At 39.0% G+C, this 144,179-nt stretch overlaps 1 protein-coding gene across 4 annotated transcripts; it reads left to right on the top strand.

Annotated features, from left to right (window-relative positions):
- Positions 1-24,317: 24,317 nt before the first annotated feature.
- Positions 24,318-137,657, top strand: Syt14 (synaptotagmin 14). Of its 4 annotated transcripts, XM_051186670.1 has the most exons (9): positions 24,318-24,404; positions 33,012-33,059; positions 70,314-70,478; positions 76,615-76,830; positions 106,509-106,780; positions 109,933-110,382; positions 132,566-132,755; positions 135,441-135,497; positions 136,726-137,233. In XM_051186670.1, the coding sequence occupies exons 1-9, from the start codon at positions 24,392-24,394 to the stop codon at positions 137,037-137,039; spliced, it is 1,725 nt and encodes a 574-aa protein (XP_051042627.1). In that variant the 5' UTR covers positions 24,318-24,391; the 3' UTR covers positions 137,040-137,233. The 4 variants fall into 4 exon arrangements, with proteins under 4 accessions (XP_051042627.1, XP_051042628.1, XP_051042629.1 ...); XM_051186671.1 differs by lacking the exon at positions 135,441-135,497 and having other exon boundaries at positions 24,351-24,404; XM_051186672.1 differs by lacking the exons at positions 24,318-24,404; positions 33,012-33,059 and adding an exon at positions 37,086-37,173.
- Positions 137,658-144,179: the final 6,522 nt, after the last annotated feature.

Below are 144,179 nucleotides of genomic sequence, written 5' to 3'. Positions count from 1 at the left end.
CCTATGTGAAATCAATCTTCATTTGCATAGATCTGCTGGCCTGCTCATGGTGTTGTCAAAAAACATGTATAAAAGCTGTCAAAAGCCCTTGAAGATAACAGCCACTAGAATGTCATCGATTTACAGTTGAGAAAGTAGGAGGATGGCGGGATGGGAATTGGCAGAGTGCTTGCCTAACACACATGCAACCTTGGTTCAATCTCCAGCACTGTATGAACTGGGCTTTGTGGTGGCATACACCAGGGATCTCAGCACTAGGGAGGTGGAGGCAGGAGGATCAGAAGTTCAAAGTCATCCTTGATTATATAGCAGATTTGAGGCCAGCCTGGGCTTCAGGAGATTCTGTCTCAGAAAAAAAAAAGTAGGATGATGGGGGTGCCTTGGCTAACTAATTCTTGTTTAGGATGTCGGAGTTGAGTAGCAGGTGTTGGTCCAGATGAAGCCCAGCACTCTTCTGCCCCCACACTCTGCTCACACTCACATGCTGTGTAGTTGAGTCTGGTTTGGCTTCAGGGTGTAGTTTGGGATGGATGGATAGATGAATGAATGAATGCATGCATTCATGCAAAGGTTTTACCTAATGAATACAAAGGAAGAAACTTGTTATTTGCCATATTAAATAATCTCCAAACACATGTATCCACACTGGGAACAGTAAGTGTGATTCTGCTTTCCTGAAGCCCTCTCTTCCCAGAGCATTAACAAACCAGCCCTTCTCTTGGGAGTCAGTACTCAGGATATGCACACCAGGAGTTCACCCAAGTTCCCAACAGGTGATGAAGAAGAACCTAAATACTTTTTACAAGTGGCCGTGAGAATGCCCTGGGGATCCTTATTTCTTTATTTTGCTCTAGCATAATAATACTTGCTATTTTTTTAACACCTTGCCAGATGACTCTCTTTTCCTACACAGGACATCTCTGACTGCAGTATTTCATAAATAAAGAGCACTTCATATTAAATTCTCCTCCTGTGCAGACACATGTCAAAGACTAGTATAATGAGAAAGGGTTTGCATTATAAGCCACTTAGTAGGTCCAATTTTAAGGCAGCCAGCTCACGAGGCAGATGCATGTTCTGTCTTCTGTCCTGAGCAAAACTCCATAACACACAGAGGTTAGAGCCATTTATGCTTGTCCGTTGTCAGCTCTGTGGCAGGTGTGTCCCTTTGAGCATTGTTGTATGCCCTAGAGGATCTGACAAGGCCAGCTGTCTTTTCTTGGAAGAATTTGGGGGACTTTGCTTTCCACCTCACCCAGACTTTTGGCAGAATTCCATCCCATGGTCTGAAGACTGAGGTCCTGTTTCCTTGCTGACCAATGTGGTGTAGAGGTGCTCTTAGCTTCCAAGGGTCACTCGTTATCTTTAGCACATGGCCCCTTCCTTTTTCAAATTTTAGAAATTATTTTGTGTGGGGGGTTTGGGGAGAGGTGTTTTTCTGTATCAGTTCAGTGCCCTCAGAGGCCAAGAGAGAACATTGGATCCCCAGGACTGGAGTTACGCATGGTTTTGAGCTGCATGTGGGTTCTGGGAATCAAATCTGGGTCCCCTAGAAGAGCAACCACTGCTCTTAACTACTGAGCCATCTCCTTCCTTCTTCACAGAAGCCATGGGCACTGAATCTCTCTCAAGCTTCATGTCTTCTGCTGCTGGTGACCAAGGAAAACTGAGCTCCAGGAGTTCACTATTGTCCCCCACTTCCATCCCACCCCCACACCTCCTTTTTTTCTTATTTTTGAGACAGATTTTTACTAATAGCTCTGGTGAGTCTGATACTTGTTATGTGATCCAGGCTGGCCCTGAACTCCTGTCAGTTTCAAACAGCATCCCTTCTACTCCTTGACACTCAGGCTGACCTTGTCTCCTTGCTGCCAGAGCAGGGTCAGAAAAATAATCTGGCTACCTCCATGTCACAAGAGCAACTGATATGGATCTTTTATAACATATGAAAGAAAATCTCTCTCTCTCTCTCTCTCTTCTCTCTCTCTCTCTCTCTCTCTCTCTCTCTCTCTCTCTCGCTTTGTCCAGCTGAATAATGAAGTAAAAGAGAATCTTGGAAGACATATATATGTTTGTGTGTGTGTATACATACATACATATATACATACAAACATTTCTGCAGTCCCTGTTCCGTAGCACAACTAAGCCAGTCATCTGATCTGATCGGATGCTTTCTTGACAGCTGTGATGGTTACGGCTACAGTAACTTTGAGCACCACCCAGGAAGACATGGGAAGAAACGAACAAATGCTGTTTCTAGCTGGCACTCTAAGGCAGTCAGACTTGACAGCACCAGCTTTGCTTAGGGTGACCCCAGCCCTGGAACAGCACCTGGGACAGAAAAATAGTGCTCCTCAGGTATATAACACCTGCTGAATAAATGGTGTGTAGTGTCAACTACAGCCCATTGGTCAATTTTGTTGTTGCTTTTGAATCAGAGCCCCTCTGTGTAGCACAAGCTCACAATCCTCCTACCTCAGACTGAGGGCTGGAATTATAGGGGTTTACCACCATGCCTGTCTAGTTAACTCTTTATTGGCTGTTACACACAGTGTTCTCAGGCTGAACATGGTGAGGAGTATGGGGAACTCTTGATCTTCATATTTCTTGCCATGGCTGGTTTTATATGTCAACTCTGCTGGATGTGGCATCCACTTGTTTGAATAAATACTAGCCTAGGTGGGGGAGAGTAGGGGATTTAAATGAAGCAAATAGGCAGTGTAGATAGACCTTGTTCAGTCAGGTGAAGGCCCTAAAAGAAAAGCCTGAAGCCTCGGGAGGAAGAAGGAAGACAGTATTAAGGGGCCTCACACTCAGGACTCTGGCAGCAAGGGCCAGGGTCTCCAGACCAACACCTTCTCTTCTTCTTCCTCTTAAAAAAAAACCTCTTGATTACAATCAGAAAACCAGACCAGGTAGTATGTAGCCCTGTAACCTCACTACTCAGGAACAGCAGCAGGAAGATTTCAAGTTCGAGACTGGCTTGGGCAATAAAGTGAGACCCTGTCTCAAATTAAAGGCAAGTGGGACTGTAGCTCAGGGTTGGAGCGCTTGCCTAGCATGCATGAGGCCATGAAAATGAAAATCAAGCATAGGCTGGACTTCAGCTGCTACCAGTGCCAGTTTCAAGGCGAGCTTGTTCCTAAAGAGGTGGCTTTATGATCATTCTCAGTGAGGCCTAAAAGGCCATACCGTGTGGGGTCGCCTCAGTTATCAAGCCTCTTCTCTCCTTTTCTCATAGCCTGTTCTACTCTGTTTAAGGGCTTTCTCCTTTCTCTCTTCTCCTCCCCTCTTTCCTATGCTCTTCTCCTGCCTCTAACTCCCAATTCACACTCACTCACACCTGTGCTAACACAGTCTCACTACCACCTCCACCCACGCCTCAGACTCAAGAGTCCCAAACACAGTTCTCTAGCCCCCACAGCTCCCCAGGGGAAAACCAGCCCATCTTTTCAGCCTTACTTCCATGCATATTTGTGTTAACAGGTGCAGGTTATAACTAATTGCCTGCAGCTTTAACACAGGGACTGTGTTGTTTGCAGCTGTGACAGTGAGAGTCGCTGGATCTCAGGCTTTCCAGGGTAAGGCATTCTGATAGAGCAGATTCTACCACATCAGCTCCTTGTTCTCCCTGACTGGCTAACCCACCTGACATCTGAACCAGCTGATGTTTCCTGGAAAGTTCCCCAGTCTCCTACCTGTTCGTGTGTGGGTGTTCGACACAAAAAAGCCTTCGAATTAGGAGAGTTGGAGTTCAGCACTGTCAATCATCTCATGCTGTCCTAAGCCAACTGTTAACATTTGCAAGGCAAGGTAAATTCTTCCAGCAAACACTTGTCAAAATCCACAATATGCTGCCTTGAGATGTTCATGGCACAGGACAGGCAAAACTATGTATGCACCTGGGTGGGGTGGCTCGTGCCTCTAATCCCAGCACACAGGAGGGAAGGCTTTCTCACCACAAGCTCTAGGCTGTTCTGAACTACATAGTGACCTCCAGGGCATGGTCTGCAGAGTAAGATCCTGCCCAACCAAAGTGTAATAAAAATAAAACAAGTAACCCAGCATGCCTTGTGACTTCAGAAAATCATTGCTACATTACTACAATGTGAGACTTTTAAAAGCTGAGGGGACATAGAGTGCTTCTCTGACTGTCTGGCAAGGACAGAGAAGGCCCTGTGGGCAAGGGACAGGACATGGAAAACATGAAATTCAACCAAACTGAAACAGAAGTAAAACCTTCAGATTTCAACCTTATCATAACAATATCTGGAGTAGTTTTTAATTTTTACTTTGTGTTAGTTGGGAATACAGTCATGTGGAAGCCAGAATTCAACTCCCGGTGTCTTCCTCTATCTCCACCTTAATTTTTTTGTTGTTTGAGGATTTCATACATGTATATAGTATACTTTGGTCAATTCCCTCCCCTCCAATTCTTCCCCTGAATACCCCTGCCCCATTCCTTCCCAACTTCTCTCTCTCTCTCCCTCTCTCTCTCTCTCTCTCTCTCTCTCTCTCTCTCTCTCTCTCTCTCTCTCTCTCACACACACACACACACTCACACACACACCGAGTCCACCACTTACTTCTATGTGTATGGGGTAGGATAGAGCATGTGCAGCTCCTCAGGCCCATGTTTCTGAAGAGAGCCATCAGTTGCCAGTAGCTCTAAGCTACAGGTAGAACTTGGTGTCCACCTCCCAGCCATGCTGGGATTTGGTCTGGGTCTGGCCTTGTGTAGGTCTTGTGCATGAAGTTACGGCTGTTGTGGGTTCATGTGTGTGATGCCCTGCTGTGCCCAGAAAACGTTTCACTGGAGTCGTCCACTGTCTCTGCCTCTTAAAGTTTTTTCTACCCCTCTTTCTTCAATGATCCCTAAGCCCCATGAAGACAGGGGTGTGATACAGATGTCCCATCTGGGACTGAGCACTCTGTAGTATCTTATTCTACATGATGGCCAGTTGTGAGTCTTTGTGTTAGTCACCATCCACTGCAGAGAGAAGCTTCTCTGAGGAGGGTTAAGAGATGCAACCATCTGCCACACATAAGCTGGGGCTCTTGCCTGACCATTTTGGCTGGGCTGTCTGGCTAACAAGTCCCCAGTATCTGCTGTCTGCCTCACAGTTCTGGGGTTATAGATGCCCACCACTTGCCCAACTTTTATGTGAGTGCCGGGGATTCAAACCCGGTCCTCACTTCATCCAATAAACCATGTTCTCACTCCTGGACCAATTTTAACTGCTAGCACAGTGGCAGTATTTGGCCCATGCTCAGTGACTCCTGCATGTGTTTCTACCTTTTGACTTTCTTCTTCCCACACATCAACAGCAGCTTGCAAACAGCGTCTGCAAGCACGGTCCTAAGTGCCTTTGAAAGAGATGCCCATTCCCAGTTCCTTCCTCGTCGCAGTCTCTGCTGCTTGTTCTTCACAGAGTGAACTTTCTCTCACTGCCTTGTAGATCTGCTTCACCACACTCCCAGAATCCCCAGCAGTCAGACACTGTGCGTGAAATCTCTGAAACTTTGAGCCGGATAGACCTTCCCTCTTTTGGCTTATTTGTGTGAGTGTTCTGTCCCAACAACAGCAAAAGTAAGGAATTACTTGCCTCAACGTGAGTTCCAGGCTCCCCCTGGGAGCAATAGAGGCATTGGTGGTTGTGTCATTGTGGGTCACTTTCTCCCCAAAGTCCTCTTAGTAAGATTTTGACAGGTAGCTGGCTTCTTGGTCTTCTCAGGACATCTTCATCACGAGTAAAAATATTTCTCTTTCCTCTGGGAGCAGAGCATTAATAAGTCTTAAACTTTCTAAAAACACTTGCCCATCTGGTGTCATTGACCCGATTTTTGGTATTTTCATATTGTTTTGTGTTTTGTTTGTTTTCCCCCTGTGCTGTAGAAATGGTCTTATTGCCAATTTAAAAATTAAGCTTTGCTGAAATGTAATTCCCACCTATGAAGTTCACCAATGTGATTGACGGTATCATATCCTATTCTGAGGTGCTGTTACAGAATAACAAGGGCTGTGTAATTTATGAAAAACCCAAGTTTTTCTCTTACAGTTCTGGAGCCTGGAAAGTCCACTGTTGAGGGCTTGCTTCTAGTAAGGGCTTTCTTGTTGTATCATTCCATGGCAGAAGGTTGAAGGACATAGAAGCACACACACACACACACACACAGAGAGAGAAAGAGAGAGACAGACAGACAGAGAGAGAGAGAGAGAGAGAGAGAGAGAGAGAGAGAACAGACCGAGGAGAGTGAGAGAGCTGAACTCACTTTTGTAATAAACTCATTCTAGAACAAAGAATCCAATTGCACATGACACAGCTAATCTACTCAGGAGACCTGAGCCCTCAGGACATATCTGTCTAGCATTTAGTTGTCCCATCAACCAATATTGTTCCATTGGGGTTTACATTGCTGATATATGAATTTAGACATTGGGACACATTCAGATCACAGCAAATGTCTTAGTATGTTCACGGTGTGTGCAACTGCTGCCAGAGTCAATTGTGGAGCATTTCTACCACCTCCCAAGATCTGTAGTATTACTCATCACACCATCTATCTCCCTTATCACCTGCCACTGCCCTAAGCACTGCTTCCTGTCTCCTGTGTGTGTGGTCTGTCTAAGAATGGTCCCCACAGGCTCATATATTTGAACAATTAGTCATCAGGGAATAACACTACTTGAGAAGGATTAGGAGGTGTGGCCATGTTGGAGAAAATGTGTCGCTGGGGGTGAGCGTTGAGGTTTCATAAGCCCAAACCAATGTTATCCACTTATTTAATAGTATGAATATATATATTTTTTATTATAGCTAACTACACATATTATGTGTCATATGTAACATATGTGACTGACAGTTTGGTTTGATCTCTGATGTGACATGGATAATATGCTTGAATCCATGTCATTTTAGCTTTGCCTTTGTATGTCATGTGATCATCCTGACTCCTTACTCTTCCTGTCCTGCTTTCCTTTGCAAGGATAGTCCAGTGAACATATTTCTTATTGATAGTTTGATATTTTTTCTCTCTATTATCTATACACCTCTCTAATCTACCTATTTTTTGTATTTCAGTGGTTACTCTACTACTTACCATAATTAATCATAATTATCTTCATATTTGTAGTAACAATTCCAATGAGATGGAAATTTTATTCCTATATTGTTTTAATTCATTTGTATTAGTCTGTATAATTTTATATCTGTAGAACCTGAGAATAATGGCATGTAAGAATAAATGTAAAGGGACTGGAGAGATTGCTCAATGGCTAAGAGCTCTTGTTCTTCTAGCAGAGAACCTGGGTTTGGTTCCCAGCATCTATGTTGGGTGAAGGAGGTGGCTCATAACCACCTGTAACTCCAGTTTCAGGGAATGTAGTGCCCTCATCAGGCCTCTATGTGTACTGCATGCATGCGGTGGTGGTACAGACAAGTAGATGCATACACATTCCCATAAAAATAAATGCATTAAGATATTTATAGCTCCTGTTAACTTTCTTATTTCTTTATTATTTCTTCCTACAGATTCAAGTTATCACCTGGAATCATTTTCATCCCAATTCAGATTTGCTCTTTTCCTTTATGTCTGTTTATAACCAGTGTAATGTGCCACTTTGATCTCTATTGTCTAGTCATAGTGCTACTTTCTACAGTAAGGGCATCTACCAGATGAAAATCTTGAGCTATAACTGATTTTCTTTCTTTCTTTTTTTCCTCCTCTTCACTTTTCATCTGTATGTTAAGATGTAGAACCTGGAATGCTGATGACGTCTTTTTTATTTAATATTTTTTTCTTATTTTACATATTGATCCCAATTCCTTCTCTCTCCCATCCTCCCATGTTCCCCACTGACCCCCCCCCCCCATCTCATCCTCCATCCACTCCCTGTGAATTTCAAGATTCCATTGTTTTTTTCCGCTTTTCCATTTTGTAAATGTACCACATTTTCTTTATCCATTCTTTAGTTGAGGGACATCTAGGTTACTTCCAGGTTCTGGCTATTATAAATAATACTGCTATGAACATAGTTGAACAGATGTCCTTGTTGCATGAATGTGCATCTCTTGGTATATGCCTAAAAGTGAAATTGCTGAATCTTGTGGTAGATCAATTCCCATTTTTCCAAAGTACCACCATATTGATTTCCACAGCATCTGTACTAGTTTGCACTCCCACCAGCAGTGGAGGAGTGTTCCCCTTTCTCCACATCCTCTCTGGCATAAACTGTCAGTGGTGTTTTTGATTTTAGCCATTCTGACAGTAAGATGGTATCTCAGAGTTGTTTTGATTTGCACTTTTAATCCCAGCATGTTGGAGGCTGACTCAGAAGGGTGTTTCTGGTCAATCTGTACTGCATAGTGCAATCTAGTCTCAATGCCCCATCCCCAAAAATGTGGTAAAAGAAAAGAAAGAGATTGCTACTGATTTGTTGTTGGCCTTGGGAAAGCTTAGGCCCATCAGAAAGAAAGTCAGGGAGAAATGAGAACAACACCAAGTTGGTTTTGACAACTTTGTGAAAGTAAAATCGCAAGTCAGTGAGGCAGCCTTTAAAAAAGTATTTTTGCTTTTCTGAGCTTTTACCTCCTTGTTGGTGCTGTGGATTAACAATGCCCACGAAGAGTTCAGATAGGAACCTGACCTACGTCAAATAGTTGGTAAGGAACCCCAGATCCTATCTCCACAAGGCTCAGGGTTTGTAACAGTAGTGGGACTCTGACCAGTAGGAATCATGTGTTCTTCTGTTGTTGTTAGGTCCCTGTCATTGAAAATCAAGGTGCAATTTAAGTCCTGGGATGCAGAGCCAATAATACAGGGTAAAGCTGTTCTAATATTTTATTCTTGACTCAGGACGCTGTGCACACATTTGGATGACAGATTGTCAGGATCCCCTGTGACTGCACAGTGGGGTGCTTTGGGTTCATTATTTCTATGGCAAAAACATCTTATTTGTCAGTCTTCTATTTATATGCATATTTGCTAGAGAGCTGTGAAAAAAATCAGTAGAGAGGGGAGGAAACGCTTGGCACCAACGCACTCTGCTTTCTCAGAGTTGTAGTACAAATTGCCAAGGAAGGGAGATGGATATCTTCTTTCCAGAATATCTGAACATGTCAGCCTGTGGTGTGCAATGACGACAGCTGGTAACAGTATGTAGGGAATGGGAAAGACCTTGATCGATACAAAATATGTCTGTATCCCTTACAGTGACTGTTGCTGAGCCCCAACCAATTTATTTTCTGTTTACAGAATTTCCTTTTCATTAAAGCTATGTAGCTGAGTAGGTTCATGGCAGAACTTTTAGAGAATTACTGTGGTCAAGAGAACCTCATGAAGAGAACCAGGAAAGGGTCTGGTGAGCTGCAGTAGCAACTTTCAGCTCTTAGGAGCTCACATTGGGGCTTCAGTATGGGAAGATCAGAGTCCTTTCTCCAACAAGGTGACACTTTCTTGACTTAAGTCCTAGATGCTCAGCTAGAGACATATTACACCTGGAAAAAGATCCATGCATGGTGACTCACATCTGTGGTCCCAGTACTGAGGGCACTGGGACAGGAGAATTGACACAAATTCCAGGCCAGCCTCCCATACAGAAACTAACAGCCCTCTAAACAAACATATATAACTCTCCACAAAATGAAGAAAGAGGTCATGCCCCAAAAGCAGCTGCGAGAACTAGCTAGAATGTGCTGGCAGGAATCAAGGCACTTGACCAAGGAGGCTAGAGAGACGGAGAAAGACTTTGTCTGATGGAAGCAAGTGTGAGGGGCAGAAAGCTACACGCATTCACCTCAATTCCTAACCAAATGGAAATGAAACCAATGTTGAGACTCCAAACCTACTGACTAAAAATGTGAATGGATTCCCAGAAAATATCACAGTAGAGCTTTCTGAAATTTTCCAGGGTGACCGGTCATCATTTAGTCAAGTGACTATGTGTAAAAGCAAGGAGAATGCCCAGCCATTTTGAATACACTTGCATGCAGGAACTAGGTTGACACTGAACTCTAAAGGGTCCTGTGGCCCTGCTGTTACAACAGTGGCATGTGACTGCAATGATCATCAGAGTGCAGTACAGTGACCATCAGAGTGCAGTGCAGTGGTCATCAGAATGCAGTGCAGTGGTCATCAGAGTGCAGTGCAATGGTCATCAGAGTGCAGTGCAGTGGTCATCAGAGTGCAGTGCAGTGGTCATCAGAGTGCAGTGCAGTGGTCATCAGAGTGCAGTGCAGTGGTCATCAGAGTGCAGTGCAGTGGTCATCAGAATGAGTACAGTGCAGTGATCATCAGAGTGCAGTGCAATGGTCATCAGAGTGCAGTGCAGTGCCATCAGAATGCAGTGCAGTGGTCATCAGAATGAGTACAGTGCAGTGGTCATCAGAGTGCAGTGCAAGGGTCATCAGAGTGCAGTGCAGTGGTCATCAGAGTGCAGGGCAGTGGTCATCAGAATGCAGTGCAGTGGCCAGTGGCCATCAGAGTGCAGTGCAGTGGCCAGTGGCTATCAGAGTGCAGTGCAGTGGTCATCAGAATGAACACAGTTCCGTGGTCATCAGAGTACAGCAGCATGAAAGAGGCACTGGACTCCAGCGCAATACAGTGCTTTACAAAAAAAAAAAAAGTTCAGGACCTGGCACATACTAGGAATGCTGTGCTGTTAAGCTCTACATCTGTCCCCCCACTGTTATTTTTTTTAAATTCCTTTCTTTCTTTCTTTTTCTTTTTCTTTCTTATTTTTGAGATAGGGCCTCAGTAAGTTGTCTGTGCAGGCCCTGAACTCATTTCGTAGCCCAAAGTGGCTTCTAACTTGCAGTCTTCCTACCTCAGCCTCCTGAATCACTGTGATTGCAGGCTTATTCTATGAGATGGCCTCTTGGAGCCATTTTGGTTTTCATGTAACTATATGGAAGAGAGAAGCCACTGTAGTTTGAATCAGGGGCTCAGACTTCTGAGAAATGTAGGTTTGGTCAAGCCATCAGGTAAGTCACTGAGATGTCCAGTTCAGTGTAGGTAAAATTTGGAATGCAGAGTACAAGAGGAAGACTGGCTGCCAGTTTTACCCTCTGATCCAGGGTGGACATGGGTGCTACAGTTTATGCCATTGAGCTCTTCGTTTACTTTGTCTTTCAAGAAAAGAGACAGCATGTACCATGGGGCTGCTGGAGGACTTGCAGACATGGACAAGACAGGAAATGCCCTCTCTAGGCAGAGACTGGGACAAAGACAGAGGAAGGCGGTTGTGGGATGGTGGGAAGGCTCTGGCCATTTCTTCATCTTTGTTGTGCAGCTTTGTCACAGACTAGTGGAACTCTCTCAGTTGTATAACAGATAGAAGCCCCTGTGATCCGTGGCTGCATCCCTCTTCCTCGTCACAAGCTCAGCCCTGCAGAGATAGTGGGGAGCTTATTCCCTTTACCTTTCTCTCACAGGCAGTTTGACCTCCATGTAAACCTCTCTTGCCCTCTGCTACTGTCTTGATTTTGCATTCCGAGAGTGCAAATGCTGACACGAAAAGTGTGAGGCTATCTCCGCTTGTGCATTTCTGTCACTCAGGTCAACAGATCCCTTCTTTTTAAGAAGAACTGAAGTTAAGTATGCCCAGAGTTTAAAAAAGAAACGAGATTTGCTGTGCAAACACATAACGTCATTCTGTTCTAGTCCTGTTTTCTTTCTGCCAAGGGCCACCATACCCCTTGCTCACCTGGTCATGTTGGTTTTACACTGTAATTTGGACTAGCACTTGTATTGCTACATTGTTTTTCAGTTTTCTCTTTTACTTGTGGTGGGGGTTGGCTTCCTCCCCACCAAACCACACACACACACAGTTATCCTTCTCAAAACACTGAATTGTGTTTTTGTTAGGTCATTATTCAATATTCACATTGAGATGACAAGGAGAGGGTTTTCCAGAGCTCAGTGTTGTAAACCAGGACTGTGTTCTCTTTCTTCCAAACAGAAGTCAATCAGTGTCTTGTACTTTTTATTTCTATTTATTTATTTATTGTTTTTTCGAGACAGGGTTTCTCTGTATTGCTTTGGAGCCTGACTTGGAACTAGCTCTTGTAGACCAGGCTGTAAGGCGTACAGTTTTTTCCGCCCGCAGCCGGTCTTGTCCCGCCGCCATGCCAGCCCCAAATAACACACTGAGACTCTGTATTAGATATAATTCTGTTGGCCCGGTTACCTGTTTCTATTCGGCTAGCTCTGCCTTAATTATTAACCCATTTCTGCTGATCTATGTATTTCTCTTACCGGGGAGCCGGCCGGCATATTGCTTTCTCCTGACTCTCCATCTTGGCTCCTCCTTACTACTTCCTCTTTCCCCCTTGTCTCCTAGTCCCTCCTCTCTTGCTTTCCTATTGGCCAACAGTGCTTTATTCATTAACCAGTATGAGAAACATATATACATAATGGCATCTCCCATCATCTCCTCTTTTCTGTCTAAATAAAAAGAAGGGTTTTAACCTTAACATAGCAAAATATATTATACAACAGTTATCAAATAAGAATCACAGTTAACAATATTTAGTCCATTAATATTTAGCAAGATTTGAAGAAAATATTCCATCATCTATTTTATCTTTGTGTCTAAAGTCTAAGTAACTTATCTTTAATCCTAACTAACGAAAACTATAACCATAACTATCTGTCTTCAACTCCTTCAAAGACCACAGAAGGATAATATATAAGCTCTAGAAATGACAGAGACAACTTACTGCCTGGTCACCCGAAGTTCTTTTGTAATCTTCCATCTTCAGCCTATAGGCCATAGTGGTCTGGCAGACTCTTCAGCAAAGCAGGAAACTTTAAACTGTCTTCTTGTATTGGCAGTTTGTCAGTCACTTTCCTCTGTGTCCTGCAGACTGTCTGGCAGACTCTTCCATGAGGCAGGAACTCTGTAGCAATGTCCATCTTGAATCAGCAATCACTGTTCTGTGGGTCCTGCATGTCCAGTTTATATAGCACAAAGTCAAACAGTCCAGACAAGAGCAGTATCTTGTCCAAATGGCTAGTCTTGCCATATTGGAAGTAAACTCCATAACGAGTTTCTTCAATGTCCATCTTCCTTTCTGACGCAGGTGGTGTTGCCAGGAGCAATTATGTCTCACTGTCAAGAAAAACCCTAAGCCATTTAAATGCCATATTCTGTAGGTCTTTGAAAGGTTTGAAGAATTCCTATCTATCTCAAATACATCTCTGTGTATCTTGAAAAACTTAACTAACTTAACTCTAAGCTTTGACTATCATGGGTAATTACTTATAATCTGTACTACATTATACATTACATTTCTAAATGACCTATATAAACACAATACCTAAACAAGAGGAGAAATATACATATCACAAAATTGACCTTAAATTGTATCAATAAATGAAAATCCATTCCAAAACAAAGTAATCATATCTATACCCATAATCCCCTTTTTATCTTTAAAAAGAGAGTGGTTGTGAATATTAACCATTTATAACCAACCCCATTTAAATGAAATCAAACATTTATAAACAATATTTGGGAATTTGGGCTTGTGGCACCACTGCCCACCTTGTTTTATCCCTTCTTAAGTGGAATCATGCACTTAGTTGTTTTTCTCCCTGTTTTATTTCTCTTGCATAGTTATTCTGAGGGGTACCATGCTGGCTGTAGCAGTAGTTGGTTCTGTGAAATGGTTTCACTGTGCGAACATAGCCTGCTTACCCAGTCACTTGGCGAGCGTGTGGATTGTTTCCCATTTGGGACTCTCAAACACAGCAGCTCGGAATACTCATGTACAAGTCTCTGCATGGGCATATGCTTCTTCTTGGCTAAATGTCTAGACAAAGAATGACAAGATTATATGGTAGGTGGAGTGTTTAACTTTTTATGAAACTGCCAAAGTGCTTCCCAGAATGTTGGCACCACTTCCATCCCTTCTAAGGAATGATTTGTTTCAACATCATATTTTAAGTTTCAATAAAGCATCCTTATTCTTAGAGTTCTCTTTTCTTTCAATGATACCCTTCATGCACACCTTACCGTGATGTGCCACCTTGCCATGGCTACCCATGAGGACTGTGCTCACATTTACAAACCCTACACACTCTTTAAAAAATATACATATATATACATACATAATACATACTAATAATACATACATACATATATATATGTATATATATATACACACATATATACACACACACACACACATTTTGGTTTTTTGAAACAGGGTTTCTCTGTATTATTTTGGAACCTGTCCTGGAACTAGCTCTGTAGACCAGGCTGGCCTCGAACTCACAGAGATCTGCCTGCCTCTGCCTCTTCCTCCCTAGTGCTGGGAGTAAAGGTGTGCACCACCGATGCCCAGCTTAAAAAATAATTTTTAAAAATGCAGTAGACAGACCATGTTAAAGTAGCAGGTCTGTAATAGCGGCATCTATTGCTTTGTTTTGTCACCTTTTCTATTAAAAGCTAAACCATATAATTTTGCAGAAAATTGGATTACTTAATGAATCACTAGCAAATACCTTTTGTGTTTTCTAAAAACCTGTGGTGTGTGTGTGTGTGTGTGTGTGTGTGTGTGTGTGTGTGTATACATCTGTCTGTGTGTTCCTGCATATGAGTGGAGTCATACATATAGCACAGTGCAAGTGGAGGTTATAGGACAACCTCTGGTGCCAATCCTAACTTTTACCTTGTTTGAGACAGGGTTTCTTGTTGTTTGCTACTTCTTGTATCAGACTAGTCCATCCCAAAGCATCCAGTGCTCTCTACTGTTTATGTCAGGCTAGCCTGCCCAAAGCATCTAGGGAGGGCTTCAGACAGGTGCTACTCTTTTTTGTTATTTTGTCCCCCGTCCCCCGTCCCCCCCCCCCCCGCCCAGAGCTGAGGACTGAACTCAGGGCCTACCACTGAGCCAAAATTTCAACCCTGAAAGCTAGCTCTTGCAGCCAGCAGGTACTACTCTATCTGGCTTTTTTGGTTCTGAAGATTTGAACTCAGGTCCTCACCTTGCATAGCAATCATTTTACCCACTGAATTGTCTCCTTAGCCACTAAGTGTCATTTTTTAAAATAAGATTTTGCAATGTCTCTTAAATTTAGTGAGTGTTCTCACAAAGTGAAAATTTACCACAGTTATTGAAAACAAAATCTGCTTAGGGGGTCTCACAATTCACTTCCAAATCCTAGCATATAATTTAAAATTCTGAAATTGCATGTCTGTGTTTTATTTTCATAACATTGCGACCAAAATGCTTGGCATAGTTTAAAAGCAAAGAGGGAGATTTTGTCTTTGTCTGATCAGTACATGATAACTGACCCTATGTCATTGGACAGGACACCATGGCTATGAGAATGTGTGGTAGAGGAGAGCTATGTGGCCAACTAGGAAGGAGAGAGTGGAAGAGAAGGGGGAAGAGGGAAGGGAGAGAGAGAGTTAGGTAGGGATATACACCATAGAGGATCGTGCCCTGGTAACCTACACTCTCCAGCAGCTTGGTTCCCCTGTCCCAAGCTTCCAGAATTTACCCCAAAAGTATCCCTATCTGGGTACCAGACATTTAAATCCTGGTCTTATAGAGGAGACTGCATACATTTAAACAATAAAGCTGTGTGAACTGCTGTTCTGTGACTATTGTAACCCAGGCCTCCGAGTCCTTAGGACATGGCACAGTCCTGTAATCGGTTGTCTTCCCTTGAATAAAAGGCATAGGCTTACACATTAGGAAGGCAGGGTGTGGGTGTATCAGCCACACTCCAGGGCAGGGCCCATGCCCAGGAGGAGGAGCTGGCCAACACAAAACAAACTTTATGTTTTTTTCCTGTGCTACCATTTCCCTTGTTTTATTTTTTTGTTTTGTTTTAATTCCTTTCTTTTGTTTTTGTTTTTGTTTTTATCAAGAGAGGCAGAGCAAGAACTTGAAGTTTTTAAGTAGAAATGAGTTTTTAAGTAGAAGTTTTAAGTAGAAACTGGGGGAGGGGAAGGGATATGACCAAAATATTTTATGAAAAAGTACTTAATTTAAAAAAAATGTAGAGAGAATACGGAGTGCTATGCCATGCTTTAATCCATAACCTAAACTAAACATGCAAACATAGAGAAATTCTATATTAGGAAAAATATCATGGAGATACTGTATTAAAAGTTATTTTATTTTTCTGCAGCATAGTGGTGGCACAGGCCTTTAATCTGAGCAGAGGCAGGCAGAACTCTGAGTTCGAGGCCAGCTTGGTCTACAGAGAAAGTTCCAGGACAGGCTCCAAAGCCACAGAGAAACCCTATCTCAAACAACAACAAAGTTATTTTTCCATTTTTTATTTTTCTATATTACAATTTTTTAAATTTTATATTTATTGGTGTTTTGCCTGCATATATTCGTGAGGGTACCAGATCCCTTTGAACTGGAGTTACAGACAGTTGTGAGTTGCCACGTGGTTGCTGAGAACAGAACCTGGATTCTCTGGAAGAGCAGTCAGTGCTCTTAACTGCTGAGCCATCTCTCCAGCCCCTTTTTTGTCACAATTTCAACAACTATTTTATCTGATTGTTGTGAGATATAAACATTAAAGCTTAATAAATACTAATACCAAGGGTCCATAATATCCTACACTTTTATAATTTATTCTTTTAGGAAAAATATATTGAGGGTTGGAGAGAGTTAGAACTTGCCACTCAAGCCTGACAACCTGAGTTCAGATCCCTGGAAGCCATATAAAAGCCAGATGACATGGTATGTGTGTCTATAATTCCAGCAAACAGTAAGAGAGACATTGCCTTAAGCAAGGTACAAGTTGAGGACAAACACTCAGGACTGTTCTCTGAACTCCACAAGCAGATATGTATATGCCCCACTACACATGTATGCCCACATAGGCACAAAAATATTAAAATATATTGAGCATCTGATTTTTAATGATTTAAAAATGGTGTGTGTGTGTGTGTGTGTGTGTGTGTGTGTGTGTGTGTGTGTGTGTGTGTGTGCGCCTGTGGGTTTGAACATGTGTGACTACAGGTGTCTGTGGAGTCCAGAGATGGCATTAGATTCCCTGGAGCTGGAATTACAGGAGGTTGTGAGTTGCCTGATGTAGGTTCTGGGAACCAGTCTTCAGTCTTTTTTATAAGAGCAGTAAATGCTCTTAACTGCTGAGCCATCTCTCCAGCCCCAAGTCTCTATATTTACATAAAATAATGGTCCACATTTTTGTGTTGGCTGCAAACAATAAGCTCTTATTGCTTCTTAAGGCCTTCAGGGCTTGAGGCCTACACATGGTAGTTACATAAACCAAAGAGAAATGAACGACTGTTTCATAATAATAGATAATAATTTTTTCTCATCTAACAATTTATTTTAGGCATAGGATTCTATTTCATTTCTATACATATGCTCTTGGTGGGCTTCTAAATGTTGTTTCTTGCATCCTTGTGATAGGTGGCTACATTGGCTGTGGGTGACATATTTATATTATTTTTAAAGGTTGATGGTACATTTTTGGGGGCCATTCAGTGAAAATCATTATATAAATGTCACTTGTCATTATCATAGAAATATTCAGCTGTGGGAAAAATCTTTAAATATCCTGCCTAGAACAAGATAATGTACTTTGTTATGAATAAGAACATTTAGTTGCTTATCCTATATCTACTGAGCATGTGTTTCTTGATCACTTTGTGTTAAACTGGTCTAGACGTTCTGTTCATGCTTCTAGGCTGACAGGGTAGACCATGCTGAGCTATCGCTCTCTCAAAAAAGCTGCAGTGGAGAGCAGGGGTTATGGCTTAGTGTGGAGCACTTGCTTTGCATGTGTGGAGTTTGGGGGTTCTGTCACCAGCACTGGAAAACCAAACCAACCTACAGTGCTCTGATCTCCAGTTATCCAACAGCAACTATGTCCTTGAGCAATGAGAACATTGTAACCCAAGATTATACAGGAATAACATCATGTTTACAGAGGAAAAGGAAGAGTGGTGTAGGTGGTCCTTCTGTCTGCCTAAAAGGCTTGGGAGATAGAACAGAAGTGACTTTCTGAGCTAGTTCATCTTTCTTTGCTAGAGCCTGTGTGGTGCTGCTACAGTTATACTTGGCTGGAAGACTCATTTTAAGATGAATGTGATGTCCAAATCTATAATCCCACCACCCAGGAGGCTGAGGCAGAAGGGTTGTGTGCTTGAGACCAGTCTGGGTTGGTTAGTGAGTTCTAGACTGGTTTTAGCCCCAAAGCAAAACAACAAAGCAGTAACACACAAACAAAAACTGACTGGAAAAACTACCATTTATCTAAATTAATAAAATAATTCTAGAATGTTCCATGCTCGGTTTTGATCATTACTGTATTGTCTATGGAATGCTGACAATTTTTGACAAAAATGCATTCCAGAGGCAATAGGAGGGAGGAAATAACTATTCTAATTTAATTTTTTCTTTTCTTCCTGTCCCAATTTTTACCTCCACACAGCATTCAACTTTGGGTACTAGGTCACCAGGTAGCACTGTCACATGGGAAGTTATTACTGCTCTCTTCCTACCAGTTCCACCTAAATAACCGTTGGTAGCCTGCCTGGGTATTACTACACAATGTATGTTGTTATGTGACTATACCATCATAGAATAAAGTATACATTAGCTGTGGTGGCTAGGCTTGATCGTCAACTTGACTGGATCACGAATCCACTAAGAGACACACTCTTCTGGATGTGTCTGTGAGGGTGTTTCCAAAACAGATAACCCAGTGGAGAAGACCTTCCCCTAGGAGATGCAGCCCCTTCCAAAAGAGGACCCAGGTGTTAAGAGGTCTGAGGGAAAAGTGTTGCTTGTCTGCTTCCCCATCTTCCTTAGTGAATACATCGCTTCTACTGCTGCCATCCTAAGCATCAGCCTCTGGTGTCTCTGGTCTTCGAATGAACACAATGTATCAGAGACTCTCCAAGAACTCTTTCAGCCTTTTGGCATCAGGTTGAGACCGCTGAGGCATCCAGCTCTGTGAGCTGAGCAGCTACTGGCTTCCCAGCCTCTATAGTGCACAGACAGCAATTGCTTGACTACCCAGCCCCTATAATATATCTGTAGTGTGTAGACAGCAGTTGTTGGACTACCCAGACCCTATCATGGAAGCCAATCTAGTGAATCCTCTTTAATAATCTATCTATCCATCCCTCTCCATCAATCATCTAACCATCTATCCATCAGTCCATAAACAGATATATACATATATATTCTATCTGTTCTGCCCTTCTAGGGAACCTTGGCTAACATACTATTTCTATGTGGCTTTTTCACTTAAATTAAATAAAACTATATTCTTATTTTTTTTCATTTGTTCCTGCTACATTTCAAGTGTTCATTCACATATGGCTACTGGCTATTATGTGGCTGCAAGTACAGAATATTTTCATTTCTGTAGATCATTCCTTTGCCTGTCTCTGTTGTAAGGGAACCTCTATGAAGTGTGCTGAGTGGAAGATTCTTGAAAGTTGTGTGTGTTGGGATGGATGTCTAAAGAGTGCCTTATTCGTCACCATTTAAGCCTTTTCTATTCAACAGCTTCTTCATGGCAACTCTCTTCTTTTTTAAAGGGTTCAACAATGTGGGTCATATGGGCTTATACAGCATGATTGTGAAGTGTCTCCCACAGGCTCGTGTGTTTTACATTTAGTGCCCAGTTTGGTGGGACTATTCCGGGGGGGGGTGGTTCTGAGAACTTTAGGAGGTGAGATTCAGTACGAGGAAGTAGGTAACTGGAGACAGGTCCTTAGTGGTATTTTTGTTCCTGGTTTTTTCCTGTTTGTGTCTCTGCTTCTTGTGTGCTTCAAGTGAAGAAACTCTTTACTATGAAGTTCTAGAACCAAGCAACTACAGGTTGAAATCTCTGAATTCTTGGGTCTAAATAAAACTATATTCCCTGTTTTCTATCAGATATTTTGGTCATGGTGATTAAAGAAAAAGTACCTAATACAGATAACTAATACCCTTCCATGACCATGGGGGCATGGCTCTGAAACATCAAACATCTAATATTTGGTCTTCTGACTAGTCTGGAACAGGGCAGCCCACTTAAGTTAAAAGAATGTCTCCCCACTCATTTAGAGAAAATTATGGTCTTGGAACTCAGAAAGTTGGCTAAACTTACATGTGGTAAATCTTTCAATCTCTCTTTTTCAGCCACAGAGAGGTAGTTAGTCCATGGGGATCAAACAACGTGAAGCCAACATGCAGACAGGAATCAAGATTCTAGGTGTGAAGTTCTAATAATAGCATCTGGGATCCCAAGTCTAGCGGATATGAGGCTCATTCATATTTCTGTATTGACATACTTAAAGTTGACTTTCCATTTTCTTTAAGCTTGTTAAAGTAGAGCTATTCTCATTCACAACCCAAAGAACAGCAAATAATCCAGAATTAATTCGAGATAAAGCATTCTGTGAAAGCTTGTGTCTCAGAGTTTGCAACATAAATATAATCAAAATAACCCAGACATATTTATAAAGCTAAGCAAATTGTTTTAATTTATAATATCTGATTTTAAAATTAACATAAAGTGGTAATATTATTTTGTAAGGATGAATTTGCCACTTTTTTTACTTCATGAAGCCTTGGAAAAAAGACAATGCTATTGGTTCCCAGCACTCACATCAGGAGGCTCACAACTGTCTCTAACTCCAACTCCAGGGCATCATGGTGCCTCTGGCCTCTGAGGCCACCTGCATTCACACAAACAAACATGCAGACACACATACCTAGGCATGATTAGACATAAAATAAAAATAAATATTTTAAAAGTCTCCTTCATGCAAAGCCAGTCCCAAAAGCACTGAATAGCATAGTGGCATGAATTACATCTTTCCAAATGAGTGTCTGCATGTAGTCTTTACTTTTACATGTGTAATTTACAATTTTCTTACTTCAATTAAATAATTTATTTAAACAAAGACTCCAGCTTAAACATGGGTTGTTTCTTAAAAATTTGTTGGGAACCTTTGTATTTGGAGTAATTTTTCCACCAAGATTATATTGTTCCGAGTAGTGATTATTTAGTTTAGTGCATGGAATCTCTTTTCCTTCCATTTCATTTGGTCTTCCTACTTTCAACTTTAATGTTTAATCTTTCCATCAATATTTGAACACAATTACTATGTTACTGGAAATTCAAACTATTGTCTTAAATATTTTTTATGGACAAGCTGATTAAAAATTATAATACTGAAACATTTCTATTTCAGAATCATAAGAAAAGAAATTTCTTTGTCTTCTTTAATTTTTTTAATCTTAGATTCTAATTATTTCCATAACACATAATGAAAAACTGCTTGAGTGATATGTTTTAAGCCATTTTACAAACAATTAATTATAAAAAGCAAAAATTAAAAAATGAAGAAGAGATCCAGACAGTGGTGATGCATGCCTTTAATCGCAGCACAGGGAGGCAGAGGCAGGTGGATCTCTGAATTCAAAGCCAGATTTGTCTATAGAGTTCCGGGACGGCTAAGGCTACACAGAGAAACCCAGTCTAAAAAAGAAAACTTAAAAATAAAGAAGTTCATGAGAATTTCAAGTGCATTAAAACATATAGTATAAATATTTTGGAGGTATGTAGTCAAGATTAAAAATAACTATTGTCTTTAGGCATGGTCTATACTAAAATGTAAAAATTTTAATTTAAAAATGATACTTCTCGAAATTAGAACTGTTGAGCTCATCACATTCTTTTTTTGTTTAAAAAAATGCAGTATATAAAGAAGTCACCTTAAGCCACTAATCCTAAGTGGCAGTGTCTTAGTCCATTTTCTGTGTTATAGCCAAACACCCAAGGCTGAGTAACTGATAAAGAAAATGTTTTAATTATGCTCATGGGTTCTGAGGGTTGGCAGTTTACACTTCAGTGATCACATTTGGTAAGGACCTCATGTTGTATAACATGGTGGGACAGTGTATAAGCACAGTCAGCTGGTGCATTGGAAAGAGGAAAGGGACAAAAGAGTCAATTCAGTTTATAATAACATGGTTTAGGATAACAGACTATCACTAACCCATGTTGGTAGAGCAAATTATGAATTATAACTGAGGGAAATATTTTAGCAATAAGTGGCTTTGGTGATGGTGAAATAACATGTGTTATGCAGATTCACATAACCTGTGTAATTGGTGATGAAGTGATTACTAAGATTATTTGCTTTCAACATGAAATTCTTGAAAAGTCATAATAAGAGCTGTAGTTTCAAGTTTAATGTAGTGAAGCTCAAGTATGTCATTAACTAAAGCTATTTTATTTGGACCCCAAGAAAACTTCTGGTTCACTTACCAGAGAGAGAGAGAGAGAGAGAGAGAGAGAGAGAGAGAGAGAGAGAGAGCTCTTAGGCTAACCTATAAGTATTTTAGCAGGACAGTTGTTTAATTTGGTACTTGAATAACAATTCTTGTCTATAGACGGATGTTTTTTGGTGTGCATGTGTGTTTCTGTGCATGTGTGCTCCTATATGTGTAGGTGCATGCATGTGTGTGTGTAAGATAGACACACTGAGTATTTTCTTCAATCACTTTCTACCTTATCTATTTTATGTACATGAGTGCTTTTCTTGAGTGTGTGTGTGTGTGTGTGTGTGTGTGTGTGTGTGTGTGTGTGAATGTGTATGTATGCATGCCTGGTGCCCATGGAGGCTGGAAGAGGGCATCAAATCAGCTGGAACTGGAGTTACAGACATTTGTAAGCTGCCATCCATCTTCGTTTTTGAGATAGGATCTCTCATGGAACTTGGAGCTTATCAACTAGTCTACGCTGGCTTGCCAATGTGAACTCTTAAGGATCTGCTAGGATAACAGGCAAATATATATGTATGTATGTATATATATATATATATATATATATATATATCATATGGAATTTAACTCAAGTTCTCTTGCTTGTGCAACCAACACTTAACCAACTGATCTATCTCTCCAACCCTTGCAGCCAGCTCCTAGCACAATGCCTGGATCAATAGAGATTTACTGAACTAGTCAAAACGTTAAAGAGTGGGACCAGGGCAATATCTCATAGGGTAAAGGTGTTTGCACTGATCCTGCCTGATCCCTGAAGCCCATATGTTGGTGAGAACACACTTCTGCAAGCTGTCCTCTGACCTTCACGTGCTTGTCTTGCCCCAGTAAATAAACACTGTAAAAAAAATGTTAGAGGATGAACGTCTATTGAGCATAAACTGACTGAGGGAGAGGTTATATAAAAGCAATGAAAAGACGGTTTCTGCTCTAGATTACAGTCCAATATCACTTACGTAATAAGTGAAAAACATGTTCTTTGTGTCAGCCCTTAATATAGCCACCCGCCCTAGGAGAGAGCATTTTCCCCACCAGGGAGAATTGCTGAGTCCCTACCCCTTATTGCCTCTTTGTTGTTCAGGTCCTGAAAGTACCCAACTGGGAATTCGTGCAAAGTGGAGGGGGTTGAAGTGAACATTAGGTAGCTAGCTGTTGGTTGTTCAGGGCTGGCCTTGACCTGTTCACGAGCTCACGGGCTTGGCAAACTGAAAAAAAAAAAAAAAAAGTACAGACAAGTTCATCAGGCCCTTTGTCAAGATGTCTGTCCATCACCTACATTTGCGGTGGCTTCAAATGTGTGCTTCAACATATGCCAGCTTATGTACTTCCAAGGGGCCACCAACACCGTGTTCCCTTGGAGCTGAGTCTCATCAGGAATGAGGCTGCAGAAAGGGAGGGACAGAGACCCTCCTTCTCGTTTGTTGTGCCAAGAAGCGGTCTCTACTCCAAAGCGGAGATCGGAGGTGAGTGGCCAGGCAAAACAACAAAACAAAACAAAACTGGGTAGACTTTGGCTGGGCGGGAATGGCGCGCCTGTCCACTCCGTGCCGGGACCTGTCCGCGGTGCTGACCCGTCCTGTGGCTCGGGCCGAGGGGAGCTGCATGGGGATTGGATGCTGAGGGAGGTGGCCGGTGGCACTCAGAGGCTCAGCTCCTGCCGGAGACCCTGCAAGGGTTGGGGGCGGGAGAGGACAGGGCGGAGGCGTGGCCTGAGCGAGCTGGGCGGGATTGGTCCGAGGTGGGCGGGGTCGTGGGCGCTCCAGGGGCGGGGCCCGAGGAGGTAGGTGGGAGCAGGTTAAACCCCGGTAGTGGGCCCAAGGTACGGTAACGGAGAGGGGCGGGGCCTAGAGGGCCCAGGGGCGGGGCTGTGTCACGTGCCGACGGTGCGCGTCCGTGGAAGGTTCCGCTTCCTGCGCTGCCTGCTCTGGAGCTCTGACCCCACCCCGCCGCCCCGCCCCGGCTCCCCTGAGGACCCGCAGCCTGGCCCCGGGGTGGCCCCGCCCCTCTCGCCAGAGGCCTAAGCGCATCCTCCCTCCCTCCTCCCGCACCCTCCTTCCCCCTTCTCTCTCTGGGCTGTTGGTGCGGTCCATGGCGAGCGCATCATGGCGATCGAGGGTAAGTGGAGGCCGAGCGAAGCGCGCAGAAGACGCCCCGTGGGTGAGCGCAGGGCCTGGGAGGCCGAGGCGCGGGTGGTGGGTCCCGACCCGTGAGAGAGGCGGCGGATGCGGGACACCGGCCTAGGCGCGGTCCCTGCGGGCACTGGCGTAAGCGATGTAGGCGCTGAGGTACTGAGATGCTGAGGTACTGAGACGCTGAGGTGCTGAGGAGACTCAGGTACTAAGGCATTGAGGTGCTGAAACGCAGAGGTGCTGAGGTACTGAGATGCTGAGATGCTGAGGAGACTCAGGTGCTAAAACGCTGAGGTACTGAGGTGCTGAGATGTTGAGGTATTGAGACACTGAGCTACTGAGGTCTGAGGAGACTCAGGTACCAAGGAGTTGAGGCACTGAGGAGAGAGACTCAGGTACTAAGGCGCTGAGGTGCTGAGATGCTGAGACACTGAGATACTGAGACGCCCAGGTGCTGAGATGCTGAGGTACTTAGGTGCTGAGGAGACTCAGGTACTAAGGCGCTGAGACACAGAGTCGGCGTTGGGACCCCCCCCCCCCCAAGCTGCTGCTGTTGAGGTCGGCATGGGACAGGCAGACCCGCTCAAGGTGCTGCTTCCGCCGGTGCCGAGCCCGCGCTCTGAGCTGGTGATATCCGTGCTATCCCCTCCTGCTAACGGGTGGAGGGGACCAGGGCATGTGCGTGAGGTTAACCCTCTCATCTGACCCTTAAAATTGCTTGTCTCCGGGGGGGGGTGGGGGGAGGAAGAAGTAAATACATCTTTGTGACAGATACACCCAGAAGACTCCAACAGAAATGTTTCACATGTAGCTTAATTCGAATTAACTTCCTGGATAAGGTAGGTGGTACTGATGTGTGTTTTCCCTGTATTCTGAGAACATGGGACTGGAGTGATGTGTAATTTGCCTTGCTTTTAAAGAGGATATTGTGCGGTTAGTATCACACAGGTAGGAGAGTGCCCACAGAATTTTGTTTCCCATTTCAGATGAGCTTAGTCAGTGCAGAAAGATTCCCAAAACTTCCCTCTGGGATGTGTACATTCATGTGCAGGGTATCAATAGCTGAATCATTACTTGTCTACATTTTATGTGCTCCTCCTGAGTAAAACTCAGCACAGTTATTCCCCTAATTAGTATAAGTACCTGGGACACAGGCATGGAACTATTGAATTGATTTAGCTGTGTGTTGGAAGTTTTCTTCATTTTGGAGATTGAGTACAGGATGCATTGACATGATTTTTTAAGTACCTGCATTTGCTAAGATGATGGAGAATAAAATCTATCTGTAATCTTTGATACTCTTGTTGTTCAGGACAACATGTTCAACCCTTTTTCTTACCAGTATAGTTTACTGGAGCTGGAAAGTCAGGGAGCAAAATCCACTGATGGATGTAGAATGCTTTATTTTGCCAGCAACTTGGTGGAAGAATTTCTTGTAAAGCCATAAAAGTACAATTTTATGCATAAAATGAAGGATTGGCCCAGATAGGATTCAAATATGATCTCATAACTTGTAACTTCTTATTGTCCAGTTTTTCTTAATGCATGCATATCTTCCTCTGGAAGTTAAATGTTATAGCATTTTGCTCTGTCTTTTGTATCTTTAAATGATAAGATTCCCTGTATGTCTTTTGGTGCTGGGCTATACATGCAGCCTATTCTTATACCTATGCATTTATTTAAGGTTTTCGTGATATAAATATCAACACTTAGGCCTCTCTAATTTGGCAAGGAAACTGTAGTTAATATGTTTCAAGTAAAGTTATCAGGTTAAGGCAGTCTAACTATGCCTCTTAACACTTACTGAAATGGGTTCTGTTTATACATACCATCATTAATTTCTTCACCTCTGAAGAGAATCTTATTTGCTCAGTATGATAATACCATAAGCCAATGTTTTTTTAAAGACTTGATTGGCAGTCATAGCACTAACTTGTAAAGGATGACATAGTCACTTCGTAGAAATAATTTATTGCAAGATAAAGGTTTTATAGAGGGGATAAAATCAGTAATTTAGTATTAGACTCAAAGGTGGTGAAACCACTGAACACAGCTACTAAGAGTATGTCTAACTGCTACAAATATCTGTTCTTCTGTTCACAACAAGGCTTATTCAAAGGACTGCAGACAAAACTAAAGACAGACTTTGTATTAAGGTCCATTAGAAGTTTAGGAGTCCTGAGGGTATTTCATTCAACATTCTTCCTAATGGAGTAGTTCTTAAAACATCTAGTTCATGTTCCTGTTAATTCAATCAATATTTATTGAATACCAGGTATACACAATGTTCAGAAGTAGACTTTGTGGGATCTTCCCTGTTAGAATTTATGCTCTGGTGGGATAGGTAATTTTAAGCATATGGTTACAGTATAGTGTGTGCACCAAGAGATAAATCATGCATGCTTCCTTTGTACAAAAATATTCAGTGGTGATGACTTCAAAACTAGTTTTGAGGTAATACATGTTATACCTTTAAGGTCTTTATATTTTGCTTGAAGTTTTGTACTGCCAAGTCTGCTATTTGGCAACTTTGGTCTAACCTAGTCCTAGTTTTGCTTTCTTAAGCAATACTTAAAATGCATCTGTGTGTGTGTGTGTGTGTGTGTGATATCTTCTCTTCTTTTGCAGACAATTGTGCATTCCTTTGTTTTAAAATTTGAAATATAGTGATGGAAAGTTCCATTCTGCTTGTGTACTGAAGCTATTATAATTTTACTTGTACTTAATTCTATGAATGTAGCTTATTATTAGAACAACCTTTTGTGTAACTTCTCGTTGGTGCAAATAATATTGTTTTCAACCAAAACTATAGACTGTTTTACTTGGATTACTCACTCTAGCATTGCTTTAGTCTTTTGCAAACTAAGTTGTGTTATGAATTGAGAATAGGTGTTTGTAGCAGTTAGGCATACTTTTAGTAGCTCTGTTCAGTGAATTAGCCTTGAGTTTAGTACTAACAATTACTTTGATTTCCTCCTCTGTATAACACGCTTTATCTTATAATCCCAAATTATTTCTAAGTAACCATCTCCTCCTTTGTCTGTCAGAGGTATGACTACTAAGCAGTTCTTCATAGAAAGTTAGGTTGTTGGTAATAGTGTATTAAGCAAAGAAAATTCTACTGAGAGGTGAGGAAGTTAGCTCTTGTGCAAGTATACTTAAATTTTTTTCTTTAATATTATTTTATGTGTATAGATGTTTTGCCTGCATGTGTGTTTGCATTCCATGTGAGCTCTGGTGCCCATTAGGTCAGAAGAGGGCATCAGATTCTCTGGAATTGGTGGTGTAATCATCAGCAGTCATGTAGGTGCTGGGAATCACATCCAGGTCTTCTGGAAGAGTGGCTGGGGCTCTTAATTGCTGAGCTATTTCTTCAGCCCTACAAGCACACATTCTAAAAGGCATTTCCAAAAATGGGCAGCTTATAGGTCCTAGCTATCTGGTGGTTCCAAGTTGGAATCATTGTTTTACTCAAGCTGTACTGACATTCCACTGGCTATCCAGGACATACAACTTCTCTAGCATTGCCCAGCATCAGTTCAGCTTTGTTGACTAGTTTGTTTGCTCATTCCTCTATCCCTCCCTTCCTTCCTCCCTCCTTCCCTCTCTCCCTCATTCTCTCTCCCTCCCTCCTCTCTCTCTCTTTCTTTTGACTATCAGAGACAAACCTAGTGTGTATCCTTTTTCCTATTAGTTGTGAACTTGGTTTTGGAAGTTTTCAAAATTGCCATTGATCCGCCTCCAGCAACTATTCCCTTTTAGCAGAGAGAGCATGCAACACGAAAGCTATTCTTTTTTTTTGGGGGGGGGGTCCTGGGATTAGTATTATTATTACCACTTTACAATAACTACATTTTCTCACCTCACGTTCCATATACCCAAACACAGGTTTGTAAAGACAGTACTAGATGATGCTGATTTTAGGAAAGAAGCCTGGCTCAACCCAGAAAGCATGATCTTTTGTAACATTGTGCTTTTAAAATTAGAGACCCAAAACTAGTATGAGTGAATGGCTTAAATTGGGGACTCATCTAAAAATACATCTAGAAGTTAGAGGTCTAAATAGGTTAAGGTGACTTGGGGCAGTTGGCAGCATAAACAGGAAATGTTTAAGTTTTTTTTTTTTCCTTATTACAATAAGTAGAAGAATTTACAGAGGAACTTAAAGGTTCTAACTACTTCCATGAATGAACTCGGGGAAAAAAAAAGATGAAAGGTAAGACACTAGTTTTTCAGTGTCTGACCATGAAAAAAAATTGGTGTATGTGGAGATGATTTAGGCTAGTAGTCAGACCTGAATAAATGAATCTTAAAGAGAACTTACAGGAACTAAATTACATGTTTAATTCTATCTTTGGCACCTCCATGTATTTTGATGGTGCATTTTCCCATCTGTAAACATGTAGGAAAGTAAGTGGATAACCTGTAATGATTCTCACCCCCCTCTCAAAAATATCCTAGGTACTTACTAGGCACATTCACAGTTGTGTGTCCATTCATATACAAACACATGAAGGCACATATGTGCCCCTACACCTGTTTTTTTTTTTTTTAAATCTCCCTTACTTTTGCCACTGTGGAGGATTGTATAATATTTCTCTTGATCTTACATGGATTTGCCTCAGGATAATGATACTGATGACTGTCTTTATTCCATGTTGCTAAGATGGTTATTTCAAGACCAGTGCTTATACTATCTCCAAAGACAGTTTTAGGAAATTCACTAATTTAAATTACCTTAAAACATTCAAAAGCAATTTTATAATTTTCCTACTTTTTGTACAAATGAAAAAAAGTTAATTTTAACTTCTTTATTAACTTCATTGATACTATAAGTTTTGAATTTTTAAAAACACTAATTAGCAATCTTGGGAAATTTTAGCTATTAGTTAAGTTTTACTTGGAACCATAAAAAAACGAGCTAAGTTTATTTCCAAATTCTTGTCTATGTTAGCTGTGTGATTTTTTTTCTTTAAATAAGTACTTTGACAGATTTGACAGTTGTCAGTCAACTAAGTTTAAGATGTAGTAATTATTTGACTAGCTTTTAAAAACTGAAGTTCTTTTATTTAATGTAGGTAAAATAAATACCAGAGATAGGGGCAGCAAGAGATGGCTCATTGGGTAAAGATTCTTGTTGCCATGCCTAACAGCCTGAGTTCAATTTCCAGAACTCACATTGTGGGTGAGAGTACCCACTCCTGCATGTTGTCCTCTGGCTTTCACATGTGTACTGTGCCAAAAATGCATGTTCATGGGTACACATATACACACAATAAATAAATGTGAAAAAACATGTAGGTATATATGTATGTGTATATATATATTAAAAGATAGTTTATCATGTCATTCCATAGTGTCTTGTTTTGCTGTTATTGTTAATACTGAGCTTTATAAAAAACCGTTGATATATACTTAGGATTAGGTGCATGAAATAAAACAACCAGTTTATATTAAATATGTAGAGAATTTAGTTTTAAGGATTTATTTTTATTTATTTCAAAATAATGTATAGTGTGTGTGTGTGTGTGTGTATTTGAATATAGATGTCTGCAAAGGCCAGAAGAGCGCATCAGATCCCTGGAATTGTAGTTATGAGACATCAGAGATGGGACCCAGGAATTAAATTTTGGTCCTCTGCAAGAACAGTATGAACCATCTCTTCAGCCCAAGAGAATCTTTAATGGTAGATGTTAAAAAGGTGCAATCTGACCTGGGTGGTGGTGGTGCACACCTTTAGTCCCAGCACTTAGGAGACAGAGGCAGGTGGATCTCTGTTTGTCTACAAAGCTACACAGAGAAACCCTGTCTCAAAAAACTAAATGCCAATCTGGTTCCATGAGTAACAACATATGTAACTCAATGTAAGTTACAAATGTTGACATTTGGAGGATGTGACTTAATTATTGTATAGAAGAATATGAAAGCATCATAGGCCTCATTATTTCTAGTATCTTGAAAATAGTCCATTAAAATTGAGTGAATACCTACTCATTTGACTAATGTCTTAAAGTTTTAAAAGATCCATTCAGGTATGTTTTATTCTAGGTCTTCAGCAAGTGATCTGTTATAGTTTATTGGTTCTATATTTGACAATGGAATTTTGCTGAATAATAATTCTTTTTTAATTTTAGCTTTGTGTTTAGTGTTTTTTTTTTTTAATTGCTAAGCCTATATTCCTGATCCTTAATATTATTGTTATTGATCAAGGAAGAGGGGCAGGTTTTTTTCTTTTTTTTTATTATTTTTTTTCTTATTTTACTTATCAATCCCAGTTCCCTCTCCCTCCCTCCCTTCTCCCCTCTCTTCTTCCCTCCCTCCTTCCCTCCCTCCCTCCCTCCCTCCCTCTCTCCCCCTCTCCCTTCCTTCTTTCCTCCCTCCCTCCCATGCCTCCCAACTACCCTCCCATCCCATCCCCTCCACCACCACTCCACTGGGAGGGTGATGCCTTCCAGGGGGGATCAACAAAATCTTACAAGTCATTTGGAGTAGGGACTAGGCCCTCCCAAGGAAGAGGGGCAGTTTTACAATCAAATTACACTGTAGATCTAACCAAATTACACTGTAGATCTAACCAACTTTGGTGACAGAAATAGTTTTCTTTTTTGCTTCCTTCTCAGATGACCCACTTTTTTTTCCTTTCTTTCCTTCCTTCCTTCCTTCCTTCCTTCCTTCCTTCCTTCCTTTCTTTCTTTCTTTTTTTTTTTTTTTTTTTTTTTGAGACAGGATTTCTCTGTATTGCTTTGGAGCCTGTCCTGGAACTAGCTCTGTAGACCAGGCTGGACTCGAAGTCACAGAGATTCACCTGCCTCTGCCTCCTGAGTGCTGGGACTAAAGGCATACACCACCAACTCCTGGCTAGATGACCCACTTTAAAAAAAAAAAAAAAATTACTGTTTTTATTTCTCATATAGTTGGTATAGGAATTATGTTTCTTGTAACTGAACTGTTTATAATGATCTAAAATGATTACATAATTTAATAGTATGCAAAAATTAAGTAATTCATGGTATAATTGATAAGGTTAAACATACAGAAAATACTACACAATTTTATTGAGCTTACATTATGTTTTTGAGGAAAAGAAATACATATTTACATAGTGATTAGTAAAATTGCTCTTAAATAAGAATAATCAGTATATAAAAAAGAATAATCAGTATATTTATGAGATATATGTAATGTTTTTATATGTACACATATAGTAGAAGTTTAAATCAAGACATGTCTTCCACTTTTTCTACTCATTTTTTTGTGGTGAGAACATTTAAAATCTTTCTCATCAGTTTTTAAGACTATAATAAATTGTCATAAAACCATTCCTCTAATTGGGTTTAATTTGTCTTTTGTGTCTGGCTTTTTTCACTCAGATTTAGTGTTTTTACTGCTTATCTCTATTGTTACAAATGTCAAAGGAGTCTTTATAGAGACTCTATACCTTTCCGTTGTGTATGCGTACCACAGAGCTCCATCACTTGCTATTATCTTGTCAGATAATATACGCAGCAATTCTTCTGAGTGTATATCCAGGAGAAAGGCATGCTTATGTGTATTAAAGAGACATACTTTAAATAGCCTATAGCAAAGTTAATACAAATGCAAACTCAAGCCAGTCCAAATGTTTAGGAACTACAGTTTATGTAAGTATAAATATATACAGGATTGTGTACATATTTATGTATATTTAAACACAGAGAAATTTTGTATAGCAATGAAAATGAATGAATCACAAGTAATACATGGGGCTGATTTCACAAATGTAGCGAAAATAGTAAGACTCAAGAATGTCTGATCAGTAGTCCCATTTGTATAAACTTTATAAGCAAATGAAACAGCTGTACATCAGAACTCAGGAGAGTAGTTCTTTGTGTAGATTTGGGCAGTGCTGTGAAGAGGAGTTGGTGGCTACCTGCTGTGTCTGGCCTTGGTTTGCTGTAACTCAGGTGCATGCTTTGTGATAACTGATTGCATAGGACTGTATACATGTGTGTAGTTTCCTGTGTTTGTATTTTCCTGACCTCCAAGTTGAAAAATGAGATTAGGAAGAAAAAGATCTTCTAAAGAAGTAACAGTTTTTTTGGAGGGAGAGGTAGGCATGGAGCTATATTGTTATTACTTTTTATCATGTTATTAATTAACTTGCCTTCTTAACAAATTTGTAAGAGTGGGTAGCTGAGGATGAGGCAAGGGCTATACTTCCCTTTATAGCTTATGTGGTAATATAACTGGTGCTTCTACGGGGTTAACATTTAAAGTAATAGGCCTGTATATACTAGGGTTCTCCCTTTGCTGTGCTTCCTTCCAAGTGATAGGAAGTGGCATATAGGAAATGGTGATATAGTCTCTCCAGAAGCTTTCCAACTGCCTACCAAATAATGGAAGAGTCATCATTCCAAAAGTTATGGAGCCTTAATTTCTGTATTATTCAGAAAAATTCAGGCTGTTTTATTTAGTCTCATTAACCTTCAAGAAAATAGCTAGGGAATTTTTTTACTAAGATGCCTATTTAGCATGATTCTTTGTAACAGTAAAATTTAGGCCATTTTCTGCATTTTTAGTTACTAATAAACTTTTTTTTTTTTTTTTTTAATAGGTGGAGAGAGAACCTGTGGAGTACATGAACTCATCTGTATTAGAAAAGGTAGACCAATGTTCTGCATGAATATTTACTAAATGAATACTTCCTAAGATATAGTAAATTTTAGTATGATAATTTAGCTATATAAGGCATATAATTTAATAGATATTGCACTCATTTGTAGTATGGACTGGAGCACACCTAGAGTCCATGTTGCTTATTATGTGACTATTGAGGGTTGCATATTTCATTTTAATGGGTTAATAAAGTCTGGTTTCTATTAAAACAATGTTCTTTGGGGTGTGAATAGGCAGGGAATAGAGAGTTTGATTTCTGTCCCCTTCCAGAATCTGGGTACTGGGTGCATATCAGCCTCTAGCTGGCATCTGTTCTGTTACTGTACCGCATCAGAGTGATGTGAGCAGTTGATTAAAATTCAAATTGGGAACATGTACAAAGACCACACAACCACACAACACCAACAACTGTCTGTGCTTCCTTAGAATCAACAAGGTAGCCCAGGAAAGGTAATTCAGGTATTAAGTAGAAAGCGAGGAACCTGGTGTTCTCTATGTTTAAGAAACCCGGGGAGATTGTAATTCATTAGGAGAGATCACAGCTCTGAAATTCTGTGAAGAAGCAGCAGATGGGAGAGAGAGTGAGGGGAGAGCCTTCATTCCTTGACCTGGGTCTGAGCAAGAAGCAGAGCTGGCACCACTGAGTTTAGCCAGAAGCCCAAAGCCCACCCTGACCTCTCACCTTGAGGAGGTTGGAGCAGTGTCTGACATATGGTATGACTGACACACCAGTGAAATACCAGTTATTTTTAATCTTGACAGTTTTGGAATATCCTTAGCTGCTCTGGAATTAAAAAAAAAATGTAAACCTTCTTGGATGAATACTTGTGATCATCACTGATGTGGGTATGCTAATTTGTGGGTCACTGCCAGTAGTATTGTCATTTAGAAACAATCTACTTTCTTCATTAACATGTAAGTTATTGTGTCTTTCCTCTGGTACTGGAAAGGGAATAATTGAAGTCAGTTTTCTTCATTGGTGCATCTTTACAAAAATAACAAAGATCAAATTTGTATATTGTTATGCAAACATTTTTCTCTTGTGTTATATTTTTATTTTTGTGCATTAAATTATTTTAATCCTATTGAGAGTTTTAAATAATTTTATATTTATTATCTTGTCCCACTAAAATTTTTGAAAATTTTTACTTGATGGGACAGCAAAATTTGCTAAACAGATCATTTGGAATCACACTTCATCATAACCCAAAGCCTGAGAAGCAACTCAGTTGTGATAAAAAGCAACTGATGCAGTAGTCAGGTAAAGAAGGATTCAAGACAAGAAGAGACAGCTAGAAGACAGTGAATGGGAACACTGAGGAAAGGTGATCAGGATAGCTGGTGATCTTAATAGACCACTTAACTTGGCTGAATGGTCTTTCTCTTAGCTAGGTAGTATGCAGAGTTTTGCTCACATTACTTTGTATTTAACCTGCCTTTCCACTTCTCTTTGTGCTGTGGAATCTTCATTATCTGGTTATTTATTTACTTTTGAGATAAGGTCTTAGGTGGCCTTGAATTTACTGTGTAGCAGAGAAAGATTTTGAACTCCTGATCTACCACCACTGGCCAAGTGTTATAGGTGTGTGCTGGTGCCATGCCTGCTTTCAGTCATTGCTGGGGACTGAGCCTAGGGCTTCATGCATGCTAAGCAAGTACTCTACTACTGAGCCCATTCATCATTTTAAACTATTATTTTACACTGTAGTCACTTCATGAAAAAAAAATTTAGATCTCTGTTTCTTCAGCATTTAATAGTATCCTAAATGTTTCATAAAAGTTTAAACATTTAAGACTGAAGACTAACATTTCTTCATTTTAAGCTAGACTTACATAGACCAAAACATATGAAGGTTATATAAACTAGAACGATTATAATTAGTACCAGTTATTCTGATAAAATGACACCGAATCAACCCTCCTCTTTTTTCTTTTTTCTTTTCTTTTTTTTTTTTTTTTTTTTTTTTTTGAGGCAGGTTCCTATATCTCATGCTGGCCTTCACCTTCCTGGGTGTCTGAGGCTGGCATTGAATTTCTGAAATTTCTATATTAACCTCCCATTGCTGGGATTTCAAGAATGTGCTCCTGTGCCCTGTTCAATGGTGAATTTCCTTTTTCTTGTGCATTCTGTCTTTTGCTGGCTGTTCTCTCTGCACTATAGAATATATGAGACTGTAGCTCCTGACTAATTTCACTTGTATTTCCCTTCTCTGGTTTTTATCTAGTTTTGCTGTTTTGAATGTTCCTTGAATAAAGCTAGTGTAGATGGCCTTTAAGTCCTTGCTCTTTTACCTAATTTCTTAATGTTTTTATGTGAATGTCAGTAGAATAGTAGATTGAGTCATCTAAAAGACATGGCTTAATTTCTTAAGGGAGCCTTCACCTTCTAATAAGCCCTTCTCATCTCAGCTGATAAGAAGCACTACCTACTTGCTTAGGTCCTAAGAATCTTCCTGTATTTCAATCAGTCTCTTATCTCCTACTTGTGATGATGTGTAGTTGTCAGTTGTACTTGCAGTGTATTTTGAATCTAATCCTTCCCCCATTCTATCATTTTAGTCTTGAATATTTTCTTTTGCTTAGACCTTGAGAGTAGTTCTATTTTTTCTTACTCACATGCTTACATTCCTATAGTATGAGTTAGTGATTTTTAAGATTGTGAATCACTCTATGACTAGAATTGTCCTGCAGATTTCCATTGTGCCTGGAATAAAATCAAAGTGCTTCCCTGTTCCCCAAAGCAACAGCTCTGAGTCTGGAATGTCATATACATATCATCCACTCAGAAGTATAAACCATTCCATAAAGATGTGTATGAGAACTTACTACTGGAGACCTGGGGGTAGGGAGACTCTGAAGAAGAATATTGTTTTTATGATTAAAAGGTCATGATTATATATATATATATATATATATATATATATATATATATATATATGTTAGAAATTGCAAAATTACTTATCTTGTATATGACTTTAGTCTTAGTTATTTTGTTGTTGTTATTGTTATGGTGATAGAAAAAGCAACTTAAGGGAAAAGTGCTGGGCAGTCACGGTGGCAAGAGCTTGAGACAGCTGGTCATATTGTATCTGCAGTCAGAGAATAGGAGATGAATGTACCAGCCAGCTTGCTCCTTTTTATGTAGCTCAAGACCCAAGCTTAAGAAATGGTGATGCCCACTATTAGGATGGGTTTTCCTACATCTTTTAATCTAGTTAAGAGGCTGACCTAGTCCAGGTTCCCTATCTCTGGAATCCATTCATGCTGTATAGGAACTTTACTTGCTTGTTTCTCTTAATCTCCCTATTATCAACTCATAATAAACTGTTTTTAACCCCAAAATAAACTAAAATAGATCCTTACAGGTGTATGTGTCTGGAGTCTTACATCATAGCTGATTCCGTATCCTGTCATGTTGACAATGAACAAGAGCCACATTGTTCACAATACCCTTTTGCATTCCCACCAGAAATATATGAACTCCTTGCTCTATCAGCAGTGTCTTTTGGGTATTTTTGTTGTTATTGCTGCTGATAATCTGGTGGTAGAAAAATGTAGTTCAGTGTTGTTTGGATTTTTATTTTTCTTAGGAGAATGCATGTATCTGAGCTGTTTGCCGAGTATACCAGTGATCTGAAGGATACCAGAAAAACCTGCTGCTTCAGAGATGTCTGCCTACTGCCCCATAGCTTCTCACCCTTTAATATTTACTAAATTAGGGTCCATTTAATCTTTGAAATTCATTTCAAATATATTACATTGAAAGAACAAGGTCTTCAGCATTGCCATTTAAATATATCACCACAGGATATCAGATTATTTTGTTTCCATGCTGACAAATAAGAATTATGGACAAAAAGCATGGAACTCAAGACAAAAGGTGTTTTGTATACAAGGATAGGAGGATGGTGAAAAGCTGACATAGGACAATCTAGGACAGTGTCCAGAATAGGCAGATCTCAGATGCCAAGGGCAGGCTATTTATAGAACACTGTATCTATTTTATAGTGGAGCTGAGAGCTGTGGTGTTCTGTGCTCTTCCAAGTGTAGAGAAAACTCCAGCCCTACCCTTTTCTTCTGAGGTGGGATAAACAAAGGAGGTAAGATATGAAGAGAAAGGCTATTTAGTAATACAATCTGATGTACATGCAGAATGTGAACCTTTTCATCCCTCTTAGTCTACAACCTTATAATCATAAGTTGGAGCTCTCTCTCTCTCTCTCTCTCTCTCTCTCTCTCTCTCTCTCTCTCTGTGTGTGTGTGTGTGTGTGTGTGTGTGTGTGTGTGATATCTGTGTGTTTGTGTGTATGTACAAATGTGTGGAGTACAGAGGTCCATGTGAGGCATCTTCTTGTGTTGCTCTCTGCTTTATTTTTTGAGACAACATCTATTACTGAACATGGAGCTTGCTGATTTGTCTAAGCTAGCTGGACGCAAGCCCTGGGGATCTTGCCTGTCTCCACCGCTATAGTACTAGAATTATAGGCATCTCCTACCATTTCCAACTTTCACATGGGTACTGGGGGATCTGAATGTATGTCCTCATGCCTAGCTTGGTAGGAACTTTACTACCATCTCCCGAATTTGGCTTGTATATCCACTTTACTGTATCTTCTTCACCCTGAGAGCCATTTACTCTTTGGTGAGAGTTTGTGGAGCTGGATTCCAGTGCCCTGTGAAAGGCAGCAGTGGTAGGCAGAGAGCCAGTTTCAGAAGCCTACTGCATTTATCCAGCGATTTTCTTCTGTAGTGATGGAAACCAAAGGTGTGTTGAAGGCCTGAAGGTTATGAAGTAGAGGATGGGTTCTTGTTTGACTTGTCTTGTATGTGTTGTTATATATTTAACATTTTAGCATTTGTCTTATTGTGCGCACTCTTCTAAGTGTTGGGAATTTTGTGGTTAATAAGTGACAAATGTCCTGGTCTCCTGTAGCTTATAAAGTTTAGGCTAACAGGTATGGACAATAAACAAATCAAATAATTCAAAGTATCTGTGATTGCTGTAAAAACAGCAAACACAATGGTACGTTTATGTGTGAGTGTTTGTGTGACAGTGAGGAGAGGAGGAGACAGGTAAGATCTTTTTGAGAAGGTAAAATTAACATTTTTATTTTAAATTTTTAATTTTATTTTATAATATAAATATTTTGCCTGTGTGTATGTATGTATGCCATGTGCATGTCTGGTGTCCATGATATCAGAAGAAGGCATCATTTCCTTTGGAAAAGGAGTGAGAGGAGATTGTGAACCACCACATGAATACTGGGAATTAAACCCAGGTTCTCTGCAAGAGCAACGAATGTTCTTACTCCTTGAACTAGCTCCTGAGAAGATAATATTTAAGCTGAGGAAGAGGTCTGCCTGATAAGGAAGAAACACAAGGATAGGGGAAAGTCACAGTTACTGAGCAGGAAAGTACAGATGCTCTGAGGAAGAACAGGGCTGTGAGTCTAAGGACCTTAAATAAGTGTGGCAAGGGGCTAAGTCATGGATGAGCATGGGAAGGTTCACGAAGCAAAGTGGGGGAGGTCGGGGATATCTGGGTTGTATAAGACTTGTGGCTGGTGCTAAAGGTTTGTATTTAACTGCACACAGTGATATGCAAAATGGGGAATTAGGCAGAGAAGTGATTTACTCTTAGTAGTTTTTTTTTAGTAGTGTGTGTGTGTGTGTGTGTGTGTGTGTTTATGTTCACACATACACCTGAGTCAGGTGCCTGTGGAGGCCAGAGGCATTGAGCTAGAATTACAAGAGGTTATGAGCTACCCCACAAGGATCCTTTGTAAGAGTAGTATCTGCTCTTAACCCCTGGGCCATCTTGCTAGTACTTTGGTTTACTTTTGTTGTTGTGGTTATTTTTTGTTTTTGTTTTTGAGACAGGATTTCTCTATGACAGTCCTGGCTGTCTGGAACTCACTCTATAGACCAGGCAGGCCTTGAACTCACAGAGATTCTCCTGTCTCTGCTTCCCAAATGCTGAGATTAAAGGCATGTGCCACCACCACCTGGCCTCTTCATATACTTTTACTACATGGCCAATAAGGGGGTGAAAGTCGATGTTGGAAGACCATTAGGAATCTCTTGATAATTCCAGGCAAGATATGATGAGGCTGGGATTCCCACGGTAGCTAGCTATGCAGGTGCTGAGAAATGCTTGGTTCAGAGTGGGTTTTAAAGGCAGAGTCTACAAGACTTTAACATGGATTTATGTTGAAAATGTGCAAGAAGTGACAAAGACCTGTGCTTTGGGAACACGCTGAGTAGTGTTACAGCTGACTAAAATGGGGCAGGTTGAGGGAAGAGGAAGTGGGCCACATGGGGACACAGAAGCCACTTGCTCCAGTTTGGATAGGTTGAGTTCCAGATGTTCACTAAACATTGATTGATAATGTCAGGAAGGCGTTTGGATATCAAACTCTGGAAATTGGGATAGGAAATGGGACATTGGGAAGATGTGGCATTGAGAGCCAGGATGCCAGTTGAGGTCACCCTGAAATTGAGTTATATAGAAAGGCAAAGATGGCCAAGTGCATACATGACTATTTATTTATCTAAAAATGAAAACACATTAGTGTGTAGTTCAACTCTGAAGACAGCAGTTGATTGCTTTAGTGAACTTAATTTAAAAAGACAATTAATGGTTGCATTAGGGATAATTATTAGAGATAATTATTTGATTTTTCAGTGACTTAACCAAAAGCATCTTTTTTTTTTTTAACTTTTGTTGTTTTTTTGTGGATTTCATATAATGCATTCTAATAGCATTTACATCTCCCTGTCTCCTTGAATCTGCCCTTTGCCCTTGCAAATCTCCCCGACCAAATCAAACCAAATTGAAAAGAAAAACCAAAATACAAACAAAACAGAAGGAGGAGGAGAAGAAGAATCTTGTGGAAGCTATCATGTGGCCTGTTGAGTCACACACAGTTTACTCTTTAATCCATTCATCTTTACTTACAAGTGTTTATTACCAGGAGTCTTTGGTGTGGCTACACCACCAATATTGGCAATGATGGGCTCTCCCTGGATCTCTTTTTAAATATACGGTTGTCCTGTGTCAAGGAGATCTTGCAGTTTTGGATCCATAGGTTTATTCTCTTCTCGTGTCCCAGCAGTCCATAGATTGGGTGGACCAAGTCACAGCCCCAGTTCTGGGCCTAGGTGATAATTGGATTGGTCAGCTCACACTGCCTGTCATCAGTCTGATTACAGGGGAAGGTCCATTCAGGCATCCTCTCCATTGCTGCTAGGGTTCTTAGCTGGGTTCATCCTTGTTGATTCTTGGAAATTTCTCTAGCATCAGGTTTCTCCCTAGTCCTCATAATGTCTCCCTCTATTGAGGTATCTCTTTCCTCGTTCTCCCACCCCATCCCTCCCCCAACTGGATCACCATGTTCTCATTCCCTATCCCCTCTCCTTTGCCACTCCCCTCCCCCAAGTTTACCAAGGAGGTCCCTAAGAGGGACACATGGATCACCCTGGGAAGAGTAAATAGTTGCGATCTACCCCTCTCTCTTATTGCCAGGGCCAACTTTATTATTTTGCCCAGGCAAGGTGCTGGACCCTGTCTCCAGATTGTGTGTGTGTGTGTGTGTGTACCAGCTCTAGTGTACTACACAGGCAGGGTGCAGGACCTGCTCTCCTGTGTGCTGCCACTGGTGTGGGGCAGAGCTAGTTCTCTTACTTTCCAAGGCCAGCCCTCATGTCTCAGGTAGCAAAAGGCAGAGTGGGGGGAAAGCATCTTTCCCTCATCCATGCCACCACATGGCAAGTGGAGAGTGCTTTCACACCCTCAGGGCCTCTTACCTGCATCCCTACAACAGGATCAGCTCTAGTACAGCTGCCCAAATGAGAAATAGAGGCAGTTTTCTTAGGCGCTACAGCCAGTGAGGGTCAGGGCTAACTCTCCCACTCTTGTGACCTGAAGATCAGTTCTCTCTCCTGCCTCAGGTGGTAATGAGTGAGGGGGAAGGTCATCTTTCCCTCACCACATGGCAGAAAAGGAGAGCAGGTCAACTCTCCTGCTCTCAGGGTCTGCTCACCTGCGTCCTGACAACAGGGTGAGCTCTAGCCTGCTTCCCAGGTGAGGTGCAGGCCTAGGGTAAGGAGTGGGGCACATCTCAGCTGCATACAAGAATCAGAGAAGGAGAAATGGAAGTGGGGTGAGGTTGTAAGATTTTAAGTCCCATTCCCAGGGACATATTTTCTCCAACAAGGTTCCATGTCCTAAAAGTTCTGTCTCCAAACAGCTTCCAAACGAGTACCAAGTGTTCAATTACATGTGCCTTTGAAGAAACAAGAGCACTAGGAACTAGTCAGCTTATTGTATTATTTAAGTTACACTTAGCAAACTCCAGAGACTCAAGCAGGAGAGAGGTTTAGTCTTCTGAGAAATTGATTCCAGGTGTTTGTAATGACAGTAGGACATTGCTTCCATGGTAGTGTAGGTATAGGTTCTTGGCATCTGTGACTCTGGTGTCTCCAGCATGTGGCTTTGGAGGCTATCTTGTTCCTCATCAAGCAGGGAATGTGAAGGAAAGAAAGGGAAAATGTTGTTTCTCAGAGGCTTCTATGGGACAGCCTGGAGGCAGTTCACATTCCTTAATATTCTTTTGCCCTCAGCAATTCAGTTGTGTGGCTACAGGCTCCTTCATGGCAGGCTGAGAATGTTAGGAAGCCAGTGGGCCTGAGAAATACACTGGGTTGTATTTTACCATTTACACCAGCCACCTTCACAGGAAATTCCCATTGGTTATTGCCTTATGTGCCGTGTATATGTTAATGATGACCCAATGGACAAGTTCCCTATACTAATAGTTGTAATAATAGTTGAGTAATTTAAAGGTATGACTTAGCATATATTTAAGGGCTTGTGGAAATATAAGGATTTTAATATATCTTGTGGTAGCATGAAAAATAAAAGACCCAGAGACTGATATTGGGGTTCAAACTCCAAGCTGAAGATTAGAAAAGCAAAGCATCCAGCCACTAGCTCTCACCTCTACCTCAGCTCAGACCAAAGGGGTGATCCTCAGAGTGCTCCCAACTTCACTGCTCCTCAGATTCACTCAGACTTCTATGCTCTCCAAAACGTGGCTGGAACTAACTCTCAGACTGAATGCCTCTGCTCTTTATACCTTTTAAATCCTGGAATTAAAGGCATGAGCTCTGATTCACTCTCTGGTAGCCCAGGGTGGTCTTGGACTCAGAAATCTGTCTTACTCTTAATCCTGAGTCCTGGGATTAAAAGTGTGTACTACCACAGCCTGATCTCTATAGCTTGAGAATAGCTTTGCTTTCTGAATCCTTAGCAAACTTTAATAAATTATAAATAATATATCACTATAATTCCCTTTCTTGTCTAATACAAAAAGAAAAATGCTACAGCTAACATAAAAACTATATACAATAAGCACAATAAGTATATACAATATATAGGTAATAATTACATCAACAATGTCTAGTCCATTTGTATCTGCAAATTCAGAGAAAATATCTAGTCCATTTGTATTTAACAAATTCAGAGAAAATACTTCATTATCTATCATACCTTGTTGAGTCCAAAGTCTTATACCTAATTTTCTTTCTATCCTAATTTGCATTATTAAATTATCTTTTAATGTCCCTCAACTTTTTATATTTTACATTTCTTTAGTGAATTTCCTTTCTGAGTCTGGTATGCAAAGAAAATTGCAGCTATAACTATCTAGTCTTCAACTTTCCTGAAAGACCAGAAAGTAAAATAATATTAACTGAGTAAACAGGGAGTGTAAGCAAGTGATTTCCAAAAAATGTGAGAAATGACAAAAACACCTGGCTGCCAGGATATCACCCAAGATTCCTCTGCAACACTGGAGCATCCATTTTCTGCCTATATGCCTAGCACCTTTGACAGACTTCTGTGGAGCAGGATTTTCTGAAGGGCTATCCTGCTTTGTTTTGGCAAGATTTGCAGTCACTCTTTCTGGTGTCCCATTTGTCCAATTTGAACAGCATACTATCATCAGTCAAGGCAAAGGCATGTTCTTGCCCAGGGGCTTACCTTTGCCACAAAGAAAGAAAACTCCATGTAAGTTTCTTCCATGCCCATCATCTTCTCTGAAATAGATTGGTGCTGCCAGGAGCAGACATGTCTCATTGTCACCAAAAATACCTATGATATTAAAACATTATAAGTGCCATATTCTATAATCTCTAATGTGCTTGAAGATGACCTATCTTTGAAAACTTACCTGATGCAATTACAAGTTCCATAGTAATAGGTGACTAATTACTCACCTACATTTCCTTATCTTATACAATTGGTAATAACTTTTAAGAACTAGAAATTTGCATTACATTGATGAATGAGCTATATAGGTACAATACTTTGAACAAGATTAGAAACGTATGTACAATATGTCTTAATAAATTAATCTCAAATTTGTATCAATATACAATATTTGTATGCAATACACAGAAGCCCAATCCAATGTAAAATATTTAAAACTGGTAATTGCTTTTTAAAAGTAGATTCAACAAATAGACTAGACTGGCTGGCCAGCTAGCCACCAAGAACCTGCCTTTCTCCACTTCCCCAGCACTGGGATTACAAACAGAGGTTCAAGACACTGAAGGTTTTACTTCAAATCACATAATGTAGTAGTCATCTGTAGTAGCCCTATGCTGCATCGACAATCTGTAATAACCTGTTTTCGTGGGGCTTTAGTCAGATGCAGCCAACTTGCACAGTTTGTACCTGAGATGGGGAGTGTGGATTGAGAAATGGCAGGTAAAGATACTAAGGAAAAGACAGAGATACAGAATAGAATCAGGAGGGCAATCCAGTGAATACTGAACACCCAAGTTTAGTCTTCAACATTTCAATATACTCAGGGGGAAGATGGCAAAAGACTTCTTTATCATGTCACCCTCCCTGGGGAGTAGATGGGGAATGGGACAGGGGCGGGGTATGGGGGCATGGGAGCATGGGAAGGAGAGGGAACTGGGATTGATATGTAAAATAAGAAAAAGATTTAAAAATTAACAAAAAAGAAGTTGTGTCTCAGAAGACAGCTCCCGAAGACAAACACTGGAGGTTGAGTTCTGGCCTCCATACGCAAATTAAAATAAAATTAAAAAAAAAGTAGATTCAATAATTAACTTTTCATATCTATATCCCCCCTTTGTTCTTTTCAGAGTAGATTCAGTATCTACCCTTTTTATCCTATCATATATGTATCCCCCCTCCTTTTTTTTTCCAAAACAAAACCTTTGAATCTAATCCCCTTTGTTCAACTTTCTGACCGTAGCCAACAACATTTTGTAACCAGTCTCGCTAAACGGTGACAAACATCCATAACCCATTGAATGACCAAAAACCACCCACCCCACCTCTTGAGAATGTGGGCATCATGTTCTTAAATTTACTTCCTGCTGTCTGGGGGTAACAGCATCTTTAGGGGATCCTGAAAAGAAAATTTGGGGTTAACTGTCAAGCTGTATTATTTTTGTCCAGTCTCTGCATAATGGGAAAGTCAGGGCTTGTCTCAAGTTCTGGCTAGAGTAGTCTGAGGCTGGATCATCTCAGCTGGCCACCTCAAAATTATTCTGAGCAATTTGTAGTCTAAAGTCAATCCCTAGTTGGTATTGTTCAGCTTAATGGTGTTATTATAGTTCTAGTGAAATTGTTGTTGTGGGGCCCATTTTCCTTTTGGAGACTTCAAAGGTCACTGTTAGGTGTGGTCCTGGTTCACTGCAGAAAACTGGTAGAGACTCAAATCCAAAATCATGTACAGGAAGGTAGATGAAACCTTTTTTCTAGAATTAATTATTAGGTGAATCCTTTTTCTAGAATTAATACTGACAAAACTTTAAAATACATATATATAAATCTTATAATTTTTATATAAATATGACATTTGCACTTTAAGAAAAGCTGTTAAAAGTCAGTATAAAACCAAAGGATTAAGAGATTAGTGTCAATACAATAGTCCTTAAATATTTGTTTTTCTTTTGTTCCATATTAGGTGGCTTTTCTGACATGAGACAGAGATTTTTGATTTTTCTTTAGCAGGCATGCTTGGGTTTAGAGAAGAAGAGAGCCACACTTCAACTCCAAAGCCAGCTTTAATCTTTAATTGGACTGTGACTACAAAATAAATACTTGCATGATGTCTGTAGAGAAAAGCAGAAACAAACATTTTGGAAGATTTATGAATTTTTATCCTGTTGGAAATATGATACATAAATAGGTCAATCTACTCCTTTCCTTGGAACAATTTTTTCTGGATTATTTGTCCCTTTCCTTCAGATGTCTCAGTTGTCCAGTGGTCTCTGGATTCCTTAGCTGGATACCTTTATTCTCCTGAAAAGACAAAAATAAAACCCTTGCCCAACCCTAAACTTTTGGGAAGGTTCTCCTTTGGCAAGTCATATCTGATCAAATGAAAAGCATTTGTTAGTTTTGTAGGTTAGTTTAGATTAAATGGCCATGCTGCTTGATGAACAATCATCTCTTCTAATTATAGGCGTCTTCTTCAAATCGAATCTTTATCTGTTTTGATGATACCCATAGTTTTTCTTCACCTGTAGAAACAAAGGGGGAAATGATATGGGATAATGCTCTTGTTCACTGTAAAGATTTGTCACTTGTTTTGGCTTAATAGAATGCTGATCGGCCAGTAGCCAGGCAGGAAGTATAGGCTGGGATACCAGTCTAGGAGAATTCTAGGAAGAGGAAAGGCAGAGATGGAGTTGCCAGTCAGAACACAGAGGAAGCAAGATGGCAATGATATACCGAGAAAAGGTACCAAGCCACATGGCTAAACATAGAAAAGAATTATGGGTTAATTTAAGTTGTAAGAGATTTTTAGTAATAAGCCTGAGCAATAGCCTCTGTTTCTTTGGAACTGAAAGACTGCAGAACCTGACAGGACAAAAACTTCCATCTTGTTTTTGTGAGGAAAGAGTTAGAAATGTTCTGATTCTTTTACTAATCCTGCAGGATTCTACCCCGTTTTGTTTCTTTCTCTTTCTAGTACCTAAACTATGAACAGTCTTCTGTTTTCCTTTTCACAAGCCATGATTTACAAAAACTGTCAATATTCTGTAAGCCTTCCTAGTGCTTTGACCCTTTAATACAGTTTCTCATGTTGTAGTGACCCCCTATCATAAAGTTATTTTCATTGCTACTTTATACCTATAATTTTGCTACTTATGAATTATAACTTTTGGAGATAGAGTTTTACAAAAGGAGTCATTACCCACAGGTTGAGAATTACTACTTAAGCGTACCTTCAAATTCTTTCCCAGTGCTTTGTGTCCTAATAAACTATGTTAAGTCTATGTGTGTATGCATGTGTGGACTGATTTTTATGACAACAGTTTTAGATCTACCTGAGATGGAATTTTTTTTTTTTTTAACAATTTCTTCTTTTGCTTATTGCAAAGCCTTTTGAGCCAGATGGGTTTGGGATTGAGTTATTATACCTATATACATATTATAAAGGGAGATGAAATATTTTCTGCCCCCAGAGAAAAGAGTAGATTTTGGAATACAAAACAGGTCTTTTCTTCCAATGGGTTACTGTCATTTTCTAAGGCGTGATTTCATACCAAACATTTTCTAACATTCTTTATAAGCATCTCTCCTGTGAGTTCCTTGATACCTTCTGAGATTTGACTTCTGTTAAAGGATTTTTAACAGTTATTACATTCATAGGGTTTCTTTCCTGTTGAATTATCTGACTTATAGTAGGGGTATCCTTAAGACAGATTTTATATATTCATTACATTGGTAGGGCTTTTCTCTTGTATAACTACTTTTGATGGGTAGTACAGCCTGAAATATACCTGAAGAATTCCTTAAATTAGTTGTGTTAATAGTTATTTTCCACTTGTGTATATAATTTGATGTGTTATGAGTTCTGCATACATGTGCACATGAAGGTGTGGGTGTAGTGATTTCACTAGATCCAAGATAAATAATAAATGGGTGTTTTATTGAGGAACAATTTACACAGAACAGTAAGGAACCACCTCAGCCTGTCTCTGCCCTTCTGATCTGATTTGCGACCTGAGAGAGAGAAAGAGAAAGAGAGAAGAGAGGGGAAGGGAGATGGGGAGGGGAAGAGAGAGAGAGAGAGAGAGAGAGAGAGAGAGAGAGAGAGAGAGAGAGAGAGAAACCATGCCTCATGCTTTCCTCTCACCACTTTCATCCTTACCTGAAGCCATGCCCAAAGGGGTGTGGCCATTGTTACAGGTTGACAGGCAAGATGCCACTATAATTCCCCTTTTAGTCTAAAGAAGGTTTTAAGCCTGATGCTAAAACTATATACAATGATAACAAATGTCAAGTGTATTTCAGGAAAAGGAAAGGTAATCATACACAAATTACAATCTACTACTAGCAGGAGCAACATTGAGCAGTAGATGCATAATACATGTCCACTATCAGGGAAAAGGCCTTACAGAGATTACTCTGATAGCAGTCCTAACCTGCAAAGTCTAAGTCTTGTCTATCTAAGATGAGAGGATATAGTTATAACTTGTCTCATCTTCAAGCTCATGTGGCCATTGTTACGGGCTCACAGGCAAGATGCAGCTACATGCACATTTGAAAAGTGCTTTTTTAATGTAGTATCATTTTTGTCTTATATGTTCCTTTCTTTATTCAGTAGTATCCCATCACCTTGAATTCTGTTTTTTGATGTTTATTACTTTATATATTTTATGAACATCAAATTAAAATAATAGACCTCAGGCAGGTAGGTTAATATATGTTAATACTTTTGGGTCTTAGTCCTGTTCTATTAGTTTCTTCTGTATAACAAACCAATCTTTACATAGTTCATAGTTTACCTGGCATATATGCATACTAGAGCATATATCCCAGTGTGAATGAGAGTCCTTTGGAAATGGTAGAAAACAAAAAATCTTTGTAGTATTTAGAAAAGAGAAGATATGGTGGCTTGAATAAGCATGGCCCCCATAGGCCCATATATTTGAATGGTTGGTCTTCAGGTAGTGACACTACTTGAGGATTAGGAGGTGTGGTCTTGCTGGAGGAAGTGTGTCACTGGGTGTGGGCTTTGAGGTTCTAAAAGCCAAGCCAGGCTATCTCTCTCTGCCTGCTGCCTAAGGATCAGAATGTAGATCTCAGCTACTGCTCCAGCATCTACCTGCATGCCCCCCATGCTCCCTACCATGGTGATAGTGAACTAAACCTCTGAAATTGTAAGCAACCTCCAGATAAATGCTTCTTCTTTTTTTTAAATTTAAGAGTTGCTGTGGGCATGGTGTCTCTTCATAGCAATAGAACAGTGATTAAGACAGAAGGTAGCAGTGGAGAATTTTTAAAAAACATTTCTTTTTAACTCTAAAAAGAAAAATGGGTAGTGAGCCAGGTGTGGTGGTTCACACCTTTAGTCCCAGCACTTGGAAGGATGAGGCAGATAAATCTCTAAGTTTAAGGATAGCCTGTTCTACAAAGCAAGTTCCAGGAAAGCTAGGGATATGCAAAGAAACCCTGTCTCAAAATGCACCCCATCCCCAAAATGGAGATTGAGAGTTTAGCTCAGTGTTAGAGCACTTGTCTAACATGAATGAAGTCATGACTCTGATTGCTAGTACCACAAAAATAAATAAATTAATAAAGAAATGGAGCACAGGGTGTGACTCAATGGGAAAAGCCATTGATGTACTTGCTGGATGCCATGGCCGAGGCCTGTTACCCTGCACTTGGGAAGCTGGGGCAGGAAGATTTCTGTAGATTTGAGGGCAGTCTAAGCTACACTATGATAGCCTGTCAAATGCAAATGAAAGAAAACCCAAAGATTTGGTACTTTTCTGTTGCTGTAATAAAACATCATGAGGAGAGGCAACTTAAAGAGGAGAGAGAGCGTTTATTCTGTGTTACGGTTCCAGAGGGAGGAGGCATGGCAGCAAGTAGCAGGCATGGAGTCGGGAAAAGAAAGCTGAGAGCTTGCATGCTTTACCACCAGCATAGAGAAGAGAGAGAAGACTGGTACAGGGCAAGGCCTTGAACTTTCAAAGCCCTTCCCCAGTGATATGTCACCTCTAGCAAGGCTGCACCTCCTAAATGTCCTAAGCATTGCCACCAGTTGAGAACCAGATATTTAAATGCCTGAGACTCTGGGAGACATTTCTTATTGAAACCACTATATTGTCTTAGTGTTGAACTTCTCTTTTTGCTATAGTTCCAGTTATCTAGAGAAAAAAAGTAACGAACAGCCTTTCCTTCTTTCTATCAATAGGAAGCAAATTATGAAAATTAGAATTCAGGGTATATAGATAAAGTCTCCATTGTGCTTCATCTATCCTGAGCAACTATAAGCTAGTTCTGTAATCAACCAGTTTTCAGAGGAAAAAACTTTAGCTAGTTCACAGTTCAGGAGGTTCAAAGTCCAGGGTCAGACTGGCCCATTGACCTATGGCTAGAGAGCACTTTGCAGTGTGTGGCCACACATCTTATAAAGACAGGCCCCATGGTCCTATGTTAGCATGCTGCTAACCCCCTAGTGATGTAAGAACCTATGCAAGTCTCACAATTCAAAATTTCTCTAGTACCCAAACCATAGCACTGTAAACACCATCTATACCAATTTCACAAGACTTCTATGAGGACCAAAGAAAATAAAATAACCAGTAAGTTGGTGTGTATATTTCTTTATTCATTGTGAGCCCCTGTAAAATCAGAGAAAGTTTCACCTTCCAATATTCAATGGCACAGAATGAACAATCTCATTTTAAGAGAGAGGAACAGTGGAGTAGCAAGAAAAGACTGAACTAATGCAGTGTAAACATCAACTCCCTTAGCACCGTGTCTGGTATCTAAGGTACATAGTAGAATCATCTGACTTCCAACATACATGGAAGCCCTGGTCTCCATGACCCTTCCATTTGTGGCACACCTGGCCTCTCTCTCTGGCCACCTGCACTTAGTCCCTGCAGCTTTTCTCCACAAATTGCCCACATTTCTAGCATTTCCAACATCCTGGCTCCATTGCAACTTAGGCTTCACTTTTACAGCTCTGTTCACTGCTGTCAGCTATACCCCTCAGGTCTGCTCCTGCAGCCCACTGCTTGGACACAGACATTTCCCTGGATCTTTGGTACATGCCTTGGTTAACCCCTTCATTCTATATCTGCATAACTGCAAACATGGCCTGTGTTCAGTCCTGCTGGTAACTTGAAATGTAACAGGAAGTTCTTTGGCCGTTGCTGCAGCAATCTCTGAGAGCTTATGCAGCTTAACCTTAACAGCTTTCTCAGACTACTCTTCATATATATATATATATTACTATTATATCTAGCTATTACTCTCTCTCTCTCCCTCTCTCTGTGTGTATGAGAGAGAGAGAGAGAGAGAGAGAGAGAGAGAGAGAGAGAGAGAGAAAATGACTTACAGGCTGTGATCCAGTCCAACAAAGCAATGACTGGCTATGAATGGAAAGTTTAAGAATCTAGAAGTTGCTCAGTCCACTAGTCTAGATGTCTCAGTTGTTCAGTTGGTCTTCAGTAGATGCCGGAATCTAGAAGTAGGCTCTAATGCCAGTGAAGGAGTGGACTTGCTAGCAAGGGAAGAAAAAGCAGACAAAGAGGGTAAAAACTTCCTGCTTCCATGCCCTTATATAGGCTTCCAGAAGATTAAAAGTGTATCTTCCCATCTCAAGATCTAGATCTTTCCATCTCAAGACCCGAATCAAAGGCTTGTGTCTTCCTACCTCAAAAAATCAGACTAGAAGTGGCTTCACCCACTTGAAACCAACCTCCCCCCCCCCAAAAAAAAAGCCTTACAGGTGTGCTCTCCAGTTCTGGATTGCCATTCATTCTAGATGTATTCAAGTTGGCAACCAAGAATAGCCATCACATTCAGGGTGTCCATGGCTGTATGCTGCCCAGTTAGTAGTCTAGATCTCAGATTATTTCCATTTTTCAGCGTTTGCCCTACTTTACCCAATAATGGCCTTAGTGTTCAAGAAAATGATGCTACAATTTTACTATAGTATGCTATAGTTGTATTTATTGCTACTTATTGCTCATCTTTTACTGTGCTTCCTCTTAACATGTGTAAGAAAGAACACAGTATATACAAGGTTGTGTATTGTCTTTGCCTCTAGGCATCGTTTGTCCTCATGTTTTCAACAAAATTAGTAAGTGTTACTTTATTGTATGTATGTAATGAAGAAAGTGTTTACATTTTAAAATATTTAGGCCAGTAATGGTGATGTAATTCTAGCTGAGGTGAGACTATTGAGGCAGTCTCAAGACAGATACCTCCTGATTTCTTTTTTTTTTCTTTATTTTATATAACCAAGTCCATTTAAATGAAAACAAACATTTATAGACAATATTTGGGAATTTGGGCGTTGTTCTTTCCAAACTACTTCCTGCTGGTAAGGGGCGCTGTCATGGGGGATTCGAAGAAGATTCAGAAATCCTGGCTGTAGTCTGTAAGGCTGCCTTGTCCAGCTGTTTTGAATGTACTCTGGTACTCTGTTTCAGGTGGTCTGGCTTGATCAAACTACATTAGTCTGGAAGGAATCCACATCAACTTGTCCTTGAACTTAAATTTTGGAGTCAAAGCATTTTTTTTTTAAATTTAATTTATTATTTTACATGTCTATCCCAGTTCCCTATCCCTCCCTCCCTCCTTCCCTCCCTTTTACCCTCTCTGCCCTCTCACATGCACTCTAACCACCCTCCCCTCCCATCCCCCCCCCATCCCAATTCCATATGTAGGGGAATGCCATCCAGTTGGGGTCATGTAGGTCTGACAGGTCATGTGAAGTAGGGACTAGGGCTTCTCTCCTGTCTCTAGATTAAGGCAGTTATCCCTCCATGGGGGATGTGTTCGCAAAGTCCTTTTGTGCACCAGGGATACATCCTGCCTCCACTGTCTGAGGTCCCTTAGACTGCTCAGTCCTTCTGGCTGAGACCCATATTCAGGGGGGCCTGAGTCTGTCCCATGCTGGCTTCCCAGCTATCAGTCTGGTGGCCTGTTAGCTCTTCCTTGTTCAGGTAAGCTGTCTCTATGTGTTTCTGCCGCCTGCTCTTGTCCTCTCCATCTGCATCTGAGTTCTACTGTTTCCAACAGGCATTAGTTAGGGCTCCATGGATAAGTTAGTTGTTGATCTCACTCTCCGGGAAGGGCATTTATGGTAGCCTTTCCACGGAAGCTCAAATTGTTAGTTGGCAGCAGTCTTGTAGTTCTCTAGACCTTTCTTTGTGTTCAATTTTATCTTCAAACCAATATTGGCTACCTCTTTTATGTTCTCTCTCTCTCTGTCTCTCTCTCTCTCTCTTTCCTGTCTTCTATTCCTAACCAGGCTCAATCTTCCTGGTTGCACATGTTTTCCTTTCCTCCCCCTCATTTTCTCCTACTTCTCTCTCGATTCGCTGCCCCCCCCACTTCCCCTGAGCTCTGGGGGACTTGTCCCTTACCAGTTCTGTGAGGGACTTTATATGAATCTCTTAAAATACACCTTGTATCCTAGTTCCTCTGGTGTTGTGAATTATAGGCTGGTGATCTTTGATCTAGGTCTGAAATCCATATATAAGTGAGTACATACTGTGTTCCTCTTTTTGTGACTGGGTTACCTCATTCAGGATGGTTTCTTCAAGTGCCATCCACTTGCCTGTGAATTTCAAGATACCATTATGTTTTTCTGCATAGTATTCCATTGTGTAGATGTGCCACATCTTCATTAATCATTCTTCAATTGAGGGGCATCTAGGTTGCTTCCAGGTTCTTGCTATTACAAATAGTGCTGCTATGAACATAGTTGAACAGATGCCTTTGTTGCATGGATGTGAATCCTTTGGGTATATGCCTAAGAGGGAGATTGTCGGGCCCTGTGGTAAACTAATTCCCATTTTCCTGAGGAACCGCCATACTGATCTCCAAAATGGCTGTATGAGTTTGCACTCCCACCAGCAGTGGAGAAGTGTTCCCCTTTCTCCACATCCTCTCCAACATGAGTCATCATTGGTGTTTCTAATTTTAGCCATTGTGGCAGGAGTAAGATGGTATCTCAAAGTTGTTTTGATTTGCATTTCCCTGATAGCTAAGGATGTGGAGCATTTTCTTAAGTGTCTTTCAGCCTTTTTGATTTCCTCTATTGAGGATTCTTTCTTCAGTTCTGTACCCCATTTTTTAATAGGGTTATTTAGTGTTTTGTTGACTAGTTTCTTGAGTTCTTTGTATATTTTGGAGATCAGCCCTTTGTCAGATATAGGATTGGTGAAAATCTTTTCCCAGTCTGTGGGCTGCCGTTTGGTCTTGTCCACTGTGTCCTTTGCCTTACAGAAGCTTCTAAGTTTGAAGAGGTCCCATTTATTAATTGTTTCTCTCAGTGTCTGTGCCCCTGGAGTTATGTTCAGGAAGCGGTCTCCTATACCAATTTGTTCAAGGGTACCTCCTACTTTCTCTTCTAAGAGGTTCAATGTGGCTGGATTGATGTTGAGGTCTTTGATCCATTTGGACTTGAGTTTTGTGCATGGCGACAGACATGGGTCTATCTGCAGTCTTCTACACACCCTTATCCAATTGTGCCAGCACCATTTGTTGAAGATGCTGTCCTTGCCCCATTGTATAATTTTAGCTGTTTTGTCGAAAATCAGGTGTTCATAGGTGTGTGGGTTAATATCAGGATTTTCAATTCGATTCCATTGATCTACCTGTCTATTTTTATGCCAATACCAGGCTATTTTCAGAACTATAGCTCGGTAGTAGAGTTTAAAGTCAGGAATGGTGATGCCTCCTGAAGTTCTTTTATTGTATAGGGTTGTTTTGGCTATCCTGGGTCTTTTGTTTTTCCATATAAAGTTGATTATTATCCTTTCAAGGTCGGTGAAGAATTGTGGTGGGATTTTAATGGGGATTGCATTGAATCTGTAGATTGCTTTTGGCAAGATTGCCATTTTTACTATGTTTATCCTACCTATCCAAGAGCATGGGAGATCTTTCCATTTTCTGGTATCTTCTCTAATTTCTTTCTTTAGAGACACAAAGTTCTTATTATATAAGTCTTTTACTTGTTTGGTAAGCGTTACACCAAGATGCTTTATGTTGCTTGTGGCTATTATAAAGGGTGATGTTTCTCTGATTTCTTTCCCTGTTTCTTTGTCGTCTGAAAAAAGTAGGGCTACTGATTTCTTTTAGTTTATCTTGTATCCTGCTAGTTTGCTGAAGGTGTTTATCAGCTGTAGGAGTTCCCTGGTAGAGTTTATTGGGTCGCTTATGTAAACTATATCATCTGCAAATAGAGACAGTTTGACTTCTTCTTTTCCAATTTGGATCCCCTTGATCTCCTTTTGTTGTCTTATAGCATTAGCTAGAACTTCTAGTACGGTATTGAAGAGATATGGAGAGAGAGGGCAGCCTTGTCTTGTTCCTGATTTTAGAGGAATTGGCTTAAGTTTCTCTCCATTCAGTTTGATGTTGGCAGTTGGTTTGCTGTATATTACTCTTATTATGTTTAGGTATGTTCCTGTTATCCCTGACCTCTCCAAGACCTTTATCATGAAAGTGTGTTGAATTTTGTCAAAGGCTATTTCCGCATCTAGGGAAATAATCATATGGTTTTTCTTTTTCTGTTTGTTTATATGGTGGATCACGTTGATAGAGTTTCGTATGTTAAACCATCCCTGCATTCCACGGATGAAGCGTACTTGGTCATGGTGGATGATTTCTCTGATGTATTCTTGAATTCAGTTTGCCAGATACCTCCTGATTTCACTTGTATGAAAAAGTCTGTAGAGTTAAGTCTTTCAGTTAGTGAGTAGAATAATACTGCTAGAAGTGAGGGACTAAGTATAGCATTTCCTAATAATCACAGTGGCTTGGAGGACTGGTGTTGATATCTGTGACATGGGAGATGATTGTAGATACAGCATCACGTGCTAGAATCCAAAATAGCAAGGAGAGAAATTTCTTGGAAAGAAACATGTTTTTTTTTTTCTGTTTCATTTTAATATTATTTTATTTTATATAACCAAGTCCATTTAAATGAAAACAAACATTTATAGACAATATTTGGGAATTTGGGCGTTGTTCTTTCCAAACTACTTCCTGCTGGTAAGGAAACAACATGTTTTTAAGAAAGTCGATAATGTAAAGCTCCCAAGTCAATGAACATTTTCACACTGTCTCTGTGAAGAAGTCTGGCTTTCTGTCAAAATGCAAAAATCTAGAGTTGTAGTATACCTTCCCTGTTTATACTGTTTTCAAAATTTCTGGGCGTTAGGGCAATATCTTTCTGTCAGTATGTCTTGATGACTTCTAGACAGTGCTAATTACAGGTAGTAAATGACTAGCACGTTTTTCTAACTGCTCTTTTAAAGTGTAAATTTTGTGATTCTCCTCCTTCCTTCCTTTTTTCTTTCTTTTTTTGTTTTTGTTTTTGTTTTTTTGTTGTTGTTGTTGTTGTTTTGTTTGTTTAAGACAGAGTCTCACTGTGTAGCCCTGGCTCACTTGGCACTCATTATGTACACCAGGTCGGCCTCTAACTCACAGGGCTCCACCTGCCTCTCAAGTACTGTGAGTAAAGGCATGCATGACCACAACCAGCTATTGGGATGTATTTTAAGCAAACAAACAAACAAACAAACAAACAAAAAAACCCTGATTCATTGACTAAGTTTAAGTTGTGAATTTATAGAGACTAATATTAGCAAAGAAAAAGTCTTTGCTACTATAATTGAAATGACACTTCCATTTATAGTGTAACATAAAGTAGGAGTCATGGGTCCCTTTTCCCTCTGATTCATTCTCAATTCCTTGAACTTGTGTGTGAGCCCCGAGGGAGAGTCTCCCTCATTGACTCATGCCTGTTATTTTTAATTTTTATGTTCCAGATTGAGGCTGCTGTAGGTTATTCTAGCATGTGAAAGTGGAGTGCAAGATTGGGCAGAAGACACACTGTGAAGGCTTTAGGAATAGGAGGCTTTGCAGTAACCCTGGTATAAGTAAAACTGGAAGCATCACATTCTGCCTTCTCTGAAGTACTACTGTCAGAAGTACTGCTTTCTCCTTCCCTTCTGTCCTTTTCTAAAGGACAGATTATTTGTGAGTTTAATACTTTGTGTTTGAGAGAATGAGACTGTAGATCAACTTTAGAAACCGGAAGCCTGTTTGGGCTTTCCAACCCATCTGCATCGTCCATCTGCTGTGCACTCTTTTATTTCATGCTTTGTAAAGGAGCAGGTTCACACACTGCTGCTATTACCTGCCTAGGTCTTCTCTGAGGGAGGAGTTCCAGGCAAACTCCTTTGGCTGAGAGGGTTAGGGTCTGCACCTGTCAGTGTTTTGGTCCTTGGAGAGAAGAGGAACAGGAATGGGTTCCTGAGTCCTTACAGAATTGTTACCATGGGTAGCCAACATTGTTATCTGTCGTTGACATAGGGCTGAGCATTTCATACAATGTTCTCATTACCAAGGTAGGTTTGCTTCCTCTCCCCTGATATTTTTGTATTATAAGCAAGGCAGGAGAAATGGCAGCCAGTTGTCCAAAGGGGGCAATGGATTTCACTGGCCTTTTCCTTATAGTTTCCAACATCATTATTGTCACTAAGTTATTATATGCACTTGGGCTAGTTCCTAAAGTGCATAGATCTGTAGATATTTTTTAGAACCACTGTTACAGTGCTTTTGTTTTGTGGCTGTTATCTTACATTCATTATATATATTATATATCTTTTTCATATTTTGGGTTTTGGAGGTCTTATTCTGTGGGCCAGACTAGCCTAGAGATTATGACCTTCATACCCCAGCCTTCCATGAGCTAGGATTACAAGGATGCAGAATTACTCCTGGCTTTTATTGGAAAAGAATGATCAGTTTTTGAAAGAATGATTAGCATAAATCTCCTGAGTTGATAAGTACAATGTGTAAGTGTGCCACAATCTTTACAATCTCTCTGTGAAGAAGCTGTTTTCTGTCAGAATGTAAAATCCAGGGTTACAATGTAGCTTTCCTCATTTATGCTGTTTAAATCTTCAGGGTTTTAGGATTGATATCTTTCTAGGTGACTATTTTTCTAGACTACCTTTGGAATAATTCTGCCAAGCATCCTTTTGTGCAATTTATGTCCTCTTCCCTGACTCCAAAAGATAGTGACAGAGTGAATTAAATTTCTAAGTGTATTTGTTTCTCATTCAGAAAGTTAGCTCTTTGTTTTCTATTGTGTGCTGATAACGTTCTACAGCTTTACATATTTTTACTGTTATTTACATTACGTTATATATTTCATTGCTGTAAAGAGTGGGGCTTTAAATTCCTATTATTTTTGCATATATAAAGTTCATCTTTATACTTATTTTGAGTAATTTTTGTATATAGATTAGTTCACTTTTTTGCCTATGGCTAATGATTATTTCATTATCACTGTTGTAAAAGGCTACCCTGATTTCATTGAGATGTCATTCCCTCTTTAAAAAACAAAAACAAAAACAAAAACCAATAGGTCATGTGTTTCATTGCAGGTTATTTCTGACTAGACAGGTGTGATTGACACTCCAGGTGATAGCACAGAAATTTTTCTTACTGCTTACAGTGCTGTACTAATTGAAACCTGGGAACTCTTTACTTCTTGAATATTCCATGTGATGTACAGATTGCTGACCATAGTTACTTGAAGCCATGGAAAGTGAAATCTGCATATAGTCTATAGTTTCATTGGAACTGTCCTCCAAGAGATCCCAGCCTGTAGCCCTGTAGGTTGGGCCTAGTAGGAAAAAAAATTAGATCATTGCAAATATGCCCATAAAGAGATAATGACACCCTGCCCTCTACCTAAGTCTGTTTTTGATCCCTGGTTGCCATGAGGTGAGCATAGCTCCTTTGGTATGTACTCTGGCCATGTTGTGTTTGCCACTGTAGGTCTAGAGTAGCATGGTCAAGTAACTGTGGACTGAGGCCTCTGAAACTGTGAGCCAAAATAAGCCTGCCTTCCCTTTTAAGTTGATTATTTCAGATAATTTAGCACATTGATGGGATGTTAATTAACATATAGCCTAATTTTCTAAAGCAAGATGCTTTTAAACACTAGTCTTAAGAGCTAGAGATTGCTTAAAATTGTGAATCAGGGGTGTAGTCACTGTTTCTTGTGTGTTAGAATTGGTTAGTGGTACTTCCCTCTACTTGAGCAGTTCTTTTCCCATCCAGTTTCTGTTTCTTTATATAGTATATACTAAGAGGCACTGTACTATATATTATCTGTGACTCAGTTCACACATCTCAATAGCATTTTGTTTCTTTTTTTAAAAGATTTATTTTATTTATGTTATGTGCGTTTCCCTATGTGATTATAAAATGTGTGTGGGTATACGTGGGTTCTAGAAAATGATGTTGGATCCCATGGAGTTAGAGTTACTGGCAATGTAAGCTGCCTAACATGGTTGTTGGAACTGAGTGAAGGTCCTTACATTTACGTACTGAGCTGATATCCACCCCTTTGTAATTTGTTGTTGGTTTGGCTTTTGTTTGAGACAGGGTCTTATGTGTCTCAGGCTGCCCTTGAATTCATTGTGCAGTGAAGGATGATCTTGAACTTCTGGTCCTCAAGTTTCATCTCCTTAGTTTTGGGCTTACAGGCATGAACCACCATGTCCAGTCATTTAGAAATGAACTCAGGGTTTTATACACACTAGTCAAGCACACTACCAACTGAACTATAACCTCAGCCTGTTTTTGAGACAAGGGTTTGCTGTGTAGTCCAGGCTGGTATTAAATGGGTGATCTTCCTCCTTCAGTCTCCTGAGAGTTGGACTTATTGGCCTCATGCCCTGAAGTGCAGAGGTTTTCAGATATGTGTGCTTCATCCTCCTTTGAGTGTCATACTCTGTTTTAATCTCCTCAACTCCTAAAAGTCAGTGTATTCTTGGGTTGCTCCCCTATGTGCACTGCAGTACTGTCCCCGCTTCCATCAACAAGTTGCTGAATGATAGCCCACTGCTCATCTCAGTTGAATGACCACTGCCCTTACTGCCTGTGTTCAGCGTCCTAGGTGGTGGTGTTTCATGTATTCTCTGCTGTTACAACATGTTGGGTTCCAGGCTGCATCTGATCTTTGTGACTCTTAATTGCACATGGAGAAAGTGATGACCAGAATGGGGTTATATGGAGCAGAAATTTTAGAATGGAGATTGGGAAAATATCCAGGAAATGAGAGTGCTGCATTAGAGAAGAGGATTTGGTGAAATTTAGCTAAAAAGAAAAGACAGAGAAACCTGAGAATTAAAAATAAATGTATTCATGTGGAAAGCTTTGCCTTAGGAAAGGTATCTATCTGCTGGACAGGTATGTAAGTTTTAACTTTCTGAATGTGATGATAGAAATATAGTTATATTATTCTTTAAAATTTTAAAAAATCCTAACAATTATAAAAGATGTATATTATATTTACTTGAAGGTTAAACATACTATATCTTTTATTTCATTCTCAGGATGTGAGCTAAATTAGAGGATGTGAGCTAAATTAGTAGAGTCCTATTGACTACAAGACACATGGTGCCATCTAATGGCTAAGGTGAAGACCGTTCAGTGTTAAGCATACTGCTTTGCAAAATCTGCTGCTCTAAATGTTTTAAGTACAGTTTTTATTAAACACTAAGATTTGCTTATGTTTTCACTTTAATTTACAGTGTTTTTTTTATATTCATTGATACCAGTGTCTTATCACATCTAGAGCCATCTATATGCAGCTAGCTTACTTGGAAGCATATTTGATACAAGTTTTGCTCATAAAACAGTTTTAATAAATGAGTCAGATTTTCCACATCTATTGTCTCTTTAAGTTTATATTCCCCCATCCTAACCATAATACGTACTCATGAATGAGTATACCTGTACACCTCCGTTTTGTGTGTATGTGCAGATACAGGTGAGTGTCCGTGAATGTGGAAGGCAGGAGTAAACCATGGATGTCATTCCTCAGGATCCCTTTGCTTTGCTTTTTAAAACAGAGTGTCACACTGACCTGGAGCTCAACAAATAGGCTAGGCTAAGTAGCCAGCAAGCTTAAAAAGAAAATGCAAAGCAATGCCAAAAAGAGGCTTGGGCATTTTCTTTTTCAGAATTGAGGAATTCTTAAATTTTTTGACAAAAAAAAAAAAATTGATAGCTAGGCCAGCAAGATAGCTCAGCAAGTACTTGCCACCAGGCTTGATGGCTGAAATATTATTTCCTCTTAGACGAGTAAGATGGGCAAGTAGTATAAGTTCTCAGTAAGCCACATGGATGTTTGTTTTGTGTTTGTGTGCTGTCTCGTTATTACATTACTTTCAGTCAGTGATTTCACTGTCATGCCCAATTAGATATTCATTTGACTTTCTACAAAATTAATGAGCATATTCTCAGTTCCTTCCTTTAGGTTCTTGGTACAGGTATTAAATAACATAGCTCTGTAGAGTTGCTTTCTTTAAACATAAATGGGAGCCATTGGATTTGGGCTACAATCTTACATTCTTTGTCTATTTTAATTTATTTGGGATCCACTATTATTATTTCCTGGCTTCAAGATGCAGAGCCAAAAGAACAATATCTACCTAGAGAAAGAGAGTAACTCTATAATTTTTGGCTCAGGTCTGTGACTAGTAAGAGCAAAGATGATCCAGAGACATTGGCACCAGGCAGTGCTGGTCCATGACCAAGACATGCCAGGAGCCTTGAGTCACAAGGCCTGGTGCCATGCTGAGCGTCCAGGTCTTCATTTCCAGCCTAGTTTCTACCTCCAAGTTAACTGATGAAATGAAAGTTTGAGGACACTATAAGCTTTATTTAAGGTAGTTAGACATAGTATGTTTTCTTGTTTGGTAACTCTTAGTTATCTTTATGAGACATAAAGATTGTTCTGTGAAGGCGCATTTTTTTTTTTTTTTTTGTATGTAGTTGGAAGATGGTGTTTGATAACCTATACTGATATTTTCCTACATGGCTGCCATGCTTTTTGTTTTATGTCTGTGACTGTTTTGCCTGTGTATATGTCTGTTCTACACATGCAAGCCTGGTGCCTGAGGATGGAGTTACAGATGGTTGTGAGCTACCGTTTGGGTACTAGGAATTAAACTTAAGTTCTCTAGAAGAACAGCCAATGCTCTTAACTGCTAAGCCATTATTTCCCCAGTGCTCCCTAAACATAAAGAAAACAAAAAAAAAGCACCCATGTAACATCTCATAGCTGATATTTGAATATTAGCATGACTCTGTGGATGGTCATTTGGTGTAAAGTGTTGTATGAATGGCTGCCTTTTTATATATTTGAAGAATAAATACCGTATGTTTTGTTAGATGATTGTGATAAAATGCCAGTGATTGGAAGTTGTAGTTTTTACCATTGGAAACTGAAGCACTAATGAAACACATGAAGAAACAGCACTTAAAGATTGGTGTGGGACAGTATGCTTTCGGCAGCTGGTATGTGAAGGAGCTTAGAAGGTGGGTTTCCATCATTTCCTGCCCAGGTTTCTGCAGGGGCTTTCACACTGCCTCTCAGTAGCCTCATGCACTCCTGGCCTCATTTATGCCACAGAGATCCTGCCACTTCTCTGTGTCCCTGCTGCCCTGTGCTTTGTCTTTCCCACTTCCCACTCCTGATTTATCTTCCCTCTTGGTGAGTCACTATCACTTCTTTATTGCAAAGGTTTTTGCACTTTCTTTGCTTTCTTACTCTTTCTTATAATAAGTTCTTCATATTTTTAGATTCTATATCCTTCATAGTTTAGCAGTTACTTCTTCCAAGTCATCAGGGTTAGTTATCTGGTCCTTCTTCATTAAATAAATCTCTGTTCAGGACCAGATTCACTGTCTGCAGTTTCCAATTGTTGTGGATGTTTTCAATAAATTAGTATACAGTCAGCACTTCTCAGAGATTCAAATAAACAGGAAACACCAATCCCCATGGTGGCAGGAAGGTACCTGCTCATAACATCAAAGTTTCTTAAAAGTCTTAGATTTCGAATTCAGTAGTTTCTTAATTAATTTTGATGTCAGGGATCCAACTCAGGGGCTTGTGCATACTAAACATCACTGAGCTGTACACTCACCCCCATTTTATTTGAACTAAAAACACTGAAAAGCTTCCTTGATGATACTTAAATTATATAGCATTTATCTAAATCATGATTATACTGGATTCTCATGAGATCTGTCATAGTATTCCACCAAATTCTATCTCTCTCAACTCCACTGATCCACTGAGTCATTTGCTTGTCTTTTCTCTTTAGGCACGTGGTTAATGTTGATTTGGTTGCAGGTTGTCCTAAATGTACATCACTGCTCTGGTAAACCAGCTTTAGTGACATATTTATAGCCTGTAGGAGCAGGGCACAGTTCTTTGCACCGACCATTCCTTTCAATATGCTTGTCAGTGCTTGCTGGGCAATGGTCTGCTTCTGTATTGGAACATTATATCTCTTGAAAAAATTTTAGAGTAGTATTTCTTTAAAATTAAATACGTTTGCCTTTAGTGTATCTGGTACAAGTATTGTACCAATGGAAAAGGAATAAAGCTATTTTACACATTGAGCACCAGTTTTTATCCTGTGTGCCCTGGGAATATAAGGAAGCAATGTTTACATTTAATTTACTGCATTTAAGAGAAAGCACTGTGGAATGCTGAGCCTATGTCATGGCAAACTAAAGTGGACCCGCTCACCAGGTTATACAGCATGGTGTAATATCAGGTGTGTCTTGAATGAGAATGGCTCCATAAGCTCACAGTTGGTGGAGATGTTTGGGAAGAATTAAGAGGTGTGGCCTTGGTGGAGAGGATGCTTCACTGGGGGTAAATTTTGAGGATTCAAGAGCCTTCTTTATTCCCAGTTAGTAATCTATCTCTCTCCCTCTCTCTCGCTCCTTCCCCCTCTTGCTCCTTCTCTCTCCCTCCTTCTGTCTCTCTCTCTTCCTCCCTCCCTCTCCCCCTCCCCCTCCCTCTCCCTCCCTCTCTCTCTCTCTGCTTCCACTAAGGATAAGATGTGAGCTCTCAGCTACTGTTCCAGTGCCATGCCTATCTGCCTACTGCAATGATGGTCGTAGACTTACCCTCTGAAACTGAAAGCCCACAGGAAACTCATCCTCCTCTAAGTTACCTTGGTTATGGTGTCTTATCTCAGCAATTGAAAAGTAACTAAGAGAGCTGACACATCAGTTTGTGGAAAATATACTTTCAGAATAGGCAGAGGTGCTGTGATTATTTGAGGAAGAGAGCCCTGGCACAGTACTCACTTTTAAGAAGATGGTATTCTCTAAGAGACCTGAAAGAAACTGCCCACTTTTACCATAATTTGGTGGTTTTGAACTAAATCTTGAAATAAGCCTATCTAAAACTGAGTGACATCAGGAATTGGCTCTGAGTAGAAGATTCTGCAGTTAGTGTCATATTCTCAAAACCCTATTTCAGAGGATTAGCTATGGAGGTCTAATTGTATACACTGGGCCAACTGCAGCAGGAAAACAGAGAGGTGAGACCTTAGCTAATGCCTATGATATCCTTTAGATCACTTATCATTAGATGGTGAAGAAAATTGGGGCAGTTAGCCTTAATTTGTTCATAAGAAAGATGCACTTGCACTTTCCTGTAGGGAGATGATTAGGAAGGTAGGTCATCTTAGTGTACATTTAATTGGCATCAGTTTTGACTATCCTTGGAGGAAAGTTTCTTCCAAAGAATGTTGGACAGAGTTTGTATATTAATTGTTTTGTTTAAATATGTTATTATTAGTGTAACATGTACTATTAAATCTGAATCTTAGGTATCTGGCCATAATTAATGTTTGGGTTTCTGTTTTTTTTTTTTTTTCAAGATTAATTTGAGTATTTTGTTGTTATGCAGTTTTAAAGATTAAATTGAGTAGTTTGCTGAATTGAATTTTTAATTTATTTCTCTGTACTTGTAGGAAATATAACTCCGTCTTTTGATAGTTTAATTTGTGAATTATATTGAATGGCTTTTGTTGATCCACTATCCAGGTAGTTGTTTTGGCAGAGGGCATTGTTTTCTCAGAGGTTTTAAACTTCACAGGGATGCACTCTGGACCTCTCTTGTCCTTAGTTGTTTGCAATGGATTATATAATTAATAATGTAATTTTTAATGTTTATAGTCTTTTAAAAAATAAAGTCCTGATTTGTTGCCTACATATTATATTATATTCATTTTGTAGACTTATGTGTCACCTTTCCAGTCTGGTGTCATTTATATAATAATATAAGCATTTCAAGGGATGTGTTATTTTTGTAATTGAAAAGTTATAAAAGGTAACTTAAACACATTAGAGTAATCTTTTCTAGCCCTAAATTATTTCATAATATTCCTATAATTATATATTTTATGCCAAGACCAGGAAGAAATGATTAAAATATGGTAAAAAGTTTTAGAATCAACTTTTTTTTTCTTAATGAAACTTGTCTTCCTATCCAGTTGACATGTTGGTCAGGAGATAGAATGGCATATCTGAAATGAATTATTAAAGTGTACACAATGGTACAGAGTTGAGCTCAGGTTCCATGTTCAGTGCATAGCTCGCATCCATGCCCTGACATGCAGATTGTAAGTTGTGCTCTTCCTTCTCTGTTTTTAATTTATTTAAGAACTATAAATCATAGTTACTGTTTGCCTAATTTTGCATTGCAGATACAATGAATATGCAGAATAGTCTTGTAAAATGTGTCTGTAAAGTTAGAATTTGTTGCTTTGATATAAACAAGTTTTATTTAGAGCAGAGAATGATGGTGGTGACAAGTAAGGGAAAATTGGAAACATTTTAGTTTCCTCGCACTTCTTATGTCAATTTTGGTTTTTTTTTTTTTTTTTTTATTTTTTATTTTTCCTCAGAAACTACCTAGAAAATATCCATTTGTGGTAGAGTACAGGAAAGAAATTAAGTATTCTTAAGTCAAAGTAGATTTGCCTTTATCTTTTTGAGGGGCTAGCTTATCTCTAGAAATTAGCCTGACTTTTTACCACTATCACTGCACCCTAAAACTGGCAAAAGTGGTGTATATTTAAAGTTCTCTGTTCTAAGTGTATGTTTGTTTCTAAATATAATGATAATTGTTCAAAGGACGTTAGCACATGCATTGTCATCTTGGATAAAGCCAATTGTCTGGGTTTTACTCATGCAGAATCATTGTACTTGGTAATATTTACTTTGCATTAGGGGCTTTAGAAATTTATAGGATCAGGTAGCCCAGTGTGTTTAGTTATAATCTCTGTTGCAGTACCATGGTGATTAGCTTCCTCTTTGATAGAATATCTTCAGTTTAAAAATTTTATCGTCAATCATATATCAATCAGACAATTTCGGGACATCACTATGCAGGCAAGGCTTCTTTGATCATCCTGCCTCTGCCTGAAAGCTGAGGTGTATGCAATCAATTCTTACTTATTTTATTAGTAAAAGTGTGGTATATGACATAAACATAGTTCTAAAGTTAATTTTAACATATTTAAAAATGTATCTTGATTTTGGTTTTATAATTTACATGTTTATTTTGAAAAAGCTGAGCTTCTTTACTATTTTTTAACCTTTATAAAAACTAAACTATACTATAGACATATTCATTTAGTTAGCTTTGTGGTTTAGGGCAAAGCTTTTCCCTACTTTTATATGCATGTTGGCATTTAGGGAGCACTACCATCTGGTGCTTAAGATAAGGGATTCAAGTCAATGTCTGGGTTCAAATCCAGGTTCTGCCACTTCATGGATATTGTGGCATTGGCAAGCCCTGTATCTCAGTTATCTAATCTGAGACTAAATTAATTGTTTTGTACATAATTATTATTTATTTTTTTCTGATTATTTTTAAATGAAAGCAATTTTCACCATGCCTGGTAAATGTCAAGTAAAGAGACTTCTGGTTAACAGTGGTTCTCAATCTTTCTAATGCTGCAACCCTTTAAAATACAGCTCCTTATGTTTGTGGTGACCCTCAACCATAAAGTTATTTTCATTACTACTTCATAACTGTAATTTTGCTGCTATTTTGAATTGTAATTTAAATATCTGTGTTTTCTGATGGTTTTAGCTGACCCTTGTGAGGGAGTCATCCAGCTCCCAAAGGGGTCATGACTCAGAAGTTTGAGACTGCTGGGTTAAGAATTTGGGTTCTTGATTCTCAGTGCCTGACCAAACTCAAATATTGGTCTGTTACTGACTGATAACATTAAGACTCAAAAACATAAGAATGTCTGGGGCATCAATAGTGATACCTGTCAAATGTGTTTATTACATGTTAAAGGAGACTGTACTAGTGAAACAGTCTCTGCTAAACTTGTTGAATAATTGCTGTCATTGTCCATCATGTATTTTTGGCATATTGTTTGGCACATTAAAATACTGAAAGTTTGAATTGTGGGGAAAACAGTGCATTTGTGAAGTTTTATTCATTGACCACAGTGAGTAAACATTTCTTCAAATATATAATATCAACACAAGTTGTTGACTATGTAAAAAGACGCACGCACGTGTGTGTGTGTGTGTGTGTGTGTGTGTGTGTGTGTGTGTGTGTGTATGTACATACATGTGGATGACCAGAGGTCAGCCTATAGTGTCATCTGTGCTCCAGGAGCCGTCTACCTTATTCTTTGAACAGGGTCTATCACTAAACCTGGGGCTCCCCGATTTGGCTAGGTAGAGCAACTATCAAGGCCAGGGATCCTCCTGTCTCTACCTCATCAATAATACCAGTTTGTACCACATATCCAGCCTTTTATGTGGGTGTTGGGGATTGAACACAGGTTTTCATGGCTTGCATAGCAGGTTTACTGACTGAACTCTCTTTCCAGCCCTGCATCAGGATTTATAATATTTTTATTTAATTATTTTATGTTTATAGGAGCTTCACCTGTGTGCATGTCTGTGCACTGTGTGCATGATTTTATTCACTTTATCCATGCTGTTCATAGAGGCCACAAAAAGGTATTGGATCCTCTAGAAGTAAAATTACAAACTAGTGTGAGCCACCATGTGGGTGGGTGCTGGGAACTGAACCTAGGTTCTCTGGAAGAACAGCCTCTGCTCTTAACTGCTGACCCATCTCTCCAGCTCCCAACAGATGTCTTTAATAGGTCTATTTGCCTTTGATGGATGAGCCAGAAGTCTTGAAAAGCATCTATGCATACATTAATTAACCACATTCTTAGAAGTATGCAGAGTGTCTACAAGCATATTCATGATATAAGATTTTGGGGGGAAATTCCAGTCTTACATTGAATGAAAAATATATCATTAGTTAGATCTAAGTATAATTTACTTTTTTATTGATTATGTGCAATGTTCATGTCTGTAGTCTGATTTCAGTGCATCTTATATCGCAGTTTTATGCTTAGGTGAGTTTTAGGAAATGTTTATATACTCAGAGCTATTATTGTTCATTTGAAATAATAAATATTTTGGCCTTGATATAATGACAAAAAATAGGAATCTAAATACTTGTAATATTTACTGTTAGAAAATTTTACTTTTTTTCAACAACCACATTACTATTTAAAATTATGACTGTATTTTCTGTGTTGAAAATATGGGCATTTAATCAAGTAATAGATAAAATCAGGGTGTCTGGGTAGCATATTTGTTGCAGGCCTATTTTTTCCTTTTCCTATTGGAGAAAAGTATTATTGTTTTAATTTTTCCAAAGATATAGCATGCATTTATCAATAACTTTGTAATGAATAGATTAATCATTAAGAAAGCCTCATATCTGAATTTGTTGGCTTAGTTTTACTTTGTGATTGAAGGTTTTAATATGGCATAAGAGGAACAAATGGGGGAAAGCCCCAGATCTTTTATAACAAACCTCACCTTCACAAGAATAGCATGCTCATATTCTCCTCATAACTATTATTCCTCCTCATAAGTAATATTTCTAATACATCGTGTCAAAAAACATACCCAGTGTTTTCCTAAAATTTTTCTTCTACACACCTCTTTCCCCCATGCTGTTCAACCAAATTCCTTTCCTCTCATCTTTTTCATTTTGGTTCATGGCACTACTGTCTACCTGACCATTCTGTTTGGAATTCTAATTATCCTCAGCTCTTCGTCAACTCCTATATTCTGCTGATTGTGTCATTACTTATTTTCTTCAAACAGAGATTAGAATTCATCCCTTTTCTCTGTCACCACTGCTACTGTTTCATGAAGAGCTCATCATAATCTTGCAACTATTCAGTTCCTAACAGTTCAGTTTTCTTCATTTAAAAAACAGTGTAACTTTTCAAGAAATGCCTGTTAAAAACCTGTTGCTCTCCAAGTTCTAAATCTTTAGGATGGTATACAAGACTCTGACAGTTTGAAGCTTGCTTTCTTCTTTACTTTTGATTCTCATAATACATTTTTGATCTTTCCAAAGTATGTGTTCTCTCACTTGTTCATCCATCCATTCACTCATTTATCCATTCACAAACACAGTTACTACCTGCCACCTGTGCTGTTAGGTACATGAGGACAGAGAGGTAAATACAACAGCCATGACTTTCTCTTCAGTGACTTTGGAATGTTATATCCATGACCATGCTATTCCATCTGCCATTTTCCATTTATAGAGTTTTTCCTAGTCTTTTCACTATACTCCAGTGCATCTTTTTGTTCTCTGATTCTCACAGGGTGGTTGTTCTGTCCATCCCAGCAGCTTATATTCCTGTGTCTACAATAGAGCTCAGTGCTTTTCAATATGCTGCCTTGTTTAGACTTGAATTTCCCACCAGGCTGAATTTCACAGAATGGAAGGAGGAAGATAAAAGAGTAATATAGGAGTAAGTTGGGGGCAGGAGATAGGAAAGGACTGAAGAGGAGTTAAGAAGACAGGAGAGACAGTGTGAGCACTGGTAGAAAGCATAGCTTCTAGCAGCTTTGGATTCTGACTGGGCATGGTTAATGTCCCTACAGATCAGTTTATGATGGGGTTGATCAGTGGATCTTTGTGAAAACTGAGTTAGTCACAGATATATACTGTATGTACTTACTGCTGCCAGTCCCTCCATTTTCATTGCCCCTCCTTTACATGTCATACCTGACCCAGCTTTGGGTAGACTGTAATGCCATACTCTGTTCTACTTACGATATGCCTGACTTTCATGAATAATGAAAAGCTAACAGATAAAAGCACTAATCACTCACCTGTTAGTGACCTCATTTTAAACAAATGAGCTCTGCTTAAAGAATCTTGGGGAAGATCACATGGTAGATTCTACTTGAGCAGTGGAGGGGAAGTAGGTCATACTTCACAGGGGATGTTTGAGATTTAAGTTCAATCTACTCATACTTGTGAGATACTAGGCATGCAAAAACATGGTCCTGTTTAACTCCAGATGACTAGTGCTGTGATGGGTAATGGAGTTGTGAAAGACAGTGAGATTGCTGAAAGTGGGAGTTCAAGTCTCCCCTGGGTGGTGATGTATATTCTCTTGACTAAACTCTATTTAGTATGACAGCTCATTATAACAAAATCACATGCTGCTTATCTTGTCTAAGTTCTGTTAGTTCATAAGATGTGGTCTCAGAAACCATAGCTTCCATAGAAGCACATTTGACCCTTTAGTGATGGATCTTGGCCTTCCTAAGTGGAGATCCTGTTCTTTTCTAGTCATAGTCTGTATGATGCTGGGTTCTAACTGCCTCCATCATATGTGTAGAAAACGGGAGTTATGTATAGAACAGTGCTTGGTGTATGGCAGATAGTTCAGGAATTCCATTGTATGAATGGAATGATATGAGAGATGGGACAGTTATTCCAGGCAAGAGGGAAAGGACAAGCCAAACCCAAAACTATGTTCATCATGAGAGAACAGACTAGACCCATTTGACTGAAGTGTGTGTTGGAAGGAGAGGCTGGTGTGTAAATGCCAGATAAGGGAATCAGTGTTTAATAAGAAAGGTCTAGCAAAGCTTTGAGAGATTATAATAGTACATGCTGTTATGAATTTAACAATTTTTATATTTAAAAGTAGTTTCTAATCAGTGCTAAAATTTTTAAAACAATTCATTTGTTAACTATGTTTTAGATTTTTTTCTTTTAAAATTCTTTCAATATACTTAGAAAAATTTGAAAAGTTTTTGAATGAATGCTGTTGAATAAATTGAAAAATTTGAATTTTGTAGGTTTTCTTACAAACTATTTTTAATTATGACACTTTAAAAGTAATTGGAATTAGCAATCTATGTAGAGTATACTGGGAATTCCCTTCTTGTTCGCAGCTTAGAGAAAGCAGGTGCTGACGGCTGTGACTTTCTTTTCTCTAGTCTCTCCAGAGGCAGTCGGATTTTTGTCAGCTGTTGGGGTCTTTATTGTCTTGATGCTGCTCCTTTTTCTCTATATTAATAAGAAGTTCTGTTTTGAAAATGTTGGAGGGTTTCCAGATCTTGGTTCAGGATACAACACACGGAAGAATTCACAAGATAAAATGTGTAAGTATCACATCACCACTTCTTTGTACTATTCCTTGTTTTAGTAGGTTCTGTGAGAAGGCTGACTTTGACACCTGCTAAACTTAACATTGGAACCTTTACTTTGTAAGAATGAAATGTCCATTAAGTAATTATGTTCAGGTCTCCTGTTGCCTCCAGATTGTTATGCTACTACATAAAGGTGGTTGTCTCTTGTTGCAAAGTAGTGTTTTTACTTTTCATGTATAAGGCATGGTTTTGAGCTTATACTGTGAGTAGATAATACTTTAAGGAAAAAAGAAAAGAAAAAAGAAAGAAAGAAAAAAAAAGGCCTGGTCCGTTATATACACAGCTTTCCAGAGAGCTCTCCCAGTCTCCTCATTAAGCTTTTGATGCCCCTGATCCTTTGCTTTACCTGTATTTTCATTCTTGGCTGAGGAGTGATGTTGTTGCTGGAGGAGCTATTTTTCCACACCGTGCTCTGTCCCAGAACCACACAGGGATTGTGTGCTAATGTCCCTAGATCCTAGGAAACTTGAGGACTGTAATACTATATTTTCCCACTTTAGAGAAGCTTTCAAAAATATTACCAGAGCTTTTCATTTGTTGTTTCAAATATTGGCCAATATAAATGGTAGTGGAGGAAGTTGAGAATAATTAAGCTGTGTGTTAATTTTGAGAGTTTTGAAGAATGAGAGCAGAGGAGCCAGGCTTTCCTATACATATGCTGGAGAATGCTTTCTCTGCTGTTAAGCTAAATGGTGGCAACCCCTCATTTATAAAGATCTGTTAATTGCTAAATTATATGTTGATGTCTGTGTTAGAAACTGTGTGGTTCTGACTTGGTTTTGCGTTTCTCATAGTCCACTACAGCCCTGTATGTGTCACTAAATTTTGTGTGAATGAACTGCTTAAAAATCTCTCTCTCTCTCTCTCTCTCTCTCTCTCTCTCTCTCTCTCTCTCTCTCTGTGTGTGTGTGTGTGTGTGTGTGTGTGTGTGTGTGTGTGTGTGTGTGTTTATCTGTCTCTGATCTGCCTGTCTTTCCCTCCTGCTCTCCTCCTCTCCTTCTCTCCACCATGCTCCCAACAGCTTTCTGAAATTCTCTGGTTCAGCTTCCCTAGATTTTCTTTTATGTCTTCAAATTCCAAAGAGCTTTTGTTGGTGTAAGTTACCTCTGTCAATATGTGCCATATTAGATAGTAAATGGAGAAAATTAAATTATCTGTTACCAACGTACTTTTCTTTTTGTTTTGAGTAAAAAGATTTTTGCTGGGGATTGAACCCAGGTTTTTACATATGTTATGCATGTACTTTGTTGGTGAGCTACATTTTCAGCCTCTAGTAATTTAAACAAGAAGTATCAGCTATTGTTTGAGAATATAAATAACATCTTAAAGATTCTTAAAAGAATTTTTCAGGCAAAAAGAAAAAAATGTACAGAATAGTGACATTGCTATATACATTTCATATAGGTCCATTAGGACTGGCACAATAGTAATCAACTTGATTCTAGTGTCTGCTTCTCTGTTAGGTCTGTCTCTCACCTGTGGGAAGCCCCAGTTTGCACTTGCAAGGAAGGCAAGTGAAAATGTTAAACAACCCCTTAATGTTACTGTTCAAGTAGTGTGATCTTGGAATCTAACAGATATCCTATTATTTTTCTTTCACCTGTGAGTGAAACGGCATTCCTAAGGCTACCACACATCAAGTAAGATTAAATGTATCTGTTACAGTGTCTTGGAAATGCCATTCTCTCTGTCACCTGCTGTCCCCTGTTTTTACCACATTGCTGCACTGTTTAGATATTTTCCTCTAAATATGTTCTTAATTTGAAATATTAATAGTCTGTTAATAGGGTTATTCCCTTATGCCGACTCTTAGTAAATAAAGTACGTAATAAAAATCCTTTTTATACTTCTTCTTTCAGGTATAGACTAAATACCCAATAGTATTTGAGGGAAAAATAATGTCTTCCTGCTGTTTTGATAGCTATGGAGTGGTAAAAGATGTCATTACACTTAAACCAAGTGATTTGATTTTTATTTTTTCCGGAGGAGTCTTTACTTCAACGTATTTCTACCAATGCATATTGCATTTGCAGAAAGATTAAAAGACACAGTGTGAAATGCATCTATCATGCTAATGATAGCAACATTTACATAAATGTTAAATTCACATTCCAAAGTAGTTGATATTTTGAGAAGAGAAAATTCCATTATTGCACCTTTTAGAACTGGAAAATGGCATTTTTCAAAAGTCTTCAGCAGAATCTACCCTCAGTGTCCTCCCTGGTGGACACAATCAGTAACGCTGTAGAAGATCTGAGCACTGTGGTTGGGGAAGTCAGCTATGTGCTAACTGACTCAGTCGCTGGGCAGGTAGCAAGTATGATGCATGGCTTTTGCCCAGAGGAGGAGAGCTGCATGGCAGAAGAGGCTGCAGGGTCTTCTAAAGCCAGAAGTGCAGTACTGTGGGATACTTCCATAAAAACTGCTTGTCTGAAAACACAGTCTGATAGAGAGCACAAAGCAAAGCAAATGACCTATTGTGACACTTCAGCTCCACAAAAGCAAGAACAGGAAATGCATAAACAGGGATTTTATATTCATGATGGGCAGTGGGCACCCCCAGAAAACAAAGAAGCTAGAGGTGCTTCTGGTGGTTCTGCTTTGCAAGACCTCGTAAATGATGGTATATCAGCTGTCAAGCAGAAAATAGGGGCCATATCCACTTGTCATGAACTGGAGCGTCTTGATAACTGTGAGACAGCTGGAGCAGGAGGCTCCAGGAATGATCAGAATGGTTTAGAGGAGGTAAGTTCTCTAGGAGTGGAAGGGGATCTGAACACCTGTGGACAAGATGTTGCATCTCAGCAGAAGTTCTCAGCTAAAGCCAGACTGCAGCACATACCTGTGGGAGCAGAGCAAGAGACATCAGGGAACTTCACTAAAAACAAACATCTCACTGATTTGGAGCATTCTCATCATTTAACAAAAACTAAAAAATGTAATACACATGATGGATTCAAAGAGAATGAGTGTTCAGGAAACAAATGTTCTCCAGAAGATAACAGGAGAAACAACAGACACAGGGCACAGAAATCCATTGGGAAGGAATACACAGGTTCAACTCCATCAACAAATTCTAATATTAAGTTTCCCGGGAAAATCAAAGAAAAAATAAATCCAACAAAGTACTACAAAGTGAAAGGAGACATAACAACAAAGAAAAATGAAGCTAATCCTGCTAAGAGAGGAACTGCAAAGAGTAGAGTTGGCAAATACTCTAAGATATTACCAGAGAAAGGTGAGGCCTCCTAATGCTGGTTTGAGTGCTTAAATTCTCTCTTGATGCTTAAAACTAAAAAAAAAAAAAAAAAAAAAAAAAAATTAAATTTCTCAACTTTCCTTCCCATGTCTTATCTAATTTAATTTTTTTATTTGATCAAGATATTTTGAGACATTTAGAGTTTTTCAATCATTTTTAGATAATAAATGTTATTTTATACCACCAGGTATTGCCTATGATCCCTACACTATCTGAGCAATTTCCAGCAGTCCTGATGTTTCTTTTTCTTTTGTGTGTGTGTGTGTGTGTGTGTGTGTGTTCTTGTGAGCAGAGTTTCACTGTGCAGTTCCAGTTGGCCTGAAACTCACTATATAACCTAGGCTGGCCTTGAGCCTGAGATACTCCTGCCTGAGTCTCCACTTCTGGGATTGGGTGTGAACCACCACACCCATTTCCTGATTTTAACTACAATTTATTTTAATCCTAGAAATTTTATTCAGACTTTAAATAGGACTTATTTGGTGTAATGCTCATATATTTAAAATTTTGTTTTATGACTAAGTCTACCAATGAGGTTCTTTGTAAAATATTTCGTATGTTTCTTGAAACCAATAGCTCCTATATTGTTAAATAATATGCTTCTGGATATGTCTTTATTCATTTGCATTACCTTAAAACTTTCATGAGATTGCTCTAGTTCATAATGACTGTTCATAAGCAATACATTTTTATTCATGAGTTCTTCATATAGAATTAAGATTCTGAGTAAGTATTTACAATGTCCAGCTACAGTATTTGTGAGTTTTCTAAACATCTTTGCAGTACATACTTCTGATAATTGCTTCTAATACTCCTTCATCACTCCTTTATTGCTTAGCTAATGAGAATGCCCTCCAAACACTGGCTTTTTTTTTTTTTAATAAAACATACACCTCTAATTTTCCTACAAACTTATATTCCGGCAAGATATCAAAACCTGAGTAACCATAAAAATAATGGAAGACTTTACAGTTCTGCTATGTGATTCATCTGTAAGAAGGTCTGCAGTATATTGAACAGTAGGTTTTTACTGACATCGGAGAAGCCGATCCTAGACTGAAGAGCAAGTTAAAAAGAAATAGAATTTGTGAAAGTGTATTCATTATAGAGTCCATTCTCGTAGCAGCTGTGATTCACTGGGCTTTGGTGGTCTTATTTAGTTCTGGCAGCTTCATTACTTATGAAGAAATAAAACAACCGAATATTTAGAAAATGACAATAGGATGGCTACCAGGAATAAATACAGTTACAGTAGCACTACAAAATCTTCTGTTTGCTTTGCTTTGTTTTTATTGAGGAGCACTCTGGCGTCTCAAGAAACTAAAGGCTCTCAAATATCCCAAAGAAGAGTCAAACATTGACCTTAACTAGTCCCTTGAAAAAAATTGAAAGTGTTTTGACCTGTAGGTTAACCTTTCATTTAGTTGAATTGTTGCATTCCTAGAAACAGTGTGCTAGACTCTCACATGGGAGATTCAGACATAAGAAAGAAGAGTTTCTCTGATTTTGCATGTAAGAAATTCTGGAATAGAGGAAGTTTGACTGCAAAGGGGCCACATGAGGGTACATCCATGAGGAACTCACAGTTTTCCTCTGCCTTTAGGCCTCAATCTGGTATTTCACAAGACATTCACACCCTGAGCTGGGTGTCAGAAGGGCTTGGTCTAGTTATCACAGTACTGTCTAGCCAGTGATGATAATAATGATGGTGAAATAGGAATGTCTGCATTGTTCCAGATTAACCACCAGCTACATATAGCTCTACACACTGTAAGTGTGGCTGGTCAATTGGAGATACCTGTTTGGAGATACCTGTTCAGACATCATGAGTAGTGAACTCTTAATTGCTCTACTGTTTCTTAGAGAATTTAAACGTTATACCTCATAAAATTTAGGTATGATTAAATAAAATTTTCCTAGTAATTTAACTTTTCACTTGTAGTGTTTTAAGTTTGCTGTATATCCATGTATATACTGCATGTTGAAATAAGTATACTATCTATTAAATAAAAATATAATTGGACCTTCTATTCTTTCTTTGTGAACCATGAGTTTACTCACTCATGTTATGTGTATGTTGAATGGATGTGCCATCACTTGCCTAACCAAGGTTCACTGATAGGCATGTTGGTTATATAGAAATGAAATTTTCAAAGACCACACAGAGTTTGATGTTGGATTTGTTTTGTGAGTTTGCTCTGTAGAAAACTTATTCAAGTTGCTCTCCCAGTGTGTCTGTGTCTGCTCATTTCTCTGCTCCCTGTTAGCATGAAGCATTGCTAATTCTGAAAATATAGGCCAAATGAAAACCAGAAATTGGTCTTATGACATCGTTTTACTCTAGTGCTTATGGAAGCACTGTCAGTGCTTATAATTTAATTTGTATATAACAGATCCTTTACAAAATTGTGCAATGTGGCAACTATAATTTCCTTTGTACCTGAAAAGGTTACAAACCCCTATAACTTAGATTATTTATATAACTAGAATATATAATGTAATATTTCCTATAAACACATAAAATTCTAACAATTGGTATTCTTACATGAAAAAAATATTTTCTAAAGTTGAAATTTTGTGTCATTACATACATACATATGCATCCACATGAATGTTACAATATACTTCAAATTCAGTTTAAGGGATTATCAAGAAGTTCATTAATTTTAAGGATCGTTCTAATTAGCTTCACCCTATGTATGTGCCCACACGAACACATACATTTTCATTACTGCTTGTGTTTGTGTGTATATATGCATGCATGTTTTTAAAAATTTGTCACATGTAAGTATATTAAAATTATAATTCCTCTCACTGTTATCCAAATAGATAATTCCTACATGGACAGAGATGAGCCTGGTTCATCCTCTGAAAGTGAAGATGAAGCTCTGGGTAAATATCATGAGGCCTTATCCAGAACACACACTTCCAGGTGGCCATTGGTGGATTCTAGACAAAAGAACTATGCCTGGGAAACAAGGCAAAAATACAGCCCTTTGTCTGCAGAGTATGATGGGTACAGCAGTGAAGCATCCATCGAGGATGGTAAGAAAGTTAATTTTTTTTAAACTATGAGATGATTTGTACCTAAAATTGTAGGTATCTCTGGTTATACACTGAGAGATACAGTGTAGGGTTCTGTTTCTGAGCATAATCCAAAGAGAAAATTTGGGGCTGACCATGAAAACCAGCTTCAAAACACACAAAAGCAAAATGCCAAATGATCACCTGGATGCGGTAGTGGAGTTTTACGCACAGAGCACAATGCTGACATGAATGAGGAGAGAGTGAGAATGTGCTGTTCCTCAGGTGCAGGCAGTTTTCATGCATCTGTTACAGAAACCAGGAGGGTCTGAGTCAATAGACTATAACTCTGAGCCGGTCTCCAAAATCAGCCAGGTGCCTTAGACAGCACATGGAGAGTGATGTGATGGTCTCTGTGCAGAGTACTTTCTGAGATTGGGTACAGTATTTATACTGGTTTTAAAAGCAATTCAAAGGATTTTCAGGGGTTACAGTAATTTCAAGTATTGTGTTAATAATTAGTTTTGCCTTATTTGCTTATGTAGACTTCAGAACAAAATCTGGGCAGAAGATATAAGCCCATTCATACCTTTCCATAACAGAAAGGCAAAAAGGTTTTGACATTAGTTAAAGCATATTTATTTTTACATTTAAACACATTGTTTGTTTGCTGGATAGAATGGCTTCTCATTGTAACTCATTATCGATACACACCCAACTATCTTTGATTTTGTAATTGGAATTTGTCTTTTAGGACTTTTCCTATTGATGGTTTAAGTATTATCCCAATTTGTTAAGTAGCCAAAGGAACAAAATGATATACATTTGTGTTTGGCTTCTTGATAACTAAAGATACATGTCAATTTTTATTTCTGTTAGTATACAGGTGTAACAATGTATGAACTTTTTACCAGATAGAAGACTCATTATAGGTATAATGAAAGAAATATTAGACATGGGCTCCACTCGAAACGATGTCTATGTAGTAGTACATGCAAGCTATGTATCTGCAGAGGTAACTAAATAATGCAAGCTAGTAAAGCCATCCTGCAATTTATATGTACCTCTGGCACCCAAACAATACAGCAGAAGAAGAATGGCCATGAATCTGATCTTGGATGACATTCACCCCATATCTTGTCATCTGTTAGCCATGAAAACCTAAGGAGTATTTCATTGTGTCTAACATGTGAATAGTCTCAACCTGGTTGAATTGTCCTGAATATCAACTGATAGATGGTACATGACCAGTTAGCATTGCTGAAGATAAGATGTAATAAAAATCATCATGGTGATGGGCACTGAGCAAGTCTAAGTTTGAGTCTGTGACCCTGGGTACTTCCATTCTTCAGATGGAATTTAGGATCTTTTTCTTTATTTTCTTTTCCTCTCTTATGCCTGATTGCCTTTATGGTCCTTTTATTCTAGAGTTCCCAGTAGCCTCCTTCTAATGAGGATCAAGGCCTAATTTTGGTGGGTCTTGTACTTGCCATCATTTAACAGCTGCTATAATTTTGGAGACAGGGTAGCGATAGGGCAGACTTTGTAGTGATACACAAGCTATAAGGTACACAATGGAGGAAATATTTCAGGAACAAAGAAGGCTTTTTGTCACAAACACTGGATATGTGTTGCGTATACATAATAGGAGGTACCAGTTGGAAGGGAGATGAGAACTGAACCTGCCCAGTTTGATAGCCAGAAAGAACGCACTAAAGGTCTTGCCTTCAGAAAGCATGTGTAGAAAGATTAACAGTAGGAAGGTTGTAGGAAAAATCAGTGAAGACAGACTTGAGAGCTATCTGCAGGAAACGGGGAAAACCTGAATCACTGTAGTGGTGATAGGAATTTGGAGGACAGGAGTATAGAAGTGGGGTTTTCTGGATTTAGGACCACAGTGTATTTTGAACATCAGGAAAAGAGAAGGAAGCATTAAAAAAAAAACAGTATGGTTTTCGTCATATATGAGAGAAAATAGTGGAGTCCCTACTGTGTATGTGGGATCCAGGGAGGAATCTACTTTTTGTTGGGAGTAAGGAGTAGGGATAGTGATTTCTGGTGTTTATATCTATATTAAGGTAGCATATGAGAGCAACTGAAAATGGTTATTGAACTTGTAGTTGTGAGTAGACTTAGTTAAGAGGTTTTCAGAAGACATTTGCTTAGAAATCATTAGTGTGAATTAAACTGATAGAGACTGTGTGAAGAGGAAAATCACACATAAAGAGGCAGCGGAAAGATAGTAAAGAGACCTAGTAAATTCGGAGAAAGTACATAGTCATCTGATGGGAGATGTCATTCTGTATATATGTTTCTCATACTGGTTAATGAATAAAGCACTGTTGGCCAATAGGATAGGAAGATAGGAGGGACTAGGAGACAAGGAGGAAAGAGGAAGTAGTAAGGAGGAGTGAAGATGGAGAGTCTGGAGAAGGCAGAACCGCCAGCCGCTTCTCACTGGTAAGACCACGTGGAAATACATAGAAATGGGTTAATAATTAAGACAGAGCTAGCTGATAAAAAAACTAGTACCTGGATATCAAATACAGAGTCTCGGTGTATTAATTGGGGCTGGTGCGGCGGCGGGACCAGACCAGCAGCAGGAGGAAAAACCCTACTCCTTACAGTCATCCGTGGTTAAAGAATTTTAAGGAGAGGGGAGCAATTAGCCTAGTGAGAATTCACACAAACCCTCTTTTCTAATAGAAGTTGTATTTTCAGTTGAAGTAATAATAGACTAGAGTAATAAATCAGAACATGTCTTGGTAAGTGTCGGGTGTATGGTAGAAAGTATGCATCTCTGCCTACCTGTCATTACAACTCACTGGCTTGAAAGAGAAGTTGGAAGATTTGTAGTGAGTGTACTGTGGACCTCCTCCCTCCAGCCCTTGTCTGTCTGTAGTTCTCCTTTGTTGTATAATTGGGAAGGAGGAGTTTGTCCCGAAACACACTGCACTGCTCAAGGCACTACTCAGGGTATGGTTGGTCACTTGGGACAATATGCATGCTTGCTACTGCTCAGTTCCCTTCCTCTATGTATATAGTCCAAGATACCTGCCAGGGACAGGTCCTACCCACCTTGGGCTGGTCTTTCTGCCTCACTTAGCTGAGTCATGGTAGTCTCCCAGAGGTGTGGCCAGAGGCATGTCTTGCGGGTGATATTAGATCTATTGAGCAGACAGCATTAATCACCACAGAGCCTACACTGCTTCTAGTGCTCTGAAGTACTCCACTGTCACCTGTATCCATAAAGCAAGGCAGGAAGCTGCAGCCTCAGCTTACCCACCCTACTTCTCATGACTTTAAATGAAAATAAACTTAGTTGTTTAAAACCATAATCTAAATTTAATCTTTAAAAATCCCAGTTCTCAGTATGACAATACAACTTGGATTTGTAATTTTATGTTCACTTAGTTGTTGGCGAAATGTCATATAATCTAGTGTTATCTGTGAGCTTTGCTATTTGGATCTCATTCTACTTCATCTCTTTAACTAGTTAGAAATTTTCCCCTCAGCCTACTGTTTCCTTATTTGCTTCTTCCTTTTCAATATTATAAAGATAGTATAAAGATCTGTACTACAATAGCTTTATAGTTTGGCAACACGTGGCAGAAAATATGAACCTATCACTTAGAAAGAAAAATGAGATATACTTTACTTGTGGTTGGTTCTTACCCAGCATTAGTGGCAACTCCTCCTCAAGCTATAGCTTGAGGACACTGGCTTGAATGATACATGGCTATGTGTGTGCTGCATTAGCCTGTGGGTGGGAAATGTAAGTGTGCTCCAAATGTTAAGTATCTGGCAGTGTATAGGTGGCAGGTTAAAGACTGAACCAATGACCAACTGCATATAAGAAGATTGGATGTTTACAGTGAGAAACTGTATGGGGGTGATCTGTGCAAATGGTTGGCCTCCAGTGTGGTAAGCTGTTTGGTCCTCCATAAAACAAAAGGATGCCTTCTGGTAAGTGTACTAGATCAGTGCTCTTTTTTTTCTCATTTCATGAACTTCTAGGAGAAAAACTGAATTGTGTGGTGGTAGATAAGGATTGCCTTTCACAGGCTGTAGCTGATTGTTCAGGCATTTTCTAACCTATTTTAAAATAATATTTTATTCTAAAATTGCAATGTTACAAATGATATTGACATTCTGGTCTCATAAAATTCTGTGTCTTTCATTCTCATTTGAAACAATTCTATGTACAGTTCTTATCTTTGACATATTTCATATAATTCTAGCTATCCATTGTCTTTAAAGCTGTAATAGTTGTTTAATTATGAAATAATAGCTAGTTCTAGAGTTTGGTACTGGATGTTGTAATTTTCATAGTTTATGTGCTGATTAGTATATGTGTAAATACACATATACTTGTGATTTAGTAAATTTGATGCATATTCTTTTGCATTAATAGTAATTTTATTGATTCACAACAGATCATAGACACTAAAAATATTAGTTTTTGTTATGTATAATAGAAATTTCTTTATTTTGTTTTTTAAGGAGTTCCAGCATCTATCAGAGACTGGAATAGAAATTATATGTCTATCTAGCCTAACTCGGCCTGAAACTTACAAACCTCTTCCCTCAACCTCCCAAGTACTAGGCTCACAGACTATGCCACCACAGCTGACTTTAGCATTTTCATGATTTCAACTTTTTAAACTTTGTTTAGTCGTTTTAAAATTTTGAATTTCTTACTTTGTTTTCTTTTTACGGTACTTTTATTTTTATCTCATTGATTTAAATTATTTTTATTAATTCTTTGAGCATTTTAGACAATGTATTTTGAGCAGATTAACCCCCAGCTTCAGCCCTTAACTCTTCCAAGATCCTTTACCTCCTCCATACTGCCTCCAACTTCTTGTTTTCTTCTTTGTTTTAATATCCCATCAAGCCCATGGACTCCAGTTTTTCCATGTGTTTCTGGAGGCAGGAACAACTCAAAAAAAGCAAAAAAATAACCCCCCCCCCAACTGAGTATTAAGAGAACATTATATTTCAACTAGGTAGAATAGAAGAAATAAAAAAAGCAATGAAACAAAACAGACCCCCCCCCCCAAAAAAAAATATGGAGGACTAGAGGCAGGGCATTTTTTTTTTTTTTTTTTTTTTACAGAGGAAACGATGTTTGGAGATGGAATTCCCTTCTCATGGAGGAAAGGACATGAAGTTGCATTGATAAAACTGTGAAGCGGGTTTCATATGTAACTGTTCTGGCTAATCCCAACTGAGGTCAAGTGAACAAGAAAAATGACAGGAAAGTTACAGGACTACAAAATAGAGGGGTGGATAACAAACAAAAGCTGCTCTGAAATGGGAAGAAGAACTGTGAAACCACCTAGATCATTAAGATCAGCACTAACATGAAAGTTCACTGAGATTTCAACCAAAATAGCATGAGCACTGCTTTACTGTTCATCTCTGAGGACTGGTTGTGTAAAAATAACCACAAGTGTGGCAAAATTCTACAATATTAGATACTGCAACAGAAATTAATTAGAACCAACTCAAAAAGTAGAAACTTTGAGAAGTGGGAACTTAGTAAAATACAAAAATTAGTATTTAAGCCATCAATTAAAAACGAGATTGTTCAGCAAATAATATAGTACAGTGGCAAACAATTTGGTAAATATAGCTAAATATCCATGTAAATCCTGAATGTAAAACAAATCTGAGTGAGATCAAATATGTACAGTCAGGCAGTTGAAACTTTTAAGGTCAAATCTTTAGATTAGTGTTTTTAATTGGAGTACCTGTAGAATTCAGGAAACTAGAAGGGGACCACTGATGAGAAGGGAAAAGAAGATTGTGAGGGAGTAGTGATAACAGAACACAGATGGCAAGAAGGTCAGCCTACCAAGAGCTAGAAAACTGACTCTCTCCTTCACTAGAACCCATCAACTATCCATAGCTCCTCAGTTGGTGGATGTGGGGGCCATGACCCCTTTCCACTCAGTCCTATCATGTTGACTGGCTTGAACTTGTGTAGGTCTTGTGTAAGTAACCACCACTGCTGTGAGTTCATGAGTGGAGGAATTGTGTTATACCCAGAAGAAACTGTGTTGCCCTGTCCTCTTTGAACTGTGGCTCTTAGAATTTGTCTGCCTCCTCTTCCAAAATGGTTCCTAACCCTTCTGAAATGGTTGTGTTATAGATGTCCCATTTGTAACTGTGTACTCCATAACTTACTCTATGCACTTTGACCAATTGTCAGTTCTGCATTAACCAACATCACCTTCCACACAAAAGCTAGTTCCAGGACAGCCTCCAAAGCAATACAGAGAAACCCTGTCTGGAACTCACAGAGATCCGCCTTCCTCTGCCTCCCGAGTGCTGGGTCTAAAGGCGTGTGCCACCACCACCCACCTAATACTCAGTTTTTCTATATTAGCATCTCCCTTCACTCCTGTACAAGTTCTGTTTAAAGGCTAGTTTGGCAGATGTCTCCATTTTCACTATCCATTTTCCTACCACATCTCTTGAAAAATGGATTTTAATCTTTCTAATGAAAAGGTCTTGCTTTAATTTTTCATCGTGGTAAAATGCATATGGCATAAATTTATCTAACTTAATAGACCCTCATGTGAATAGAATTATCTACTGTTTATCCTTTTGTGTCTTCATATCCAAGTGAAAAAAGTTGAAGATTTTCAAGGTTTATTCCAGTTGCAACATGTATAAGAATTGCATTATTTCCTAATTAGTTATTTGTTCCTTTTAATTGTGGTACAATATTCAAAATATAAAGATTTGCCATCATAATTCTGAGTGGTTTCACATTGTGTACAGTGATTACCACCATCTATGTTGAGAACTTTCTACTAAAAAGATATAAATAACTCCTTGTGTTCCCCTTGTCTTAGTCACTGGTAGCTACTATGCTACTTTCTGTCTCAATGAATTTGCATAGAATAAAGAGCACACACAAGTGGACTCATTCAATATATGTCCTGTTGTATCTGTTATTTCATTTAACATAATGTCTTCAAGGTTTACCCATGTTGTGTTATGTATCAGAACTTTATTACTTTTTTTACCTAGATAATACACTGTATGTACATACCACATTTTGCTTATCCATTCCTCTTCCTGAGTTGTGTTTCCCTTTTTGCTGTCATGAAATGTAAAAATGTTAAGTTTCTGCTTTCTCCTAAGGAATAGCTTAGCTAGGCTGGCCAGGTGGTGAGTCTATGCTTAACAGTTGTAGAACTTTACATTAATTGAATAATTTTCCACTCCTACTATCAGTGCATGAGGGCCACAATTTCTGCAAGGCTCATTGTTTTCTACTTTGTGACATTGTCTTGTTTTTTAGTAGTAGTAGTAGTAGTAGCTGTGGTAATGGTGTGAAGTAACATCTTTCTGGGTTTGATTATGTTTTCCTAACAATTAATACTAGTGAGTATCTTTCCATGTGCTTATTTGGTCAGTTGGATTCTTTTTGAGTTGTTATTTTTTTTTCCTTTTTTGGGGAGGGGTCTGATACCTAAAATTGTTTAAGTGTGGTAAGTTCAGCTTATTTCCTTTTCCTTCTGTTACCTATGCTGTATGTATCACACCCAAAATCAGGGAGTGAAGTTTTCCCTGTATTTTCTTTGTTTTCTAATTTAAGCTATATGGTAGGTCTTTGGTACATATTAAGTTAATTCCACATGTGGTATAAGAGCACTAAGTCTTCAACCCCATAGTTTTCCAACACCACAGTTAGTGATTGTTGTATTCTTACTGGCATGTCTTAGCACCCTTGTCTGCCAACTGGCTTTCTGAACTTTCATTGATCTAAATGTCTATCATGCCAGTACCATACTGTCTTCATGAAAATTGTGAAGCCGAGTCTTTCTATTTTTGCCTTCATTTTCATTTTTTAAATTTGTTTTAGCTATTCTGGTTGTCACAAAAAAAAAAAAAAAAAAATAACATGTGGCTTTTAGGGTCAACTTGACAATTTCTCCAAAGAATTCATGTTAAATTACTGTGGTATTTATTTTGATTCTGTACATTGGCTTTAAGAAACACAGCCATTTTACTAATGGTAAAACCTTTATATCCATGGTCACAAAATGTCCACTCATTTATGTCTTTAATTTATTTATAGCTATGCCTTAGTTTTTAGATGTTTTAATTCATTTGATTTTTTGTCATATGTCAAAATTTTACTTTTTACAATATTTATACCTGTAGCTGTGTTTGCTTGTCCTGCCACCCTTCTTAGCCTGAAATAAGCACACAGATGCTATATTAGTTATAAGCTGTAGACCGATGGCTAGGGCTTCTTATTGGCTAGCTCTGTCTTAATTATTAAGACATTTCTATAAATCTATGTATTTTCATGTGGTCTTGGCTTACTAGAGAATGCCTGGTATGTCCTATTCTCCCAGCCCCTCTCTGCCTACCTTTCTCAGAACTCTCCTCATCTCCTAGTACCGCCTATCTTCCTGCCTCTATTGGCTATTGGCCAAACAGTGTTTTATTCATCAACCAATAAGAGAAACATATACAGAAGACATCCCCCATCAGATATGTCCTATGGAAATATTGCATTTCATTTATCTGTTGATGAACATTTAGGTAATTTCTACCATTTAGTTTTGTGACTGATGCATCTACGAATGTTGCTGTGGAGCTTTTGTAGCTTTGCTTTCAGAGCTTCTGGGTATCTTCCTAGAAGTTCCTTGATTATGACAGTTTTCCTTGTGAAGCTAAGCATTATTATCATGGTTTAATAAGGATCAGGAGAAACAAATAGGCCGAATAGATATTTATTCAGGGAGAAATACTTATAATATAGACAGATGAACACCAGCAGGTTCCTCTGGATGTTCTCCTGTCAACATCCAAACAGCAAGAGAGCGCTCCGGGCTCCTCCTCAGACCTAGTTCCCCCAGGTCACTTCTGCCCCTGTCTCCACCCCCAATGGATGTGGTCAGTGCCACAGATGCGGACAAAGTGAATATTTCACTACAGTTCCCCTTTTAGTCTTAAGAAAAGATTTAGGCTTGACACAAAACTACACACAAAACAGTAAATAACAAGTGTGCTCTAAGAAAAGGAAAATTGAGAACATACAAACTTAAGACCTACATATCTAGTCCTAGGGTGAAGGCAAAATGGAGTTTACAATAGAGTTGTCCTAAGCTGGAAAGTTTAAGTCTAGTACCTAATATATCTAACTAGAAAGAGAGAATAATAGTTGTGTTAGTTTAATCTTCAACCTCATCAAAGACCTGAGAAGGAAAATAACAATACTAGGGTAGACAGGAAGTGCGGATGGGCAACTTCCAAAAGGTGCAGCGAGGACAGAAACAGCATGCTACCTGGACAGTCACCCAAGGTCTCGCAGCAATGTTGGTACAGCCAGTTTTAGCTAAGGCCAAGATTACCTGACAGACCACAACAAAAGCAGGGAGGTAGAAAGGCTGTCTTACCCTGACTTGGCAGGGTTCAGCAGTCTCCTATGTTTGTTTCCTGCAAGCACATAGGACAGCACATCCAAAACAGTGGTCGAGGTGGGGGCAGTTCTTTGCCCAAGAGGCCTTTAGCCGAAGTGAGGATGGAATCCAGAAGGAGCGACAACAGTGTCCAACATATTTTCAGCAAAGTGCATGGTGCTGTCATGAGCAATAGTTTCTCATATCAATGGAGTACTAATATTAAAACATTTAAATGCTATGTTCTGGAGGTCTATGAAATGTTTGAAGATTAAGCATCTATGTCTGACTAATCTCATAGGTATAGGAAACATGGGTGAATATAATCTGTAGTACTCAGGAACTTAGCTAAAAAAAAACTGATTGAAACTTCCCTGAGTAAAGCAGGGACAAATACCTAAGCAATATTACTATGTACATATATATACATGTAAATCCCTAAAACAGAGGTAGAGTAGAAATGTCTAGACCAGAGATATAATTATAAAGTGCAGCATGATAAAAATATCCTAAATTGTATCAATATACAAAATGTCATGAATATAGATAAAAGTATACATAGAATATGGTAAGGATAATGTGCATAAAACATCATAAATGGAAAGATTTTACACAATATGACAAAATATAATATACAATTCCTTTGGGAAGAGAATATAAACTTAATTTTACATAGGTTACCACATATAAGAATATATAACAATGTAAGCTGTATAATACTAATATGTCATTATTACTACAATAATTCACAAGAAGATAGGCTAATCTACCTCTATACCATCTAAACCATACCTTTCCCAACCATACCCTACCCCTGTCTAAAAGAGATACCTGAGTGTAAGTAAGCATCACCTTCCATACCCAACCCTAAGTAACTAAAACCAACCCTAATAAGATGAATATTATCCCCAATTGCCAAGAGTAGAGAAAGGGGGCATCGTTATCTTAAGATTACTTCCTGCTGAAATGGGATGATGATTGCTCCATGGGATCCTGTAGGAAGAAAAATTTTAGCAACCAGATTTCTCGACAGGACTGGCTGTGACATATGTAGCTAGTCAATGTGTGGCAGGAAATTCTTGATTGGAGTTCTATCTGAAAATCTGGTCAGGGTGTAATAAGAAGGTGCATCATTATAGCTAGCTAGTCAGGAGTTGTCTCAAGCAAAACAGTCTCAAACCAGTTTTAGGGTGAAGTTTGTAGTCCAGATGCATCAGATTGAGTCAAGTGGAAATGAAATGACAAAGTGGGGACCCATCTTCTTTCTGGAGAGTTCAAAGATTAATGTTAGGAATCGTTATTATTCCTCGTGGAAAACTTAAACATCAATATCAATGTAAAATTTTCAAGTTTTAAGGTATGCATATAGGGAAAGGCAACAATAAGCATAATTGTATTTGTGAGGAAATTAGAATTTCAGAGAGAAAATTGCATATAAGCAAATGAGTCCCCAGATTTTGCTTTCTTCTGCCTTACACCAATTGGCTTCTTGATATAAGGCAGAAACTGTGAATTTAATCTTAAAAACATGCTTGAATTTAGAGAAGGAAAGCCAAATCCAACTCCAAAGCCAGCATTGGATTACATGAATTGGGACTAAGGGAATACTAGATAGTAAAGAGAAATAGTTTACTAGAATCAAATAATTTTTACCATAAACCAGATTCCTCTTCATTAAGTGATTGTTTCTGGAGAGCTATCTTCTCTTCTGTAGGTACCTACATGTTCAGTGTCTTTTGGCTGTTTGAAGATGGGTGTTTTCTGTTTTCCTGTAAGGACAAGAACAAAACACTTCCCCTACCTTTGAGAGGTCTCTGTACATCTCATGGGAACCAATTTGTTGGATGACGTGTCATTTCTTTTCATTAAGATGTTTCTCTTGTTCAACTCAGATCTTGATCAACTTAGATGGTATCCATAGCTTTTCTTCTGTAGATAAAAATGCAAAACCCCTATCCCAGTGTAACACATATCCTGGTTTCCATTCTGAGGTCAATACATCCTTGAAGTACACTGGATGATTTAGTTCAGAAGGTTTTTTTTTTTTATTGTCCAGAGTCTTTCTGCAGCAGTTTTTCCTTTTTCATCAGCATTAAGAAAGTTTAATGTTAATAAAGCATTATGTAATCTGGGTGTCTTGGTGTCTCCTGCCTGTTAATGGAGCATTTTCTTTAAAGTATGATTGGATCTCTCAACTACCACTTGTCCTGTAGGATTGTGTGGCATGCCAGTTATGTGCTTTATGTTATAATACTCAAAAACTGTTTCAATTTGCTGGAGACATATGATGGAGCATTGTCAGTTTTTATTTGTGAAGGTATGCCCAAATGGCCATTACCTCTAATAGGTATGTGATAACAGAATCAGCCTTTTCAGAGCTCAGAGTAGTGGCCCATTGAAACCCTGAAAATGTATCTATAGTGTGGTGCACGTATTTTAATTTTCCAAATTCTGCAAAATGAAACACATCCATTTGCCATATTTCATTCCTATTTATACCTTTAGGGTTACTGCCTGGAGTTTGGTTATAGAATGAGCAAATAGGACATTTCCTTACTATTTCCTTAGCTTGTTGCCAAGTGATAGAAAAATCATGCTTTAAACTTTTGTATTCACATGGTGTTTCTTATGAAACTCCAAGGCTTCTAGCACACTTCCTATTAATAATTGATCCATTTCATCATTGGCTTGTGCTAGACGACCTGGCAGACCTGATGTGTGATATGTATGTATGTATGTAGTATGTATGTATGTATGTATGTCCTATTTCTGATAGTATCTTGTAACTGTATAAACAATGAAGTTAATTCTGTATTGTCGGGAATAAATTCCGCAATCAAAATGTATAAGACGACTCTCTGTGTGTATTGAGAGTCGGTAAATATATTGAGGGGTTCTGCAAAATCCATAAGTACCATAAGAATGGCATGCAATTCTGCCTTTTTAAGAGCTTTGAACCACTTTACTTATTTTTTTTTTCCTGATTTATATCCTGCCTTACCAGATTTGTTTGCATCAGTGTAAATGTAGAGATTGGTGTTTTTCTTACAATGCGTGGCAGGATCCAAATCATTTTTTTTTTCTTTATGAATTTGATTCTTTCACTTTTGGGATAATTGTTGCTAATCATTCCCAAAAAATTACTGCATGCTCTCTGCCAATATTCATTATCTTTCCATAAGGAGGAAATTTCCTCATTAGTTAAAGGTACTATAATTTCTGCTGGGTCCCTTCCTATCAGTTGACAAAGTCTTAATTTATCTTTTATAATCAAATCAGAGATCTTTATATATGTTTTTAGTTTTTTACTGTTTATGTGGTAGAATATCCACTCTAATATGATATCTTCCCACTGCATCAAAATCCCTGAAGGATATTCTCTAGATGGTAATATAACCAAAATACAGTCTAGTTTTGGATCCACATGGTCCCCATGTGCTTCTAGTATCCTCTTTTCTACCCATTCTAATTCCTTTTCAGCTTCAGCTGATAGTAATCATGGACTATTCAAGTACTTGTCCCCTTTTTAGGGCCATTTTCAAGTTTTTCAAATCATGCCCTTCTACTCCAATTATGGTTTACAGTTGAGAAAGCTCTCCTAGTCATTTTTGAAGATCATTAAACATCTGGTAGCTATCTCTCCTGATCTGTACTTTTTGTGGTTTAATTTTCTGTAGACCTGTTTTGTATTCTAAGTAGTTGATAAAATCTCCTTTTTGTATTTTTTTCAGGTGCAATTTGTAATCCCCAGCAAGGTAAAACTTCCTTTACTTTCTCAAACATTATTTTTTTTTAATTTCTATTTTAGAATCAGCCAACAATATATCATCCATGTAATGGTAAATTATGGATTGTGGAAACTGTTTACAAATTATTTCCAACAGTTTTTGCACAAAATATTGGCACAAGGTGGGGCTGTTTAGCATTCCCTGTGGCAAAACCTTCCATTGATAGCTCTTCACCAGTTGAGAATTATTGTAATTAGGTACCATGAAGGCAAATTTCTCTTTATCTTGTTCTTGTAAAGGTATGGTGAAGAAGCAGTCCTTTAAATCAATAACTATAATAGGTCATTCTTTAGGTATCAAAGATGGCAAGGGCATTTCAGGCTGTAGAGAGCCCATTGGCTGGATTATTGATGGCTCTCAGGTCTGTAAGCATTCTCCATTTACTAGATTTCTTTTTGATAACAAATACAGGAGAGTTCCAAGGGCTGGTAGATTCCTCAGTATGTCCAGCATTTAGCTGTTTCTGAACCAGGTTTACTAAAGCCTCTAACTTCTCAGAGGTCATAGGCCATTGTCCTACCTAGACAGGTTCATCTGTTAGCCATTTTAAAGGTAGGGCTTTTGGTTCCTCTGTTTGTTTGGAACTTGTATTCTGTTTTTGTACAGCCTGGATATTTGGTGTCTGTCTTGTATAATATTTATAATACTTCTTCTACAATCATGAGGTCATTTATGGCTCCTATCTAATACTGGATGAATCTTAATCTGTGTATTCCATTGCTGTAATAGATCATGACCCCATAATATTGCTATATCAGCCACATATGGTCTCAAGCTTCCTCTCTGTCCTTCTGTTCCTATACATTCAATCCATCTCATGCTCTGTTTTACCTGAAACAGAGTTCCAATCCCTAAGAATTGAACATTTACCTCTTGCAGGGGCCATCTTTGAGACCAAGATTTATTAGTTATGACAGTTATGTCAGCCCCTGTGTCAATAATGCCTCTAAATAGTTTGTTATTCATCTTAATTATCGATCTAGGTCTTTGACTATAGAGGTTTGTCAAAATATATGTTTTTTTTTTTTTTTTTCCTTCTTCCATGTTTGATTCAACTTCCATCACTAGTTTGGTATCCAGAATGGTATGAGTTTTTACAATAGGCACTGGATTTTCTAATGGTCATGTGGGAGATTGTCTTCCACAGTGACTGGGAATGTTTGGACCACCTTTGACATGGGTGCCTTCAAGAGGCCCCCCCAAGGAGTTTCCCATTTGTAAAGGGTTTCCTTGCTTGTCTCTGGTTGATCTATATTCATTAGTTCAGTGTCGGCCTTTGCCACACCTTGTACATAATCCAGAAGGCTGAGGCCTTCTGTTTGATTCATTCCTGGGAGTGTTATTTCTAGAGATGCTTTGCCTACAATTTCTTTTTAGATGTCCTGTCTTACCACAGTTAAAATATCTGACATTTTGATACCTTTTCAAACCTTTGGAGATGGCTTCTCCTACCCAAGCTTCTATGTCACCATAGTTAAGACCTCTGTTATTTTGATGTCTTCTTGGACCTTTAGATTTGGCTTCTCTTACCCAAGCTTCAGTGTTATTGTCATTATACTCAATGTTGGCTGTATATAGGACCCATTCATCCAAGGGTGCTGATCTGATTTTTAAAGGCCAAAGCACTTGTTTGCATTGTGGATTCACATTCTCATAAGCTAATGATTCTATGAGTATTCGCCTAGAATCTGTGTCTGCTACCTCTAATTGTACTGCCCTAGACAATATTTCTAGGAATACACTAAAGCATTTTCTCAGTCCTTGCCTTATCTTGGTATAGGATTCAATCCTCTCCCCTAGTTCATGAAACTTATCCCAAGCATTCAAAGCTGCTGTACTGCATAGAGACAAGATATGTTCATCATAGGCAGCTTGGGTTTCTGGGTCAGCATAAAGACCCTCACCAAGAAGAATTTTATCATGGGGAGCTTTATAACCTTCCTTTACGCCCTGAAGTTCAAGAGTTTTGCTTCCTTTCTCCATAAAGCCCTTTATTCTAATTGAGAGGCGTTTTCAAGGACAGCTGATATTGATCTCAATCATTAGGGGTTACCTTGTTATTCCTTGCCCATGATTCTATTAATTGCTTCACATATGGTGAGTGCATGCCATAAGAGACTACTGCTTCCTTTATACTTTTTAAATCTTTTATACGTATTGGTTCCTACTGATATGCAATGACACCTTTTGGGTGTTTTTTTTGTTTGTTTGTTTGTTTGTTTTTTTTGTTGCTGGTTTTTCATTAATAGATACAGGGAAAGCTCCCCTGACCTTAAACAGTGTATGTAAGGAGTAAGGTTTTTTCCGCCCTCCGCCTGGTCTTGTCCCACCGCCGCGCCAGCCCCAAATAACACACTGAGACTCTGTATTAGATATAATTCTGTTGGCCAGGTACTAGTTTCTTATTGGCTAGCTCTGTCTTAATTATTAACCCATTTCTGTTAATCTAGTATTTCCACATGGTCTTCTCTTACAGGGGAGCCGGCCGGCATTCTGCTTTCTCCAGACTCTCCATCTTGACCCCTCCTTCCTACTTCCTCTTTCCTCCTTATCTCCTAGTCCCTTCTTTCTCCTTTCCTATTGGTCAACAGTGCTTTATTCATTAACCAGTATGAGAAACATATATACATAATGGCATCTCCCATCAGGTGTAGAAAATTTTAAGTCTCTTTCATGCCCTGTTACCTGTAGTTCTTCTTCTAATGTATCATTGAAGGTCTTTTAAGGCCTGAAATCTATTCGCCATTGCTTCTTTGAGTATCTGAACTTCTAGAATCATATAACTTTCTAGAGACTTCATTACATCAGTCAGTTTCTTGCTTTCTCCAACTATGAATGAGTTCATGTTTTTAATGTTCTCATCCTTAGATATTATCTGAATGACATGTAAACTGCCTTCCAGAAACAATGTTCTATTCGCTAGCTTGCCATTATCCTCAGACATGGAACAGATTCTACCTGCTAGTCTTTCCATCTGATGTCCCAGTTTTTTTTAACCTTATTAGTAGCTTTGTCTGACCAGGAACGATCTGTTTCTGCTAGCGTGTTAATGCATTGCATTGTTTGTTTTGTTTATTGAGGCATCAGACATGGAACAAATTCTTTTTTCTACTTGGTCATTTTTATGTTCCATGTTTTGTATTCTACCAGTCAGCTCTCTATTGCCATCTTCAATATTCTGAACCTTTTTTTTTCTATGCATTCTATGTTTTGTGTTCTAATTTTAAGCTCTCCTTTGTCATTTTCGATATTTTGAATCCTTGTTACTAAGTCTCCTATGGTTTGTACAAGTTTCTTATTGTTTGCTCTAATCTCAAACTGTTTCTTTAAGAATATCATATTAATGATGAAACCCATTACTGTTACCAAAAATATGTATATATTGGTTAACTCATGATTTTCTTCTGCTAAAATTCCTTCTATATACAAAGTAAAAAAAAAAAAAATTCCAAAAGTCCTGCATTGTAAGATTATCTGCCATAGGTATGGAACAATTGATCTCAGATATTATATCAGCTTAAATTGCAAAGGATGTTGCAATTACCTTAAGTGTAATTTTGCTGTCCTGGAACTTTGATGCTTTTAGTTGTAGATCTCAACTTGTGGTAGTTAAGCCTGGAGGTGTACCACTAAATAGCGTTAGGCAACAGACGATCCTTCTGATCCCAGTCCCTGTAGAATAGCTCTTAACAAACTAAGGCATGCGAATTTTTATTAAATGAAGGAGTGAAACAAGCCTTATGCAAATTGCTGGGACCGCATGGCTAATGGGTGTTGCCTCCAACTGGTGCCACCGGGCCACGGGAACACACAAGCAGGGCAGACCCAGAGGCCGGGCCGTGTGTGGGAACACACAAGCAGGGCAGGTGCCACAGGGCTCTGTGCAAATGCAATGTGAGAGAATGGGCAGGATGAGCAGTGGTCTCGGCTATAGTGGAGATAAAGGAGTTGTAGGGCAGACACAAACGTCTCACAAACTGCAGTGTGTCTGCCTGGTTAGGCAACTAAACTGCCTGTTCAGGGATGGTGAGTGAAGGGAATGGTATCTGCCCTCTGGTGAAACCCAGGTCCCGTGAAAATCCTGATCTCACTTCTGACACTGGATATCGTGGTTTAATAAGGATCAGGAGAAACAAATAGGCTGTATAGATGTTTATTCAGGGAGAAATAACTTACAACATAGACAGATGAACACCAGCAGGTTCCTGGTCCCAAGGATGCCTCTGGATGCTCTCCTGTCTGTGTCCCGCCAGCAAGAGAGCACTCCCGGGCTCCTCCTCAGACCTAGTTCCCCCAGGTCACTTCTGCCCCTGTCTCCACCTCCAATGGGTATGGTCAGTGCCACAGATGAGAACAAAGTGAATATTTCACTACACATTATCATTAGGCTCATGTGTGTTTGTGAATGTCACATCAATTCAGGTGCATTGGTCCTTTATGTTTGACAAGTCTTATTATACCTAGTTCATTTTTTAAATTATATGTATGTGTGTATCTGTGTATAAGTGGCCATTGAGGCCAAAACAGAGGGCATCAGATCCCCTGGAGCTGGAATTACAGGTTGTTGCAAGCTACCAAGTGTGTGCTGATAGCCAAACTCCAGTGTTTGGAAGAGCAGCAAGCACCTTTAACCTCTAAGCCAGCTCTTCATAGCTGTAGTTAATTTTCTGAATTCATTTTTTTCTGATACTGGTATTGCTATTTAATAAATGTGCCCTTTTGAGCCTTTTACTTTCTGTTTTCAGGCACAATATGGATGTCTTGTAGGTGTACATTCAGGCCACTTAAGTAAAGCAAACATTCAAATAAAGTAAATTAGAATAATTTTTCATTTTTCCCTTGAGAATAAAATTAATGCCTGAAGAAGTATTGTCTAAATAACAAATAAAATAAACAACTACATGTGCATACTGCAGCAATATTTTACATTATATGACAAATGCAGACATACCATTTCACTGTGCTTCACTTTACTGCTCCAACAGTATTGCTCTCCACCCACTTTAAAGATTGTGGCAAGTCTGCACTGAAAATGAGTGAATGTATGTTGTGGTTTGAATGAGAAATGTGTTCGATAGGTCCATGTATTTGAACACTCAGTCCTAGTTGATAATGTTCTTTGAGAAAGCTATGAACCTGTTTAGTGTTAGGAGTTCATGGTAGTTAAAAATTAGGGTGATTTTCCTTTTGTCTTTATTTTATAAACACAGGCCCAGATACTTAGAAGTACATTTAGCTTTAGAGCTGACTGTGGGCTCCTCTGTGTTCTTTATAGGTTCTTATCGTCCAAGAAAATCTTTACAAATGGGTACTATTCCGAACTGGAGTTTGAATGTGTAATGCCTAATATAAAAGTAAATGCCTATTTAAACAATAATAGGAAAAGACCGGGAACAGTGAAATCATTCCATTTAAGTGTGTTGTACAATTTTACACTGTGGGGCACAGCCTCAGCTACTGAAGTCATGTAGGGCTGGTTAGCACAGGTCCCTTCACTGCCTCCCCAAGCACTCTTCCCATTGCCTGGTCTGTGTATGTGGCTGGGTCTCCAGGAGTAACCACAAGAGAACTGACTTTGTTAGATCTTTCTTCTGCTTGTCCGTTTAGTAAGAAGAGTTGGATTTATCTATTTTTCCAGACTTGCTCTATATAGTTTTCTTTAATGGAAAATAAAGAATATTACCCACTCCTTGTGGGTCTTGATAAAAATATAAGAGATACTTTTTTTTTTTTTTTTTTTTTTTTTTTTTGCCAAACTAGTTCTCATTCAGGTTAGGTGATCTGATACCTTTATTCTTACAGTTTCTCTTTGGCATGATATATCTCTTGATAAAGATGTTCTCCCTCTGTCAGATGGAGAAACTGAGGCAGTAAGAGGCTTGCCTTGGAACCTCTGTGGAATACGTAGTGTTACACTGAATTTTGTATCCTTTTCTTGTGTATATGTGTGTTTTTATGTTTATACATAGAGGGTGATTGCATGCATGTATGTATGTATGTGTTGGGAACAGAAATTAGTATTGGATACATTCCTCCATTGCTCTTCACCTTATTGTTTGAGATAAGGTCTCTCCCTAAACCTGGAACTTAGAGATTGTGCTAGACTGACTGGCTCAGAATCCTTAGGGATCCTCCTGTTTCTGCCTTTCCCTCACAAGGTTGCTGCACCTAACTTTTACACAGGTGCTAAGGACCTGAGCTCAGGTCCTCAGGCTTTTATAGCAAGCAGAGCATTTTTACCTTAGGCACTGTTCCCACCCAGCTCTTGGATCTGTGTATTCTTATGTACTGCTAATGCATTCAAGAGCTCTCCTGTCTACCTTACCTGTGTTTCCCTTAGTCGCCTGTCCTTATATAGAGAATAATACATAATACTATGCTCATATTTTTGTTTCTTTGTTATTTTGGTGACTCTTGCTAAGTTGAATTGTAAATTGTTAGGTCACATAGGCACTTAAACTATGACTTACATGTGTTCAATTGTCTTCAAAAGTAAATTTGGACTTTTTTGCTTTACCCTTCCATGCTGTCATATTGACATTTTAAAAAGAATTTCAGACATATTTTTTCCATTTTGCAGTGATTTTTTTTTTTCAAGGCAGGGTTTCTCAGTGTTACAGCCCTGGCTGTCCTGGAATTCATTTTGTATACCAGGCTGACCTTGAACTCACTGAGATCCGCCTGCCTCTGCCTCCCAAGTGCTGGGATTAAAGGTGTGCACCACCACTGTCCAGCACCAGTGATGCTTTTGTTGTAAGCCAGTTACCTAGCTCTGAGAAACTGTCCATTCACATGGGAGCTCTCTTGATATGTGTCCTGGCCACATAACTGTCCCTGTAGGATGTTGACTTTAGTAGAGTTAGAAGTTTTCACCACTAAAATTTGTTGAATTTCAGATTTCACTCTGGATGTAGAATATTATTTTAATGCTTATATTTTAAAGCCTCAATAATAACAGCTCATATTTTCTACTCCAATTTGATGTCTATTCAGATTTTTAAAAGTTTAGTTTGCTAATATGGTTAATTTAAAAGATTATGATTTAGTAATTTAAAAGATGTATATAGTATATTATTTTAAAGCATGAGTAGTGAGAGAATTAAAAATTCATGGTGTCTGGTTGACTTGGTGCCATGTCAGTTTTCTTGTGTCTAGTGAGACACAGAAAGCAATTGAGGAGAATGCTTGTCACTGGTATCCATGGTAACTCCCAAGCTACATTGGAACTCAGAGGCTGTAATAAGCCACAGTAATTGGTCTCATTAAAAGGGCAAAGGACATAAAAGGTTCAAGAATATACTTTTAATTAGTTGCCAAAGCCAGCTAGAAATAGAGAAGGTACCATGAAATAATGCTTTACCCTGTTTGAAATGGGCTTTTGAACTCTGAAGATGAAGAGGAGCAGGGAACTCTCACAGCAGGGTAATTTCTTAATCACACTGTGGACATAAGGATGCCCACTGAATAAGGGAGCCTAGTCTTTTAATGTTGAAAATGCAGGGTTTGCTTATCATTCTGATGTCACCACAGTACCATTGTTATTAAGAGCAATACCCTTTAGGCTTTCCTGGCAGGGACTGAACTGTGGAGGAAATGCACCATCATAGGGGTCCAGCAATGGTTGTTTTAAATATAAGTGAGATAGTTGCCCAAATTATTAGCTGTTGAGATATATTACATTTTAAATCAGTTTTAGAGCATATTAAATTTGAATGAGTTAAGACAATTTAGGAAAAACAGACAGGAATGATTATTTTCTGTTAGAAAATTATAATGGTTAAAGATTAATAACTCTTAAGATAAAATTCTTCAGACCTTTTCTTTTGAGTTACAATGTATAAAAAATCATCTTGTGTTGCATTGCAATTCAACACATTATTTCTTCCTGTTGCTATAGAAACTAATTCTTGTGCAGCTGTGATTGCTAATCAAAATTCTAACATTATCCAACCCTTTCCCCCCTAGTGCTTCATTTTATTTTTAGTTACAAAATAATAAATTTCAATGTTGAGTTCAGTGGTCAAAACCTTAATGCAAAGATCTTTTAAATTTTGGGCCCATTTATTTGAAAATACAGAAATATTCTTATTGTATAGTTTTTCTATGAATAACAAGGAAACAAAGCCTTTTGCTGAATTTCAAATATCTATAATTGCTGTATTACATCAACATTGTAAGGCACTTAGTTGCTTCATAACCCTAAATTGCTGCTATTTCAACATCTATTTTTGAGATGTCTGGTTACTTGGTGTTATAAAAATGAAGAAATAAAAGGTCATCAGAGTGTTTGAAACTCTTCATATAAAATGTAAATGGAACTTCATTGTTTCATCTTCTCAGTATTGAGATTGCATCCTTAGTTAATGTAGTGAGCGGAAGCCAAATTGTTCTCATTCTTGTCTTTATTAGTGTGTACCCTCCAATAGGCCACACTGTTGATTTCATCCAGTGTAAGTCTAAGTGTACCTCACAGGGCAGAGCAATTATGGTTTGTTTTTTTTTCTTTTTTTCTTTTTCTTTCTAAGAACATTATTTTGCATCTTATGTAATAACAAGCATAAAGTCTTATAACTAATTCATTTATAGAAAAAAATATTCTGTCTTTGAACACACATTTACCCAAACACATGTTCAGTCACATTTAAGCTGATTCTGTATTCAGTTTTTGGTACTGGTATATTTTTATAAAATCAATTACAGTGTGAACTTGAATATTCTGTCATTGACCACATTTTATTTTCTGGTGTAAATCAAGTAAAATTGGATTTTATTCTAGCAAAATATTGATTGGATTTTATTGAGAACTCCAATGTGAAAAAATACTTTTATTTCAGTAAGGAAAAAAAAAAAACCACATGTGGTAAAAGTATTACATATAATGTAGTAATATTATTCTATTAATTCTTTAACCTTTCATCTATATGTATGCCTCAAAGGTACTAGGCATTTGTTCCTTAAGCCTGAGAATAATAAGCATAATAAATAATTACAATGATAATAGTTGTTACTATTCTCATTACTGTTATATAGAAATCTTCATGACTGGCCTTTTTATACTTAACTGAACCTTTAATGATAATCGTGGGTAATAATGAATATTGATTATGAGGTAGAGCCACAGTAAAAGTTGCAAATTAAGGTACTCCAGTAGATCCAACAAGATGGCTTAGCAGGTAAAAAGTGCTGGCCAAGCAACCTGACAACCCTAGTTCCATCACCGGAACCCAGGGTTGATAGAGAGAACTGACTCTCAAAAGTTGCTGTCTAAGCTGGGTGGTGGTGGCACATGCCTTTAATCCCAGCACTTGGGAGGCAGAGGCAAGTGGATCTCAGTGAGTTCAAAGCCAGCCTGGTCTACAGAGCTAGTTCCAGGACAGCCAGGGCTACACAGAGAAACCCTATCTCAAACAACAACAACAACAACAAAATTGTTCTCTGACCTTTATATGAGTGCCATGGCATGTACGCATGTACAGGCTCACACACACACACACACACACACACACACACACACACACACTAATAAATAAAATGCTCAAAGAGTATGTGTGCATGGTTAACATTTCTTTACCAGCTTTTACATTGTTTATTAGATTTGTATTAGGCTGCTCATGGATGACTGGTCCAAACTCTAGAAAATCTATCAGAAGAAATCACCTCTAGAAAACAGTATGTTTCTTCTAACTGTCCTTGGTACCTCCTTTATGTAGACTTATGGTACCCAAAGTGTGCCTTTCATGTCCACATGGGATTTGAATCTGTATGTAAGCAGTATCTTCATGATGGGTTTATTTTTCAATACTCTATAGTGGTGTGTTTCATATAATTTCCTTTCATTTGGGTTTTCACCCTTAGTTGAACAATTTATAAGCTTCGTGATAGCAAGATTCTGTCTTAATTTATATTGCCTGAAACTAGCGTGTGTTTCATAATTTATCTGTTGAGACTCCATTGTGAGAATATTGCATTTTTCTCTCCTCAGACTGTGTGTGTGTGTGTAATCCTGTTGTCATGAGATTCAATCATTTACTTTTAATATTCTTAGAAAATGGTGTGATCATCAGGACATTCTTGGCAATCACTAGTAGTCTTTCAAACAAAAGTACTATTAAAAAAAAAACAAAACAAAAACATGTTTGGTATCAGTACCACTACCAGAACTTATAACCAGCAGTCTGCTTTCGGTCTTTGTATGTGTCCCCCTCCCTCACCTTTCATATAGATGGACTAACACAGTAATCAGCTTCTTGTGACACCTTCTGTCATTTAGCATAATGTACTGGCTCTTGCCTTCATTTGTGTGTATTGCTAAGTGGGATTCTGTTGTGTGGATACTCTATCTTATGTTGATTATCTCATCATTTGATAGACACTTCAATTCATTCTACTTTTTGGTCACCTTGAATACGCTGCTGTATACAGAACCTTATTTGGATATATGTTTCCACACCACATATCATGAAAATGAAGTTGCTGGGTCATGTGTCTTCAAAATACTGATAAGTTGTGCCACTGTGCATTCTTATCAGTAATGAGAGATTCTAGTTCATGCACACATTGTCAACACTCTTGTATTTGTTATTATGGACACCCATTAGTGTGAATGGTATCTTTCCAAAGTTTGGAAATTTTTTTTTAAAAATAATTACATAGTATGCTAAGTACTAAGGAACTTGGTGCAAAATGTTGACACAAGGGAAGGAATTGTTAATAGACAAGAGCGGTTTATGTCAGGGCTGGAGGAATAGAAGCAAAACTATATTCTAGCAAATACCGTATGTGGCATTAATGAGATATGAAAGTACACAACTGTATCAGGAGCTATAAACTCTGAAAATGACGGTGTAGTGGTTCAGATGCATGTGATCATGGAATCAGTACCTAAGGCAGGAGAACTTCTAGAATGTCAGCTTTCCTGGGTTACATAGTAGTCTACAGTATAGGGTTTTCTGTACCAGGTGGTGGTGGTGCACACCCTTAATCCCAGCACATGGGAAGCAGAGGCGGGTGAATCTCTGTGAGTTCCAGCCTAGTCTGTAGCATAAGTTCCAGGACAGGCTCTAAAGCTACACAGAGAAACCTTGACTCAAAAAGCAAAACAACAACAACAAAAAATACTTCTTCCTAATCTGAAATGAGAAGTCATTAACTTGTCTTTAAGATGTGCAGGATTTGAATAGATACAGTACCAGAGAATGGACAGTTAGCCCAAAGGAAATGCTCAAGCCATTAGTCACCCAGGGAAGTGTACAGTCAAACCACTGAGATTCCATCACACAACAAGCTGGAAGAAGCAAAATTTAGCTTACTGCCAATGCCACTATTAAAGAAAAAAGGAAATAGGTGGTCCCTTTACATGTGGCTGGTTTGAAGGTACAGCCACTTGGAAAGTATTTAAATAGATGAGTTGTGGGCTTTGTACAATGGAATACTACTCAGTTAAAACTTATAAACTGGACAAGTGTAACAATGTAGTTGAAATGCAAAAGCAGCATTTATGAAAGGAGAAGTAGTCAGATACAGCTATTCTGAGTGCTTCTGATACTGTGACATTCTAGAAAGGGCATAGAAATGGTGTAAAAGACTAGAAATTGGCCTGGAAATGAATTTGTTGGAGACAAAGGGATGAAGAGGAGCAGTCAGGGATATGGACTTATTTCTTAACTCCAATGTGGTAATAGTACCCAATAGATGAAGGCATTTATCAAAACTCACTGAAGGAGCTGGGTTTTATTTCCCCTAAGTTGTGTTTCAGGAAAACATATTGTCTTGGTTAGGATTTCTGTCACTCTGATAAAATACCATGAGCAAAAGCAACTTGGGAAGGAAAATGTTCATTTCAGCTTACAACTCTCAGGGCAAGAACTCAAGGCACAGGTCATGAAGAAGTGCTTCTTACTGACTTGATCTCCATGACTAAGCCTGATTTCTTACGCCATTCAGAACCACCTGGCCAGGGGGTAGCACAACCCACAGTGAGCTGGGCCAATCATCAATCAAGAAAATGCCCTATGGACCAATTTTATGTAAGTTTTTTTTTTTTTCCCCAATTGAGGTTCCCTCTTTCAGATGACTCTAGCTTGTATCAAGTTAACAACAAACAAACTAGTCTGCACACACATTTTAGAAGTAGAGAATCTGACTCATTGAAATGCTTAGCTAGCAGTCATTGCAAGCAACTCTGAGGCCTGCAGGACTTAGTGGCCTTTACCCCTGCTCCTTGGTGAGCCTTGAGTGCTGTTTTACATACAGTCTGTGGCAGGGCATAGTTCTGCTGTACCATGGCCTACTGGTTTTCTAGGTTGCAAAGGTCAAATATAGACTTACTCCACTCTCCCCTTAGGCATCTGGACAAATTTGTCCTGCTTTGGACACCATTCAAAGCTAACAAGATTTTTAGTTTCCTTTATGACTGTGCCAGAATTGTATGTTCAAATATATATTATCCTACTTTCAAAATGGAAGGTGACAGGATGCTTGGTTTTTCTCTGAAGAGACAGACAAGATTTAGTAAATCCTCTGTGACTGTGAGAGGAATACTCCATTGCATCTCTTTGACCTTGTGAACTTTACTAGCAAGTGCATTGTTTCATAAGATTTGGTGCTGAGTTCTGCCAAGCACAGGCATTTAAGGCACTCCATTATGTCTCTTCTGCTTCTCTTATCTAATGCTTTGCTGTCATCTCTATGATGAGTGTGAGGTCTTTGCATATTCAGGATCTCTGTGGAGTGGAAGCTGCATGGATCAAGAATTCTCTAACTGAAGCAGGGCAGTAGAGGTGTTGCTGGTCTTGCCAAGTTAAACAACCTGTTAATTTTTGCTATCTCTGTTTTGTTGTGAAAGAAAAGCACTTGCTAGCTAGTGCAGCATATCAAATGCCAGGACTGTCTTAATTTTCTCAAGAAGGAACTTCCATATGGAGTGGCAACTGCAGTTGAAATCATCTTCTAATTAAGTTTATGATAATCTGTCATGGTTCTTCTTTCCTTTTTTATTTTAATTTTTGTCATGCATTTCAAATTTATTAGTTTTGCAGTGGCAAAACAAGTGAAATCATTTACTAAACATGTGATTCTCAAGTCTCTGCTCTCTTTTGGGATGCCTTGCTGAAGAAATGAAACTTGTTTGTAACTAACCCCTCCTAAATCAGTTTAGCCACTGCTGAGAAATCTGAAGTTTGAAATCTACCAGTTTTTGAAAGAACACATTCTAATAAGAAACTCAATGATTGGAAAATTAACACCAATGCAGTTCTTAGGTTTGTTTTAGACATTTATGTTTCTGGTGCTATTATATATGGGATTGCTTTAACATTTTACTTTTCAATTGTCCTTTGCATGTATGTAGAAATTGTTTTTTCCCTTGCTGATCTCGTATGCTGAGACCTTGTTGAATTTGTTTAGTATATTAAACCCTCTCTTCCCCGTCTTTCTCTTGTTTTGTTTTATGCCCCAATAGTTACCTGAAAGTACTGACAGTTTCATTTCTTTTCAGTTATTTCCTACCTTTTTTTATCCTGCCTTATTCCATTGGCTAGGAAGGACCTTCAGTGCATTGTTGAAGAGAAGTAGTGATAGCAGGTACCCTTGTGTCATTCCTGAGCTCAGAGGTAAAAGCCAAGATCTGAGCACTGAGTTCACCACTGCTGGGACAGTGACATTCTCAAACCTTAATGGAAAACCTTGAAATGTTTATTTCATGGCTATGTATATAAGCATATACACACAATACATTTATACTGTGTTAACTGAGTACATGTCTTAATTAATTTCAATTTCTGTGATAACATTCCCTGACCAAAACTAGCTTGGGGAGGAGAGGGTTTTTTTCATCTTATAAGTGGATGATGTAGTCCATCACCCAGAGAAGTTGGGCAAGAGCCTGGACACAGTTCCTGGACACAGACTGATGCAGGGGCCTGCTTTCTTGCTCAGCCTGCTTTCTTATAGCACCCAGGACCACCAGCAAGTATCTCTATGAGCTGGGCCCTCCCATATCAGTACTCAGTCAAGAAAATACACAACAAGCTTGCTCATAGACCAGTGTAATTGGGGCATTTTTCTCAATTGAAGATTTCTCCTCTGAAATGATTCCAGCTTATGTGAAGTTAACATAAAACTAGCCAGCACAGTGTCTATGCATTTCCTCTTTAATTCTTATTCATCATAAGAGTTGTCTCTAGCCTTTTCTCTTTCATATTCTAACTCCTTTCTCTTATATAGACCTGGCTACATGTACTGGGAGTTTTGCACTTTGATCATCAAGCTGTATACAGGCTTTCTCCTCTGGCCTCATGCATCTGTTTGCTTTACTTCCCACTTACAGATGGTCCTCAACATAAACTCTAAAAGACCCTCACCACCCACCCTACAGATACTTGTTTCCTTCTGCAGTTCAGCACCATGGTCAGGGCTCTTTCTCGGCTAAGCTCCTTGTGTGCACCACTGTGCTGGACACCCACCCCAAATCTTTTGCATCCTGTCATCTGTCAGTTCAGTGCACATGTTACCCTGCTCATGTGAATTCATGTAGGAATTGAAATCCTGGACTCTTTCATTCCTGACATTAATAGCTACATTACCAGTTTTTCTAACTAGTCTGTTCCAACAATTTATCAATTTCATTTCTGTTTTTAATGAATTATATCTTCATTTACTAAATCTTTAAGATACATGTTTTTCAATTTATTTTTTCTGTTTTTTATTTTTTTGTCCCTTCAATTTTCAGTTTTTGTTTTATTTTCTTGAAGTTTCCACACATCCTTGGATATGCACTTAGACCTGGGGAAATATAGGTATTATCTAATTTAATTCATTGGCAGGTAAAGTACAAGAAGGAAGAGAGTATTATTTAATGAGTTAAAGTATCTGTTGAGGCTGCATTTTCAGCTACATACAGGAAAAAGAAGCTGTCATGTTTACTTTGGTGTTTTGTCTTCCTTGGTCCTCAAAGTTGTGGGTGATATTTCTTATATTCACACTCTCCTGGTGCTTTTTTGATTGTTTGGTTTTGGGGGGGTTGTTTGTTTCTGCTGTTTTTGTTTTTTGCTTTTGCTTCTCCATCCTCAGATTTCATGCATGTCACTTGTCAGTCCCAAGTGGCTACTAAACCTCAAGCAAAAGGAAGAAAGAAGGAGGTGTCAATTGAGTGTTCCTGCTTTTATCAGGAAAACCAAAGCATGCCTGGCACCCAGGCTGAAACCTTCCATTTGAGGCCATTGGCAGGTGTGGCTGGGGCACAGCTTGGAGGACAGGGCTCCCCTGAGTGGACTGTGCCATGCACTTGTCTCAGTTTCTTGGCTACCACATGGCTATGGTTATTAATACATCCTCTCTAGCTTAGCTTCAACTGCATTGTTTTAATAACTTCTTAAAACTTATACTAGACTCAGTAGGTAAGGTACTTTATTTAAAAATAGGGCTTTTGATCAACTATGTAAATTCATAATTAAGGCATTAATAGTTTTCATTTGAATGGGGGCTTTTGTATTTTTTAATGAGGCCTATAATTTTTATATAGATTTTTAAGGAGCTGTATTGAACTGACCTCCATAGTATTTTATTTTAAACTACCTTTTTTCAGAGTCCCTTTTGTAGGAGCATTGTTTAACTTTAAAACTCAGCACTGAATTCTGGGTCTATCGACACAGTCTTGTCTACTTAAACTGTAAGCTGAGCCAGTATATCTAAAGTCTTATACAGTTTCATAGTTCTCCCTCCTCATTTATGTATATGATGACAGTGTATGTTTGTACCATAACATCTACACTAATATATTGTGGAGTGTTCAATAAACATATAGAAGATAGATAAGAATTAAAAGGGTTTAATTTCTTGGAAAGAAGATGGGAAAATGGCAATAATTTTAAAACAAAGATTATTTAAAATTTTATATTATATGTGAATCCCTTATCTCTCCTTCATCCCAACCATTCATAGATATTGAAGAATGAGACAGATTATTAAAAGATAATTTAAAAGAGGGGGAAATGTGGCTTCATGTCATTGCTGGAAGTGATAATTCCTGTTGGCATTCAGGGATATGGAAGACTGCAAGCAGGGACTGAGTATGGTACATTTAGGTTCTAAAACTAGTTAGATGTGGAAAAATGTTAAGCTGAATGCTGATTAAAATTTATCCCCATAACTGAGAAAGTAACAGAGTTTTTATGGCCTTTTAAGAGGTTTCTGGTTGTAAGGGAATTGATGAAATATACAGAGCACTAGGAACAGTTTAGATCAGATTTGTTTGTATGGCTCATAACAATAAATGATTTCTATTTTTCCTGATCTCACTGAGTAAGAGGAGAGTGGGGAGCTGGGTGATTTTATTTCTGTGCCTGGACTAAGGAAAGAGAAAACTCATTTAGGAACTTTAACAGTTATGCTGCTGAGATTTTACTTTACTTTTTAAAGTTATTTACAGTTACCATGAACTGACACTGGTTGGAAACAGTGACCACACTCTTTTCCTTGTCAGGAAACTGCATTCAGAGAATGAGAAGGACACCTCCATTGGATGAGCTCCAGCCACCACCTTACCAAGACGACAGTGGTTCTCCTCACCTCTCTTGCACACCCTCCGAAATTGGGGATGGGAAGTGTGAGATTTCCCACTGCAGCAACAGCCCACGGTGTTCTTTCAACAAATGCCCCAGTGAAGGAAGCACAGGGCACGAGGCAGAGAGCTTCCACAACAAAGGATATGAAGATGACGTCCCTAGTGACAGCACTGCAGTCCTCAGCCCAGAAGTAAGCAGAAGCATCCTGCTGGCTGCCAGTGAGAGTCCTTCTGGGTGACAGTAGGTCTTTACGGTGTCTCGGGCTTCTTGTACCAGTGCCAAGCCTTCATCTCACAAACCCATTGAGGCAGCCTGTATCCCACACCCTTCCCATAACAAAAAGACAGGATAAGGATGGTTGTTGTTTCTTAAATACTTTACACAGACTGTTCTAGAATGACTTACCTTTTTGCTCATATTTCATGCTTTTTATTGTTTTATTTTGGTTTTTTGTTATTTTTTATTTTATTTTTATTCAGTGTTTTACAAGCCTTTCAAGTTAATCTTACTGTATTTTCATTTCACAGAGGATGAAAGGAACAAATGCTGATTAGCTTTACTGGTGAAATTTCACAATTTCTTAAATTTAGTATGAGTGGCTGCTTTTGTTTGTTATTTTTCTAGAGTGAAAACAGCAACAAAATAATTGTTGTTTCAAAGCCTTTTTGTAGTCCAAACAGAATTTGTCTCATTCACTCTTAGGATGAAGACTAAGGTAACCCAGGCCTTATGTGCAGCAGTTTTCTGTAGGATTTGCTTTCTTTTACAAGTTTTACATTGCAAGCTTCTACAGATTTCACCCCTGCCAATGCTAACACTTTGACATGATCTGTGCTGATAGTTTTGTATCTGCTGTGTAATAATGAAGGTAGTTTTCTAATACACAGTATAATTGAGGTGTAGACGGAATTTCTTCAGTTTGGGGGTTTCTCCTATAATTAAAAAACACTGTGACTGCTTTTCTAATAGTTTTAGTATTTTCATATAGTATCTGGCCTAGAAAAAAATGTTGAATTGATACTTTAAGCATAATGTGCCATACCATCAGTTTCCTCGTGTGCTATCACCTAAACACATTTGAGAACTTGGTGTTTTGCAAACTGTATAAGGAGACACCAATTTAACAGTGACCCTGGATTAGAACAGTGACCACAATAGCTTGTGACACCTAGACAGCTTATTCATTGTTCACAGTCACTTCTTCAGGAAGTAAAATCGCTAGTGTCAGAGAGAAACAGACAGGTGGTGGTGGCACATGCCTTTAATCCCAGTGCTCAGGAGGCAGAGGCAGGTGGATCTCTGAATTCTAGACCAGCCTGGTCTACAAGAGCTAGTTCCAAAGAGAAACAGACAGCTGTGTTCCAACCCAGGTCGCTATGAGTGCAAAAAAGGCATTAGTGACAGACACCTCACTCTGTACATTCTTGTCATCCTGAGTTCTTGCTGGAAGATTTCTTTGTTGCAGTAGTGCCATCTGGACACACTACAAGGCAAACTGTCCTTAATCACCAAAGTAAAATGTTCAGATGACAACCAGATGCCTCTGTGTGTGTGTGTGTGTGTGTGTGTGTGTGTGTGTGTGTATGTGTGTTTCATATACAGATGCAAAGAAGAAATTAAGCAAATTAAGATAAGGTGGATTAACATACTTGGCATAGGATGTCAGAACAAATAGGTGGCAAGCCCACAGTGGCTTGTGTAGGCCTGTGAGTCTTTCTCACTATCTACTCATCAACAGTTCTGTTTATCACCTGATAGCAAGGACCAGCATTGAGAATTGAAAAGGGGCACCCACAGCCAGCAGTAAACTCTTGTCTATGGAGAGAGAAAGAGAAAAATATATCTGTCCACCACTGGAACTTGCCAATTAGAGAAACTTGCTGCCTGAAAAACAGGATTTTCCTTATATTTCATAAATAGAACCTATGGGTGATAAAAACCCTTGACTCACGGGCAACATGGCAAGGCATGAGCTTTTCATCTCTCTATGAGCATAGTATTTACTTATTCCATTACATATTCTTTGTAGTCCATGGATCTTTGGCATGCCTTCTGCCTGTGTCTCTCAAGATGCTTGTTTCTCTGTAGGTAACCACAACTGTGTATATTTCAGAAGTTATGTACTTGCTATGCTAACACTATGAAGTATCAGGGGCCCCTGTCCTGTTGTTTTCTGCTTAAAGACGAGCCTTCTACCCCAAGCTAACAGAGGGCTTAGAACATAGTGCTAAGTTGGCTGAAAAACTCAGAAGCTTGTTTCTCTTTCACTCAACTGAATAAGCAAGGCTGTGCATAATGGCCTCATCCAGGGCCAGCTTCTCATGTGAATCTACCATTGCCTAGAGCCCTGTGTGCCTGCTTGTGGAAAGAGAATGGAAAGCAAGCCCTTCCAATACAAGACTGAGATAGATGTTTCTCACAGGAACTCTGTGTGCCTCCATCTGCCCAAGCTGTACCATAAGGACATCCAAGAGAGTCTCTGGATTCCAGTGGCTTCTGGGTGGGGTGTCCTTTGAGCTAATAGGAGAAAGAAGACCAAGGTCAGCACTGATCAGTGCCACAGTAGATCTGAATCCAAGGTCATTTGTATCCTATTCAATACTTGAAGGGTCACAGTGTGTGCCTCAAAAGTCAGAGACCTGGTTTAGGTAACTAGATTCCCAGATATCTCATGTACTTAGACTAACAGGAATCCGAGATAGTTGCTGGTACAATGGTCTCAGTTTCTGATCATGTCATAAATAACATGCAGTTTTAGCCTTTCTTCATTTTGAAATGTGTATTTCACCATGTCATTGACAACTAATGTGGAAAAAATATAGTTGTTTTGAGTTCTGATTGGAAATTAAGATAAACATAGTCTATGATATGGAGAGTAACTATTTGGATGCAGTGTCTTGAGCCCTTTGCATTTTTATTCGGGTTTCTCATTTCTACTGACTTAAGTTATACTGTATATATTCTATTTTAGATGGAATCATCTTAGACATTCCTAGAAATGGAGCCACATTTCTCTGTAGCATTGAACTTTGCTCTTCTCTTCAGACTTCTCCATCAGGAGCAAAGACTATGACATTAATATGCACATTAAACTCTAGTTTATATAAATACACACCCAATTTTTCTCAAAACTGTAATGTTTTCATTGTGAAGTATTTTGCCACTTTAATTATACTGCCCCATAAGGTAACTTTGGCCTATAGTTGACTGATACTTAAGTTTTCCTCCATGACAGCAAATGAAAGTTGTTTTTATATCATACTTTAAAAGAAATTGGCATTTATTTGCATGCTAGATTAATGGGGTTTAAAAACTAAAAACATTTAAATTTGCTTTTCTCAGGACATGTCAGCTCAAGGATCCTCCTCACAGCTTCCTAAACCTTTTGATCCAGAGCCAGAAGCTAAATATGGCACACTGGATGTGACTTTTGACTATGACTCACAAAGACAGAAGCTTCTGGTAACGGTGACAGCTGTCACAGACATTCCAACATATAACAGGACAGGTGGCAACTCATGGCAGGTACACCTTGTTCTTCTACCTATAAAGAAACAGAGAGCCAAAACCAGCATCCAGAGAGGACCATGCCCCGTCTTCACAGAAACATTCAGATTTAACCACGTTGAATCGGAGATGATCGGAAACTATGCAGTTAGGTTTAGACTATATGGTGTCCATCGTATGAAGAAAGAAAAGATTGTGGGGGAAAAGATTTTTTATTTAACAAAGTTGAATCTTCAAGGGAAAATGTCGTTACCGGTGATACTGGAACCTTCTTACAATCCTTCTGTGAGTATCTCATTGAATGCCCTGGATACAGTTTCTGTTCATGGCACTTAATACATGCAACAGAAGAAGTCCATAAGCAACACCACTGCTTCCACACTGTGTCATTTGCATAGCAGCTGGACATATCTATCTAAGCCTTTCTGTTCTGTGTTGATCGTGATTTACTTACATCATGTGCTTTGTTTTCTCCTCCTAAGCTCGCAAGCAGGTCTTTGCATTCGTTCCTGTTGACCGCATTAAATGGTTGATTGTTCATTATCCAGACTCACTACAGAAGTTACCCTTTTCCTTCCAGGTTAAACTAGATGGCACAGGAGGAGCTGTCTGACCCATCTTACATAGAGTGCATAGAATTACTTTTCCAGAACCACCACAAATTATTTTAAAAGTAAAAAACAAGTCCTTGTTATACTTTTCATCCTTTTTGAGAAAAGACTGAAGTATTTCTCAGTGAAAAATTATGACCCCAAGCATTTTAATTTTTCTAGATTATAATCACACTACATATCTTTCTATTATATTTTTAACAAAATTCCCATGAGGCATTGCAGATTACAGGAGAGTAATGACTGCATTGTTTATTTAAACCAGGGAGATGCATTATGTCACATAGTTATTTCAGTATGAGAAAATCTGTGACTTGGGTAAGTGTAAATTATGACTTACATTTATTCCTTTCTGTGTTATACTGGAAAAGAAACATTTTATAATGTACATGTGCAGACTTTAGAATAGATTTAAGTTGTAAGTTAGAGGTCTAATGTTTCATGGTTGTTTCTAAGCTGTGACAATGTGAGCCTAAAGCCTGGGTCTAGCCCATTGCATCATAGCAGGCAGTATCTGAACCTGCCAGCTTCCATTCGCTATGCAGCCAGGCTACTTCAACCGAATTCTTACAGGATCTTTATAAGGAAAAATGATGGTAGGTATATCTTGTGGATTTCGGTTTTATTGATACAGTTAACACCTCATTTAAAATTTTTAGAATAAGGAATTTTGGGAAAATGCCTTTTAAAACATTTTTTTGTTCTTGAGAATTTCACACATGTGTACAAAAAAATATGATTATATTTCCCCAAATTCCTCCCATGTTTCCCTCAACATATCCCCATCCCCGCTACATATCTTTTTTTTTTTTTTTTTTAATGACCCACTAAGTCCACTTAGTGCTGCCTATATGTATGGATGTGGGGCCATCCACTGTAGCATGGGACTCCTACCAATAGCCACATCCTCAGAAAAAGATTGATTCTCCCTCTCCCTCCCAGCACCTGTCAACTGCCAATAGCTCCTCAGTAAGGGGTACGGCCTTGAGATACATGATCTACCCCATCTGTGATAGGATTTTGACAGCCACTGTGAATTTATGGATGCAGTTAGTCACATCCTGTCCAGAAAACCCTTTACAGCACTCTTCCCTACTATCTTCTGGCTCTCACACCACTTCCGCCTTCCCTTCAGTGCTGCTCCCTGAGCTTGGGGGATGGGGGCCATTGATATGGATGTCCTACATAGAGCTGAGAACTGTCTTATTCTCAGAACTTTGACCGATTGTGCTTTTCCCATTCACGCCTGCTCACTACAAAAAGAGGCTTCTTTAGCCAAGGTTTGAGTAGCCCGGGGCCTTTGTCCTCCCCAGCTGTGGGAGAAACCACGATCAAGGCTTACACCTTTCCACCCCCAGTATTCTGCCTCTCTATTTCCATGTCACCTCTAATCTACTATTTCCCTTTCTAGTTTCCTGCACTCTAAGTTATATACACAAAACAGAAGATGTGAAGCTGAACCCACATTTGAGAGAGAACACAGTGTTTGCCTTTCTTGGCATGAGTGCCCTCATGTAGTATAGTTTTCCATTTGCACCCATTTATCTGTATATTTAATTATTTCATGTTTTCTGTAGAGTTGAGTTGTATTCCTTTTGTGTAAATGCCTTTTTAAATGGGAGTGCTTTATAAGAGGAAAAAAGAAGGAGCATATTATGTTTTAGGGGTACATGTTTTTATAAGCTTGAAATATTCTACTATTATTAATCCAGTTTTTAAATTTTTTCACTAGTATGGATGAGTAGTATTTTTCTATGGATAATAGGCTTTTATACAAAAAATAATTCAGTTAAATTAGAAGAGAAAACCTGGCATCAAAAACTATGTGTTTGTAGTGCTTTGATGACTTCATCTGTTCCCAATTCTATATTAATTGTATTCCTCACCATAGACAATAGAACATTTTTATCTCTGCTCAAACTAAATGGCTCCTACATTGCACGCATTACTCTGTAGTCGTGGATTCTGTAATACGTTTGGCCAGACAATACAGGAAGTTCTAGGGGCTGCTTACAAGAAGGAGAAAGTGCTAGGTAAGTAGCTTCTAAAACATACTATTTACATCTGCAGAAAGGTATCTGTCTTCTGCTCTTAGAAATTTTCCCTAGATGCCAATGTGCCCATCATATTCAGTAGGTGAAACCCATTGCTCTTTAGCCTTTCTTTGCTCTTCTCACTCTTTCAAAATATTACAATTAGTCACATTACAGTTATTAGGCCAATTTATAACACTATTATACTGAATACAAAAATATAATATCAATAAAACTCATGTGTTTTCTGTATGTGCTGTAGTACTAATATTCTCTTTGCTTAACTTTTAAAGTAAGCTGGAGGATTCTTACTGTAATTTACTTGAGAGAGCTTCTCTTTGATTCTGTAAGGCAAGTGTATGAGGAACATTTGTAGGGGGGAGATTACTTCCATATTTAGTCATTCATTCTGGTAGCTTTCTAGTGATTGTGTATTGCTATTATTGCAAGAATATTAACCTTTCACCAAAAAAGTCTCAATCCAGCACCCAAATTTACAAATTACTTCAAAAATATGTTTAAAGTTTGCAGTTTATTTCGTATATAATGATATAATTCACATATAGTCTTTGGTTTCATAGTTTTTCAGGAATTTCTTGAGTCAGGACACACAAAATGACTTTTTAAGAACTCTGTGATGTTTTTTGCTACTGGGAAGATTAAAGCAGCATTGAAATGTGGCTGTGGCTTGAATGTGCCTCCTTGACAAGTGCACATAGAAAAATGTGTTGGAAGTTGAAAGATGTGAGTTCCATTTCAACCAGCTATGTAAGCTTTCTGGAGTATTTTGAGTATCAAGTTTCTGATAACTAAAATGAAAGGATTTAGACCAGTGACCTTTGGGCTGTGTGTGTCTCTGATACTCTGATTCTACTAACATTATGAAAGAAGTTAGATGAGAACAGAAATACAGATCTGTGTATTTAATTGTGTGTATTTGTGTGTGAGTGGGTAGGTGAGGTGGACGCATATGTGCCACAGTGCCACATGTGTGGTAGTCACAGGACGGTTTCCAGAACTTGATTCTCTCCTTTTGCCATGTGGGTCCTGGGGATCAAACTCAGGTCATCAGCCTTGGTGGCAAGTGTTTTTATCCAATAAACCAGAAATGGGATAGATTGTAAGTGTTTACACTATTGTTCTTTGCAGTGGGCATGTACTGTTTTCTAAAGCTTCCATACCTTTTTAACTCTCTAAAACCCGAGGGAGTCTACCTCCTTTAGACACTCTATAATACTTACTTTTCCCAGGCTTTTTTTGTGCTTAGAGCAAGGCATTGAGGTCTAGATTTACATTTGACATTGTTTTGCAATACAATATGAGCCAGAGAAGTACTGTGTGTAGCCCTGTGACAAAGAAAACAATTTAAATTTGCTCTGTCTTTTCCATGCAGTAGACACCAATGGAACTTGTAAAACTCTAGGAAAAATGTCTGTTGGAAAGTTATATTTAATTCTATTCCAGGTAAAGAATAATTGTGTTCATAAGAATAATGTAGATAATAAATTAGTCTTTACATTTCTTGTTTGTTTCAAGAAGATTTAAGTTCCTGAAGTCCTCCCATGTCTTTATTTCATACTTGAATCTATTGAAGGAAAATGCACAGGTGTAGGTCTGCATGTTTCCTCCAATTGAAAGGCTAGTCACCCTCACCTCCTTGTTAGCAGTCATGATGGGAGTGCCACCCATTCTGGGCACTTTGCAAGGTTGTAATGGTGCTGGATGTGACAAACAGTGAGTGTGGAACCTTTGTAGTGACTGTAAATAAGATTTGCTGTCCTGTGATTAAACAACATCCCTACTCAGTTTGAATAATTTTAACATTTTTTTTTTGCAAATTTTACAAAAAAAAAATTTGCAGAAAATATTATATGTAATATTTTCTGGTGTTGGTAACCATTGCAAATGTAATGATTATATTTTCTTTCTTAGGCCCAGAATTACCTGATATCATATAATCAAATATATAATTTTTAGAAAACTGGTTTCATTTTTCTATAGTTTGTTAACTTTGAAGGGTCAGTGTTACCTGTAAGTTAATGTTCCATTAACTTTGAAGGGTCATGTTATCTTTAAGTTAATGTCCCATGTCACTTGCTCATTTGGAGTTTTTTAGTAGATTTAGGCTTCTTTGTTTGTTGGTTGGTTCTGCTTTTGTTTTTTTGAGGCAGGATTTCTCTGTGTAGCCCTGGATGTCCTGGGACCAGCTCTTGTAGACTAGGCTGGCATCAAACTCACTGAGATCTGCCTGCCTCTGCCTCCCAAGGGCTGGGACTAAGGGCATGCACTACCACCACCTGGCTGATTTAGGCTTTTATAACATAAAAATTTATTCTCTTGGGATGTTCTCTTTTAAGCCTTATTTAAATACTAGGCTTTATAACCAGGCCTTTTCTAAATAACCCAGCTCTGACCTGTTATCACGGTCATGTGACTATCAGTGAACTTGAGATGGTTAACAACATGAAAAGTCTTGTTACAAATCAGACAAGTTGGCCAAAGCAAGAATGAAAGTAATAGCTTGTTTACTATGACAACATTTCCCCTTCCTTTATTTGTCATTGAAATGATAGTATCATGATTTACCAAAGATATTTTGAAAGGGAGATTTGCTACCAGGGTCTAAGGTTTAAAAAAAAAAATCCTAAGAGATGAGGGTCAGAAGGGTATCAGACTTCCCATACTAAAACCAAGGCTTCAAAATCACAAGGGAAACTTATTTCTTTATTGCATGTGTCATATGTGCTCAGCACAGCTCAGTGTTGGGTCTGTCCCAGTTCTGCTGCTGTGACAGTGCCTGAGAAGACAACTAAGACCTAAGACTTACTTTGAATAATGGTTTCAGATATTTCAACCCAGAGTCATCTGACTCCACATTGTGTGGGCCTGGGGTGTGAGCAAGAGCACTTTGCAGAGGTTGCTCAACTCATGCTTGCCAGTATTCCCTTTAGCATGAGTTGACATCACTCATGAGGAGCCACAGGTTGTGGCTCCTACTTGCATCTGTTCAAAGTCAATTTCGTGTGAATACTCAGCAAAGAACACCCTAAATGTAAAGGAAGATCAGGCTTTTCCTCAGAAATAATTAAAATGATGTCAGCATAGTACTGCTTTCTCCTTCAGCTGCTCGCCTACCCTGCAACCTTGAAACTCCCATCTCACTAGGCTTCAGGCACTGTGCAGCACTAGCCATTATGGCTGCCGAGATGATATTAATTCAGGCTCAGGAGCTGAGGGGTGAAGGTGGGGTCACCTCCCAGATCATGTTAGGTGGTTATTAGGAACGTGAATTTAAGGTACCAGCAGTAGAAAGAATAACACTTGGGCGCCCAGAAGACACAAGCTAATGGCATGATGTAGTGTTTATTTAAATCTGTCGAAAATAAAGAGTCTGGACCTCACATCAGTTGTGTTGGTACCTCAGTGCCTGTCTTTAACACCATGAGTCCAAAGCCTGGATAGCTATGGTTTGTTCTTGTTCCACAGAATTTGCCTTTCCTCATATCATGGGTTTTCACTGTTATTCCCTGGGTATCCAAGACTACCATGTGTCATTGCCAAGTTCTACAACATTGGTTGTGTCTGATCACAATATTTAACATGAAACAAAGGACATCATTGAGAAAATGCTAAAGATTCACTAACAGAGTAAAGTGTCTTTCCAGAATTACCTACTCAAATTGCAACCAATTAAACTATTAAAAATCACCTTTACTAAAAATAATTTTACCTAAAATACTTGTAGTGAAATTCACTCTTGAATATTTTGAGATGGGTATGAATGGAAAGTGGCTATATATGCTTTAAAAAATGTTAACTGTTTCATTACCTTTGGCAAATTTTTACATTTTAGATTTACTTTAAATATTAAAATATGGCCTTTGTTAGAAGCTGAGAATATTTTGAGAAGAGAAAAATAAAAACATGTTAAGAGGGGTTGATATCATTAAAACAGTGAGAATTTTTTTTTAAAACCAGTGTTCAGCAGATTGGGTTTTCTTTTGATTTGGTTTATTTAAACAGATTGTGTCCCCAAAGACATGAAAACTAAATTTTCACAAACTGACAAATAATAGCTCTAACTTCATTGGTCCTTTAGGAACAGATATTTGGGGGAAATATACCAAGTGGCCTATTACCTGTATTCAAGGATGTGTTTATAGCATAGCCCACTTGGCTAATCTGAAGCTTACACTGTGAAATGACATGAAGTGAGAAGATAATATTAACACATTTGTCCAGAATAGCACTTCATGAACTAAAAATCTTCTATAGGTAGTTGCTTTTCATTTCCTTTAGTGCTGTATGAAGACATGTTCAAAATTATATCTTATGAAACAATTGAGGGATCTGGAGGATTCCCTATGAAGCTTCATTAAGGTTCTCAGAAATATCATTCTTTATTCATGTTTTAATAAATATAAGCCATATTTTGCCATTTTATTTGTCAGTAACTAAATTTGAACCAGAATTAATTATCAAATAGTCTGTTTAGTGGCTGTCTTGGTTAGGGTTTCTATTGCTGTGATAAAAATACCATGACCAAAGGCAACTTGGGGAGGAAAGGATTTATCTTACCCTTGCATGTAACAGTCTATAATGAAGGGAAGTCAGGGCAGAGCTCAAGGAGAGAACCTGAAGGTAGGAACAGAGGAGAAGGCCATAGAAGAGCACTGTTTACTGGCCTGCTTCTTCTGGCTTGTTTTGAAGGAGAGACAAGAGAAGTCCTCTTCACTCACAGAGTCTCCTTTGAACAAACTTAAACAGCACCTGAACTTATCAATATAATGTTTCTTATACTCCCCTTTTGAGATGGTCTTGAATAAAATAATATCTTCTATACCCTTTTAACAGTTGTTAGACTCTATATTTTCTATATTTCTATATTTTCTATATTTTCTTCTTTGCATATCCAGTTGCCATGACTAGTCTTCTAGTACAGTGTTGTAGCAAGAACAGATGCCCCTGTCTTGTTCCTGGCCTGAGGGAAAGCAGCCACTCTTTTAAGGACTGAGAATATGAGCTGTGAGATTTTCAAACACACCCATTACTAGCTGAGGAAGCTCCCTTTGGTTCTTGATTTGCTGCTGTTATAGCATTTTGCCATAAGCGTTGTCTGTTTCCATTGAGATACAGATTTTTGTCTTTTGTTCTATTGTGGTGGTACATTACATTTACTGAGTGTTGTATGGAGGTGTGCACATGTGACTGCAGTGCCTATGTGTGTGGTGAACATGTGGATAACTAGTGTTGGTACTCAAGTGCTACCCACTGTTTGTTTGAAAGTTTGCTCTATAAGCCAGGCTAACTGGATCTCAAGCTACCAGGGGTTTGCCTGTCATCAACTCTCAGCTTACCATCACTGAGATCATAGTCTCATACTATCACAACTGGCTTTTTAGGTGAGTTCTGGTGATCAAAATGAGATCATAACATTTGCAAGACAAGTACTTTCTAACTGAACCTTCTCCCAGACTATTGATGTCTTCTATTTGTTGGTTTCACCTAACATTCCTGAATAAATCCTATTTTGTCATGATAGCTTGCTAGTATTTTAAGGATATTTTTTGTGGTACGCATAAAAGATATAAGTGTTTAGTATGCTTTTTTCTTTTATTTAATTATACAACTTAAACAAATGGCAAAAATCCTATAAGTATATAAATTTCAGAAATGGCTTTAAAGGGAATGGAAAAATCTGAATTTGGGGGCTACATCACTGGGTGACATTTTTATCATTTGAGATGTTAATCTTTGTTTTATATTAAATTTTCTTAGTACATATTTTGGCTGATACTGGTATAGCCATTCTTGTTCTCTTTTTGTGTATGTTTGCATGATATATCTTTTTTCAATCATTTTTTACTGTCGTCTCATTGATGTCCTTAACTCTAACAAAGAGCTCTTATGGATGTTATTGCGACCTGTTGTTTTGAATATATTCTGCCAATCCTTGATTTCTGGTTGGGATGTTTAGCCCATCTACATTCCATGTGGTCACTGTTGACTAAAGTGTCATATTACCATTTGTTTTCTGTGACTTACTCCTTGTCTCTCTGCTTTTCCATTACATATTTATTTTGTGTAAGGTATTTTCTAATATGCTGCCTTATTTACCTTTCTACTACTCTGTTTTCCAAGTTACTTTCTTAGTAAGTTTTCTGGGAATTAAAATTAACGTCTTAATTTGAAATAACCTAACTCAAGTGAGCACCAGCCTAATTTCAGTAGTATATAATATTTGCTTAGTGTGCACCCCATCAATTTTCCTTCTCCATCTTTGCTGTTATTACCATACAAATTACATCTGTATATTTAGAAGTTTATTAACAAATGTTTAGATTTACTGCTTTATTCACTGTCTTTTAAATTGGATAGTAAAGAGTTGTACATTGTTTTCCCATTCCTGCCTTAACAAATTATGAAAAGCATAAAATTTCTTACCTCGTAAGTTTGAAGAACATTAGTCCCCAATTGTCAGCCAGCAATAGATTCCTCTGGAAATGGCAAGAAAGGACCATGCTTTGTGTTTCCTTTTCTGTCTTCTGCTCCCTTTCTCCATCTTCCAAAACAATAGCAATGGCATTTTGATCTAACTCTCTCGTTTCCTCTGTTTCCTGACACTCTCTTACGACAGGGAGGGAGGAGAAGTGGTGCTGACCCACTCATCAGGTCTGCAAAGTTGTTTTTCCATGTAAGGTAACATTTACGGGTTCTGAGGCTTTTGAAGGATCCAAGCCTGCCTCTGTGACACAGCTCCTCCAACAAGGCTGCTAATCCTTCCTAAACAGTTCTGCCAACTGGAAACCAAGTGTTCAAATATATGAGCCTATGGGGCCATTCTTATTCAAACCACCACATTCTACTCTTTGGCCTCTGTAGGCTTGTGGCCATATCATAATGCAAAATACATTTATTCAAACTTCAAAAGTCCCCATATTTTTTTTCACAGTCTCAATACAGTTTAAAAGTCCAAAGTCTCTTCTGAGACTCAAGGCAATCTCTTTAATTGTAATCCCCTGTAAAAAGCAAATCTAACATACAATGGCATAGAATATACATTACCATTCCTAAAAGGGAGGGAAGGAGGAATAGTGAGGAAATACTGGACTAAAACAAGACCAGAACTCAGTAGGGCAAACTTCATGTCATATAGCTCTATGTCTGATATTAAAGGGCTCCACCCTTCCAGATTTGCTGACTACAGTGCACTTCCTTCTTGTGGACTAGTTCCACTCCATGTCTGCAGCCCTCCTCCACAGAGATGCCAGTACTCTGGCACCTCTAACATCTTGGGGTCTCCAACACATACAGTCTTAACTTTGACAGCTTCATGCAATGGCCTCTCAGGACCTCCATTCATGGCCTCATCAGCCACATACCCAACCTCAGCTGCTTTTCCTAACCATGGAGGAAGATTCCATAACCCCTTTTCCATATCCTTCTTGACTGTAAAGCAGAACTACATGGCCAATGCTGCCATCTTGGAAATAGAGGCTGCCCCCCTCCTTGAATCACATTTGCATAAGCTTTAATTTGTTATTATTTTTTTAGTTTCAGAAAATTCCTCAGGTGTTTCCTTTTTACAAATTGGAAGCTTAGCTTGGTGGGGTCTTGCCCTGAGTGCACCACTCCCTTAATTTCATTTCACAACAGGCCTTTCTTTAATCTTCTCATTTCTCAAGCACAAAATCTTTGGCTCCAACATTAATTTCCTGGTGCTTTTTTCTTAAAACTGTACATTTTGTATGCTCTTTTTGCCCTGCTTGCTGTTTTTTCATTGTAGACCTGCATAAGAATGGTTTCTAATAACCATGCAACAGAGTCAATACTAGGCTATCTTGAAATCACCTCTGCCAACAAATTAGTTCAAAATGCTTCAATTTATCCTCAAGCATACATAGTCTTATGACACGAGCAAACAAAACAGTCACATTCTTTCCCAAAATACATAAGAATGGTATCCCAGTTGCTAATATTGTTCCCTCTGATACCTCTCAAGTTGGACCTCCAGTGTCCACATTTCTCTTAATGCTATTGTCTTCCAAGCCTTCTCTGTGACACAGCTCCTACTAGGGTGTCACATTAAGCCCATGCTAACAGCATTCAATCACTTTTCTAGTTCAAAATCCCAAAGTCTTCCATATTACTCCAAAAAAAAAAAAAAAAAAAAAAAAAAAAAAAACATCGTGATCAGGCCTATCATGGTACCCACTCCTGGTACCAACTTCTGTCTTTGTTACTTTTCTGTTGCTGTGGTAAGTCATCATTACCAAGGCAAGTTATAGGGGGGACAGTTTATTTGAAGCTTATAGTTTCAGAGGGTCAGAGTTCATGACCATCATGATGAGGAGCATGGTAGCAGGCAGGCAGGCTGGTGCTGGAGCTAAGAACTTGATCCATAGGAATGAGGTAAAGAGAGAGACACTGGGAATGGTGGGGAGCTTTTGAAGCCTCCTGGCCTGCTCTGTGGCAGAGCTCCTCCAACAAGATCACAGCTCCTAATCCTTCCTAAACAGTTCCACCAAGTATTCAAATATATGAGGAACCATTGCCATTCAAATAATCACAGATGTGTTTCATCAAATTGGGATGTTTTCAGTCATATTTTTTGAGATGTCTTCTATGCCTTCTCTTCCTTCCTCCCAGAATTCTGATATGTTATGCTCAGTGATGTTTCTCACAGGCCTTTGAGGCTTTATTCTCTTTCTTGTTGTTTTTGTTTGTTTGTTTATTGTTTTGTTTTGTTTTTCTCACTCTTAGGCTAGAAATTCTCAAATTACTTAACCTTCCAATTCAATGCTGTTGATCTCTATTGAATTTCCCATCTCAGTTATACTTTTCAAATCCAGAGTTTTCATTTGGCTTTTTTTAACTATCATTTACATCTCTTTAATTAAAAGATGTGATTTAGATGGCACATAGGTTAAAAGTGTGGGCTGTGCTTGTTGAAGATCCAAGTTCAATTCCTAGCACCTCTGGTGGGTGGCTAACAATCACCTGTTACTAAAACTCCAGGGTACCCTGTACCCTTCATGGTACTGCGCTCATGTACACAAACTCACAGATATGTACACAATTTATTTTTTTATTTACAAAAGAAAAATAAAAATAAAATTTATGATGCACTGTCTTCTCCTGAAGCCCATTTCTAGCCTAGCACAGTTTCTGCTGAGGTTTTGGTGTTTTGTTTTTATGTAACCTTTTTCTTGTTTTTATAAAAAAAAAAAAAAAAAAGTGGAAATTTAAGTGTTGTAAAAGACTACATCTATAAATGGGCCCATCTCCCAATTATTGTTGCTTTTTTCCGTCATTATTGCTGTTTTTTTGCAGCAGGTTAATTTTGTAAAGTCTGTTGTTTATCATGTGCAATTGCTGGACTCTGGTTACTTTGATCATCAGCTAATGTTTGGACTGATGTTTTCTAAAAGCCTCAAACCATTAATTCTCCCAGAATTTTATGGGGCTATGTGTATTGTAATATACCTTTAGTATTCCTAAAGCCAGTTTATAACTGCCTTAGCTTTCACTTCCTGAACACACAGAGCCTCAGGTCAGCTGAAAGTGAGAATTAGGACCTTTCTGGGTCTTTTGTGGGCATATGCACAGCCTTACCTGTTATAGGGTCTCTGAGAAGGTGCTAAAACTATTAGAGCTTGTTAAAATATATCATTCTACAGATCGTCCTCTTATTCTCATGATCCTCGTATTAGCTTCTGATGGAACTACCCTGTTGGTAGTTGCAACATTAAACATTTCCAAGAATTGTAACCAGCTATTGTGATCACAAAGCTCAAGCCCAAAGCCAAGTGAGATGGAGACCAAGCCTTGAGCATAGAACTTCGTAGGAACTGTGAGACAAGTTGAGTCAGGACAGTTCTCTGAGAAGGCTGCTGGTCATTCCAGCCCTTCTGTCTCCCCACAGTGTCTTCCCAGCTTGTGAGACTCCCACTTTTTAAGATAGCAAGGGAACTAAATTTTAAGGACTGTGAAACTTGTTGTTCCTATGATAATCAGTTATGTTCATTTGAAAACACTCTCAGACTGCTAGTTTTTGGTTAGCTCAGATTGCTTAAAAAATTTATTTTCACAGCTTTTTGCTGATGCTTATGATGCTTGTGTGGAGCAGAAGTGCTTACTGTTCTGGCATGAAGTATTTTGAGTAGAGATATGTTACTATCAAGGACAGTTTTGTGAAAGTATAGTTTACTGATGCCTAGTATTCTCACCTTGGCATGGGGATAGGTAGGATGTGATAATCCAATCCCCCACCCCCACCCCGCACCCATTCATCCAGTGAAGGAAGACCTGAGACAATCAGAGGAGCCAATCAAGGCCAAAGTTCAGAGAATCAGGTAACAGATGACATGGCCATGGAGGAAACCTGACTGACCATAGAAGAATTCTCTCTCATGTCTGCTTTCTAGCCCTCGATTTCCTCCATACACACCCATGGGTGGTGCATAGTGTGGTACACAAGAAGCATAGAATGGGGTAAAGATAGGCATGATGCCAATGTGTTATGGAAATAAAGTCATATAGTGCTGTATTTTGAGAGCAGTGTGTGCTGCTTTATATAATCGTATAACTGGACAAAATAGGAACAAGGGTTTCCACATTATGATGACAAGCAGCTAGAATGTCAGCAGGCAGCTGCTTTCAGTGGCAGCATTCCATAATAGGTAGAGTTGATGTGAAGCTCTTCTCATCTCTTGCCAGCAGGGGAAGCCTGCCAAACACTCTGTGATGCTTTCCCTCCTTCGTATTTGCCTTTTGGGACAGTGTCACTGTCCTGCTGCCTTGGCCTCCCAAGTGATGGGATTGCAGGTATGTGACATCATACCTGGTTTTAAAATGCTTTGTAGACTGTAGCGTGTGGAGGCCTGCTGAAAACGGAGCTTCTAGAAGGTAGACATGCCTAGAAGGCTGTGGTGCTCGGCAGTGGAACCAAAGAAGGCACGCGGCTCTTGTTAAAGGTTATGCTGGAGATGACACCAGCTCTATGTGGGCAAGAGATGTGCCGATGTAGATTTTAAAAACAGCACAGTGACCGTTGGTGATAAAGCAGGAAAAACCTCCTAAGTGACATGAGGAAAGGTAACTCAGATCCTGTAACAGTTCATGCCAAATTCTGAAACAGCATTCCTACACAGACCACTGGACACAGAATCTGTGTGACGCTGTACTCCTCATGGGTTTAACTAATGAAAAGTAAATAAACGAAATTTGTTTGTTTTTCAAGAAAATTTCCCCAACTCTGGTCAATTGGGTGAGACCGAAAGAGGGTGCCCAAGATTCGAGAGCTCATTCATGGGAAATACAGTTTTAACACTATCTCAGTTAGGGTTCTATGGCTGTGAAGAGACACTAAGACCACTCAATTCTTATAAAGGACAACATTTGACTGGGACTGGCTTACAGTTTCAGAGGTTTAGTCCATCATCATCATGCACTATGCAGGCAGACATGGTGCTGGAGAAGGAACCCAGAGCCCTACATCTTGATCTGCAAGCAGCAGAGTAGACTCTATGCCATACTCGATGTAGCTTGAACCTAGGAGACCTCAAAGCTTACCCCTACAGTGACACACTTCCTCCAACAAGGCCATGCTCATCCAACAAAGCCATGCCTCCTAATAGTGGCATTCCTTATGAGCTTATGCCCCCCCCTTTTTTTAATCAAAACACCACAAATGCTTTGCAACACCAAAAAATATAAATGTTCTAATGTGGAGAGCTCGAGATCTGTATGCTGTCAGTTCACTGGAAGAAATGAGAATTGATCGTTGCAGAGCTGAGCCTGATACCTGTTTTCCAGCAGGTGTCAGCATTACTTTAAACAGCAATCATGGACTTATGTGGGAGGGGAGAGTATGACTGGGAGAGTATGACTGCTGTTCCTTTGTTCTCACCATCCTAGTGTTTGGGTTAATTGTATCAGAATATTCCGTATTCTACCTAGAGCTGCATCCAATATTTTACCATCTACATTTTATTATGATGATCATATATGGGATTACTTACCTACAAAAATTCACATTCTTAGAAGACTAAAATAGTTTTTAAAAACTGGGTCAACAGGGGGCAGCATAATCTTAGGATATTTAAATTTTGATCGTTTGACCATTCAGAAACAAGATATTAATTTCCTGTGGTAGGGCCATTTTCAAGCATGAAATACTTTTATGTCAAATGAGATATGATTTATAACCTAACGTATAAAGCAGATAAAGTGGGGTTTTTTTGTTTGTTTGTTTGTTTGGTTGGTTGGTTGGGTTTTTTTTTACTGAAAGAAATAGTACTTTCTAGTATTTACTTAAATTAAACACTGAAAATAATGGGCTTAATTTAAACAACAACAAAAAATTTAGAAGAAGAAAATTTTCCAGAAAGTGCTATGGCTACCTTCCATTTACTGATGAGAATATTGAACCTTAGTGAAGTCTCACAACATATCAAGTCACATGGGCAGAGTTCTAGAGCTTGCATGAGAGCTCAGTCTGGGAACCCGCCTTTTCACAATCCTCTTCATTGTCATTGCAACACTGGTATTCCTTTGGTTTTCACTGTGCAGCTTAGAGGAAATCCCGATTTACACTGGTGAATCAGAAATGATAGCTTCAACTCCTTATTCTGCAGCCTCCAAGTATTCGCTAATTAAGTAAATGTCGGGGAAAGGTTTATTCCATGGTAGGAAGGGTAGCATATTGAATCTGATACAAACAAATCTTTTGCTACTTTCTAATATGTTGGCAAGTAGTGTATTGACAAAAGCAGTAGATACAGCTAATCCACACCTTTCAGGTAAACAGAAGCATGAAGATGCTAATTACTCACTAGAGTCCCAGTGTGCAGTGGGCAGACTTAGAAACCCACATCCCACATTTGCTTACCTTACGCCATGCTGCTTCTTCTATTATTCATTCATGTCCCGTATTGCTTGTATCCTCTATCTTAAATAACTAAAGTCATATTTTAAAAATGAAGTTCAGTAGAGTCCAGAAAGTGCAGTTATGGGTAACAGCATTATCCAAAATGTAAATAATGTTAGTTGAGGGGCATCATAGTCTAACTGCTATTTGAATTCATTTTCTCATAGTAAAAACATCACACAGAGTCAGATAATCTCATTTAAAACATTAATAGAAATAGTCTGTGCATTTAAAATACACCATCTGGAGGCTGAAGATGTGACTTAGCAGCCAACGGCACATGTTGCTTTTGCAAAGTTCCTAAGTTTGGCTCACAACAACGATGTCAGATGGCTCATACCACCTATAGCTCCAGGACATTAATATATATAGACACACACAATTAAAAATAAAAATTTTAAAGGAATATACAAACCTGCACAGGGATAACCAATTGTAACCTTCTATATAATCTGGTGGCCAGTTTGAATAGCTAACCCTCCATTGTGTCCATGAAGTCATGTTTTGAGGACAGAGATATACTAACTTAGCAATCAGCCTGTGTTGCAAGTCTTAGAAAGGAAACTTTCAATTTTTAGGGATATAATGGACCATGTATGACAGGAAGTCAAGCGCAGTACCCTAACCTTAGAGCAAGACTCTTAGTTCTTGAATGTGCTAGCACTGCTAGTGTCAGGAATCCTGTATGATTATTTCTGTTATACCATGTCTGTTGTAATTTTAAAAAGCAGCACTCAAGAGAAAGACACCACGTGACAGAGCTCACACAAAGGGTTTTTTTGGTTTGTTTGTTTGTTTTGGAGAAAGGGAATAGGAAAAGGAGGGAGGGGAGACTGGTCTCTAGGGACAGGAGCAGCAGAAGAGAAAAGAGAGTCAGAGGGAAGTTGGGGGGGGCAGAGAAACAGGCAGAAGCAGAGAGAAAGGAAGAGACAGAGAAAGATGGGAGGTAGGTAAGGCCCTTTTCAAAGGGAACATGGTGAGTATGCATGGTGTTGCTCTTAGTGGCTGCAGCTAAGGGCATATCTTGTCAGAACCCCAAGGGCAGGCCAGTACAGATACCTGAATACTAACAATGTCTATATCTCCAAGGCTAATTGTAATACAACTCTTGTTCTGTTTTGTGTGTTTTGTTTTGTTTGGGATGGGTCTCATGTAGTCCAGTGTATCCCTCAACTCAGTGTGTAGCTGAAGACAATCTTGAGTTTCTGATCTCTTTTTGCCACCTCAGGAGTGCAAAGTATATATTGTCTGTTTTACTGCGGGATAAAAGTTGCATTTTGTTCTTGAGGTGTAAAATATACGTGAAGACAGCCTTGGGCACCTTCTCTAGTGGAGGCATCTGTTAATGGCCTAGCTAAGGAGTTGTGGTCCCTGTCTGGACACTCAGGTGTGCTGTGTGAACCTCCTGTTTTCTTGTGACAGATCTGGGTGCTTCTTTTTCTCCTGCGGGTGCATACAGTTTCCTCTCCACACTTCTGTCTATCAGCATTCACACTCTCCAGTCTTCAGCTTAACTTACCCAGGTCCTAGTGAGGTTCAGATGCTGTGAGTAACATGGGATCTGCCTGAGGGGCTTGGAGTGTGAAGACAGCAGTGGGTCCAGCAGAAGTGCTCACCTGCCTGCTCTGAGGCTTAACTGTCAGAGAAGAAGACATGGCAGAAGTTCAGAATATTTATAATAAAAAGTAAAAGCATCACTCACCTTATGGAGTATACGTATAACAATACTATACCCAAATGTTTGATCTTAAACTTATTTGTAGTGACACTAAAAAAGCCAGACATGGTGTTACATACTTGTATCTCAGCACTGGTAAGGTAGAGGATAAAGAATGCTGGGGGTTAAAGGTGTGTGCCACTGTTTGAGATAGGGTGTAAACTGCCCAGGCAGACCCTTGGCTACACTCTGTAACTTAGGCAGACCTTGAACTTACCATTGACTTGCCTCAGCTTCCTGAGAAGCTGGTATGACAGCCCTCAGCCACCAGGCTTTTTTCCATCTTCTCCCCTTGCTCAGCTAATAATACACACCAAGCCCAGCACGGAGCCTGAAAGAGACCATCACATTAGTATAGATCACAGCATTAATATAGAAAAGAAGTGTGTTTAGCTCATAGTTTCGGAGGCTAAAAGACCCTTCAGCATGGGCCAGGGTCTGTGAGGGTCCCTCTTGGCTGCAGTGCATCATGGTATGAGTTTGCATGTCTTGGGGTAGGGAGTGTCTTTTTCCTGTCTTTACAAAGCCACTAGGATTCAGTCTTGAAGGTTTCATGTGAGTGACCTGCTATAATTAACCCTAAACACCACAGCCTTGTGCCATTCATTTATAACATTGGAGTTTAAACTCCTGCATAAGTTGGGAGTGGGGACCAGGTTCAACCCATAACATACTTTCTTCTAAACTCTTGAAATGACTTCCTGGCCCTGACTATCCAACTCTACAGGCCTCAAATCCTCTGAAAGCTGTTTACTCTCTCACAATTCACAGAACTTCCAGAAACCATCTGGCAACCAATAAGGAGAGAGACTGAAAATGAAACCAAGCATAGGGGACAAGCCTGAGGAATTAGGAAGGGTGACTGGTCCTGTGATGCAGGTTGAAGCCTGGACCAGCTATGTTTCTTGAGTCTGAGTGTCTGGTGAGTTATACCAGTGCAGCCCAGCTTTAGACATATTGGCTTCCAGTCCCACTCAGGCTTAGGCCATCTTCTGCTGCTCTCCTTTGCATGGCCCGGCAGCTCCATAGCTGTTTCCCTAGCAGACCTCTTTCCTGACATCCTCTCCGGTTGTCACATGTGACACCCTTGTCTTACTTGACGGTGCCCTTGTTGCCTCCATCACCCACTTTCAGCATAATGAACACTTTCATATATAAAATTGGAATATGAATGCTGTCTTTTAGCCACAGTGAGAATAAATTCAACACAGATTATTCAAATTTGCATCAGTTATTATACAGTTCAGTTTCAACTTTAAAATTTTGAGTGTTAAGTAGTTAGAAGTGAGCTAGACTCTACTTAGTGTCAATGAGAAGCCCAGTATGTTTACTCTGTGGGAACTGTGTTGTTCATCAAATGGCTATTCTGGATGTTTACTTGATTTAAACCTATAAGTGCCATTAAGGCCATGGCAACTGATTCTGGATAAGGTTAACTCTTTATAGAGTTCACTCACTTGTCTGAAATTTTAAGATTTTTTTCTCTCCTCTCAGAACTGACAATAATCCTTCACCCTCTGGCAAAAAAGACTTCAAGAAGAAGAGGAAATATTAAAAATAAAATGAAAGCCTGTGGCACCATTCATTTACACCAGCTCAGTACCTGTTCAGATTTTTGTGGCTCTGGGTTAATCAACCATAGTTACTGGCATCTAGGCGAGCCCCTGCTGTAAATTCATGACAGGATCTTCAGGGATTAGCAAAGGTAGAATGAAGGAGGAGCAGTAGTGTGAAGTCTGCTCTTGCCCCTCACTCTATGTGCTGGCTCTCCATTTCTCACAGCCTCAGTGGGCTCCTTGGACACTGCCTATCTCAGATAGGCACTGACATCAACTTACCACTCTCTCTAAAGTGGAATGCAAAATGAACTCCTAGAGAACAGCCTTTTTGTGATGTAAGGGCTATTGCATTACACTCAGGCTGACGCAGATAGAACATGATCATTAAGGGTCTTAACTCTCTTCCTGTTGTGCACAGCAGTGGGAACTCCCATGGCAATAGCATGGCCAGAGAGGTGTTTGTCTCCCTTACCAGAAGCATCCCTGGTGACTCTGTGGCGGGGCTGACAGGCAGCTATGGGGTCACATTTCCTATTAGGTTCACATTTTGTTCTAACAGATGCTGCTGGTAGAACAGATGCAGCTTAGTGTAACAAATTCAGCAAGTGTGTTCAAGCATGTTTTTGACACCATTTTCAGAAGTGATGATATAGCCCTGATTGAAACTAAAATTGTATTTTCTTCTCCAACTGTCAGGAAACATACCAAACCATGGGAGTTTTACCCATGACTTGGGAATGTAAGACATATATTCCTTTTGGCTCCTACTCTGTAGTTTTGAGGTATATTTGAAAAATGATACTTTATCTTCTTGAAAGCTAGACCAATTAGTTAGTTCAGATCTGTGCTCATCCTTTTTTTATTACTCACGTAGCCAAGAGTAGATTTAAACTTGAAGGTTTATCTAAGACATTACAAAATTTAAGATTAAAAAGTTTAGTGTGTGTGTGTGTGTGTGTGTGTGTGCGCGCGCGCGCGCGTGTGCGTGTGCATGTGCATGTGTAGAGTTGTGTGTGGGTGTGCTGTAGTTCATGCTTGGTAACCAGTGAACAAATGTCATAAGTCATTCTCTTCTTCCACCATATAGGGTTCATAAGTCAAAGTCAGGTCACTGCACTCCCATATAGGAGTCTCTGTCAACTGAGAGAGATGGTTTCAAATTTTAAAATTCTTTAATTACATTGTTATATGGAATCGCCTTTCTCTTTTCCTCTTCCCTCCATCACTCCCTTCTTTACTCCCTCCCTGTTTTCCTGTCTTAAACCGAAAACCCAGTATAGTTTGAAAAGAATAAAAAACCAAATAATACCACCCATTTATTACAACTATAAACAGGTTTAATCTCCGTGATCTTTGCCACAGTAGTGGTGACAGTTTCAAAAGGGAAAAAGTTATAAGATTTTTTGAGACCAGGTCTCATGTAAGCTAGGATGGCCTGGAATTCACTGTGTAGCCAAGAGTGGCCTTAACCTTTTCTGATTTTCCTGCCTCCACCATGTAAGTGTTGAGACTACAGGTATGTGCTACCATGCCCAGTTTATGTGGTGCTGGAATCTGAACCTAGTGCCTGTGTGTGCTATAGCTCCATCCTGCCACCCCTGCCCCCAGTGCAAATGTTTAAGTGTGATATTGTGTGTTATGGGTTTGGTCTGCTAATTGTTAATTTAGAAATGTCAAGCCCACATTCACAAATAAGCAACTTCTGTCATTCTTGCTCCTTTAATGTCTATCCTAAGTCTTATTTCCAAGGGTTTGTTTGATTCAGCACAGGTGGGGGTTAAGGACTCTTTCCTCTTTATTGTCTGAAAGTGTTCACAAGGGGAACTGTCACAAATAAAATGTCTTGTTTTGTGTCTATTTTTTTTTTTAAGTTTTAATTTCAAGTTCAATCTTAAATAAGACAGTTGGGGTATTCTCTTTCTTCTAATGCCCCTTCTGTTAGCTGTCATTCTCTAAGAATGTGTCCATTTCATCCAAATGTCAGATTAGTTGGAAGTTGTTGTGCTACCATCTTGTGTATTCATGATCTGTAGAATATGCAGCATGCTCGATCTCTCTTGTTCTCTCATTGAACTTTCCAGAAAATTATCCATCTTTGTTGGTCTTTTCAATCAGTTAACTATCTCATTCTCATTACTATTTGTTTCTCAAGAATTACTTAGAAATGTATTCAAATATATTATAGGTCTTTTGTTCCTCTCTAGAAAGTAGTTCATATTTCCACTTGATCAAAAAACATCCTATCAGCCTGGAGGTGGTGGTGCACAACTTTAATCCCAGCACTCAGGAGGCAGAGACTAGTGGATCTCTGTGAGTTGAGGCAAGCCTAGTTTACAGAGTGAGCTCCAGGACAGCCAGGCTGTTTGTTACACAGAGAAACTCTGTCTTGAAAAGTAGAGAAATAAAAAGTGAAAAAAAAGTAAAGAAACAAAAACCATAGTATGAAATTTTTTGCTCGTTTGAACTTGGCCGTCACTTGCTTCATTGCTATGAGGGAAGGCCTCGGTGCCACTGTTGTGTGTGCTGTTCTATATCCATAGTTGATTTCACTTTCTGTGATGTGTAAATCTCCCAGCCAGTCACTGAGAGAAATGTGCTGTGATGCTACTGGTGAATGTTTCTCCTTAAGTTTACTAGATCCTTGTTTTCTGTATCTTTAGCCCACATTACAAAATACACACAAATCTGGAATTTTTCTGTTTTCATTTTTGTCATCATTAAGTGTACTCCTTCACCTCTGATGATTATTTTATCTTCAAGGACACACAAAGATACATCAGTTCTCTTTTGGTTATTGTGTGAATAGTAAATTTTACCATTTTTTTTCACTTTTCTACCTCTCTATTTTAGATTTTAGCATAAAAATGGTAGATAGTTTTGTTTATTTACCAACATGTGCCAAACTTTGTTTTGTCTTTAACAAAATATAGTTGATATGTTTAATGTAAATAAATCTAAATTCACATCCATGTTTTGAGTTTGATATCTTTAGACAATAACCTTTTAGCTTCAGAAAATACCTCATTCCTGTGCATAAATTGAAGAAACTGTTGAGTTGTTGAGATGGTTCAGTAGGTGAAAGGCTCTTGCTGCGAATTCTGATTGACCTTAGTTCAATCCCTGGGACCCACATGATGGAAGGAGAGGCCAGTCCAAATAACTGCTCTGCAACTTTCAACACATACTGACCATGTGCATTTGTGTGTGTACATGCACAGGCATGCAATAAATAAATGGAGTTTTAAAAGAAATTTCTCTGGTTTGCCTACAAATACACAGGAATATGGAAGTTTCTGCATCTTTCAGTTGACTGAAATGTCTTCAGACTATTTCTAATTGAGTGTTTGGGAGTGTGGTATGCTTCTCCACCCTCGTCTCTTTCATGATGTAGTTTCAATACACACAGCATGGCCATTTTATTTGTTTGTTGTAGTTGTAGGTGGTGTTTGAGATGGGTCTCACTGTAGCTCTTGCTGGCCTTCAACTCATTGTGTGGATCTGAGAGATTCACCTGCCTCTGCATACTGAGTAATGGGGTACACTGCCACACCGAGCCAACAAAACGTTTTGTAATCTGTTTTGTAAAATACCGTAACAGTTTCACACTTGCTCTACAGGGCTGTGACTCCCAGGTGAGCTTGTCAGAGGTGTCCTGTGGGGAAAGCACATCCTCCTGTCAGTCTCTTGAACACGGCTCCGTTCCAGAGATCCTCATTGGGCTCCTGTACAATGCCACCACTGGAAGACTGTCAGCAGAAGTGATCAAAGGCAGCCACTTCAAAAACCTGGCGGCAAACAGACCACCCAGTGAGTGAAAAAGAATTGTCTATATCCCAATGCTTTCTGCACTTAGGGGATGCCCATCATCTTAGTCTGAACCAATCACAGTGAAACACCGAATCATCAGCCAACCTCTTTCATGTTTTCTATTTCCAGTCATTTGGGAAGTAGAAAATGTGAAATTCAATATATTAATTGTATGGTGACAGGAATTCTAAGTTTTCATAGTGTCTCCAGGATAAATTATCCCTATTATAGCCATTATCTTTTAATGCCAGAAGAAGTTACAGGGTTTTAAAAAGTAGCTACTACTTACAGATATTAACAGAAAAGTAGCTTTTGTTAGCTGAAGATTAATGTTGTATTTTCTGTTTGTGTGCAGTACTCTGACTAATGTATCTACTTCTATATTCTCCTTCTTCTACCCTTAACACCTCACAAAGAAAGTATTTTCTTGAGTTTTCTTCTTCTTTGAAATTATAGGTGTTAAGGATGTAGTTGAGTGGTACAGCATGTACTTAGCATGTACAGGCCTGGGTTTTAGCACCAGCACCACACAAAAACAGAAAAACAAACACAAAAAAGCATCACTCTACACAGTCAACAAGACCTTTTCTTCCCAGTACAAATGAAATCAAGATAGTGCTTGCTCTAGGTGGACTGAATGGGAAGCAAAGGGCATCTGTTTGCTCTGCCTGTCCCCTCTCCTATGCTCTCTCTCTCTACTGAAAAGAGGAGGTTTGGGAAGTGCAGAGGAATTGCCCCCACCCCACTCCAGAACTGTTTATATCTGTGAGCCAGATCTAAATGGGAACAGAACAACTCCTCTATATTCTATAAATTAAACTTGCTCATGCCCTGAACAAAACTCTAAAGGAAATTGTGAGTGATTAATAGCTTAAATTTGTTTAAAGATTGACTAGAGACTTCCTTAATACACTCTTAATCAGGGTGCCAGGTAGAGGGGAAGCTTTTCCTATCCTTTACATTAACTTTGCTTTTAAATGCTGTAAAGATTCATTATTCAATGAAAGTGAAACATAGAAAGGTAATAATAGGTTTGTGCCAAGAAATGTTGGGGAACTTCATACATCATAGAATACATCTATCCCTAATTGAGAAGTCTGAAGGGCAAGGCTAGAGAGATGGCGCAGCAGTTAAGATCCCTGGTTGTTCTTTCAGAGAACTCAGGTTCAACTCCCAGTACCCAAATGGTAGCTCACAACCATCTATAACTCTAGTTCCAGGGAACCCAGTCCATTTTTATAGACTATGCATGTGGTGTACAGACATGTATGCAGGCTAAACACCACACACATGAAATAATATTTAAAATTTTTTAAAGAAAAATCTAAAGAGAAAAATTATAATCTCTGTAGAAAATAGCCTGACCCTGCAAGTCTGTTTCTTAGTAGGTAAAGTTAAGTTTATGTGTTTTACAGGGTAATTGTGAGAATCAGACCTGACAACAGTACATGAAAGTAGAATTAGGAGAATCCACTTTCTCATTTCAAAGAGAAAATTGAGCGTGTGTGAATGAACACACTGAGAATAAGCAGGCTGGGGAGCCTGACTTGATTGCCTTCATCCAAACACACTAAGAATCTGTCCACAAAGGACTGGAGAGAGCCTGAATGAGGTTTGCAGCTGGGCACATGTGAGCCTGTGAGGCCATGACAACCACAGCTGTGCTTGCCTTACCACAAGACAGTGTAATACTGCACCAGGAGACAAGCTGTCAGTATATGCTTCATGCTTAAGCTGGAAGTTCAATAAATCTTCACAAATACTTATTGGACATGTCAAAAAGTAGCAGGATAAAATGATAGTGTGATATAGAAATACAGTGCAGGGAGTCAGAATGAAAGGCAAGCAAGGCAAGGTTAGACAAGAAAAATGTTGAGAATGTTGGGCACCTACAACATGGAGTCTGTCCTTGGGGCAAAAGGGTGACCACACTTGCCATTACTTTAGAATTAGATCTTCATCCTCAGGTTGATTAGTGATGTTAGCTAGGAAGTCATTAGTAAGTAAATCAAGCCACCTTTTAAAATAATGATGTGAAGGTAAATCTTTCAGAAAAGACACGCCAGATATTTGCAAAGCAAAACTGAAGACAATTGTGTCAGCATGTCCTAAATTGTAAGACTATAGCCCTTCACTGATACTCAGGGTATAAGCTGTGAACCTCAGAAAACCAGGTAACCTCAGATTACCCCCAAGAAGCAGGAGCAACACTCAAGAGCAAGTATTCTGACAGTCGTATTTCACTTTGTATGACTGAGTTCTTGATAATATTGGAAGTAATCAGACTCTTTGAAATAGTAAATATTGCATGGGTAAAATTAAAATGTAGCACAATACTAATGATCCTATAATGACTGTATTCGATCTTTTATAGCCTGATAATTTGCATGATTCTATATGTTCAATGTGCTTTAGACCAAGAAGATGCCATTATAAATATGCCCCCTCTTAAAACAGTGTAATTTTTGTTTACGATTACACAATGATGTTAATTTTTTTCATTCCATGAAATTTATAAAACAGCCCTTTGTTCAACCCTCTACTTGAATTAAAATGCTAAAGTTTTGTGTTTTTCCACTCAAGTGCACAGTGTTTCCTCTTTAATTCTGACCTTTGACCCTCTTTCACCCAAAGATTGACATCTGGTCATTATTTCTTTTACTGCTTTCCACCCCCTGTTGTCAGATGGACTGTTCTGTTGTCTAAAACACTTGATAGGTGGACAGGTTTATATAATCCGAGGTGAGTTCCTGTAGAGGCTAATTGGATGTTGTCTTTTCATGCAAAAACAAAATGCCCTAAAACTTGCCAGCAGTGAGACTGTCCACCATGTTGGTTTCCAAAACAATGCACATTTTTATCTGTGGTATTTTAAATAAAACTAACTTAGACTTTATCTCTGATTATGGATGATGGTATTCAGAATATTAACGAATGAACAAAACCTTTTAAGATAAATGTTATTTTTTATTTCTTTGTACTTTGATTTATGATAGAAATAGATATTTCATGAGGCCATAATTATCTTTGAAATTTTGATATGAAGTACACATGATGGATCAACATGCTGAGATCATTTGCATGAGTCTAACAGACTTAAAAAGTCTTTTAAAGAGAGAATATATCTCCCATATAAAAAGGCCTTGAAGTGTTACATTTCGCTTTGTACACTAAACATCATGTCAGTGTTTTTGTAATTGATGAAAATAATTAAAATATCATTCTTAAAATTTTACATTAAATTTTGCCTGAAAGAAACCCAAAAGTATTTAACTACCTATCCACCCACCCCCCCTAAAAAAGCACATTAAATGTACTCTTGCATGAAACTGGAAGTTTTACTTGGTTTGCTAAACATTGACCCCTTAAAGCATTTGGCTTCATTGGGCCCTTAAAAGTTTTCAATATATATTTAAAAACCACATCCATGCAGAGATTTTTTTGACATTTCATCTTAAGCTGTTTCAGTGTCACCTTTGCATTCCTGTCTTCCTCCTTTCCTCCTCACCATCTGCCTTCATTTCTATTTGTTTGTTTATTCTTCCTCTCTGAAAACAGTGGAATGCTGTAGTGTTGTGGCTAATTGAGCTTGCTAAGTGTCTATTAATGCTATGATGTCCCGCTTAGTGGAGTGAAACAGGGTGGTGATGGGCAGGGGAGGTTGTGGGAGGTCAATGAGGGGTGGGAGGGGGAAGGAAGGATTATGAGGTATACCTTTAAATTCCATTCCTAGAAATAGTGAGGCTATGCCATTACTACTATTTAAGTATTTTCAGCCAACTTAGCATTCTCTATACTTGTCACACATTTAATAAGCATCTACATCAAAATTGAGTTAGTTCAGTTTCCATCAAACATGGTATACACCATATCCTTATAAACTGTGACTACCTAATCTTGGCATTTATTATAAGACCATTGTCAGTTTGTTTCAAATGATATTTGTGGTGTGTTGGTTTTCTTCCTTCAGATACATATGTTAAGTTAACACTGCTGAATTCCATGGGCCAAGAGATGTCCAAATGCAAGACATCCACCCGCAGAGGGCAGCCAAATCCAGTGTACAAGGAAACTTTTGTTTTCCAAGTGGCCTTGTTTCAACTTTCCGATGTGACTCTGATACTGTCAGTGTATAACAAGCGCAGCATGAAAAGAAAGGAGATGATAGGCTGGATTTCCTTAGGTCTGAACAGCTCTGGGGAGGAGGAACTCAGACACTGGACTGCAATGAAGGAGTCCAAAGGACAGCAAGTGTGCAGGTGGCATGCCCTGCTGGAGTCCTGAGGAAGGCTGCTGTGAGCCCAGCACTGCCGTTCTTTCCTGGTCGTCGTCAGAGTGGCTATTCCCTGGAGAGTCCTCGTCAACACCCTGCCACAGTGCTTCACATTTACAGAAGGACCATCCAGTGCTGAGCTGAGGGAAAGGAGGCTTTCTTTGTCTCTGGTAGAGCTCTCATGAGAAACCAAGAAACTTGAGTCAGGAGTGTTCAGCAGTCCTCCAGAAATTGAATAAAATGCTTTTGATTTGAAGCTTATTTTATTTAGTGAAAGAACTAGGAATTTCATGGAGATGGTGATTTTAAAACCAGAATTTGCATTGCAGTACTACATATCATCGCCCACATGTTATCCATAAAGCATTATGAGGGCCAGTCCTTGGGTAAATCTCTGCGATCACAGTCTTTATCTCAAGGTTCATTTACACTGATGATAGTGTCATTTCAGATATACTCTCTCTGTGCCTCAGCCTTTCTTTACAGTACTAAACCCAAGTGCAAAATTCCCTGCAGGAACGTTTAAAGTTGGTTTCTTTGGAGTTAATTTCTTTATTTCTTTTTCTGATCCAAAGAGACCATGTCCCGTTGGTCCCTTGCAAACTTTTCTGACAGTACTGCAGAAACTTCATAACTTTACGTTTGTGTACTGCGTGTTCCAGTATAGGAGCAAAATCCTCCTTTGGAATTGCTTTTAGTGGTCAGTCTTTACAGCTGTGTGATATGGCAGACACTAAAGGAATTTTAACTATCTGTTCCAAGTGTCAAGTCTTCAACAGGAGTAAAGCAGGTAGCATCAAAACAGAAGCTCCTGGAGTCCTCATCCACTCCCATTTCTTTGTGATTCTCAGCTTTAATCCAGTGAAGATCATTCTGAGGTCTCTTGTGCTCTAGTGACTTGTGCTGTGTTTTGTGGTGTCTTCAGCGTGATGTCACTCTGTGCCTTTCATGCAAGTTGACCTTGCTTACACAGCTGGGGAACAGTATTTGCAAATTTGGCCTTCAGCACTCATAGGCAGGAAGCTCCTTGGCAGTGCCCTGTCCTTGCTGCACTCTGCAGCATGTGAGGCCGTGCACTGTGCTGGCCTCCATAGGCTGAGCACTTCCCTGTCTTGTGTTCATATTTAGAGACTGTAGGCCAATTAGATACACTATAAGCTATTTTCTTTTAATTTTTCTCCTTACCTAACATAAAAATTTATTCATATACTTTATTAGATTATGGTTTATGTACATGAAATTATTTTCGTTTTTGTTCTCTCTCATTTCTAGTTGACAAAAATGTACTATTTACCAATTAGTGAAAAGCTGTATGACAGTTGTTCCAACCCCAGCTGAGCACCATGGACTGTGAACCAGGACTCATCAACACCATACTAACAGAGCCACACACTGATTTATTAAAATGTAGCAGTACTGAAAGGCCTTAAAAAACACACGCAAAAGACCATGAACTTGTACATTTTTAGCGTAAAAGAAGGCATCCCTGTGCTTTCAAACACAGCATTTTAAGGGGAAAAAAATACAAATAGGAAGCATTGAGTTAGTTTAAAAGCAGGAATTTTAGAGCCCAACATAGTGGCTTATCCCTGTAATCCTAGCACTGGGGAGGCTGAGGCAGGGGCATTGCTGTGAGTTTGAGGCCAGCCTGGGCTACATAGTTCCAGGCCATCCTAGACTACAAATTGAAAACTTTCAAAAAAAATAAAAACATGTTAAAAAAGTTGCATTAGAAAGAAAGCATAAGGACTGGGGAGTTGATCATCCACTAAAGGCTGGGTTCGCACCAAAAATAAAAAGAAAACACCCTTCTGTCATTCTATTAGTGAGCTACCCAGGGTTGGTTTTTGGAGTTTTGTTGTTGTTGTTGTTGTTGTTTTAAATAAGTTGAGTAAGGTTAGAAATTAAACCATGAACAAGAGCAAAAATAGTTAATTGTTTTTGTTGTTTTTTTAAGTGTTATTGAAGAACATAGTAAGGCAAAATGTGAAGAAGGCTCTTAAGCTACACTGAAAACTGGGTGCAGGCATTTGATGCTTTTACTGGCTTTGAAACAATCAACTGCATGGCTAACAACAGCTGTCTTCCTAATAAAGTCACTGGTCTTCTTCATAACAAAGTTCAATTGGACATTATAAGACCAGCTTGGTGCTTTCGTTGTGTGGAGAGGAAAACCTGTTACTTGTTAATCCTCCTTCTGGAGACTGCCCAGAACTGTGTGTACTGCCCAAGATACCCAGGGTGTCCAGCAAGTGTCACTTCATGTATGGCCTGGAAAGTGATTTCAATCTTCTTTAACGTCAGGGACAGCCCTCCCTCCATCCCATTTTCCAGGTCCTCAATGATTACAAATTGTGTGTGTACACATAACTACACACACAACACATCATGCCGTGTAGATGCAAAGGTGAAGGTGCCCTGTCTTTTCATGTAACTGAATAGAAAGGCGTTTCTCCAGGTCGTGGCTTGTTTTTTTCTCCTCTAAAATTTCTAAATGTGATGTTAGACTTGACGGCGAATGCTGCCATTCTGCCAGATATACACAAATATGCATCTTTTTCTCTCCTGTGATTTAACACAATACTTGCCCAAATTATCTGGGCCACAGATGTTGACTTGGGAACTGGAAAACAACAGTCTACACTCTTACCATTCTGCTAAAATCATATGAAATGTCTAGACTCAACAGATCACTGGAATATGGGGTATTCTCAGTCTCCCCGATGTAGCTGTTGATTGTTGTCTGGGAGTGCAGTATTGTCTGACCTCTCAGAAGCTTCTGTAATTTTAGAGCCGGAGTAACAGCCACCTTTAATTTGAAATAAGACTGCATATTATCTCACTGCATGTTGGTGAATTCCCATAGTGCTGTGTTCACTAACAAAAGTAACTCATTAGGTCTTGTTTTAAGAAAAAGAAAAAACTACTTAAACTTCCTGGATGACTATGCTGCTGCTGTGAAGTTGGGTGTTGGTAGGGGGTGTGATCTGATCTGGGCAAACACAGCTAGCTCTGTGTGTTGCATCGCTGCTTCCTCCCTGATCTGGGAGCGTGACCAGTACCTGGGAGTCTGATTGCATCAACGGGCAAGCAGAAACAGAATCCAGGCTGTTCTTGGCAACAAGAAATACAAATGATGTCACAGCTTTTTGATAGAACTAAGAAATAGGTGAGCTGTTTGAAGTGTACATGGTAGAAGGCCAGTGGTCACCAACCGTGTTTGTTTCAAAGTCCTTGTTCAGGTATCACTAGAAAGGATACAAAGCTGCCATTATCTCCATAGACTGGAGAGTTCATAGAAAACTTCTTGTTACTAGTTGTTATTTATAAGTCTCTTCCTCTTACTTTCTTCATAACCCATTTCTTCCTCTTCATCTGTCAATTGAAAGTGGCCATCTGTGTCACTGTCAGCAGCCGGTCTGATACTGCAACAAGGCGAGACATGCAAGAAAGCACTTCAGACATCCCTCCAAAGCTACAGTACTGACGATGGTTATGGCTATAACTTAGTAAAGAGCTGAGACGATAATTTATTGTTTTATTTGACTCTCACGACATATTGAGAGGTGAGTAGCATCACCAGTGTTGTATCTGAAGAGAGGCCGATGTCTGGGGAGCTGAGCCCCTGAGGCTGCCCCTCTTTTAGGTAAACCACGGTAGACCTGAGATATCTCCAAGCCCACTCATGCCCAATGCATTCTCACTAGTTTTGTTAGGAGTGAAATGAGCAGCATTGTACTGGGCAAGTCCTGCCCAGCTTATTTGAATGGCAGACATAGGCCCAAGAGATTGGAGCTTAGAAAGCAAAAAGACAGTTGGGGGTGGGGGGGGAGGTCTTGCCTTCTCAGGACACAAATGGTACTTTAGTGTCACGATTTGTGGATGATTTTTATCTTTAAGGACTTGAGATTTGTTTGTTGTATCTACACTGTACTCATATTCTGAACGTATATTAATTCACTTGTTCTTCTTGACCAAGTGTTTCCACTATCTGTATGCACTTTTCCACCCCATGAAATGACAGACTGTCTGCTAACCCGTACTCACATCAGAGTCAGAGGACAGGCTGCTGCCTTCCTGTGCATGTTTATGTTCTTTTCCTAAAGTTTGTTAATATTAGACAAAATTCACAGCTAGCTTCCTCCCCTTCATTGTTAGTAACTGCTGTGTCCTGGAGCTTCCACCAGCCCTTTTGCTAATAGGAGGCACACAGCAAATACTGATGAATGAAATTTCTGTGGTAGAATCAGCACTACTGGTGTGAGCATCTTCTTTTGTGAACCTTGTTCACTGACTGGGTGTCCTTTTCTCCATTTACTACATATGTATGTGAATCCCAGCTGTGTGATGTTGTAGGGGCTACAACTGGATGGGCAGTCTTCCCCCATGATCTTGTATTCTACAGTGATGATGAGACTGGCATCAGATGGTAACTTTCTATAAGATATGAGATGTAGAGAAAGGCATATGCAGGGCACTGGGGTTGAGTAGGAAAGTAAGCCATGAGTTCAACAATACTCATAGAAGATGAGAAAATAAATGAGGGTTGGACTTCCACCAAACTCCCCCCAAAAACTCAGACAATGGCTCCCAATTTGTAATGTACTTAGGAATTCGCTCTAGGTTCTATCCAGAGATTCTGTTTCACCTGGTGTAGAGGAAAGCCTGAGAGTCCAGGTTAAATGAGCTCTCCGGGAAATCCCACCTGGGGCTGTACTAGAATTTAATACTTTGTTTCTAATCTGCAATTGTTGGCAGAAGTTTCATAGATTTCAACCCATAGATTAAGTCTTAATGTGGTAGTGGTGAGGTTTGTAGTTTACGGCAACTGAGGAAACAGCTTCTTAGCTTAAGAATGCAGTATCTTAGGCCATTGTGTCATATTCTCTCCTTCTGATCTCTCTCATGTTGCTTTAAAAAAAAAATTCTAAAATTACAAAACTGAAGCTCATACCATAAAGTTAGAGGAAGGGTTTTTTTTAAAGGAGGGGATGGCATTTAGCAATTTTGTTGGATAAATAACTGAGGATATTAATACTTCCTGCAATGCACTGACATTGCTTGGCAAAGATACAAACACTGTACTGAAGTGTTGTGAGTGGCCATTTCCAGCACAGCTGGAGAGGTATGGTGGTACTCCCAAATAATTTGAGTTTACCAGAAGAAAAACTATAGTAGTAACATATTTAAAATTTTTTATTTATTATGTTTCTACATAGTTTTATTACAATAACTTTCTGATGAAAACAATACAGCAATTCTGAGGCACTTTAAAGCCGATACAAAGAGGACAGCCTTCGCCTTAGTTGCAGTGCCTGCCATATCCCAGCAATCTGGCTGGACTTGTACCTGACTTCCAAAATAAAATAGTATATCAGAAATGCTTCTCAGTGCTTGGGCTATGAATTTTAAGAGTCTGATAGGTGTTGGGACCTAATCTTTTTCTAAAATTTAAGAGGCTCATCACTGCTTGGAACTTCTGCACTGGGACTTTGCTTCTCAAAACAATGTAATTTTTATAGAACTCAATCAGTGGATCTTTTTGTTCAGTATCCCCTTCTCTCCCTCCCTTCTCCATCCTTTCTTCCTCTCCTCCTTTCTTTTTTTCAGTTTCTGAGGCACGAAGCTTCCTTAATAGTCTAGTTTCTATGGAGCTTTCTTACTTATTTTTCTAATAATAGGTGTAACCAAATGATGATGTTTAACTGCTCTGTGAGCAGAACTGTCTCAACCAACCTGAAGAAATGTGCTGCCTATTGGTGTTTCTTTTGGTCTCAACTGTCTCTAACCTGTTTGCTAGTGACTCTCACTTATGAGTGGACTTTGCTCATGTATGTCCATGTGGTCATCAACAGTGATGTGTTGTTGTCACATATTTATATGCACTCGATCAAAAATAGAAGCTGACAAGTGTGTGAGCCATCTTTTTGTAGAGTGAACGGCTGAACCACCTTCGTGTCACTGGAGTTGCGCTGTGCGTCCGTCCGTTGCCTTTAACTCTCATACCTTCTTTTGTACTCTACACCGACTATCGCGGTGCCTTTTTTCCTTTTGTATAATTGTATTACATAAATTGCTGACCTGTGTGTAAAAATGTTAAAATTACACCAGTCCAAGGAGATTTTAATGGCAGTTCAATTTTCCAGAGAATAAATTTTTTGTGTGCATTAAAAATTACTTTTTATGTTTTTTAAAGTGTTCAAGTTTTAGCACTCATGTAGAATGGATAAACTTCTTTGATGCTAATACATAAAACTCATCCCTAATTCTCACTAGCCACAAGGTGTTAACATGACTGTTACATACATAAATACCAAGTGGGTCTGTGTGTCCCCAAGATCAGGTTTGAAAAGAAGCACATATGCTATCAAATCGTATTTATTTCACTGTGAGTCAAATCTGGCCTCCAAAGGAAAGAAGACTCCAGGCAAACACTCTAAAATGATTCCTTGAAAGTTCATATAAATCAAGAATGGGTTAAATTGCTTTAACAGGCTAGCCTTCTTAGCTGGAATGTGGCATGAATCCCATTACCTAGCTTTGTCTTTCCCTGGCTGTGAGCCTGTCCTCATCCTTTGTATTCCTGTTAACAAGCCCCTTTTCTAAAGGCAACAGTGTAAAGTATGTTGTCAACCAGACCTTGAGTTTATGTTCTTTTCATATTACATTACCATGTCTATTTTGTTTCCAGGAGGATAACAACCAGTTTAACACACACTTAAGAAGCTGGTGCTTTAGTCTGACAGAAATTCAAGTTGCTACATCACCTTATTTCTGACCGGCCTTTTCTTTTTCTTTGGCTTTTTGAAACAGTGGAGCACCGATACCTACTTGGTCTGGGTTTTTGTTTGTTTGTTTGTTTGTTTGTTTTTATAAGGAGTCATCTCTATTAAACACAATGGAAATGCATTTGTTCTCAAAATAAATGTATTCCATGGAAAAGTACTTTGTATCTTTTCCTAGTATCCACTGGTTAATTCTCCCATCTCAAAGATTTGCTTATCAGTGTTCTAAAAAAGAAAAAAAGTTTTTAATACCTCAGTTGGGATGATTTGTTAGTTATTTGATACTTGGAAGAATATGCATATGGTTCATGACTTCCTAGTTTTAGAGAATCACAACAGATAAAAGGTGAAATTCCAGCAGAAAAT

Source organism: Phodopus roborovskii, unplaced genomic scaffold (assembly GCF_943737965.1).
Source record: "Phodopus roborovskii unplaced genomic scaffold, PHOROB, whole genome shotgun sequence".
NCBI classification, from domain to species: domain Eukaryota; kingdom Metazoa; phylum Chordata; class Mammalia; order Rodentia; family Cricetidae; genus Phodopus; species Phodopus roborovskii.
Note: the sequence above shows the minus strand (reverse complement) of the source record. Positions and strands in the feature narration are given on the sequence as shown.

Coding starts and splice junctions, on each gene's coding strand:
- Syt14 (XM_051186669.1), top strand. CDS start 72,699: ATGGCATTTTTCAAAAGTCTTCAGCAGAATCTACCCTCAGTGTCCTCC. Junction 76,831..106,508: donor TGAAGCATCCATCGAGGATG/GTAAGAAAGTTA, acceptor TTTCCTTGTCAG/GAAACTGCATTCAGAGAATG. Junction 106,781..109,932: donor CTGCAGTCCTCAGCCCAGAA/GTAAGCAGAAGC, acceptor TGCTTTTCTCAG/GACATGTCAGCTCAAGGATC.